Source organism: Arachis hypogaea, chromosome 9 (genome assembly GCF_003086295.3).
Source record: "Arachis hypogaea cultivar Tifrunner chromosome 9, arahy.Tifrunner.gnm2.J5K5, whole genome shotgun sequence".
NCBI lineage: Eukaryota > Viridiplantae > Streptophyta > Magnoliopsida > Fabales > Fabaceae > Arachis > Arachis hypogaea.
Window position 1 is genome coordinate 115,005,183 of NC_092044.1, and position 104,780 is coordinate 115,109,962.

Here is a 104,780-nt window from a genome sequence, read left to right on the forward strand (position 1 = left end):
TAACCGAATTTGATGTGTCCAATGTTTTCAAGTCACAACTTTTCACTTGTAAATATTATTTATGGTGATTATCGGCATGAAGATGTTTTTGTTAGATTATGATAATTAAAAATTATTAGATAATTTGATATATTTGATTAAATTATTTGATATAATATATGTTTATATTTTAATATGAAAAAAGTTTAAAGATAACTATAATTTATTATTTTTAGTCTTTTAATTATCGGTTCAATTTTTTTGGTCTAACAATTCAATTATTAGTTCAATAATATATTTTTAGCTTATATTTTTAGACATTAATAATTAATTGTTAGTCAAAAATAAAAAATTTGGTTAGCCTTCTAGCATTCCTTTTTAATTTATCTCGACACCCGACGTGTGATTTTTTTTTTCACGTATAATTTGATTACCTTAATTTAATTTTCACTTCGTTATGTTTTGTAGATTTTTTCAACAACGTTCTTAAACTACTATTTGAGTTCTATTTAAGGATTTGTTGGCTAATGAATTGCTGCATGTAATAGATAGAATTCGAATTTTTGACACTTGTTTAAGCAGACGAGTGAACTGATCACTCGATTAACCCAAGTTGATTTTTATTTTGTTTTTTAATTCCATGCTAAATGGTTCCTCTTCCAGCCGCCAAGTTTGAACATAAACCGATAAACATGCACAAAACTAAATATCTTTTTTTTTTTCAGTTTTCTTTTGGTTTGTGATTAAAGGCTGTTTATTTAGTTAAAAACCTAACCACTAATAAAAAGGAGGACCTCACCTCACCCATAAATCTCGGAGCATACACGTGTTTGGAAAGAGTTCCATGTATCATAAGATCGGATTAATAATCATGTTAAGTTGTTAATATAGGAATAGGACAATGATCATGATCCAATATTATAATGGGCTAGCATAGAATGTTCCATCATTTCTAGCTTAGAATTAGCAGTATGCAAATCGAGAAAAAGCGCATCAAATCCTTGGCATAATTATTAATCAGGCCCCCTTTTGAGTTGCTTTCTCTAATAAACAATTTCGTAGTGGTTAGGGAAAACATAAAGAATAATATTAATGTGCACAGATTTAGTATTAATATCAATACCAATATCTAATCCATCACCATGAGACATCCCATGAAAAAAGAGGCATCAAGATACGGAAAATATGCCCCGTATGCATCACTTAATTACATTCTTTTTATTTTATTTAATCCCTGTTTTATGCTGCTATTCAAGTTGGTGATTGTGTGTTCTTTAAACAATAAAGTGAAATCAAATTATAATCTATATATATATGATAAGGATGGTTAGAAAATGTTTTATGTGATTATTTTACATTGATAATCATATATAAATAAAATCCTTATTAGTAATCTTATTTATTTAAAACCCAAAATTGATAATACAAAAAGCATAAAATAAAATTTGAAATTTTAGTAAAGGGGGAAAATTAAAACGTTTATTTTGTTGGAAAAAGATGGGTCCAACTTTCTATTTTTCCTTTGGTTTGTTTCTGTCTTTGTTGTCAGATATGACTATGAGGTCCCAAATTCTAGTTTGCAAATGACCCATCCCAGTATCCCACCTGCTACTTCTTACTTGTTACTTGTTTGTTTTTCCCTTGATTGAAAAAAAAAATATGTTTTTTTAATTTTTAAAATAAAAAAAGCTGGAAAAAGAAAGTACCCAAAAGTTACATCCATTGGGTGACGAAACTTTTCAAAATCAATGACTACTGACTAGTCTTCTTAAGTCTTAACACCTTAAATTGTTCAACATAATACAACTAAGGTAACACCACTTGTACAAAACTACAAAGTCACCTTTTTTCCTCTCTTTTTTAAAATTCCTTCAGAATTTTTTTTATTTTTTCTTTTGTAGGAAAAATGGATGCTCTTCAATCAATTTTCATATTTTTTGGGTGGTTAAAGGTGAATAATTTTCTATAGCACTCAATATTTTTCTGTGGGCCTTCAATCAGTTCTTTAAAGAATATATTTTCAACAGATTGGTATAAAATGTTACTTTATGGTAGATATGTAAATACTACAAATGAGATTTATAAGAGATGATTACTTTTGTCTTTTTAAATTCAACATTTTTAATTATTAGTTTAATATTGATAGTAATATGAATAATGTATTAATTGATAAGATTTGATCAATGAATTGTTTAGCCCATTTGGCAAATAGAGTGAGAAAGAGGTTTTTGGGTGAAGGGCTTTGAAGGTTGGCCCAAATGAGACACTTGCATGGAATGCATGGTACACGGTGAAGTGTGAACAGTACAATATAGCAATAATTAAAGATGGAAAAAAATATATAGTGTGAAAGCAACGTGGCAAAAGGTGATTGGATAGGAAAAGATACCACAACTAGCTGGAGATTACCGGAAACTTCCACTGAAACAGCGAGAGTACGGAAAGTTGGTGGGGTCCATCTCGTCGTCCTTCGGTATCCTATAGTTTACTTCTACTACAGTCTACAGCGCGTCCCATTTCTTAGAATTTAATTACAATGCTCCATTAGTATAAAGAATTTTGTGTGTTCATACAGGTAAATTTATCCATTTAGATTATTCATAAATTTAAATTTTATTTTTTTATGGGATAATATATGATTAATAATCGTGTTTATAACTTCAGTATATATAAAATAAATTGATAAAAAATAAATTCTTATTTTTATTAAAATAATATTTGTATTTATTGATACATAGATTTAGATTAGTTAAATTTATTCTCGTCCAACAATATTATCAATCAATTTAGATATTTTTTATGTAATTTGGCCCAACGAAGGAACCTTCGCGTTATTTGAACGAATAAAACGGGTTAAGCAACTCGAATCCTATGTATATGATAACTAATTCAACCTATTATAACTTTTCACATATAGTAGATAAAACGACTGTCTATTATCATCAAAATTTTTTTATCAAAAATAAATCTTCTCAATTTTTTTTAATTGGGAATATAAAGTATAATCTCTAACCGTTTAATATTTTTTTTAATATTTTTTTTGTCATACTTATAAAATGTATAGTAAAAATTCACGGGAATTAATTTAATTATGAAGTTAAAGTAGGTGCTGGACGGCGTTATGGAGGAGAGGAGAGCTTTACATGCGTATGGTGTCAGTTCACATATAAATCAGACCGAAGAACTTGCCATAAGCAAATCGGACCGAGGGACTTGTGGTAACCATGCGAATCGTACGATTTGTACAAGAGTTCTCCACAACTCGTTAAGTGAAAATAAAAAATTTTTTATTCCTCCACAATTCGGACCCATCAAGTTGCTCACCCCAACTCCAAGTTTTCGTTAACAAAGAAAACGGATTATGCGATTACCTTAAAAAAATATAAAATAAACTTTCTGCATGTACAAGTCGCAGGGTCCGATTTCCTTCATGTTAATTTCGTTTCTCCTCTCCATGCAAAACGGACCCTCCGATTTGCTCAAGGAAAGCTAAAAAAGAAAATCGTTGGGTCCGATTTCTTATCAACAACTCTGACCAAAAAAGCTGTCCCACATATTGGTCTAGCTCCTCCTCATCTCATAACCCAGGACAACACACCCACCACTTCCATAACCAAATTAATCAACCTAAAAAATCACATTTACACCCCAAATGAAAAAAAAAATTGAGAATATCCAATTTCGATCCACTCTATTAATAACTAAATTATCATTTAACTATATAAATACCTCAACATTTTATATATTTTTCATTCAACTCACACACATATCATACATATATCATGCTTAAAAATTTTGCTAATTTAAACATCAGAATTCCTTATATGTGCTCCTACCACTATCTAAAGAGTGAACATGAACACATTCGAATGTATTTGGATTACAGCACATTCGTTTTTCATCTTAATTTCAGAAAACCCTCATAAGCAATACTATTATTTATGTATTATTTGTTTATTTTTTAAAATATAAAAGATAAATTTAATGTATTTTATTTTTTATTAATCAAATTTAATATAAAAATAAAAAATAATAACAAAAATTATGCATATAATATTTTTCGACTTTTTTTTTATTTTCTATAAAATAAATAAGTAAATTATTGACTCATATGCTTTAGAAAAGAACAAAATTCCTTTTTCTCGCCCCTATCCAACTTTTATTTTATACCACTCATAATCTATTGATTGAAAAATGACAATCCGACTGCTATCCTTTGTTTCTATTAGACACATGAGCCTTTTGTCAAAGTTTTCAGTAAGTCTTGACAAAATTTGATAACATGTTACGTTAGGCTCTATAACTCTGCTTTGCTTCTTCTACATAGACTATAACCATTCGATTAGAACAATTATACTCCTGTCGAATCATCAAAATGACATTACGTCGGAGTGTGTAATAAAAAGTTTCTCTCAACTTAAAACCCCAAAGAACCCTCACCCAAAGAACCCTAAAATTATAGAAAATCCTAACATGTAGACATTTTTTGCTCTAAAATATCGGCGACAACGAGCTTCAGTGAGATGGTCGTGAGCTTTAGAATTATAGAGAACCCAACTTCGTCTTTTACTGTCTCATTCAAAACTTGTGGCTTATTCATGTTGTGGTCAAAATATATCATAAGCATATAAGTTTTTATATCTTCCATCTTTTTATCACATATTTCATTAATCTCTTTATTCCCTTTGGGAATGTGCAATCCAACCTCTAAATTAGGTGAACTTAAGTCATACCAATAGATCTATTTATAACTAACATATCCTAGTCCCTTAAACATTAGTTCCAAATATCTAAAATTGACAAGATCAATATCTAACAAATAAAATTTATGTACATTGCAATTCATGTAGCACAACACCCCACTAGGATCCTTTTTCAAACTAACTCCTGTGAAAAAACACAGGAACAACCTCATAAGACATTTACATGCAAAAAATTAAAAAAAAGCTAATAATTAACTTTTACTAACCTAATCATAGATTAAAATAGTATTTTTCATTAAAGTGAGTAAACAAACATACAAGAGACGACCAAAATGTGACTGCTGAACACAATTCAAAAATTGATTAAACAAAAGTTACCTCAACAAAAGCGATAGCTACACCACTGATACTCTATGAAAACCTCCGTTAGAAGCTTCGTTTCTCCCATACAGTGTCGTCACGACCACCTCCAAATATTTAAAAAGGTTATAAATATGCTCAATTATAGAAAATTTTTACCACCCTCACCACCACCAGCACATTCCCTGATTACCACTGTCTCTCCACCCCATTTCCACAGAATCTGCATCTCCACCTCCAACCTCCGCGCGTAGGCGTTGCAAGATGAACAACTTCTAAACCTGTTGTTCTTTTCCGCAAAGATCTTGTGATTACTGCCACCGCCATAAGCAACACTTCTTACATCACTAGTAGAATGATTATGTCGCAAATCCCTGCCAAAACCTTCATCGGTTCCCTAATCCTCCCAATAGCCGTCATTCCGCTTGTTTCCTCCTCCACCGCTGTTCATCGGATGCTTTCCCTTTCCAGCATCGAATCCTCCGACGAGATCCTCCCTTCGAACAGACAAATCGCGCATGGCTGCCCTTTGGCAATTGCGGCATTGCGATCACAGTAGATAATTTTGGTGTTGTACTTCTTAACTATATCATTTTCCTGGGGAAACAGAATAAGAGGCGAGGAAAGAGTTGAGGCTATTGTTGCCGCCAGCTTCCATTTTCTTGAGTTGGATTTCGGACCATGCGTCCATAGTGACGGATCGGACAAAGAAGAAGTGGATGTTGAGTCCCGATTAGATGGTGTGGCAGTCATCGAAGGTGCGGTAAACGACGTGGAGGCTGGTGAAATAGATGATGACGCCACGGTCAAGTTCAGGAGGCAATATAGCCTGTGGTGGCGGCGGAACAGAAGCGCGTGAGCCAGCTGCTTCTTCGTGCACCCTCGTGGTGGTGTTAGTGATGGTGACAGTGCGTGTGATAGTAGAGAGGAAAACGAAAAACAGTGATAATCTGAGAATGCACTAATGGTGGTGAGGGTGGTAAAAATTTGGGATTTGAAGAAACAGATAAAAGGGTTAGTTTAAAAAATTTATTAAAAAGTTAACAAAAAATTAAGATTTAGACATTTTTATCACACGAAACACATTTTTTATAAATACAACCTTAGTTTTTTTGTTTGATAAATATTTTTATCAACATTCATAAAATTCATAATTACAAATGATAATTTATTCATCTATTATATTACATCTATTTGATCGGAAAATCATATGCATTTGCTTGTGCTTTGTGATTACCATAACTCCAATTTCTTTCTTACTTAAGAGTTAAACACTTGCTACAGGACTATGAAAAATCAACATTTAGTTATTCACACGAACACTCCAAACAACAAACATGCTCTTGGCGCGAATGTGATAAATGAGAACATTGAAATTTCATTTTCTAAAATATTTCAAAGTCTAAAGTATTATTTTTGTCTTTATAAGATAAGTTTTAGAGTTATTTCTAACGTTTAAATCGTCTAACGTTTTAAAATCGTTTTAATATAGTTCTGTCATTAGTGATCTATTAATAAAATTGACGGTGAGATAAAATTGAAACGATTTTAAAACGTTAGTAACTTAAATAAGACAAAAATATTAGGGACAAAAATGATACATTAGTCTTAGAAGAATTATTAAATCAAGTAATATGATAATGAATTTCAACGAATGAATTGCATTATTCAAAATTTTTTACTCATACTTATAGAATGACTAGTATATAAATTTTTGAGAAAGAAAAAAAAAAGTATTTACATATACAATAAAGTATAAATTATATCTTTTTGTTTCTAATATATCAAATTTTTTTAACGATTAATTTAATTAAACTTTATTTTTAACTTTTAATAAATTTTAACTTTTCTTCAATAATTTTAATTTTTTCACGAAAGATAATTATTCAATTTATTTTTTAATATTGCTCTTAATAAAAAATAAATTTACTTAAAAAAAATAATGTGATTAAGAATAAAATTAAAAACTAAATTTATTTAGAATAAAAATAATGAGATCTATAGTAATTTACTTAGATGTAATTAAAAAAATAATTGAATAATTATTTGCAGTAAAAATTGATATTGATAAAACTAAAATTTATTTCAAAATTAAAAATTAATATTAACTAAATTAAACATTAAAAAATTTTGATGCATTAGAGATAAAAGGTATAATTTATACTTATTGCATATGTACCATACTCTTTTTTTTCTTTTTTCGCAAATTTATGTTCTAGCAATTCTACAAACATTACATGACGAGTAAAAATCTTTAAGAGTAAAATTTTAAAAAATAAAACTATTTAGAATGAAGATAATGTGATTAAGTGTAATTTACTCAGACGTGATTAAAAAATAATTAAATAACTACCTACCATAAAAAAATAATATTATTGAAGGATAAAATTAAAATTTATTTAAATTAAACATTAAAAAAATTTGATACATTAGAGACAAAAATGTATAATTTATACTTTATATATATATATATATATATATATATATATATATATATATATATATATATATATATATATATATATATATATATATATATATCATATTCATTTTTTTTTACCGGAAGTTTATCTAATAGTCATTTTAGAAGTATTCTATGATGAGTAAAAAATATTAAATTCTTAAAGCAATTCATTGCGTTAAAATTTATTATCATTTTACTTGATTTGATAATCCTGTAAGAGTAATGTATTGATTTTTATCCCAATATTTTCATTCTAATTAGGTTCTTAACGTTGTAAAATCGTCTCAATTTTGTCCTGTCATCAATTCTGTTAACAGATCCCTAACATCATGACAACATTGAGACAATTTTAAAACATTAGGTACTTATATAGGACGATTTAAACATTAATAATAACTTTGGAACTTACCCCGAATGTTGAGATAAAAACGATACATTACTCTATTTTAAATAACTATTTGTACTTTTTAAAATTAATTTATATTTATTAAAAATTAATATAATTTTATATATTAATAAATATTTATATTTATTTTTAATTAAATTATATTAATATTAAAATTTATTCGTGACCAAAATTCTCTTTTTATTTATGTTTATTATTAATCATTTTAAAACTTTAAAAATTATTTTATAAATATAATAATTATTGTTTATATTTATAAAAAATTATTTTTAATTTAATTTACTAAAAATATGTGCAAAAACTTTTAAAGAATTATCTTTTAAAACCCAACTCTAATAAACAACTTGTGAAATTTACTAATAAAATTACTATCCTTTATGTAACGACCCAACTTCTAGCACATCATGACTAATGCTAGCTGCCAAACGCTACTACACAACTTTTCTTAGAAGCTCTAGACTTTATATTATATATACACATATGAGCCTGTAGCGCTAATCTAGATCGCGTGTCAGATATATAGATATAATAAAATAGGTGATAGATAAATAGATAATATATACATAAAGCATAGAAAATACAGAAAATATAGTAATATCATACATATATGCCCGAAGGTTCATTTAATAAATCATAATTCACATTAGGTTACGTCGTTGCTTATTCATAAAAATATTTACAGACTCCATATTTAAATTAATAGGCCTCGACTCACAAGAGTCACTCTAGTATGAGACCTGTTCTAACTTGTTTATATAGATATTTACAAAATCACCTAACCCTCTAAAAGTCTATACGGAGTGAGGGAAAAGACTACTACTACTACTACTACTGCTAGTCTGCTATTATTATAACTACTATTGGTCGTCAAACTCTAGTAGCTAAAGAAACACAGAAGTATTGTGTGGAAGTAAGAGAAGTAGCTTTGATTCTCCGGTAATGCTACTGCTGCTCGTTAGTCCCAAGGCTGAAAATTCAAAGAAGATCTCGTTGGTTTGCATCTGCGGAATGGAGAAGTAAGGAGTGAGAACTTAAGGTTCCTAGCAGGGTACTACACAAGAAAACGTAAGGGGTTCCGCAACCTAAGTCTAAGACTTCGCGCAGTTAGGTCGGTAAGTCACACAAACAAGTACAAGCACAAGTATATAGTAGAATAATAACCAAGCACGGAATACAAGAAGCAGAGACAAAATACAATCATAGGTACAAGTAAGCAATCACAAACATAGAAAATGTAGCTAATAAGTATGATACATGCCTGGTCCTATGCAAGACATGAGTTCATGCGTCGGTTGACTACCCGCAACCCGACGTTACCTAGGAACTAGTCCTAGATATGGTTTTCCAATTGCGTCCGTCCGTGTATACGTGTCGATGTGGTTAAGCATACCACCAGTTCGTAACAACAGGCAATCGTCACAAAGTTTGACGCCATAATATACGCATAAAGGAGAAACATAGTTTTAGCAGTCAGTGGGTAATACCCACCTCCAAACAACCTCTAGCACCTTGGGGTTTACAGCTCTTTTTCCGCGGTACATCTCAATAAACTTTATCTCTAAAGGACTTCTCTACCCTTCTTTTTAAATAAAATTTGTACTTGGCCCTTTCTTAAAATTTCTCAACCTTGTCATATATTTTACTATTTTGCCTTAGTACTTTTATATATTTTCAATTTTGTCCTTTTATACATGACTTCTCTTTTACCGTTTTCATTAGGCTTTTAGTGACATTTTCACCACTAGTGTTATTACTTTATTATTCTAGCCTCATACTTTTATTAAGGACCTTCTTACCTTCCATTAAGTTAATTAATTATTTTTAATTTTGATTTTATACCTAAAATTACTAATATGCCCCTAAATACTCTAGTTTTTACCGTTTAGCTTTATTTAACGTCAATATTTTACCGGATTAGTTCTAATATTTTTCTATGACCAAATTATCTATAATACTTTTAATTAGTGCCAATTCTATCCTTAGGGACCTAAAAGATCATTTTACCCTTTATTAATTTATTTACTTATTCTAGTTACCACTTTTTATCATTTTACTCCTAACTTTCACTAAAGCTTTTATTTAGACCCGAAACTTTATTATAATATACATTTTGACCCAAATAATTTATATAATTATTATTTTACCCTAATGATACTAAATTTAGAATTTTACTTATTTTTTATTTAAATTACTTTTTAACTCCCTTTTTATCCAAAAATAATCATAACACCCTTTTTACTTTTACACTTTTGTTCCATAGGATTAAAATCAGTTTTCTAACATCTTTTTAACCCTTATACATGTGACTTTCATGATCTTTTAATGGCTGAATTTTCAGGGATACAATTTTTTATTTTTATCTACTTTTAGTGACTTTTAAAGTTTAAAACTTAAACCCCAAATGCTCCATTAATTTTTTACTATCTCATACATTTTCCAGAGGCAAATAGCTTCAGATATCACTCAAATAACAGTCCAAAAAATAGAGAAGCATCACTGAATTTTCAGAATTAAAAATCAAGCACAAAATCACTACAAAGTGGCTCATATAAGCACTGAAAACAAGCACAACTATACTCTAACTAATCCTAACCCTTACCTTTTATTGAATTAAGTTCTTAAACCTTTCACACACTAGAAAACGTACACACAAGGGTAGAAGCACAGATGGTGATGGTGCAGATTCGTTTTTGGCCGAAAGTATCGCAAAAACGTCGAAATTCAACCACTGCAAGCTCGAAACTCTTTAAGTTCTTAGGCGTGCTCCATGGGTGCTTTAAGAGGAATTCTATATACATGGAGGAGAGTAAGGATTCATCATGGTTACTGTTTCTTTTTAAAAGAAAAAAAAAGGAGAAAGAACAAGAGTTTACCTAGGCAAATTCGGTATAAACGCAAAGATTGGCGAAAATGGACAAGAGTTTGTGCTTGTATGATTTGAGTTCTTGAAGAACACTCGAAGAATAGTGTATGAATGGTGACATAAGGGGCTGAAAACGTAGGTATTGTGTGCAGAATTTTTTCTCTCTCTCTCTCTCTCTCTCTCAAGAATTTGGTCAAAAGAGTGTAAAAATGTGTAAAGTATTTTGTAAATTTTGTGGCAAATTCTTCCTTAAATAAAAAATCAAAGTCTTGCTGAATTTATGATGGTAAAAAGGGCTGAAATTTTTGTGGTCAAGGGTTAGAATTTAATGAAAAAGGGGCATGAAAACGAGGAAACTTGGTCAGCGCTTGCGTGTCGAGCTTATCCACAGTTAATCGCAGTTAATTACTCGAAGTTAAAAACACAGGAGAGAGGGGTGAAAGGCTGAGATAGTCTCGGCTCAGAGGCTAAGATGGAAAGACAAGTTATTTGGGTGGCAAGTAAGAAGATTTGGGGTCTCTAGGAGTCGTTTGCGGAATACTAGTCAGAAATTCAGTTCGGAGTAAATTTTACCGTGTGGTAAAATAATTAATGGCTAAGATTTATTCTTAAAGAAATAAATCATAAATGAATGACTAATAATCTTGGGACACAATTATCAAGGTAGGAATTATTTTACCACTGGTTTCAAAATTTTCGTTTACAAGAGTTTTTCTTGGCGTACGCAAAACCGTCACTAAAAGTAAATTTCTGACTCAAAAAGTCTCTAGTGAGAAAATAAACTAATAGTAATATAATATCTATTATTTATTAGTCAAACTTGACTTAGGGAGAATTAATTACCCTCGTAAAGTCAATTTTAACTATATTAATGGCCTTTTTTTATTTTTAATTTTTTTATTTCTTTTCTCTTTTTTTTTCGTTATTTTTTTTTTACCATTAGGTCAGCCTCCTTATTTTTTATTGAGCCGTTGTTTGGAATTTTGTGAAATAAATTTGAAAATAGTCAAAAAAATCGGTTTACCGAAAACCGGATTCTTACACTTTAAATAATCATTCTAGATATACTTGTATTTTCATAACTAAAAAATTATTATTTTGATTTTGATAAATACAAAAAAAAATCTGCCTTTTAAATTTGTTAAAAATGTTTAAATTTATTTTGTTTTAATTTTATTACAAGAAATATTTAATTTGCATCAAATGTACTACTAACAACTTATTTAAAAAAGATTTAGGACTGATTCAATGACAATTTTATAAAGACTACTTTTAATATAAACAAATTAGATATAAAGTTTTGTTATTAATTGTTAATTATTAAATATTATTATTGGATTAATTGTAAACTTCTTGGATATTTAACTGCAAAGATACTTTTTATGTAAAATTAAAATAAAATAAAATTTAGAATATTTTTAAAATTTTTAATAAATTAAAAAATATAATTTACTTTATAGAAAAATATTATTCGCATATAATTTTGACCTTTAAAGATTTTGAATATTTTTAAATATATATACAAGAATATTTCTTAAAATTCAATTTATGCATTACAAACTAAAAAATATGATATATAACCTTATATATTAAAATATAATATTACAAAATTTATTTAAAAATCTAAAAATAATTTGATTTAATAATATTATTTTAAAATTTTTATTTACAGTTTTTAAAAGTAACTTTAAGTTTGTCTTACAAAATATAAATTTACCGAATAAAAAGTATAAACTAATTTGGTATTCAAGAAAAGGTTAGACTATTTCGATACTTAGTATTTAATAGATATTGAATTGGTTTATAATATTGTAATTAATATTTAGAGGATTTTTTAGAAGCAGTAATTTTTAATATTTTTTTTGTTATTATTTAGTGAATATAAATATTAATTAATAAATAAATTTTATTAATTTATATATAAATTTAAAAAAATATAAATATAAATAATATTAATTTATGTGTGTAAATAAATATAAATATAAATTATATATTTTTATACTCAAAATATCTGTAAATATAAATATAAATTATTATTAATAAAATACTAAAAATAATAACAATAATAATAATAATATGTTTTTGTATTACTCTAATATTTATTCTAACCCTTAAGAGTTTAGAGGGGGAGAAATAGGAAGGTAAGGGGAGGAGGAGAAGTCAGAAGAGGAAGAAGATGGAAGCGCGTGGAGGAGTGAGGAGAAGAGAGAGAAAGAGAGAAAATGGGGTATGAGCTGTGGGGGTAAGTAGTGGAGCCCACCACCCATGTGCCCCTTCTCCTGTCTCCACCAGCTCCTGCCGCTCAATCATTAGCCCCCCCTCTCCCTCTTCCTTCCTTCCCTTCTCTCACACCCTAGTTGCCAGCACAAACACCAAACAAAACCCTTCTCTTCTCATCTCTTTTTCTCTCTCTCACTCACTCACTCACTTATACTACTCACCTCAACTCAACTCAACTCAACTAAACCCTTCACACACACACATATACAAAAAAATAATAATAAATAATAATAATAATTTCTCTCTCTTCACCACCACCACCGTTACCTTACCCAATCAACCAACCCTACTGCCCTTCACACTCACAAACCACATCCATGTCTAACACCGACGGAACCTCTAACGCCGTTACCAACATTGACACACACCGTCACCACTCACAGCAGCAACCAACTAACGGCGCCCTCGTCGTCAAAAAGCCCCCATCCAAAGACCGACACAGCAAGGTCGACGGACGCGGCCGCCGTATTCGGATGCCTATCATATGCGCCGCCCGCGTCTTCCAGCTCACCCGCGAGCTCGGCCGCAAGTCCGACGGCCAGACCATCGAGTGGCTCCTCCGTCAGGCCGAGCCCTCAATCATCGCCGCCACCGGAACTGGAACCACTCCCGCCAGCTTCTCCTCCGTTTCCGTCTCCGTACGCGGCGGTGCTGGCTCTCTCTCTTCTCCTTCCTCAACCTCCGCAGCGTCTTCGCTCGACCACAAGCCCTTGCTCGCTCCCACTCCCTTCATACTCGGCAAGCGCATACGCACCGACGACGACGCTTCCGCCAAGGACGACGGCGTCTCCGTGGGGCCCGCCGTGGGGTCCTTAGTGGGCCCCGGAGCTCCCGCGGGGCTCTGGGCCCTCCCGACCAGGCCCGATTTCGGTCAAATTTGGAGTTTCGCAGCGGCTGGTCCTCCGCCGGAGATGGTTGTGCAGTCGGCGGCGGTGTCGGTGTCTCAGCAGCAGCAAGCTTCTTTGTTCGTTCACCATCAGCATCAGCAGCAGCAACAAGCCATGGGAGAAGCTTCGGCGGCGAGGCTGGGAAATTACCTTCCTGGACATCTGAATTTGCTGGCTTCTTTGTCGGGAGGGCCTGGAAACTCCGGCCGGAGAGACGATGAGCCTCGCTGAATTCGCGGTGGTTTTGGTGGCTGAGATATGAACTTGGAAGATGGTGGTGTTTGTTTCGTATATATATATAAATATATATATCTTGTTTTGTGTATGGTTATCTCTTTGTTCGTTGTGTGTGCAAAGCAGAAGATGCTGAGTAAAATTTTTAGGTTTAGGGCTCTTTTATTTTTAGTTTTTTGAGTGGAGAAGTCCATGAATTCAATTAGGGTTTTTTCTTTTTAATTTAATCCCTTCTGGTTTGAAGAATTAATTAGGCTTTTTAGAAGTTCAAAATTGTTTAGAACTCTGGGGTTTTTGCTGGAAGAGAAGAAAAAAAGATGGGGTGAAGAGAGAGGTGATGGATGGATTTGTTTTAAGTTATTTATTATGATGATGATGAATTGCTGCAGATTGAGGCTGGAAGCGGTTTTCAGGACCTTGATCATCAGTGTTTGCTGTGTGCAAGTGCAAATGCAGCTTGGAAATTCATAATGTTGGTTGTGATTAAAAGAAAGCAAGGTTCTCCGAGTTGGAGAGACTAATAAGCTTTGTAATGATAATAGGATTGCATTATTGGTTGCTTGGTTTTTGAGTTTTTCACTTACTCTAGTCCATCATGTCCTAAATCCTAATGGAGTGCACAAGTTTGGTTGTTGTTGCAGCCAGCTCAAGTGCAATTACTAGTAGATTTAGTGTTAATGGTGGTCAAGCTCAACTTAACTTTGCTCCCAATTTGTTGGAGTACACAACTCAACACAACACACCACACTACATTCCAATTCCTGTGAAAGAATTCATGTGTTGTTCTTGTTAATCATATGGGTTTTGGCACAGCTTGATGGATGGTGAGTGGTGTGGTGAGTAGTCAATGCTATCCTCTCTCTCAATCTCTCTATCTCTTTCACTTTCACAGCTAGCTCCTTTGCTGGTCTTAAGTTGTTCATCATGATGTTGTTTTCTGAGGTCACTATAGTGTGTGTGGAAGACCAGTGTTTTGATATTTATTATCTACAATTCTTAGCCATTTCTTAGATTGATGATTATCAGCGTGAGAATAATGCTTTTTTCTTGTATATGTAAGAAGTGGGATTGTTTTTTGGGTTTGCCAGTGATGTGAATAAAAACCCATCTTGTTTTTTCTATTCTTTATTATTATTGCTATCTCTCCCATGTTTGATTGATTCTTATCTGTCATTTTCTATGTACTTATGCTGCAGCTAGCCAAGACTTTTTCAATAATTTTCTTTTCTTTTTTTTTCTTCTGTGGCTATTTTGGTTCTGTTTGCTTTATGTTCTTAATTCTTATGGCCAATTTTGACCTTTTCTGAAGATGGCCTAGCTGTATTTAATAACCCAGTTGCGTCTGTTTTTGTAACGTTCGTCATCATGGTTGGTGTTGGGTTTCATGCTAGTTTGTGTCATTTCCATGGTACTCTTTTTTCTGCTAGTTTTTGTCACTTCCATGGTAGGGTACTACTATATTACTTCTTGCTCTTTTCTGGGAACTTGTAGTCTGGCTTTTCAGTATTTAAGGTAAAATAAAGTTATTGGGTATTCCCAGTCTTAAATATGTAACAAGAAATTATCAAACATTCATGCTCATGGTATGGTTACTATTTTTGACGTTTCACCTTTGGTTAAAAACCAATCCCATGTTGGTGCATTTGATTCAACAATATATATAGACACACACACACACACACACACACTCTGGTTTTCATGCTGATATAAGAACTCAATTTTTATGGTGCCATATTAATAATGACATATTTAAAACTGGTTGTTGTTATGTTATGACTTTGGCTTTTATTGCCACACCCTTGGTAACTACCATGTGCCTCTGCTCCCTCGCTTTTCCCCCCATTACTGTCTATTATCTTCCCCACAAAACAAAACCACACAATGCTCTGAGCAAGTTAGCATTGGAAGGAAAAAATAGAAAAGGGATCACCATTGATCTTTTGTGTAACTTACACAATTGCTTTTAACCTGTGACTAATTTGGTTGGGTATTCTACTTCAATCTTCCTCCCTCCAGATTTAAATTTCACTCATAGGATGCTTGGAATCTTTTGAAGCATAACATAAAGAAAAATGCCCCCATCTTTTCTATATTGGTGAGTTGTTTTGACTTGGTATATTCAGACATTAATGTACCAAAATAATTAATGTTCTTATCAATAAGGAATTGTAATGATATATCAACCATGGCTATGCATTTATATTTTATACTTATCATATGGTCTCGTATTCAAACTTGGTACATGGGAGTGAAAAACAAGAAAATAATACGCCTTTGATGATGATTCAGTAGCAGTTAGTAAAAAAAATTCTATGTAATTGGGTTGACCAGTCAGGCGTAGTTGCATTCCCGGAGTGAGTAGATAAGGGTCAAGGGAGGGATAGGGAAGGGGGTTGAGTGTACCAACTCATCATTTACTTTTGTGTGTGTGGATTATTGGTGGGGTTTTCAAATTTAGCAATGCCAACATGTTTTCTTAATTATTGCTGAACAGAAAGGTCAGCTCCCAATAATTGATGGGTCCCTGGAATTTAATGTCGAGGTAAAACAAGTTAAAAATCACGTTAATGATTTGAGGCTATATTTGAAACATGGACATCTTCAACGAGCTTGCAAAACTGATTCTGGGCCCACTTCTTTTATTTTTTAAGGCCGTTGAGGTTGGGTCACCTATTTGGGCCATGCAATTTGCAACGCTATTTTTGTGGGCCGAGTCCAAATCTAAGCTACATCCCCTTCTTTTGGTTTTCTCCTTGGGTCGGTTAGAGTTTTATCTCATTTTTATGGAAAGTTCGAGGTTGACCAATTTCTTCTATTTTCATTACTCAAATCTTCCTTATCTTTCTGTTCTTAAATCCCTTACCTCTCAATCAACCCTGCAAGGAAAAAGAGAGTCTAACAAAGAAAATTCTAGATGACATATTAGAAATTAATTTGGAATTGATTAAAGCATACGTACACTCCAGGGATACCACATCTCCCTTTTTGATGACATTTTAGACTTGGGTTTTTTGTTTTTTGTTTTTTGTTTTTTTTTTTTGTTTTTTGTTTTTTTTTTCAAAACAAGTTGAGAGAACAAATGCGAATGAAGGAAAATAATCACTAAAAACTGTGGATAAAGTATAAAAAGGTTAATTAATAGAAAAGGCTATTATTCAGAATGATAGTCATACAAAAGGACCAAGTTAGTGTCATTTGGAGACAAGAAAACTATCAATTTAGTTAATTAAAATATCATTAGTGTCCTATCTCCTATGTCATGATACCTGATACCATACTAATCACTTGATTATCATAATTCACGTTTAAATTATGTAACTGAGAAATTCTATAATAGACATAAACCTCTAACAAAAATATAAAGTTTTTGAAAAAAATTCTAATAAACTTACATGTAAAAATTAAAATACTAAATAGAAACAATATTGGATACAATTCATCTTTCTGTCAAAATCTATAAATATATCGTTGTAACTTTTCAAAAACTTGTTTGATATTTTTTTTGAAAGACCTATAAATTCATCAATTATTTGACATTTTACTTTCTTTACAAATATATGAATCCATATCAAAATTCACTATTAATTTATTATTCTAATCCCCTATTTCTTGTTTAGGGACGACAATAGGATTTTATGGGATACAGAGTCTCCCACCCCATCCTCATTTAGTAAAATACTAAAATATCTGTCTTCCTGTTTTATACTTGTTATGAGTCCCATTTATCCATGCATATTACGAGTCCCATTTATCTCTCTTCCTGTAATGAAAGATTTTTTTTTTATCTAGTTTTACTTTGTATTAATTATTTTTAATATTAAAAGTGAAAAACTTTGCTGCTTGGCACCATTCACTGATGGCAACTGATTTTCGCTCTGAAAACACTTAACTCTACAAATTACAAAAGATAGTCGAGAATATAAATAAATTTTTGCTAAATGAAAAACTTATATATGCTACGTAACGGAACAACTATTAGTTGAAAAATTCCTTGGAAATAGTTACAATTTCTTCTAGGATTTATATCTGTTTTCATTCTAAATGTCTCTTAAACACTAGAGCACAGCATACAGACGAACTAGAACTCTTAATAAAAAATGGTCATATGAACAGGGTTTTGTTTTTACCATTTTAGCAAGGCCAAGATTGGCATACAAGATTATTATTGATTGAATCGTTCTTATATTCTAATTAATGATAACGAAAAGGTTTATTTGATAAACTAATCTCTATAGTTGACATATTCCCATGTTAAATATGGTGTTGCCTAGCACTTGCAAGTTGCACCTGAACCTTTGCAGATGTTGCACTCGCAATTTTGTCAAATTGAACCGATACAAGACATAAATGATATAGCATTTCATGATAAATACAGATTCTAACTAAAGAAGACGAAGATCGATATTCATAAGGAACCTAATTAAAAAACATTAAACATGAAGACAGTTACACAGAATCTATAAAACACAAAAAAGCAAGGCACTACATTGATGATAATAAAGTTATGGATTCAAGTGGAGGAAATCCTTCACCAAAAAGATACCCAAAATGCAAACCATCTTTAAGTGATTATAGGCTTTGGTTAATTAAGCGCATTTCAGATGAGCAACTTGGAAGACCAAAGTGGAACGGTGAAACTATGCTTTCATGATAGAGGTGAAAGCCCCTTAGACATGAGTGCTGAGTTAAAGGCCGATGTCTGGGCATGCCATCACCGGAGCTGTCAATATTAGGAAAATCTATGCTGCCATCATTTAAGTTACATAAACAAAACTTGCCACTCGGAGCCAAAGCAAGAAGAACATTTCCCAACATGTATATAGGCCATAATGCTTTGCCTCTAGGACGACGAACTAGTAGCGGGTGGTGGGGGATTATGGCCAATTTAGTCCAAGATTGAGGAACTCCATAGTCCTTCATCAACCAGACAGTCCAATGAGTTTTCTTAGTCTCATAACAAACAGCAAGACAATCCCTCAAGATACCCAATTCGGGTTCCACCTCGTGATCATCATCTGAATCCTTGCTGGGAAGGGAAAACTGACAATAAGTCTCTCTCACCAAGTCAAGGGAAATAACCCACACAAAACTAAGATAGCCGTGAAGAAGCCAATTAAGAGTGCCAGTGCCACTAACAAAAAGCCCTTCAACATGCACCATATGACCCCTGGAATCATCGTCACAAAGATTATGGGGGAAATCCTGGATTGTTCTCCAGGTAGTTTTTGGACCGAATGTAAACATTCTGGTGACGGATTCGCCTGATTTCTTATCCACAACCGCGAAAAGCTTATACTTGTCATTCACATGATCATAACCGAATCCGCAAATGGAGAAGAGACCTCCAATTTCAAGCGGCTGAGAAGTGAATCCGGTGCAGGGGTTCCACAGCATGGCACGATGGGTTAAGTCATCTTCACGCTCTTCATCGTGCAAGCACAGCAATCCATTGCAAGAGCCAATGATGAGGCGGTAGCGTCGTCCCTCATAGGGAACTACTTTAGTGGGTTCATGGGGAGGGTTCTCCATCACAGATCGTACGGAGAACACTCCGACTGTGGGGTATATGTAGGCTCGGCTATAATAGGCCATAAGTGGGTGGGTCAAGGCTGGATCCACCGCCATTGAACGCCGAAGGTGGTCCTTGGCAAATTGGGAACTGGAAATTAGGGTTCTCCATGAACTGCAGACGCTGTTCCTCAATCGAACGAGATACCTCGCCGGTATCCTCAGCAGGACTTCCGCTATGAGCTCGTCCAGAAGGATAGGCGGTGGTTCCGGCCATCCCCCGGTGGTTGTGACAACCTTCCCCTTCCTCGGAACATCATCATCATCATCAACATCATCAGGAATGGGACCCGTCCTCATACGTACGAGGAAACTCCACAATACAGCAGGAATAAGAAATCAAAAACAATATAATTACTAACAATTCTACTCTCAGCGGTATTGCCATTTAATTTACAAGTTCTATAAGAAGAAAAACAGAGGCCTCAACGTTCTCAGTTGAAAAAGAAAAAAAAAAAGTAAAAGAGAGACTTACCTACAGGAAGACGGCGCCGGCGATGGTAAGAGAGGAAGGAGGCGTCAACAGGAAGAGGGCCACAAGACACGGGAAGCGAAAGATCTGTGCTGGCGTTGGAACTTCGGATCTATGCAATCTCTTCCAAATACAAATTTAATGGAAAGTTATCACCTGTTCCAATGTACTATATGGAACAGCAATGTTCTTAGCACTACCAGGTATGCTTGTAACTTTTGTCCTTTAACAAAGGAATGAATGACTATTTCAACTAATAATATAGTTCTGAAATGACCATATTGGTCAGCTGTACCGAGGAGATTATATTTTATTGGTTTGTCTAGACTTGTGCCATGTGATAAAGTCGGTTCCATTGAGAAATTAAAACCGTCCTGGCACTTCATTCGTATCCAATTGGGGTCAGATTACTAGAGTTGGAAAGCATGGAAAAATGAAAGTTAGGCACTATTATTAATACGAATTTATTATTATTATTAATGAAAAAATGAAAAATGAATGCTGTTCTCTCTTATTATTTTTTAGCATTATTATTATTAATACGAATTTTATTATTTTTTTAACAATTTTGTAATATGAATTTTACTTTTTATTATTATTAATATTTTTATTATTTTTTTATTTTTTTATAATAATTCTTTGATAAAATATTTTTTTGGTCTAATAATTTTTTTTATTTTTTATCAAAAATAATTTATATTAAAAAAATATAAATTAAATTTTAAAATTTAAATTTAAATAAAATGTGCAAAAGGTAACTATTAATTTCATTTAGTAGATTTAAACTCTTTGTATTATGGTCATTGAAAATTTTAAATACTATTATAAAATTTTAGATATTTTTTATCTTAATATTCTTAAATTATACATTACACTGTGTATTTGAAGAGCTTCATTTTTTTTGAAATAAGTGTGACATTATATACTTTTTTTAATACAAAGAGATAATGAAGTTGAGGTGAGTAACAAAATTGATTATATAATAAGATATAAATTTTTAGAATTTCTAGAACAATTGATAAATTTTTACTCCATTTCTTATCTTTTATTTGATTTTTTTATAATTTTTTTCTTAATTAATTATAATTGTAATAATTCATCATAAATTTATATTTTGTAGAGAAAATTTATTAATCATAAAATACAGAAGACTTAATAAAAAAATTTAAAAAATATTGATTAACCACAAAATAAAAAAATATGAATTATGTTTTAATTATGTTATAAAATATAAATTGGGGTTATTTAAAATTAGTTTTTTATCATTAATGTTAATTTAAATTATAATAAGGTAAAAAGTAAAAATTGTATATAATAATTTAATTTAATTATTTATACTACCAAAATTATTCTTTATTATATTCCATTCATTTTTATTAATTAGTGATCTTTGATTATCTATTTTAAATAAAAATTTGAATGGATTGAATTGATTTTTTTTTAAATTAGTAATATAATTATTGGGGCATTTGTTTTGCTTAGTAATATTTTTTAATATATTTAATCTGATTAATCATGTCTTTTTTATTTTATGTTAATTTAACTAATTAAATTTAATGAATTTCAGTTATTTTAATTCTTGCAACTTTTTATTCTAATAATGTATTTCAATTAATGCATTAATACAATTTTAATATTTATATGTCATTAGTAATAATCTCATTTTAAAGTGATGTTTAATCCCCAATATATATATATATATATATATATATATATATATATATATAATGTTTAATCGTAGAAAAATCTACTATTTTTTTATACGAATAGATTAGACATATTTATATTCAATTTATTTGATTACTTATTAGAATCAATTATATTAAAAGATTAGATTAAGATTATGGTAGAATAATTATATTGTTATTAATTAATTATATTAAAATATTAAGATTATGATAGATTATCATTATTTTATTACTTTTTATTTTGATATTAATTCAGATATTTAGTTTTTTTATTATTATTTTTATTCTTTTATTCTATGTGTTTATTTTGATAAATCTTGCTAAATTAAACAAGGTATTGTATATTTTCTTTTTATTTCTCTTTTATACACACATAAAATTTATTAAATTATTTCTCTTCTGTCTAATAATTTTGTTTCTCTTCTATTTATATTTCTTTCGTTTAATACTTTATTGGTTTTTATTTTTCTAAATTTTACTTTATCTTATATATTTGTTCTTATTACACCGAACATGTTTTATTTATGTTTAATATACATTCTTATATATGTTATAGAAATATGATTTTATTCTATTAACTTGTCAATTTTTTTAAAAAATCTAAAACTAAAGCACAAAAATATATTTATAGATATTTTATTTTTTGACTAAAAAATATAATATTTTTTGTCATATTTGTTGAAATCCTAAATTAAATATGAATAATAATTTTTGAAATAGAATAAATATATTTTAAATTTTTTGCATCTAAAAGCAATATTCTATCAATGTTATAATTATTTAGATAGATAAATAATAGTGAATATAAAATTATTTAGGATTGATAGAACTAAGTATATCTTTTTATTGAAAATATAAATTTAAAAATATAGGCAAAACGCCGAAATAAGTCAATAGCATACACTAATTTCACAATTCAGCCAAAATGAAAAACGTTACAAGGTTTCACCAAAAGCACATTTCTATACAGTTCGAATTAGTGCAATTCGAATTACAAATTCATAGTAATTCGAATCACATTGATTCGAATTACACACACGCACACAAGTATTAATTCGAATCAGATTGATTCGAATCATACACACTATTATAGAATTCACGAAGTTATTGAATCTCGTCGTAGGTCTCATACAAATATTAAGAGGATCCTTATCAATAAACTTCACACCAGATCGTGTTTTTCTCTTAATCGTCCCTTTGTAATGTACCAACACTACAAACTCTTCTCACTAGCCATTTAGTCTCACTCAAATGAACTCAATTCACGTTCACACCATATTTATAAATGTCTGGGGCTTCTTAATTCGAATCAGATACATTCGAACTGTAATCAGAATTCCTCACCATGTAATTCGAATCGAGGTGATTTGAACTTCACCTTGCATGGTTCGAATCAGTGTGATTCGAACTATTCACACTGCAAACTCCCTCACTAATTCGAACGTGTTTGATTCGAATTACTAAACTTTTTAGTTCGAAAGGGTTTGATTCGAATTATATAGAGATATGCTTTTGGTTGATCTATGTCTCATTTTTTTGTTTGGCTTAATCACGTAAATTCTCATGCAAGCTGGCTTAATATTGCCATTTGTCCTAAAACCATTATATTCAATTCTCAATACTCAACCTCTCATTGAACCATTGTATGTTTAAAAGATTTTTAAAGAAATAAAATAATTTTAGGATATAATTTTTTTTAAAAAAGTAATTAATTCAAGAGCTATGAAGTTTTTTGTGGAGAAGCCGAGAAGAAGAAGATTTTGGATGAGGATGACTAAGTTTCTCTTGCATGGCTATAAAGTATGGACTGAATATGTGAATCATTGAATATGTGATATGAGGCAAATCCTAATTTCTAAAAAGTATTTATATGTATATATTCGGGACAGGTACATCCTACTCGACCATGCATTGTCCTAAGCAAAATCTGCCCTGACTCGGGTCAAGTTATTACTCTCCCCAACCGGGTATGGACGGCTCGGGTATCCACGTATTTGGATACTCCTGCCAAGTCTAACCACGTATTGATGCTCCATTGATTAAGGGTTTACTGCTAGTCAATAGATTGCTATACACACAAAGCGAGATTCTAACTCCTAATAATTGTTTAAGCGGACGAGTGAGATGATCACTCAACAAACTCAAATTGATTAAGACAAATACTAATTATTTTTAATATTTTAATATTAAAAATTTTAAAAATTTAATTTTAATTATAACTTTATAAAATATTTATAATAATAATTACTATATATATTTTATTTAATTTTTTAATAAATTTTTTTATATAATTTTATTTATTATCCCATACGATCTACCAAAATATATACTAATAATAAATAACAAGCTTATTTTAGTAGAATAGACTAAATAGTCCAACAAATTCTCAGCTCGGCTCACTTTTATAGGCCAACATAAAGTTACATTATAGTCGACAGGGACAAAAAAAATGCTAGATCATTATCCACCGATACAAGAGTCAAACGGTTGCTTGACCACTATGAAGCTCTTTTAATTGCTGTCCACACCAAATTATTTCCACTAAATCAGGACCGGTTTCATTTTTAACATTAAATGTTGATGGTAAAATTGATTGGAACAGAAAAATTCTAGAGTCGTACTGTGGAATACGTGAACATCTTTCTATAATAATATACACATAAAACTTTTAATATATATATTAAAATAAAATAAATTAGAATTACATACACAAGTGATATAAGATATTTAAATAAATTTAATAATAAATTATAATTTAAATAATATAGTCTTTTCATGTTATTTAGAAGCTGAGTTTAATTCTCTTTATTTTTGATAAAAAAAATTAAAAAAAAAAACACTTGATAGCACTAATGAAGCGCACGTGTGACAATGGGAGGACTCACCAACCATAGTAGCTTACTGGCTTGATAACTTTGATTTGTTGGAGTGTGTGACACGATGCGTAGTTGCGTAGCATTTGTGAAGAGTGAAGAGTGAAGACACACGTTCTATTTTGAAAGAGGAAAGTTTAGCTGAAGGCCTGAAGCAGAAGCAGAAGTAGCTAAGCAAAGCAAAGGAAGCATGAGGAGATGGTTGACTTTGTCAGCAGCGTTTTCTTTTATCCTCTTTCTGTATTTTCCGGAAGCTTCTTACGGTGTTTCACCTCCTATCACGCTGCTCCGAAGCCGCAAGTTCGCTGAAGAACCTCCCAAGATCCTCTCCAGTCAGGAACTCTGGTTCAATCAAACCCTCGATCACTACTCTCCCTATGTACTCCCCTCTCTCTCCACTAAATATTCCTTCTCTTTAATTTTCTTAGTGTTTCTATTTTTGTACTTTATTCTTATCTTAAACAGAAACAGATTTCAAATATGCTCTTGCTGATTTTCTCTTGTTAGGGTTCAAAATGTTTCTTGTATTTATGAACAAATCAGTTGGTATGTATTTAGATATAAATACATAAGTCCTTTCACGCACTCTCAATGCATGTATTTAAACATGTATTCTATCGAGTTGCTGATTTGGTAACTGATTTTTTGCGTGTAGAATAGTTGATTTATGAAATTTCGATGGTGTTGATTGCGCATATTTCTTGTGCTTGCACTGATTGCAGGATCACCGTCAGTTCCAGCAACGATACTATGAATTCCTTGACTATTTCAGGATTCCTGATGGACCTATCTTTTTGATAATATGCGGTGAAGGTCCCTGCGGTGGGATTGTTAATGATTATATTGCTGTAAGTGTTCATTTTCGTTTGTTATTATATGTTTCACTGGCAAGACTCTAGTCAATGTAGATGAAGATTGAAGATTGAATATTGAAGTTAGGATCATAAGTTGTAGCTTTGACATAGGCACTATGTCGTGATAACTTTTCGTTTACTCCTAAGAAAATGATGTGACTTTGAGGGGGGAAAAATTACCGGTATGAACAAATTCTCATGCCTTATTACGTGTATAGGTATTGGCAAAGAAGTTTGGAGCTGCTATGGTTACTCTTGAGCATCGTTATTACGGAAAGAGTTCTCCATTTAAGTCTCTAGCTACGGAGAATTTGAAATATCTCTCTTCCAAGCAGGCACTCAATGATTTGGCTGCTTTTCGTCAGTATTATCAGGTTAGTTCCCATCCCCTCCACATGCACCATGCAGGGTCTGTTAATATGGTTTAAGACAATTCCGTGATAAAAAGACAAATTATTCAAATCCCATCATTCAATAAGTGTTCATTGGAATCATTATCATTTTATTTGTTTTTGGCGGTACTTTCGTGCAGGATTCCTTGAATGTAAAGCTTAATAGAACAAAAGTTGAAAGCTCCTGGTTCTTTTTTGGTGGCTCATATTCTGGTGCACTCAGTGCATGGTTCCGTCTTAAGTACCCCCATCTAACATGCGGAAGTCTTGCAAGTTCTGCAGTTGTTCAAGCTGTATTTGATTTTACAGAATTTGATCAGCAAGTACATATTTTGATTTTGATTTTGATTTTGATTTTGAGGCTATCTTCTTTTGTTCTTAAGCCTATCTTATATAAACCATTCACTGCTCCCGTTATTAATTTAAGTCAAATTCTGATTGAGTGCCATATTTTGCATGCAGATTGGTGAGTCTGCAGGTCCTGAATGTAAAGCAGTATTACAAGAAACTACTCAACTTATTGAACAAAAACTTGCAATCAATGGAAGGTCACTGAAGGCATCTTTTGGTGCTGCTGATGTATGTTTTTCTTACTTCATTACTCCGTTTTTTAGAGAAAGTTTACTATAGTTTGTCCAAGGATAGGAATCTTGCTCACAACTAGAGTTTCTAATCTGACCCTAATGGTGCTTGTTGACCTTTGCTTTATTTTGTAGCTTGACATTGATGGAGACTTCATGTATTTTGTGGCTGATGCTGCTGTTATAGCGGTAATTGTTATGATTCTTGCTGTTTTTCTTATTCATTGCAATCTCCTGTATTCAAATTCCCTATGTTGTTCCCTGGATTTTGAATATTTCAGTTTCAATATGGAAATCCGGATAGACTATGCAAGCCTCTAGTTGAAGCAAAGAATGGAGGAGAAGATTTAGTGGTATGCTTTACTGTCCAGCTCTTTGTTTCAGAATATTATGGAACTGTTAAACATCACTCTTTTTTCCTTTTCTTTTTTGGTTCCTTTTTTTATTTAAATCTTCATTTGAATTTAATATTCTTTCTCTTTGTTTCTCTGCAATTTTCTAGTGATCTAAAATTCATGATCATGTGTTGAGTTTTCAGAGAGAGAAGTTTACATTTAATAGCACATTCATGTGCTGAATTTAATACCCTGTTTCTGTTGCAATCAACGGCTGCCTTCTTTCAATAGTACATTCATTTCTTAAGAAGCCTCTGATCTCCCTCATGGGTCCAGTTGTGTCGATTTTCTTTGATAAAATCTAATGGAACCCGAATTTCAAAATGCCAGGATGCTTACGCCAAATACGTAAAAGACTACTACGTTGAGACCTTCGGAACCAATGTACAGATTTATGATCAGGAGTTCTTGAAACGCACTGATGTTAATGATGACAGTTCTGCTCGATTATGGTGGTTTCAAGTCTGCACTGAAGTTGCATACTTTCAGGTGGCTCCCTCAAATGATAGTGTCCGCTCCTCAATAGTTGACACGAAGCAAGTACCTTGATGTTATCCTATTTTTATATCTACGTGCACAGGCACATACATTTGTTATTATTGAATATTTGTATCTATTAAATCTTTTTCTCTTGTGATCTTGTTAATTGGTTCAAATTGATTTCTCATGCATTGCAGATATCATCTGGATCTTTGCAAAAATGTATTTGGACATGGTGTCTTTCCTGAAGTGGATGCAACTAACTTATACTATGGTGGCACAAAAATTGCTGGTATAGAAATTTTCCTGTGTCTATTTTTACCATTTTTTTTATTTATTTTCTTTCCCTTTGTTCAGTGATCTTTACAGAATTTATATCAAACATCACTATTAATTTTCTTCAACTCTATTTACTACTTCACTATCTATACAGTCCGTATATCTCCTTTTGCTGAACCATTCATGTCATTAGATGACCAAACATTATTTTGATCAGGCCTTGATTATTACCATTTACCATTATTCCAAACCTGAACTTATCACTTTGAATATGAATTTTTCCTTTATATGGCATGTTATGTCTGTCCGGCACACCTTAAATTCCTTTGTGGTTCTTATGTGTATGAACAGGTTCAAAAATAATATTTACAAATGGCTCACAGGATCCTTGGCGGCATGCATCCAAACAAACTTCATCCCCTGAGGCTGACAGTGAGTTTATCATTTTAGTCAATAAATTCTTCATTATTGTCATCACTTCTGCAGTATGTCAAAACTGTTTTCTCTCTAGTGTTGAACATGAGTTTATATTTGATGTGTTACCTAGTGTGAAAAATGACTGGTTCATTTGCATTGCATAGTTATTATTATGTTTATTGTACTTCTTTTTGCTTAATGCTACTAAATCTCTGTTAAATGTTTCAGTGCCTTCCTACCTCATCACGTGTCACAATTGTGGCCATTGCACTGACATGCGAGGTTGTCCACAGTCTCCTTTGGTCATTGAAGGTATGCATCACGTTAAACGTTTGCCTGCCAATTTAGAAAATGCAACTTTTTTCGTTGTATGAGGAGATGCAATTGTATTGGATGATCAGATATTCACTATGATCCTTCTCCAATGCATCTAGATAATTTTAGTTTTATTTTCATGCTGCTGGACACAAATGTGCTTGGTTGCTTTTCAGGTAACGAGCAGAACTGCACCTCACCGGATGCAGTTCGCAAAGTAAGGCAAAAGATCGTCGAACACATGGATCTGTGGCTTTCTCAGTGCCAAGACACAGGAAGGAGTTTCTTTTAATTGTTGATTTGGTGCATGCACGATGTATCATAACTCATAAGTTAATCTGAGAGAAGTAAACTCCTACGAAATATGTTGCATTTACTCACGTTTGGTATGAAGTGACCAAATCTAAGGTAGAAATGTAGAATGTGTGTACACATAATGCTTTTGTTCAAGACTTTCTTCTATCTTGTATGTCTAGCTCAAGATATAATACGAATCAATCTCGGATATAGGATATAGAGAATTTACTATAAAAAATTGGGAGGAAAACTTGATAATATAACGACGTGTAAATTTTGGAATTAGTTCCTTCTATAGATTAGAAATGATTGATAAGATGATATTAAAATTAAGAAAATTGTTTTTTATACTATAAAAACCATTAAACGAGTACAAAAGCCAAAAATAATGATTCAAATATTATTTTTCAGGAAAAGAATCAGAATTGTTACAGGGTTCGTAACATTTCTCCGACGTATAGTTCGTTGAGGATATGGTCTGTTGTTGATCGAAACTTTTCTTGTGGAGCACGTGGTCGAAGTGAAGTGGATTTTTTGGGATATAATTTTGTTAGTGTTTTTTTCATCAAAAGCTTTTCCACAGTTATGGTCGGAGTTGAATAGGGAAAAGGTGAGGTTATACTTGCAAAAGATTTTATACTCAAGTTAGCAAGTGTTTAAAAGATCTAATTTAAATTTATATATAGAATTTTAGAAGTAAAAGGATAGAAATATGAAATATGAGATTAGTTTTATATATAGAATTTTAGAAGTAAAAGGATAGAAATATAAAATATGAGATTAGTTTGTAGAAGTTAATAGATCTCCTTCGTTCGAAGGTAGAAAGTGTTTTCTATAGATATTAGGTTGATGAATATCATTTGTACCTTATCAATATCCTCGACTAACAAACCAACAACCGAGAACAAGTTAAAACAAACACTCTACGCACCCCGAGAATTTCGTACCACTCAAAGCACGCAAACTAATCCTTAATGACGATTCCTAAAAAGTCGAGTACTACTCAAACGTTAACTTAACGAATATTCCCTAGCTCACCATCTATTTAAACGAACGAGCAAACCTTGTCAGGATATCAGAAAAACACACACTGAAGATATCCTTGATCATAGCAACAACTTCTCTTTTGCAATACTTTATTTCTGTTTTTGCTTTTTTTTTTTCGTTTATTATACTCAGTACTAACTTGAGCGCGGAGTCCTTTTTGCAGGTTCAACGCCGAGGTCACCGGTTCCGAGAAGGACACTTCCGAGTCGCTGACTTGCCATAGTCCGAGCTATACCTCGGGAGCACATTCCGCACGGAACATTTGGTGCCCACCGTGGGGCCCTCGCCTCATCTTTAATTTTTATAACGCCCCTATATCCACCTTGTACTCCCTTTTTCTTCTTAGGAGCCGAAGCATGACGGATCAGTCAGACACTCAACAACCACCTTGAACCAATGCCGACCTCATGGCCGCCAACACTGTTAGCCACGCTACAAGACAATGGCGAGAGGAAAAATGTCAACAAGAAGATGAATGCTGATCAACACGAGGAACATCAATCAGAATCTAATGCAAAGACAGGAAAAACACCCCCAAAAACATGAAGACGACGAACTAATTCTTTCTCTGAAGAAATAATGAGTTTCAAACTGCCTAAAAATTTTACACTCTCTATGACTCTGGCACCATACAAAGGAATCGGAGATCCTAAAGTTCATGTCACAAAATTTGAATCTATGATGTTCCTCAATAGCGACTCTGATCCCATTTTGTGCCGATCTTTTCCCACTTTTTTAGATAGAGCTGCCCTATTATGGTTTTTCAATTTGCCTGCAGGTTCCATAACTAATTTCGACGAGTTCGCCAAGTTGTTCATCAATCATTTTGCAGCCTCCAAAATCTATGTGCAAGACTCGGACTACCTCAGCACAATCAAACAAGGACAACACGAGATCTTGAAAGACTATATGACATGCTTCACAACAGTGGCCATGAAAATTTCTGACCTTAATTCAGAAGTGCAATTGCACGCAATTAAGAACGGCCTTCGACCTGGAAAATATCAGGAAGCCATCGCCGTGGCAGAGCCAAAGACATTGGAGGAATGTCGAGATAAAATGACAGGGCAAATTGAAATAAAAGAGCTACGTGAAATCCGGAGGAACGAGAGACAAGTATTCAAAAAAGAAGAGGACAAGTCTCATAACAAGGATTCTAAAAAACCCTTTAAGCTAACTCCGAAGTTTGATTCATACACCAGGTTCAATACCAAAAGGGAAGACATCCTTAAAGAAATATTACACAACAAGCTAATAAAGCCACTGAGCAGAGCCGGTTCATACCAAGACCAGAGGTATGTCGACAAGTCGAAACAATGCGCTTTCCACCAAAAGTTCGGCCACACAACTGGCAAGTGCGTGATCGCCAAGGACCTACTATAAAGATTGGCTAAACAAGGACACCTGGACAAGTACATAACTGGTAAGACAAGGCCAGCTTCGCAGAACTCCAGCGACCGGCAACAAGAGCAAACTCTAAACACCTCGGACAAAACCAGATTTCAACCTCCACCAACAAAAGGAGTTATCAATTGCATCTCTGGGGGGGTTCGTGAGTGGTGGACAAACAAAGTTGGCATGAAAACGCAGTTACCGAGAAATGCTAATGGTCCAATGAACGGCCGAGCCCATCATTTGCAAACCACAAACATCCCACATATATTTTGAGCCGTCCGATTACCAAGGAAGAGCCAACAACCTAGATGATCCCGTCGTCATTTCTATCCAGGCGGGGAACCTCCTGGTAAAGAAAGTTCTGCTCGACCCCGGTAGCAGCGCCGACGTCCTCTTCTACTCTACTTTCAAGAAGATGAAACTCAGTGAACACACAATGCTACCATCCTCGGCAGTGTATGGCTAAAAATAACCATAGGCAACCACCCCTTGAGTAAAACAAAAGACGTGCAATTCCTAGTCATCGACTGCACTAGCCCTTACAATATCATTCTGGGCAGACCTTTTTTAAATTCCTTTGGTGCCATTGTATCCACTATCCATCTATGTGTTAAGTTTCAAGTACAAGACGACCAGATAGCCACCATACATTCCGACCACATCGAAGCTCATCAATGCTACAATGAAAGCTTGAAAATAAGATCAGAAACCAACTAGAAGGCCAAATCAAAGAAGGGAACCTATGATGTGGCAAATATCTCGAACACAGCCGATCTTAATCCAAGAGAAGATCTCCACGACAGGTCTGCACCTACAAATGACCTTGCAAAGGTAACATTAGATGACAATAACAATCATTACAATTACATAAGTTGTTCTCTTTTTCCAGGGACTAAACAACGAATCATCAACCTGCTCCGAAATAATGCCGATCTCTTCGTATGGACGACAACAGATATGCCCAGTATCGACCCGAGCCTTATATGCCACAAATTACAAATCGACCCTAGAGCTCGACCTATATCCCAAAAGAAACGAAACATGGGAGACGAGAAAAGAGCAGCATGTCTCGAGGAGACCTAAAAACTCCTACAAGCAGGATTCATAAAGGAATTACGATTTACAACACGGCTCTCTAACGTGGTTCTAGTAAGGAAAGCCTCAGGTAAGTGGCAAATGTGTGTAGACTTTACTAACCTGAACAAAGCATGTCCTAAGGACGCTTATCCCCTCCCATGTATAGATAAACTGGTCGATAATGCATCAAGATACACTATCTTAAATTTTCTAGACGCATACTTTGGATATAACTAGATTCTAATGCATCCACAAGATAAGGATAAAACAGCTTTCATCACCGAACTTGAAAATTATTGTTATAATGTTATGCCTTTTGGACATGAGAATGCCGGTGCCACTTATCAACAACTCATGGACAAGGTTTTCAGTAAGCAAATAGGAAGGAACCTTGAGGTATATGTTGACGACATGGTCGTCAAGTCAAAAAAAGACCACAACCACAATGCCGACCTGGAAGAAATATTCAAACAAGTAAGGCAACACAACATGAGGCTCAATCCCGAGAAGTGCACTTTCGGGGTAAAAAGAGGCAACTTCCTCAGCTTCATGTTACCTCCAGAGGTATCGAAGCCAACCGCGAGAAATGTGAAGCAATTATCAAAATGAGGAGTCCTCGGACAATCAAGGAAGTCCAACAATTGAATGGCAGGCTAGACGCATTATCTCGATTCTTACCAACAATATCCACACATTCACAAACACTTTTTCAACATACTCAAGAAACAACAAAAGTTCAATTGGAACCCAGAGTGTGAAACAGCTTTCCAGAAACTGAAAACAATTCTATCCTCTCCCCCGATCTTACAGAAACCAAGCTCGGGTAAGTCTTTATTTCTATATTTATCTATTTCTTCTAACGCTGTCAGCTCGATACTTGTCACAAATAAAAGACAAACAAGAACCAGTATATTTCGTCAGCAAAACATTACAAAACACTGAGCTCCGATACCCACTGATGGAAAAGTTAGCTTACGCGTTAATACTCACAGCAAGGAGATTAAGGCATAATTTTCAAAGCAACAAAATCATAGTCAAAACCAGCCAACCTCTACGGCAGATCCTTACAAGGCCCGAGGTTTCTGGAAGGCTCATCAAATGGCAATAGAACTATCCGAATTCGATGTAACCTACGAACCAAGGACAACTATCAAGGCTCAATTCTTAGCAGATTTCTTAACCGAGCTAACGGACCAACCACAACAACACTATACCTGGGAGCTATACGTCGACAGGGCCTCAAATGCAGAAGGATCAGGAGTAGGTGTCTTACTTACAAACAAGCACGACCTACAAATCGAACAATCGATCAAATTCACATTCTAAACAAGTAACAATCAAGCTGAGTATGAAGCATTGCTCGCCGGATTACGACTAGCTCAGTCACTAAACATAACAGACCTTCCAGTATATTGCGACTCGCAACTCGTCGTACAGCAAGTAACAGGACACTTCTAGGTAAAAGATCACTTGTTAGAAAAATATCATGCGATGGTAAGAGATCTTATCCCTCAATTTCATTCATTACAAATCATACACATAGCTCGGGAACAAAATACCCGAGCAGACACCTTATCAAAATTAGCAACAATTAGGAAGAACATGAATGAATCTGTTATATCTCAGTTAACTCTTGCTGAACCGAGCTTCAGCAACAAAGCTATCTTATCCATATCACATGATCAGGATTAGAGAACACCATACAAACAGTATCTACAAAATAGTGATACACCAACAACAGTCACAGACCCTAAAGCATTTACGAGGCGCGCCATGTCCATCACATTAATCGGGGCATACCTATACGAAAGAGGTTTCTCCCAGCTACTCTTACGTTGCCTAGGCAAAGATGAAGCCAAGGTCGTCATGGACAAGGTCCATGAGATAGTATGTGGGAACCACATAGGTGGAATGAGCTTAACATCAAAGATAGCCCGAGCAGGATATTATTGGCCAACAATGAAACAAGACTGCATTGAAAAAGTAAGAAGATGCGATAGTTGCCAGAAATACTCCCCACTAATACACAACCCAGCCAAGCTCTTGCACACCTCGGAGGTAAGCTAGTCATTCTATAAATGGGGACTCGACATCCTCGGTCAATTCCCTAGAGCCCCCGGGCAGGTAAAATATTTACTTGTAGCAATCGATTATTTCTCAAAATGGATTGAAGCTATACCCTTAGCTAAGATAGGGGCCGATAAAGTACGATCGTTTATTTGGAAAAATATTATTTGCTGTTTCGGACTACCTCATGCTATTATTACTGACAATGGTCGGCAATTCACCACTAAAACTTGGTAAAATTTTTGCAGGGATTTTGGATTAAACATCATTTCTCATCAGTGAAACACCCACAAACAAATAGACTCGCCGAGGCTACTAATAAAGTCATTCTCAATGCACTCAAGAAGAAGCTCAGCGATGCCAAAGGAGAATGGGTCGATCTCATCCCCGAAATATTGTAGAGCTACAACACCACAAAACAAACAACAACACAAGAAACACCCTTTCGACTTGTTTACGGGGTAGAAGCCATGATCCCGGTAGAGATCGCCATGACATCCAGACGGGCCGAACTCACATCAACAGCCGAAAATAACAACATAAGGCAAATAGAGCTAGCTACAATAGATGAGGACAGATGCAAAGCAAAATTAAGACATAAACCGATGCAGGTTATAATACAAAGGAAGTACAACAAAAATGTCAAATCAAGATCGTTTGTTGAACAATACCTTGTACTCTGACGAATAGAAGAAGCAAGGAAACCACAAGCCCATGGAAAGCTTGCCGCAGTATGGGAAGGCCCTTACCAAATCTCGAGAATCATCGAAAAAGGAGCATACAAGCTCCAAACAGTACAAGGGACAGACGTCCTTGGCATTTGAAATGTGTCATCTTTAAAAGGATACTTACTATAAAATGATACAGGCAAGGAGAGGTATTATTTTTCCTACTTCCAAGGTTTTTCCCACCCTAGGTTTTTCTTGGAGAGGTTTTAATGAGGTTCCCCACCCTATATCATTTCCATGTATACAAATCTACAAATAATAATATAAATATTACAATTCCTATTCACAAAAGCCAAGTTAGCAAATAACAAAAAGTCAATAACGCTTAAGTCGTTCTCATAAGTTCCAAGGAACATAGTCAAACAAAATACAACTATGATTCAAAAAAGGCTAAAACACAAAAATATAGTCTAATATGCCCTTTTCTCAACCGATACGCTTTCATATCGGTTCTCGGCCAATGTTTCATCGTCCATCACTAACAATCTTCGTAATATCTAGAAGGCTAACGTCGACATCAGTGCCGACAACACCAATCTGGGCAACAGCCCGATCAAAACCCATAGTAAAGGCCGCCAACACCTTTTCTTCTAATTTCGGAACTCTTGCCTTCAAGCTTTCATTTTCAGCAATCCCAACCTCCAAATCCCTCTTAACATCAGCTCTAAGTCTTTCCAACTTAGAATCCCTATCCTGCAATGACTCTTTAAGCTTCTTAACAGCAGCAATGCTATCCCCTTCCAAGATGGCATCAAGCTCAGATGTACAACCTATAGATAACAAATATTTCATGATGAATAAAAATCTTTAAGAGTAAAATTATAAAAAAAATTATTTAGAATCAAAGTAATATGATTAAGTGTAATTTACTTAAATGTGATTAAAAAATAATTGAATAACTATGTACCGTAAAAGATTGATATTAGTGAAGGATAAAATTAAAATTTATTTCTATGTATCATTTTTGCCCCCAATGTTTTCGTCCTATTTAAGTCCCTAACATTTCAAAACCGTCTCAATTTTGTCCCACCGTCAATTCCGTTAACAGATTCCTAACGGCAGGAAAACATTGAGTCAATTATAAAACATTACGGACTTAAATAGGACGATTCAAATGTTAAGGACAACTTTGAGACTTACACCAAACGTTGGGGACAAAAACGATATTTTACTCTTTTAATTAAATTGAAAACATTAGGGGAAAGGTTGGATAAAATTTCCCACGATATTCTTTAAGTCCAGTAGGTTAAGGACTAATCTGTCGCGAATCGGAACTTCATTTAAGGGCTTATTAGTGGATAATGGATTACTATATACACAAGGCGGAACCAACATTTACTTAAGCAAACTAATAAACTACCACTAGACCAATCTAAGTTAGTTTCCTCAATCATTCTTATTAAGGATCAAGAACAAACCAAGTTATTGGAAAAAAAAGCAGGTAACATTCACTTTTACAATAAAAAAAGATCAACAACAACAAAAAGACAGGTAGCATTCAATTTGATCCACAATCAATTTTTTTAATGAATAATTTCAATTTTCGCTACAATATGTGTTGATAAAAAATATTTAGTTTCGAAAAATACATACTCGAAAGTATAATGGACTTTTATTTCAAGGCATGAAAGCTGTATCGAGAATGGTTTGTCGAGAAATGAAAAGCAAGAGTTAGTCGATGTACTCAATCGAAGAGTTAAATTCCTTTGAAGTTAATTTTTAGTGGTTACTCACATTGTGCAAAAAGAGTGGAAACGGTTATGATGGTTATCAGTGGCTAAGAGAAGGGGGGTTGAATTTTAACTTCTTTTTCTGCTGTATAGTATTTTTACTTTCTTAAAGAAACTTAGGGGATATTTTTACTTTTGTCTCGTATCAAGTTGAGAGACATTTTCATTTTGTATCCTAAATGATAGAAACAGAAATGAAGTAGGGAAGAAGAAATAACACCAGATGTATCCTGATTCAGCTACTTGGTGCAATGTAGTCTACATCTAGTCTCCATCACAACAATGATGAAATTTCACTATCTCTTTCGCAAGATTACAAACACCAATGCTTCCCTAGAATCTACCCAATCCTATATGGGACAAATCCAGATTCTAAACACAATCCGAATTTGACTAGACCTCAATCTAGCTTTTAACAGCAAAGTGCTAACCCAACTTTTTCACAAGATCATGACACAAAACAGAAAGATATACAAAGAAAACCTGAGACATCTTATGGTTTTTTCTCCTAGTTTAACTCACTGCCTTTTATCTCTCATTGGCTTTTTCTTACAAACCTTACCATATTTGCTTTTTACAATGAGACTCAGACAGATCAAAACTGAGAAAAAGAGAATACTAATTGAACTACATGAAGGAGAAGAACTCTAATAGCTTGGGTAGCTATGAGAGTAAACTATGTACTTTTCACTTACTCTCCTTGTTTTCAATCCTTGGCCGTTCATCCTTAATATAGAAGCAGTGACGGACCCAGAAAAATTTAGTAGTGGAGGCAAAAATATAATAAAATTTTGGTATAGATTTTTTTTTACTTTCTACAATACTCAATAAATTAAGGACTAATTCATCATGAATTTGAGTTCCATTTAACAGTCTGCAATTTGCTGGTAATGAATTACTATATATACGAAATGAAATTCAAACTCCCAATATTTACTTAAGCGAACGACTAAGCTATCACTTAACTAATCCAAATTGGTTTAAATATATTTAAAATTTTAAATAAAAATTATCTATACATATTAATAGGAACTAAAAATATATATACAATCACTTATTATAATATTTAAAATAATCAAAATATAATTTCATACACACAGTAGAATATTCAAAATAACAAAAAAAATAATTTATAATAACCTTTTATTTTTATTTTTAACATGACTAAATATTATTTTTTTATATATTTTTTAAATAATTAGTTTATTTTTTATTATTTCATATTTAATTGTCAAATCTATTTATTATAATTTTTATGCATAGTATAAATAAATTTTTTAACCAAAATAATTACAGTATATTAACATATAAATAATATATTTTTTATCTTAAATAATTTTTAAAAAATTACTAATAATTTAAGTTGTATTTAATTAAAAAATTAAATTTTAATTTAATTATCAATTAATTAATTAATATAATAAAATTAATTATCAATATTTTTTGAATTTATTTATTATTTATTTTTTATACTAAATTAAATTAAATAAAATATTTTTTAAATATAAAATATAAAAAAATTATTTATATTTTATTTTAAAACAAATATAATATAATAAATTATATATATATATATATATATATATATATATATATATATATATATATATAAAAGTGTAAGTATTAGTTTTTTTGAAAAACCTTTGTGGGGGCAAATGTCCCCTCTTCTCAATGCATGGGTCCGTCCCTGTATAGAAGGGTGAAGCCTCCAAGATTGAAACAAGTTCAACTCTCACACTTTCTTCTTCTCTAACATTAGAGTAGCATCGGCTTCATTAGAGAAAAGAGAGAGAATCGAGTCTGTTGCATGCATGCTCACATCTTCTCTCTCACCCTTTTTCTTCAAGCTTCTTCAATCTTGTCTGTTCAGCTTGACTTTGGCCCCAAGTATTGATTTAAAACGTTGATGAGCTTCTGAACCAAGATGGCTTCACGTTCTCCGTGACTTTCTTCTTGGTTTCTCATCGTAGCACAAATGAGAAAACAAAATTTTGTTGTGCTTTGACTGAGAGAGACTAGCTACTTAGTTGTAATCCATTTTCTTTGTTTTGATTTGGCAACAATCTTATTGCCTTTCTTCAAAATCTTCCTTCTGTGCTTTTTATTGTTCTTATTTTTTTCTTCTTTAAATGAGTGATGTGGCTGAAGCAAGAGAGAGAAGAGAGAATTGATGGCTTCGGTGGAAGTCTCAAGAAAAGTGAATTGAAACTTGAAAAATGTATCACTTGAACCAAGGGAGTAGGTAACTGAAAAGTGCTTTGAAGACCTTGGGTCATTTCTTTCTTTTCTTTTATTTTGGATTAAAGATATGTGATGGGATTTTGCTTAATTGATGGACCAAAAGAAGTGTTGACTTGGGTTTTGTATTTGTTTCTTGGGCCAACTTGTTTTATTTTATTTTCTGCATACTTGACCAAATACATCAAACCAACAATTGAAAATATTTTAATAAAACTCTTTAATAATATTTTAATAATATTTATTCATTATTTTAATTGAATATTAGTTTTCCAAACTCAACAGGTTACTGAAGGATTAGCTCACGAAACTTTCTGAGGCTGCATTCAAGTCATTTTTCTATGGGATTCATTTTATTGTTTTGAAATTATATTTATATTTTTTGTAACATTTATTTTCTTTTCAAATTTATTTTTTCAAGCAAGTTATCTTTCCTTTTAATATTTAACACTTTATTTTTCGATTTCAAAGTCCTTCAATCTTGTCGAAGACAATTTATTACTTTATTTAAATTTGATGTCATTCATTTTGATTTTAGTCTAATTTATTTTCAAAATTTATTTTGTTTATCTTTCAATTTTTTATTTTATTTTATCGAAAAAATCCTTTGCCTTAGAAAACTGGTATTACCACTAGATATCTAACCATTTTCAAGGGAAAAAGTGGGCTGAGTTATCTTCACATTTTTGTTTTTCTAGTTAAAGTACAGATTGTGCGAATGTATTAAGAGTTAAGACTTTGTTTTGGAGTAGTGTAGTGTATTGGGCTTTTGTTGCAACTTGAAATCACACGCGTGGGAGGGTTTGCCAAAGAAAGCGCGAGTCAGTCAGAGCTGAGCTGAAGTGAGAGATAATCATCGGAGATGGCGTCGTCGAAGGGAGGCGGGGGCGGAGGAGGAGGGATTCCACTGGAGAGGATGAGTGTTGAGCAGCTGAGGGCGTTGAAGGAACAGGCGGATCTTGAAGTTAACCTCCTTCAGGACTCACTCACCAACATCCGCACTGCCACCACTCGCCTCGAGATCGCTTCCTCCGCCCTCAACGACCTCTCCCTCCGCCCTCACGCCTCTAAGATGCTCGTCCCACTCACCGCCTCCCTTTACGTTCCCGGAACCCTCGACGATTCTCAGAAAGTCCTCGTCGACGTCGGCACCGGTTACTTCATCGAGGTACGCTCCCCTCCTTCTCTTCTCTTCAGCTTCTGAGCTTTAAATCAAAACCTATTTAATCGAATTTTATTCAGTAATAATCGTTGGAATTGTGTTGTTTTGGCGTCTCCTTTGAAAATTGATGTTAACATTTTATGATAGCAATGGCACTGCTTTCAAGCCACTAGCGTATTTTGCCACTGTCGTTTGTTTTCAGAAACTCCAAAGAGATGCAGTTTATCTTGTTTGCATACATAGTGATAGAACTATGATGAGTTTTTGAGGTACAAAAAAAATTTCTAAATATTAGGTTTCATATGCAGGGGGTTATGTAATTCAGTGATGAGCTAAGTACAGTTCTTGTAGCGATCTATGTGGGAAATGGATCCTCTCCATTTTTTGTTAACACTTGAGAGAATAAAGTGTGATCTCTCACCTTTCATTCTATAAGTGGGACAAAAAATAAATAGGAGAGAGAGAACAATGAAGGGTGAGATTAAACACTGGAGAGGATCCACTCCCATCTATCTGTAACTTTCCATATTCAACGGCGCGTGCTGGTTTGTATTCAAGTGATACCATTCATTGTAAGACCTGCCAAAATCTACCAAGGATATTCAATAGTGACATATGGGAAAAAAAAAACCACAATTCTTGGGTAGGTATCTATATGTGCATTTAATCATTATATAGTGACACATTTACAATAAAGTATAAGAGTCAACCTTTCTGTATCGTGTTCAATATTTCCATGGTTAAGTGTTTCCTTTGCAATATTGAAGATGATAGTGGAGTTGAAAACTTTTAAGGTGTTTGTTTTATCTGGTTTGTGCGTGTTTATGTGTTGGATGAAATAGTTTTTTGTATTTATAGGGTCTAGCCTATTTTATTTTGTTTGATTTTTGCTTGAATTATGCTCTACATTGTTGCGTTGTACTCTTTCTTTTCAAAGAAAAAAAAGTAATTGTTACCTTCATGCTGAAAACAGAAAACGATGGCTGAAGGAAAAGATTACTGTGAGCGCAAAATCAACCTACTGAAGTCAAACTTCGATCAACTTGTTGAGGTAAGTTTCCTGTTACACATCTTCTAAAACTTGATAGATGTATATTTACTACTTGTTCTAAGGCAAGCTTTCCCGATTAGATGCTGATGGTAATTTCTATGGTTACGCTAAACATGATTTTTTTTTTTGGAGTGTGGTTTCAAGTAACATTTCTTATGAGAAAAAGGTTTAGCATCGTATGTTATGCCTTATCCATTTATAACTGAAAAGCAGCATAATCCAAAACTGCAGGTTGCATCCAAAAAGAAAAATGTTGCAGACGAAATGGCTGTTATTTTACAGGCAAAGATGAAGCAATTAGCATCTACATCATCCTAAAGTAGTAGGTATAGACTTCAATTATTTCTTCCATGTTATTGTACCATAGCAAACCAAAATCAGTGGTTTTGAGTCAGTGAGGTTATATGTTGTTTGAACTTTTTATTAAATTACTCCTCTTTTTGTTAGATACCTTCAAAATTTATCTTGGAAAGATTGGAATTCGGAACTGTGTTTGGAAAATCAAGTCAAACGATTACTATTGGAATATTGAGAGTATTGATGGATTGAGGAGTGGTTTTTTGATTAACGCTTTCCCTAGGAAATGACTCTGCCTGCTCTGTTATCATTCCGTCATTCTTCAGTCTTGTGTTAACGCTAATAAAATAACACAACACTAATGATCTTCTAAAAGTTAATTTCGTATATTTCAAAATATTAATGAAACGTCATTTTTTTAAAAATATTCTATTGTTGAATGATTGGGGCTTACAACTTTGAATTTGGTTTATCTCCTTTTGATAGAAAATTAGATATATTTATGATGCAATCATATTAGATGTAAACAACATATATTGGTTAATTTTAAAATATAAAATCTTTGTTGAAATATAAAAATACATATTGAAAATGAGTTAAATAATCATGTATTTTTATACAAATATATATTAGTTAATTTTGATGACTGATTTTAATGTACATAAATAATATTTTTATTATGATATTTTTGTGCAATTGTAAAACTAAGGAATTAATTTAAAATATTTAAATTATTAAACACTTGACAGAAAAACTCATTTTGAAATTTTTTTTATAGATTTAACTAATATGTGTTTTAAGTTACTAATTATGAAATTTTTTGTAAAAGATATTATAGTTTAATTTTGTAATATATTTATTTTGTATTTATTAAAAAAATTATATAGAAACTTTAATATATGTTTTAAAAAAATGTGAGCTAAATCCAAAATTGAAGGTAAGGATGACAATAATCCGGATTAGGTTTACGCACTACCAATCCTGGTCTCTCGTCCTGCTGAGTTTATTCCATATAAAACTAGTTCTACCATTATTTATTAGTAGTAAATACTTGTACCGTAAATCCCTAGTTTGCCCAGCTTCGCTTCTATAACCTCTTGTTGGGGCAGGTACATCCAGACCCCGACTCTACTTCTCTCAAAATCCATCCTGCACGAGATCGTATAATTACTAGCCCCAACTAGGTAGGAGCAGTCGAGCAGGGTGGATACTTATAGTTGCGGTACGAATTGTATTGCCATCCCTACTCTCAAATACCTTAAGACTTACATTTTTCCACTTTCGTCTACATTCCAAGACAAGATAACAAAATACGATTCTTCAATGATGGAATCCCATCGTTTGCTCCCACATTGTCAATTCCTGGATAAAACTATTCTTTGTCTACAAAAGAAGATTCTGCAAGATCAATGGCACGGGCAAGGGCAGCAGCTTTGTTCTCGCACTCCCTTTGCTCATCCGCCGGATCGCTGTCGGCCACAATTCCTGCTCCTGCCTGAAGATGGGCAATCCATTCTCTGCGTTTGTTGACATCCTTGTACGAGTACATTGTGTCAAAACGGGTGTTGGTAGGGAAAACTATGGTCCTTAGAGCAAGGGCAATATCCATATCACCGGCAAAAGATATGCCTCCAAACCCCCCGCTATATGGCCCTCGTCTTCTTACTTCCAACTGATCAATCAACTCCATGGCTTTCACCTGTTTTCCAGCATATACAATGACATCGACAACTACTTAGGGCCCCCAAACAAGTCAAATATTTGATTGCACTATTGATTTGGTGACAATCAAGACCCTACATCTACAAAGTACAGGTGAACATTACCTTTGGTGCTCCGCTAACTGTACCAACAGGTAGAGCGGCACGCAATGCATCCCAGCATGTTAAATCATCTAGCAACTCCCCAGTGACCTGCAAAGATGAATAAGTTTCCATCATTTGAGACAAGTTTCTTCACTTCAAACAGATCAGGCTGGAGAAACTGGATTTTTTGAAAAACTAAATCAAATAAACTAATAAAACAAAGGGAAACTAGCTCATTAGCTCCCATATATATGAATCAACAAAGACCTTACCGTTGAGCTAATGTGCATGACATGGGAATAACGCTCAATATTCATGAGCTTTTCAACTTGAACTGAACCAGGTTTTGAGACCTGCATAATCAATCTTGCATAAACCACAAAGCTAGAACAATAGAAGAAATGATTGATACGGGGATGCACAACTTATTAAAAAGCATTAGGTTTTCATATTCTAGTAATAACATTCAACGTGAAATTTGAAGACACAAGTCCAGAATAGAGAAGTATAAACCTTTCCAACATCATTTCTCCCCAAATCAACTAGCATTACGTGCTCTGCACATTGCTTTTCATCATTCAGAAGTTCCTTCTCCAACATCATATCTTCTTTTGGTGTTTTCCCCCTTCTAACAGTCCCAGCAAGGGGACGATTGGTAACTTTTTTCTGCAAACAAAATATGAAACGCCTATTAGTAAAGTTCATGGCATCACCAAAAGTTTAAGTAAAATGAGAGCAATTTAAAAAGGTCAACAATCCCATTATAATTATATCATAGAATTAAATTATTTATGTTCCGAGTATGAAAAATTAAAAGATGATGTTATGTATTTGATTAATTGTTACAGAATACTACCTTCTTTACTCGTGTAAGAATTTCTGGACTTGAAGCTACCAAAATACTTCCTCTGGCCTGTTAACAGTAAATGATTAAATAACCTAACCTTTGAAGGTGACTAACTTATAAATAATTATGTCAAGGGAAATTGACAAGCCTGTAAATAAGTCATATATGGACTAGGATTAACAATCCTCAGTGCTCTGTAGACTTCAAATGGGTCGGCAAAGGTTCGCCGTTCAAATCGTTGACTCAGTACAATTTGAAAAATATCACCAGCCAGTATGTGCTCTTTAGCCTGCAAAACTGCTTGCTTGTATTCCTCGCTTGTCATGTTTGACATCTCCAGTTTGGGACCAAAGAGACGAGTGTGTAGCTTTATTGAACCTGCAGGCAGCCTTGGGCTGATATTGACAATGATAAACGTAGATACTCAAATCTAACATAACCAAATTCCATCCCAATTTTATAATTAAGCCAACAAGAAGATTAACAGGATAAGAATAGATTGCTCACGTAATTATGTCATGCACCCTAGATACTAGAGTTTCCAGTCGCTCCATTCCACCATTGAGGGCTTCCTCAGCAGAAGAATATCGGTCCAACCGAACCCAATGAATCACGTATGCTTTCTGAGTTGAACATAGTCAAATAAATAAAATGAAATTATTCTCCAAGTGGTGATTCTAATGAACATAACTTGTTTGAATCTAATTACAAGATTCAGTACATCTTGCTACAAGCTCTAGTAAGTTATCCAATTTATTCAGGTCAAATGGGTGGGGTCTTGTAAAACATTCATAAAAAGAGATAGAAAGAATAATGTCACCCGACTCTCCTCTGATGAGTATTGCTGTTAGCATGAAAGGTGAATATAAAATCATACACCGAAGCAGGAATTCTCTAAAATAAAACTTGTACAATACATGGTAAATATGACAGTACCTTCTCAACATGATCAAACACAATAACATTATCATAAAGGCCCAGATGAACATCAGGGAGGCCTCTGTCATCCATCGGGGCAGAAGAAAAGGGTAGTTTCTTCTTTTCTACATAGCGCATTGTATCATAAGAGAAATAACCCACCCAACCACCTGGAGAAAAGAAAATGGCACATGGTATAAAAATATACCAGGGATATTTTTTATATCACTGATGATCTCATTCATATTTATCTCAAGTGTGGGAAAATGCATGAAGCAGTAATGACAAATAGACCTAGATGCATAAAAATGCAGTTATGAGTGAGTTTGATTCACCTACCACAAAATGCTTCTGGAAGTTCATCGATGAGTTGGGGTGTCCACTTCTCCATGATTCGGCGAGGAATGACCATAGGGTCCTCGACGATTTCCTCTGTCCGGCTTCCTTCCTGGTGGTCCATGATTGTAACCATGTTCTCTTTGGCCACAATCTCCATACATGGCTGAGCTCCCACCACACTGTACCTCCCCTAACACAAAATTAATCACAAAGTTTAGAAAGAACAAGACTGAATTGGACCAAAACAAAGGATTATTTGTTTATTGTGTTCACTCACAATGTTTGAAACACTGAGGCCAGGCTCCACAGACTCAAAGAGAAAGCTTGGAGCATCCCTCTCGTCTTCCTTCACCAAGCACCGGTACGCAAGAACCGGCGTCAGATGATCAGAAAATATGCATCGGTAAAGTGGTATCACGTTCCCCAACTTCGAAGCCTCTATGAATGTCGCTGCATTGTCCACTGAACACAACAGCAACCAGTGCCACAAAAAAAAAAAAGTCCATTAATAAAAGATTGATAGAATTTGATAATTATCCAAAAATTTCAATGCGAAAAGAGAGTGAAGAGTCGGAATGACCTAGAGGAAGAGATTGAGCAGTGCATCTAAGCGTCCCACGGCGGAGGCGCAGCTGAGACCTAGATCTGGAACCGGAGAAGAAGCTTCCATTGGAAGAGGGAGTAGGACGAGCTAAGACGGTTGAAATAGCTAGAGCTTCCATCCGAATTAGAAGCTCAGAACAAGAGAGAGAGAGAGAGAGAGAGAGAGAAGCAGAAGAAGAACGAAGAAGAAGACGCAGTTTCTTCAGTTGTCAAGTTTTAAGTAACGGTCACTCCCATTGATTAACTTTTCTTTTGGTAATCATTTCAGCTCATTATTGATTAACGTTTCCTCGGATTAGGTTGAGTTGGGCTGGTCTGGGCTATCATTTTAAATTTCTTGGGCTGTAAATTTTTTGTCTAAAATGTTTTAATGGGCTTATCAACCCAGTGGTCTGGCCCATTAAGTTTTTATGACCTACTCTTCGACGATCAAAACGAGGTCGTTTGATTAGAAGAAAGGTGCTTTTCCCCTTCGTTTTGTGGTTGAAGTGTTGAACCCAGAGGTTTTAGTTCTGCGTCTTGTAACACACCGCCTCCACTCGCGACGGCAATTACGCCGCCGAATATCGCTTTGCCGCCGCATTCCATTCCCCGAGTTGAAAGTATTGCAGCTACTCTCTCCCGAAATCCACACTTCTCAACCTTCTTCGTAGTATTGCTCTGGGAAGCACGATAGGTTCCATATTATTTCTCTTGTGCTTTCTCACTTACCCTTTTTCGCTTTGGAAGATTTTCGAAGCGGAAAGGTTGAAACTTTGGGAATCTCTCGCTGTTTCTGCTTAGCTTTTTTCGTGGATTCTGCTTCTGGACATAGCGTTAAAGTTACGGTTTCTGTAAATTCTTCTTCAAACTCATGGCAGCATGGTCTTCTAGAAAGTTACTGAAAGAGGTTTTGCTCAGAAGGGTTTCTTCGAATCCTCCACTTCCTCGTTTCAGATGTTTCTCTACTTCCGCACCAGAAAGTGCTCCTAAGATCAGTCACCATTCCAAGAAAGTATGCATTTTCTTCTTTCTTGTATGCGCACGTGTGCATATATGTTCGTTTACATTGTCTTTGCATAAGTGCATTGTCTTGTTGCTATGATGCCTTGCATTTTCATCGTAAAGAATAACTTATGCGATAGAAATTAGGTTGGAAGGTGCCTGATTCGCTTTCCATGCTGCAATAAGAAAACAGTGTGCATGTTGTTGGGGGTGAGCTCACATGTTAATAAATTAGTGCAAAAATATTTGTGGGGAAAACGAGCAATTTGTTTATTTTGTGATTGAGTTCGTAGTAACATATATTTTTATTATTATTATTATTTGTATCAGTATTTAATTATACATTATACTATGTTGACATCTGAGGTCATTTACTTACCAGTGATTACTTTGAATAACAGGGAAGGTTGTTGACAGGTGCCACCATAGGCATAGTTATAGCTGGTGGAGCTTATGTGAGTACTGTGGATGAAGCTACTTTCTGGTACTTCATTTGGGAGTTTGACTGCTGTATGCATTTTGTTTTGCATCTTTAATCGGCATCTGGTATTAATATGTTATATTGCATTTTTTTAAGGAAATAAACTGGCTATGCTTTAAACAATTCTTATCAGCTGGGAATGTGTTCTGCATACTTTCTTATACAAAGTGTAAAGGTTTTTCTCTAGATATAGGTTTCTGATAATGCACGATTTGGAATTGAATTGTATAATTCCTACATGAACAATGATGATCCAGATTTATCTTCTTTGCAGTGGATGGTTATTCTCAGCAACAAAACTTGTGAATCCTTTTTTTGCTTTGTTGGATGCGGAGTTTGCACACACACTAGCTGTTTCAGCTGCAGCTCGTGGTTGGGTTCCAAGAGAGAAGAGGGTTGACCCCCCAATCATAGGGCTAGAGGTTTGGGGAAGGAAGTTCTCCAACCCTGTAGGTCTTGCTGCAGGCTTTGATAAAAATGCTGAGGCTGTGGATGGATTACTTGGTATGGGCTTTGGCTTTGTGGAGGTTGGCTCTGTTACTCCTGTCCCACAGGATGGTAATCCGAAGCCTCGAATTTTTAGGTTGCGACAGGAAGGGTAAGAGTTTGTAATTTTTTTTTCTTTCCTCTGCTGCAGATGAATAATTTATATAGGATTTATTTTTTCTTTGTTTAATTTTTCTAGTCTCTTTAGAATGTAGAAGAAATTTGTGGTCGTTCAAGATTTAGAAGTTTTACTTTTCAGATGATGGATTTTTGGATTGTTTGTTAATTATCTATGTTTCTCTAATAATGGTAATTTAAATGTGCAGTGCTATTATAAATAGATGTGGCTTTAATAGTCAAGGAATTGTTGCTGTTGCAAAGCGCCTGGGTGCTCAACATGGTAAGAGGAAGTTAGATGAAACTTCATCTAGTTCACGTACATCCAATAATGATGTCAAACATGGTGGGAAAGCTGGCCCTGGTATTCTCGGTGTCAATCTTGGAAAGAACAAGACAAGTGAAGATGCTGCAGCAGACTATGTTCAAGGGGTTCATACACTGTCCCAGTATGCTGATTACTTGGTAAGCATTCTTTTTCTTATATGCCTAAAGAAAAGAAAGATTTAAACCTTAAACGACATGATCCCATCTCCATTCGATTGAGTGCTGATTATATGTATACATACACTTCTTTAATTCCTAACATATATACTTGGTAACTTAGTTTGTGCAGTTTGATAAGTGCAGTCTATGTAATTAGAAGTTTAGTTCGTATCTATTCTTGTTTGTTGGGTTGACATGAATCTGCGCAATTTTACTTTTTTTTTTTAATCTTATTTAAAAATAAAATTATTGCTATCCTGCACTTTGCATATTGTGATCATGTCTGAAGTGTGGGCACACACCTACTAACTATAGAGTTACAATAAACTTTGATAGTGTCTGGTGCAACATGACAATAGCTTCATGTGTCCAGAGAAAGCCTTATGAGCTTTGGTTAATATCTCTCACACTTTGAAATTCCCATGCATTCAAATATTCAATTTGACTGCCTGGACCATAAGATTATGTTTTTGAGCTTCTCTTTGATGTTATACACACGGTTGTTTCAAGCATGTTTTCATCTTAATAACTTCTTATAAAGGATGAATATTTATCAATTCAACCATTGAATTATCACTATATATTGGAGATCAATAAAAGTATGATCAAATTATTCTCTTTACACACATCAATAAAGACATAATGCATAAATGGGTCGCTGGAAAAAAAAATCGATAGGAAGTTATTTAGTGGTTTAACATTTGTTTAACTTACTCCAGCGTACATATTTGTACATATGAATGTGCATCCAAATGGTATATTGCAAACTGTTGAGACGAAAGCCTTGTAACGTCTACTGTTTAATGATATGATCCTTTCCTAGGTGATTAATGTTTCATCACCCAATACTCCTGGCTTGCGCATGCTTCAAGGAAGAAAGCAATTGAAGGATCTTGTGAAGAAGGTAGAAACTAAAATGTGATGGTTTCTTGTTCTGTTTCTTGTCTTGCATAATTGTGAGATTGATTCTAGCCAATTTTCCTTTCTTGTGAAGATACAAGCTGCTCGTGATGAAATGCAATGGGGTGATGAGGGTCCACCTCCGTTGCTGGTAAAAATTGCTCCAGATTTGTCAAAGGACGACCTTGAAGACATTGCTGCAGTAAGTCTGAATATTAATTTATTCTCCTATCTTCATCATTTGCTGTATTAACGGCTAATACTTTGGTTACAGGTTGCTGTGGCTCTTAACTTGGATGGACTGGTATGTCTATACACTTTGGTACTGTCAATTGTCAAACTTGAGAACGATGCAATCTTAAGTTGTGCTTAGTTTCATTTGTTTATTGTGTCAAGATTATATCAAATACAACCATTTCAAGACCAGATACTGTCAGTAGCAATCCATTAGCTTCAGAAGCTGGTGGGTTGAGTGGGAAGCCTCTTTTTGATCTCTCTACCAATATCTTGAAGCAGATGTATATGTTGACACGGGTATGCTTTTTTTTTTTTTTTTTTTTTTTTTTTTTTGTGTTGTGATTTGTAAACAGAACTACTATAATAGTTGGTTTAGAGCACCAAGTCCTCTATCTCCAGTTCATTCTAGCATCCCTAAGGATGGTTCCTCTAATATAAAAAGCTCACATGTTATGCATTGATTTTGACCAATTTATTAAGTTGGTGGAGCTAATTATATAGGATTCAGGAGCATCTAATCAGTTGTTGCGATCTGTCATTTTTACATGACAAGATCCATTCTCTTGGCATCAGTTTTCATTAATAATTGTCAATTTTTAATGCAAATCAGGGCAAGATTCCTTTGATTGGCTGTGGGGGCATTAGCAGGTAAAACTGCACGTTTCTCCTCTACTTCATGTGTATAGTTTGGTTTCTAGCTACCTACCTACCTGTTATAAGTATTCTTTTTATGATTTAAAATTGGACATAAACTATACAATAATTTCTCATAAGTTTTGGTATCGATTAGTGGTGAGGATGCATACAAGAAAATAAGATCTGGAGCAACTCTTGTTCAGCTATATACCGCTTTCGCTTATGGGGGACCTGCACTTATTCCACAAATAAAGGTATTAAAAGTTGCACATGTTCAATATTGTGGTTGGTTGAAGGCCCTAATTCACCAAAATTCTCATTCTTACTTGATTGGTTTTAGGCTGAGTTAGCTGAATGCTTGGAAAGAGATGGTTTCAAGTCCATTCTTGAAGCAGTTGGTGCAGACTGCAGGTGACTTGCTATCCACGTCTAAAGTTGTATCAATGTTCCTTTTCTTTTTCGACAATACCAAAGATGCAAAATCAATTTGCATTTTCTCCTCCCTTTTTTTGCATTACACATGATGCTAAATTATTATGCATTGTTATTTTATTGGGTCTGGCAGTTTGTGTGCACATGTTGTGACCTGTAAAAGCAAGGGTTGTGAGATAATTCGGGAAAAATAATATTTGATTTTCGGCTATTTATTGTTTCACAATAAACCGCCAAATGGCAACCCTCCATAATATGCCTTTTTTATATTTTCTGATAATATATAACATGCATGTGTTCATGTATGACATCCATATGAGACACTAGATCAGATCAAAATCTCTACAACTTAGAAAGAAAAGGTCTTAGACAAACTCCAATGAAATGAACTCTAAGAATCCTTTTTCAGAAAAGGCGTATATTCCAGGAATTAATTAATTTGTATGTATTCAATGATGAAGATATTTGTTACATGTACAAACTTTTTAACTCTTTTGTAGCTGATTCTCTCTTTCCTATGGTTAGATAGAATTCAAATTAATTGGACACATCCTATTAGCTCGGTGAATAATAAAGAGCGAGTTGAAAAAAGGCACTTCTAATCAAACAAATCATATTGGATATTTTTGTCTTTTGTCTATTAAAAAAATTAAGGTTATGAATATATTCATTGTAGATCAAAGATTCGTTTATTGTTGTATGCACAAAGTAATATTCGAATTTTAGATATTTATTTAAATGGATAAGTGAGTTAATTATTTGACCAACTCAAATTGATTAATTACGAAAGTTATAGACAATTCAAGTTAGGTTAGAAGGGGTTCTAGCCCAGCCCAATTATCCAAATTAGGGTTTGGGATTGGAAATAGGACATGAGAAGGGGACAACATAATTGCATAACACCTTAATTTGCCGGCCCTTTTCTTAAAGTTTTGGAGACTCAATCAGGTGGTGAGTCCTCACCCTTCCCAACTTTTGCTACCTACCTTCGTGCCATTGATCAGATCCAAATCCGACAGTGCCAATTCTAAACAGGTTCATGCAACTTTTACTCCCTTCACCACTGCCTCAATCCGTGGAAGAACAAATTTTTATTTATAGAAATTGTCAAATGGTACATATATATTATATCTACATCTAAAAAATAGATAAGTATTTCTTATGTTAAAATATAAACGGAAAAAAAAACATAATATTCGATGATAAAAATTTTCAATTATAAATTTCTTGGATTTTTAAATTTATACAAATATGTTGTGACACAGTCAATACCTTTTCTATTTGTTAAGTCCAATCCAATCATTCAAACATTATATTACTGTCACAACAAAGCAACCCTCAACCCTCATCTTTCTTACCCTTATGTCAACATTCACCTTTTTCTTACGTCTCCCCTCACATGTCCCTTCCCTTCAGTAGTCACCTACAGTTTTTGACAGCATCTGTTATAAGGCTTTTCTTTTAGAAATCTGTTCCAAGGTGGCAAGATTTTTTTTTATACAAGGTTGACACACGGTTGTAACGGCGTTCAATTTTTTGTTTTAGTGGGAAGAAATCGGACCGTCCAATTTCATTACAGAGAGAGAGGGACACAAATTGGACGGTCTAATTTGTGTGGAGCAGAATTTCGTGGATACTGAAATTGGACCCAGGATTTTTTGTCAGTACACAAATCGGATCTAGAGTTTTCAGTACCTCCAATCGGACGGTCCGATTTGTCTTGTACAGTCCTCATACCCTGGTGAAATACCATATACCTTCATAACTCTGCTATACACCAAGTCACCAACCCTCTCTCCATATTAAAATTAAAAAGATCTTCCAATGTTAAAGAAATATATTTCAAGGAATTAAATTCTAAGGAATATTATGTTCGAGAATATTATAGCTAAGTATTAAAAAGAATTTGTTTATTAGTATTACAAATAATTAGGAATTGTTTTTAATATTTTCAATAATAAATTAGAATGCGTTTGTTTTATTGTCTATATTTTCTAGAATGTATTTTAAATTTTCAAAATAATTTCAGTACCGAAAAAAAGAAGAGCTTTTTTCATAAGAAACATAATAATTGAGGATATGTTTTAATTTTTTATTTCTTTGACATAGGAATATCAAATACTATTTTTTTATATAGAAATAAAATTTTATATTTTGGAAAAAAAAAATCCTCATGAAGGAATTAGATTGTAAAACTTCGAACAATCATGTAAATAATATATTTGTATGAAGAGAAAAAAAAGTTTCATTGAATCAAAATGTCGACTTAAACAAAATTTAAGTACTTTTATCAATAATAATTGAAGTAGATATTTTGATTTTGGTTGATTGATTGATTCTCGTCTGTGGATTAGGATGGTAAGTTCAAGCAGTTTTTATTTATGAAAGACATTGTCATATTTATTGATAGCACAAAGAAAGTGGAATTAGTGGATTGCATTTCAAAATCAAAGAGTGTTCAAATCAATTAGGTACCAATTGAGCTTCACTCTCTTTCATTCTTCTCTGACACTGAAAAAAAAGTTGCAAGGTCTTGATTCTTTTGTTAATCTTTAAAAAGCTATTTTGAAAGCTACATTATATGCTACGTTTCTGCTTTTGTTATTGTATTATCACCCTTCAAGTGTATACTTTTGATTAATTTAGTAGTTAATGTAGATTTTTCGTTGTACTAGAGAGTCATAATTGTCTTGCGAAGAATAAGTCCTTCATGTTTGACTTATTACTATTACTAACAAATTTGCATTAAAAATTCATTTGAGTTATGTACACAGATACGTAGCTATTTCAACTACACTACACTCGCACAGTAACGTAACCTTTAATGTACAATTTTAACATTGTTTGACTTATTTTGAGAATTAAACTCCATTTGAATATTGTTTTAGAACGATAAAAGATAAGATTAATAATAATATTTACAATTTCTATCTTATATTTAGTATACCAGAAAATACGATAGTATTTTAAGGGATTATTTAAAATCAATAAGGTGTGGACCTAAATGTGAGATCCTGACTTTTTTAAGGGAAGGATGTCAATGGACTCGATGCTTAAGTTTGAAAGAATTTTAGGCAGTTTTTAAGTTGATTAGAAATTAAAAAAATATTTAGATCAAATAGAATATTTATAGAAGTAGGATGATAACTTATCTATTACCTCTTAAAGTCTTGTGATTTATATAAGTGGGTAGTTATTTTTTCATTATTGGACTGTTTTATTCAGACCATAACTTTATCTTTTGGATTATAGCATGATCAAATAGAAAGACCATTTTTTTTTCATATCTTATTATTTTTGTATTTATATTCTAAAATATATACAAACAAAGATAAAAAATAGATACTAAATTAAATTTCCCTCACATTATTACGAAATATGAATTAGGTTGTTGAAAATCAAAATTAATTTGTATATGCAAATTTTTTAAATACACATTTTCCTAAATGGTATAAAATAAAAGAAAAAGAAGAATAAATTTTTACATGATTTATCGTACAAGCTATTAGTAGTAATCTAATTACTTAATTGATATATGATAGCAAAAGCGCAGTTGTATCATGTATGTTGTTTTGGCAGCAAGCAACATAGTGGGTATCCCTACCTTATGGAAAAATGTTAATGATGTGAGACTCAACAACTAACGAATTATTGGTTCAATTTTGACATAGAAGAAACTCTACGACGCCATTTATTGATATTGATTAATTAAATTAAGAAAATGATATTATTTGTTAATTTTCCAACATCCAATTGATTACGTAGGCACTGAATGGTGAATGGAACACCGTCAAGTGACAACCATGTTTAAATTCCCAAAATCACCAGCATTAGTTGCCAGAAGTCGCAACATGGTGAGGGGTAGTTTCGTCAACAGAGCAAACACTTGGCTCCAACAAAACGGTGTGGCAGAATTTTCTTTTCAAATTCGGTTGGCAAAGAAAAACGCGGAACGCAAAAAAATTTAAAATTTAAAATTTCAAAAATTTATGTAACCGGACAACAATTGAAATGGTCAGGACCTCAGGCCAGCTTATGGTCCAAAATTAGACACAAAATAAATACACAGAATATGGTCAGAGAATAAAACATGCTAAAATCAAAATCTACTTCTTAGTTCTAGTAACATTAACAATGTCTCGTCACAATTAATTTGCTGAAATAAATATTCAATTAATTTTAGAGTGCTACATAATATTTTTTTAAATGTTTTAGATTTATCAGCAGATATAGAAATATTTATGAATAATAAAATAATGTTTTTAAAATTAGAACTAATCTCCCTCGTTGAGTTATTATTACTTTAAGCATGGAGGATTGAAAAAAAGCAAAAAGAGAAAAAAAGCTGCTTCTTTCATACCACAAATCACACTTCACAAAGACATAAACTCTTTTGATTTTGGATTTGGATGCTTCCTTCTATTTTCCTTAGCATCCAAACATTCCCTTCTTCATCCTCTGAACGCATTTAGTTCAGATTCTTCTTCGTCTTCTTCTTTACTGAGTTACCGAGTTCTGACTCGTTCAATGCTCAACCACAAGACTTGTTCAACCTCGGCGACGTTCTGCAAGATCTTAGCTTAATCCTTCTCCGATAACATTACGGAGCGATTCTTCACTTGTTTTCGGACTTCGATCGTAGCTTCATCTTACTCTTCTCTGAGGTAAGTGGATCTGCTTTGGAAAACTAAAACTCAAAATTATTCGTTGATTATGTGCTTTTGATTCTTCGTTTTGAGCTTCTTCAGCTTGATTACACGATAATGAGCAGGAACGGATGATTAATGTTTGTAGCGTTATCTTGATTTTTTTCGGTTTTTGATTTCTACTCGAGGAATTTCAACTTAGCTGATAGCTCTGTGTGTTCTAGTTCTCTGTTTGAAATTTTCAATGCTTGTGGAGTTTACTTTCTTAGAGATGGATGTTGAAGTAGAACTAAAGATCTGTTTCTGCGAATGTTGCAGCATTCTCTCTTTTTTTTCTTTTTAATTTCATAAGAGGGGAAAAAAAGCGTGAATAGTGAAGGTATTTTTTCAAAGGTGAATGAATTTGACGGAACAGATCGAGAATGTTTAGGTTCCATTACCGCAAAAGATGGTGTATGCTTAAGGGAATAAGGGTCCTTACTCTTAGGTTAGGCTAAGTGGGGTTGTGCCTGTTGTGTGAGGTTCATGAATCGTGTTTTGTTGAATTTTACAGCTTGGAATGAGGTTCTACGTGTCATTGAACACTTTAAGCCTGGAGCACTAGACAGTAGAGTCTGTATCTTAAGCTATGGTCCCCTCCATTATATGCTTATCTGATTAAGTCATTCTATGGGGCCTTCTCCTAAAGTTTGAGAGGTCCATTTGTTTAAAAAGTTAACTCCTTTCTTTTTGAAATAATATCTCTCTTTTTGCCAATTGCAATTGCTTATGGTAACCTTTATTGGTTGTGAATGAACTCTTTAAAGGGAAGATGTCTAGAACATCCAGTGTCCCACCTGCCTTCCAATCTATCAAGTCATTGCCTCCCGACTTCAAAGTTGCCAATAATCTGAACGGTGGTCTTTCAAGCAAGAATGGAGATGTTAGATTGAGAAGCGGTGATCCAGTTCGATCAAGTAGTCCTGCAAATGGTGCACTAGTAGTGGAGGTTTCTAAGGAAGTTCACGACTGTGCTAGCAACATGGATGTTTTCGATGAGGATTCGCCTTATAGTGGACAGCTTAGGTTGTTAGAAGAAGACAGGCCATCAAATGGGGATGAAGACTCAGAATCTGTTCCTTTGCCCCTCTCTTCAAATTCTACATCCTCTAGAGAAAGCAGGTGGTGTGATACAACTCCTTATGCTTCAAAGAAGGTACTTCTGGATTCAAATTTTAATTTCACTCTGCTTCTAGGCTTTGAAATCAGTTTATGATAACTGTGATGCAATTATTTAGTTGGATAACTGATGTAATTATTGAGTTCAAGAGATTGAGTTTTTCTGTTCTCATTATTAGTAAGACATGGATATTTTAGAATTTTCTATTTCTTTCCCTTACTTCTGAAGTTCGTTATTTCAGAAGGTTCAGTGTTGGCTTCAACTTTCAAATGGGAATTGGGAGCTGGTGAAGATAATAACATCTTCTGGAACTGAGTCTGTTGTTTCACTGCCTGATGGGAAAGTAAGATATGATCTAGAATTACGACAGTACACAGTGATGTTTGTTCCATCTAGCTGGACTCAGTGAGACAACTGGGAAATGCTCTTTTTGGTCTGATTAACTAACTTCAATATTTAACCTTTTTAATCATAGGTTTTAAAGGTACACGATGAAAGCTTAGTATCAGCAAACCCTGATATTCTTGATGGAGTGGATGACCTCATGCAACTTAGTTATTTAAACGAACCTTCGGTTTTATACAACTTACAATATAGATACAACCAGAATATGATCTATGTAAGTCTTTATATTGCTGATTTTTTCCCCTCATCAATTTGCTTCCTTATCATAAGTCATAACAGCTTATATGGCCATATCTTGTACAATTCAGACAAAAGCAGGGCCTGTTTTGGTTGCCATAAATCCCTTCAAGAAAGTTCCTCTGTATGGTAATGATTATATTGAAGCCTACAAGCGTAAAAGAATTGAAAGTCCTCATGTGTATGCCATTACTGACACAGCCATCCGAGAAATGATACGGGGTAACCTTTTCTTTCTTATCTTTTACATGTATGCATGAAGTTTTCAAATTTATGACCACTTACACCTTTTATTTGAGCAAATCCTTACTCTGGCTCTTTCTTCTCTTCTCCAGATGAAGTAAATCAATCTATAATTATAAGGTCAGTCTTCTTTTATGAATTCTAATTTTATGAGCAAGTTATCATTATTGGTTCAATCTAAGTTTAATCTTCTTGTTACTTGTGCAAGTAATGCTTGAATATTGTTTTAAGTCTTACACAAGATTAAAAGGGTCGCACAGTGACTCCATGCTTATACTGCTCTAGAAAAGTATTAGTTAGGGATAAGCTTCTCATTGCCGAAGTCTTGATACATTGGCTGAAGGAAGATACTTCAACATTCTGCATGAACTTGGATTTCTTAAATATTGTGCCCCTTAACACATTTGAATTAGGACCAATAATAATTCTTATCATCTACATATTCAGTGGCGAGAGTGGAGCAGGGAAGACTGAGACAGCAAAGATAGCAATGCAGTACTTAGCTGCCCTTGGTGGTGGAAGTGGAATAGAGTATGAGATATTGAAGACTAATCCAATACTAGAAGCCTTTGGTAATGGAAAAACATTGAGAAATGACAACTCAAGTCGTTTTGTAAGATTCCTCATTAATCATAGCAGTTCTTTCAGTTGGTCGTTCTTGAGACTTTTGATCTCATTTGATGCTAAATTATCTCTTAATTCGGTTGACTTTGTCACAGGGGAAGCTCATTGAGATTCACTTCAGTGAAACTGGAAAAATATGTGGTGCTAATATCCAAACATGTAAGTCGACTACTTAATTGTGACTGAAGCTACATTTCTTTACTTCCATTATAAGTTTTTAACAAAGTTGAAAATGTTTGCATCTATGTGCTGACTGTTAATCTGTGGTGCTCTTGGCATGATCATACCATAAACAGTTCTTCTGGAAAAGGTAATGATGCATTCTTCTGAGCTAGTTTTCTGTCTCAATTTCTGTTCATACTACATCAAGACACCTTAAATTTATTTGATATTTGAACAGTCTAGAGTTGTCCAATGCAATGAAGGTGAAAGGTCCTATCATATATTTTATCAGCTATGTGCTGGGGCGCCACCATCTCTAAGGGGTAATTGACTAATTGGCTTTTCTATCTTTCTTAGCTAACATATTTGCTGCATATTATGTATAGTTATTCATTCTCTGTTATGTAGGCCTTTTTATTTGAGGATAACCATGAAAACTATATGATTTCTTTATTCTGAGTTTCTTGGTCACCATTTATTCTCACAGTAATTATCCATGTTTGGACAGTATTTTGAGATCCATTTTCACCTATGTCTAGGACTCTAGGCTGATCTAGAATTGATTCTCAAGTGATACCTGTTTTTCCTGATTTTCTTTGATGAATAAAGTTGTTTTGATGTTTGATGCATGCAATTGTCTTCTTCCCTTTTTTTCCTACGGAAATCCATTATGTAAGCCCAATGAGCATGTAGTTCTTCTTTAGTGTTTTATTGATGGGGATATTTTATGTAGTGTTTAATTTTTATGGTAGTTTAAGCTTTTTGTACTTGTTTGTGTCTTCTAGTTAACCAAATAAGTGCTGTGTTATTATTTATTTTCTGATATTTGATGTTATGACTCAGAGAAGCTAAATCTAAGAAGTGCTGAAGACTACAAATATCTTAGGCAGAGCAATTGTTACTCAATTGTTGGTGTTAATGATGCAGAAGAATTTCGTATAGTCATGGTATGCATTTCCATTGTTTATGGAGTATATGCTTCCATATATTTTTTTTTTTTTCCTTCTGCTTTCACTGATGGATTGCATTTGAAACTATTGCTTGACATGCAGAGTACTTACTCATGCTGTTACTGATTTCCAGGAAGCACTGGATGTTGTCCATATTAGCAAAGAAGACCAGGAGAGTGTATTTGCAATGCTTGCTGCGGTATTATGGTTAGGAAATGTATCGTTTACAGTGATTGATAATGAAAATCATGTTCAAGCTGTTGAAGATGAGGGTAAGAAATTTCCAGATGTCTACAGATTGAATTTACTAGATAAAATGTTTTCTGCGCGATAGGTTTCAGATTATAAAAGCATATCTGTTTGGCTATCTTTTATAATATGTGAACACTTTTGGAAGATCCTCTCTTCTGCGAAAGCATTGAAATTAGCATGAGAAAATTAACCTAAATCTACAAGTTACATTACTGCATTTCCTCACTGTGAATGTCCCTGGATTTAAAAAACTTTCCTTTTTACTTTTGTATTTTTTTTCTTCTTTTTTTTTTGGGGTGGGGGGGGGGGGGTTAAAGAGGTTTTCTCTTAAATCTTTATTGGTGCACTTATGATGGAAACTTGGAAGAATATGACAGAAGTTCAACTCGAATAATTTTCATTTTGTATAATTGTAATATGCATACGGGCATGGGTTTCAACCATATCAATATTTCGTTTGCTTTCCTGTGTTATACATTAATCAATATCTTACTTGAAGATTAATTTTGTTTCCTCCTTTTTGAAGGGCTGTTCAGCGTTGCCAAGTTGATTGGCTGTGACATTGAAGATCTCAAGTTTACATTAACAACTCGCAAAATGAAAGTTGGCAACGATAATATTGTCCAAAAGTTGAAACTTTCTCAGGTAGTATAAGTACTGTGTTGACATTAACCTTTATTTGTAACTATTGAAAATATCAATTTCATGTGAGGCAAAATCTTCTGATTATGAATGTGTTTGTATTTCTGAATGAGTATATGCCAATTTTTGTCAATCAGCATTAATATTCCTGCATAAATTGGCAACATTGTATTAAGCTTGTCTTAAATGTAACATGTTTTATGGTGTAGGCTATTGATGCGAGAGATGCTTTGGCAAAGTCAATATATTCCTGCTTGTTTGATTGGATAGTTGAACAAATAAACAAATCTCTTGCTGTTGGTAAAAGACGCACAGGCAGATCAATAAGTATTTTAGATATCTATGGCTTTGAATCATTCAATGTATGATTATATCTTCCTTTCCTCTCCTCTTCTCTCTCTCTATTTGGTAATTATCCTGTTTGAAATGTTCTCCGTTCATGTTGTGTATTTTATATGCAGAGGAACAGTTTTGAGCAGTTCTGCATAAATTATGCTAATGAGAGATTACAGCAACACTTCAATCGTCATTTGTTTAAGTTAGAACAAGAGGTACGCGTCACATAGAAATGACTGCTAAACAAAACCACAATGGATAATGATGTTTTCATATCAATTCTAAATTCAAAAACAAAACCATTCTGGGGTCCTAGTTCATCTTGATTTCTCCCTGATTTTGTTACTTTAGATTTTTGGTCTTCTCTACTGGATTTTGCTTTGGGTCTTTTCCCTTATTAATAATCCTATACTGAATCATCTTTGATTGTCTTATTGGTATTACTTTTGAAGCAGTGGGGACTTATTTCCTACTATTTTTTAAGTTATAATATTGAATCACTTAAAAGTATTTTATTAAACCTTGTATATATATATAAGAACAAGGAAAATAAAAAAGGAAAAAAAAAACTGTTGCTCACCTCTCGTAGTTGAAATAAAAATTGTTTGCAACCTTGTTTCAGGAATATATACAAGATGGGATTGATTGGGCTAAAGTTGAATTTGAAGATAACCAAGATTGCCTTAATCTTTTTGAAAAGGTATATATCTTCCTTGCCCATTTTTTCTATGTAATATTCTGTAGTGTTTGATATTCATATTATGCAGGATAAGATTGAATCATGCTAAATCCTAATAAAAGTGAGCAAATCTATTGGACAAAGCAGGGCTTCCTTAATAATAACGATTAAGAAAGTAATCTGTATTGTTTTGACAGCAAATAGTCTGCCTGTCTCTGTGTGTGTGTGTTCTGGATGAAATTTGGTGTTGCTAATATATTTCTATTCTTTGTTGTGGAAATCTGCCATGTCTGATTAGAAAACTCCTTGTTTGTGTATAGAAACCATTGGGCTTACTATCCCTGTTGGACGAAGAGTCCACATTCCCAAATGGCACAGATTTAACATTTGCCAACAAGCTTAAGCAACATTTGAATTCTAATTCTTGCTTCAAAGGAGAACGAGACAAGGCCTTTACCGTATGTCATTATGCAGGGGAGGTATTAATCTGTTCATATTCATTTAATTTTACATTAGTTCTATTTTGTATATAGTGCTTGTGTATTTCCTTAATCTGAATATGTTGATGAGATTTTGAATGGAATTTGCAACTGCATGCAATTTGATATTCTACTGCGTTTTTGTATTCTGATGCTATTTGATGGATTATACATTTATGCTAGTAGTAATTAACCATAAATTTTTATTGAATCTTTCATATTTAATAAATTTTAAACTGACATACTATACTTTTTCTTATAAGCCGAGAGGTTTGCTTGTTGGTTAAAGTTTCACATCCTACCTGACTGTTTGATAATGTCACCTGTTTTTCCCTCAGGTAATTTATGATACAACTGGATTCCTGGAGAAGAACAGAGACTTGTTGCACTTGGATTCCATCCAACTTCTCTCCTCAAGTACATGTCATCTTCCTCAGAAATTTGCGACCCAAATGCTTACTCAGACTGAGAAGCCTGCAGTTGGTCCCTTACACAAGTCAGGTGGAGCAGATTCCCAAAAGCTAAGTGTTGCCACAAAATTCAAGGTACAGAACATTAATTAGTACAGAACATTAATTATGTTCTCCAAAACAAAACTTATGATGGCATACCATGCATTAGCACCTTAAATTTTCAGTTTCTTTTTTTAGGTTAAGATATTTATCTTGCTTCAATCAAACAAACTCTTTCTGTTGGCATCCAGGGACAACTATTCCAACTGATGCAACGATTAGAGAGCACTACACCACATTTTATCCGCTGCATTAAACCTAATAACCTCCAATCACCTGGATTATACGAGCAAGGCCTCGTACTGCAGCAGCTGAGATGTTGTGGGGTCCTGGAAGTAGTTCGAATATCTAGATCAGGCTTTCCCACTAGAATGTCCCACCAAAAGTTTGCCAGAAGGTATATAGAGAAAGACATCTTTCAATTAACATCTGCCCCCTTCCCAAATCTCATCCCACACCCCCTTACCCGTAGGATGATTTTTGCATGATTCTAACCCGTTTCTTGTTGACTTGGGAATGGTGTATCAGATATGGTTTTCTTCTCCTTGAAAATGTTGCATCTCAAGATCCACTTAGCGTTTCTGTTGCAATTCTTCATCAGTTTAACATTTTGCCAGAAATGTATCAAGTTGGTTACACAAAACTATTTTTCAGAACAGGACAGGTAAAGAGATGTCTACACTCTACATGAGTTTTCAAACTTCATTTAATCCTCATCTTTGAACTGGTTACTAATACTATGCTTCTTTGACCACTATTGCAGGTTGGAGTGCTTGAAGATACTAGAAATCGTACGCTCCATGGAATTTTGCGTGTGCAAAGTTGCTTCAGGGGTTACCAAGCTCGTTTGTACCGCAAAAATCTTTGGAGATCAATCACTACTCTTCAATCATGTATTTCCTTTTTCCCCTCCTAATATTTTCAGCATTTCATATTCCTTGAGGCTTATAACAGATGGAGACATTGTTACTGTTCATGCAGTTATCAGGGGAGAGAAAAGCAGAAAGGAATATGCAGCTTCAGTGCACAGACATAGAGCTGCTGTGGTTATACAAAAGAAGACGAAAACAATATTGGCGAGAAACAGATTGAAGACTACCATTGATGCTGCAGTTGTCATACAATCATGTAAGTACACGTCTGTTGCTAGGATGTTGAAAGTGGTGCTTGTAAAATCTCACCACCCCCAAAGATTTTCAAAACTCATGAAATCAAATATTCAAGTGTGCAAAGCAGCAATGGACATGAGTTGCATAGTTAGCAGACATTTTGTACGAGTTTGCTTATTAAAAAATTGTGTACGAGTTTTAATTTTGCTATATTTTGCAGTTATCCGTGGTTGGTTAGTCAGAAGATGCTCAGGGGATCTAAGTTTACTGAAATCTGGAGGCACAAAGGTATTTTCTCTTCTAATTTTAGGAACTATATTGCAAAATGATGCTATCATGGAATTTTATTGTGAAATCTTACTTTGTGAATTATGATACTTACAATGATGAATTACAAAACAGACTAATGAGTCAGATGAGGTTCTGGTGAAGTCATCTTTCCTAGCTGAATTACAACGCCGGGTACTTAAAGCTGAAGCTGCCCTCAGAGAGAAAGAAGAGGAAAATGACATCCTACAACAACGTCTTCAACAGTATGATAACAGATGGTCTGAATATGAATTGAAGATGAAATCCATGGAAGAAGTGTGGCAGAAACAAATGAGATCCCTACAATCTAGCCTATCCATTGCAAAGAAGAGTCTTGCTATGGATGATTCTGAAAGGAATTCAGATGCATCTGTTAATGCAAGTGATGACAGGGATTATAGCTGGGATATGGGAGGTAATCATAGGCGCCAAGAAAGCACTGGAACAAGATCAATGAGTGCTGGTTTAAGTGTTATAAGCCGGTTGGCCGAAGAATTCGAGCAGAGGAGTCAAGTGTTTGGTGATGATGCAAAGTTCTTGGTTGAAGTAAAATCTGGCCAAGTTGAAGCCAGTTTGAACCCAGACAAAGAACTTAGGAGATTAAAGCAGATGTTTGAAGCTTGGAAGAAGGACTATGGAGCAAGACTGAGGGAAACAAAGGTCATTTTGAATAAGCTTGGAACTGAAGATGGGTCAATTGAGAAAGCCAAGAAGAAATGGTGGGGAAGAAGGAATAGCACAAGGATGAGTTGATTTATTTTTCTTCTAAATATATATAATATAATCTGAAAGTGAGGAAAATACAATAGGAAAGATAAAATAGGTGTAATTGGGTTGGCTGTTGCTACTTGCTAGCCACCTTTCTTATTTATCAAAAATTTCGGCATACATACAAGCTTGTGAGTTGTGATTTGTGTATATCATTCCCTCTCCTTTTTGGTATGTCAATTGCATCTATATCGAAATTTTCTTTTGTTGTAGCTTAAATATTGGTGGTAATGCTAGAACGTGAGAAAAGGGAGTTGAATTAAGTTGATTTCAGAAAATAAGTTTTTAGCATTTTTTTGCGGAAGCAGGTTATGCAGGAGGTTTTTTTGCTTTTTGTTTCTGAAACTAGAATAGAACAGATTAAGGAAGAAGAAAATGAGGCAAGCATGTATCTTGGTTCGGTTTTTTTTGTGTCATGAAACTTACATCTAGTCTCCATCACAATTATAGTGGAATTTTCACTATAATCAAATTGATTATATATACCAATACCAATAAATTACAACATAATCTATCTAGTATGAAATTCTAAACTTTTACCTAAGCCTAGTTACCACCAAGTGTTGTTTCAATTTGACAAAGGAGAATTCATCGGTTCAATTAGCTACTAAGTGTTATCTCAACTTGACAAGGGGAATTAATCCTAGTTTATCAAATAACAAATACACAAAAATTTTCTTTGGCTTTTTCAATGCATCTCTAGTCTCTTTTTCTCTCATGGCTTTTTCAATTTTTTCCTCACCTAATATGTCTTTTTTTTCAATTATAGAAAGATGAACATTAGATAGTCATAATACCAAAATTTCAAATGAAGCACAAAATTGAAAGAAATTGTTTCAGCTCAAAAGTATGAAATGATGCTCAAGTGTCACTCTATTTTCCTTGTCTTTAAATGTTGATGTGAGGCCAGCTTTGTCGGGTGAGTCCCTCCCTTCAAATTGCTTCATTACCTCTTTATTTTTCTTGCTCATTCTGCCCGTTGCTGCTGCTGTCTTCCTTGGCATCATGGCATGTAATGCTTTTTCATTTTACTCCGCTACCTTTGTTGTCCAAGGAGCTGCTCCACTATCTCTACTGTTCTTGCATGTTTTTACTCTACCAACTTTTGAATTTTGATCCTCTGCTATCTTTGTTTTCTCTCATTCCTTATAATAATGCCAAATGTCTCTCACTTCTTTTTTTTTTTTTTTTCTTTTCTTTCTCTTAGCAAATACAGATCTTTCTTTCTTTGTGTGTTTGGTTCTAATTTGTCTTTATAAGCGTTAGACTGAAGCCTTAATTTTGTGTATTGGAAGTTTGTAAAATGACATGAGTTGAGCTAAGAGATGAAGTATTGGGCCTGCACCACTCACAAATCCATTAGCACTAATTTGAACTTTTAACCCAATAAATATTTGTTATCATATTTATATACCCAAAATTAATTCTAACTCAACAAATATATTAATTACAAAGCCCAAGAGCAGATTATATAAGTAGTCAGCTTACTCGTCCCTTGTTTGTTTAAACAAGTGTCGGAGATTTAAATTTTATCTTAAACATCGATAAACTCTTAAATGAAGTTTAGATCCGCAACGAATTAATCATTGACCTATACTATGGACAACAATAAATAAAATTTAGAATTTAGAATTCATAATTTAATATTTATGATTCAAAATTTAACAAATACTGCATTTTTTATTTTTTAAATGCATTAATATTTGTTCAATTATCATATGTATTTAAAATTGAGATTAATTAATTTATTTAATATCATATATTAAAAATTTTAAGAGTTAAATTAAGATTTTTCCTATTAATTCAATGTGTAGGTACCATCCGTACCAAGTATTCAAGATTATATCCTCTTTAAGTCTTTAATCAATGTGTTTTACCATATAAATGCTTCTATTTTTTCTATAATTTCAACGAAAATGTCTTGAAGAATCGGGGCGGTTTGTCACATGACCCAACTACCCGATTAACTAATTTATAGCCAAAGCAAGAAGGTGGAGAACCGCCATCAGAAAGAAAAATTGATGGTGCAATGTTGGGTTGTCGTGGCAGTCGCATTTCCCATCATTTTCGAGAGTGCGACCTTCATTTCCACCTTCCAACTACCTTCAGATTCGGTTACTCTGGACTTCAACCCCAAAGCTTTCAACTTTCCTTTCCATGTCTTCTGAAACCTTGTTGGGGAGGTCTCACCACCATTGTTGCCAACCATAACAGAGTGCAATCGAGGTCTTGCTGCTCTGCCACCCCACCCAAGCCTCGTGGCGAAATTCCCCTCCTTTTCAACTCTCTCAGGTTCTACTCTTTATTTCACTAAATGGGTTCTTTCCTTTTTCCAAAAAAAAAAGTTAAAAAATTGCTCATGGTTGTATGTAGGATTGTTGGATAGTTCTGAAAAATTGGTTTTGGTTTGATGTTAACATGCTGCTCATATAAAGCTAGCTAGTTCGAGGATTTGGATATCTAATTTGTCTTGTTTGTTCTGTTTGATTTATAGCAAAATTTTAAGTTTTTAATTGCATTATTTGTAATTGTGCTTTGGTCAATAATCGATTTATATGATACCCCTTCTTTCTCTGAAGCCAACAAGAAGACGAACGAGAAATGATCTCTGATGGAGTATCTTCAGTGGCAGGTTATTAGTCTCTTTCATTTCACCTTATGCTACTTTTAAACACCCCCCCCCCCCCTTTTTTTTTTCCCAATTGCATCCCAGTTGTATTGCAGGTAATTTGTTTTCTCTGATATTTGTTCCATTTTGGGTTTGAGCGAAGTAACTTGCTTTTTCAGGAGACAAAGTGATTGATGATATGTCTGAGCTGGCTCTGTCATTAACCTTGTAATCATTATTAGCATTGGACTCCTGTTTCTTTAAATTTGATTGATTTGTTGATTTGGTGTATCTTTTTAATTCTTTAGGCTATTTGCATCTTAATAGTGATGACGAACATGGTAAAAAAATAGAGCTTTAGCCTAAGAAGTGGAACAAATGTTCTATACTACTGTAGTATTGTTGACTCGATATTAGTCATTGCCAGGTGGAATTGTAGCATTGGGAAAGTTTGATGCTCTGCACATTGGTCATCGAGAACTCGCAATTCAAGCATCAAGGGCCGGTCCTCCATTTCTTTTATCATTTGTTGGAATGGCTAAAGTACTTGGATGGGAACCTAGGTATGGTTTAGTATTTGTTTGTATAGAGCCAGCCATGCATTCATCAGATAATCTTACACTTTTGGTTAATTGCTTCAACCAAAAATCGATTTCTGCCAAGATTTTGCTAATAGGTGAACTCTTCATTATAGATTGAAACAATTCAAGCATACAATGTTATTTAGCATAGGATCATAGTCAGATATAATTGAAGTGAGTATTAGGTTGAGTTTATGCGTTCTTCATATTTTTTACCCTTCCGCCGCAGCCCATGGAAATCAGTTAGCCATTATGCCCGAGTGGCATTGGCAGTTCAACTGTTGCCCTTGAATAGTGTAATCAATGTTGTATTTTGAATTCGCATATCAGATTCCAAATTACTGGAAATCGTAGCAGCATTTCTTGTTTAGTTATTAAGTCAGCGACAATAACATACATTTTGTTAATTGTTTCAAATACAGGCCTCCCATAGTTGCTACTTGTGATCGCAAGAGAGTTCTTTCATCATGGGTTTCTTATTGTTGCAACATGGTCCCTGAAGAGTTCCATGTTGAATTTTCAAGCGTTCGGCATCTCAGTCCGCAACAATTTGTTGAGAAGTTATCAAAAGAGCTTAGGGTACGCGGAGTTGTTGCTGGTAAACAAATATCTCTATAATTTACTGGCATTTGCACAAGTTATACTACAATACCTTACTCAAATACTGTTATTTGCTATTGGAACCTTTTCGCGAAACATAATCTACTATGTTGAACCAATATTTTATCTCACATAAACTGACAGAGGTTCTGCACCGGAACTTTCTGCAGGAGAGAACTACCGATTTGGATATAAAGCAGCCGGAGATGCGTTGGAGTTAATAAAGTTGTGTGAGGAGTATGGCATGGAAGCTTACATAATTAAATCTGTTATGGACAAGAATTCTGCAAATGTAACTTCTAGTAGTAATCCTAAAGAGAGGGGACAGGTTTCGTCTACCCGAGTTCGTGAAGCCCTTGCCGTAGGAGACATGGCCTATGTCTCGGAGCTTTTAGGTAGACAGCATCGTCTCATATTGAAGGCCACCAACCAAGAAAGGTTCGCGGTCGAGCAGCATAAGGTGTCTGCTCCTAAATCCTGCTTGTTGAATCTAGCACCAAAGGAAGGTTTATATGAGAAGTGTTCACTTTTACTTGGTCAAGAAAATGTTGTGCAGTGTAGGGTAGTTATTGACAAGAAGTTTGTCCATGTAGAAACAGATTATGATGGAGGTCTGAGTGATATTTTTGGTGCTCCAAATTCGCAGTTCTTGCCTATTGAATTTGGTGATTCCAGGACTTGACATGATTCAGTTTAATTCATAATAATAATTATTAATTATATCCATTCAAATCAACAGTATACTGAATCATTATGGGTGATGAACATACCCGAAAATGGTTGGGAAAGTGGGATGTGTTTTATTTTTGAGTATATATTCTACCCTCTTGTTAATTCTGCCAAACCAAGTGCTAATATTCCTTGAATAAGTGAATTGGATCTTCTAAATAGATTTTAGGTTTTGAGGGAAAATCACAAATAATCTTAAGTAATTTTTAATCATACACTTAAATTTTTAACAAAATTTAATTACTAAATCAATCTTCAGAGTTTTATTTTGTTAGAATTAATCTAAGAATTTTAATTTTTTTTATAAATGTTAAATTTTTATCAAATAATGATGTCTTTATTAGAGACCAATAAAGACTGATTTATTATTATTTTAAAACAATTTAATATTTTTTAAAGGCTTATTTGAAATATTATTCTTAGATTTTTCTTTGTATATTTTAATATTTTTATTAAAGAAATTTATAACTTTTTACTTAATTATCTTACATGTAAACTCATGATTTTTTTTTTATATCTTGGGCTCTATTCATCCCCTCACAACATGCACAGAAACAATTCTCCTTTTCTTTTTTTGGAGTACACTAAGTAGCTCTCTTTTCTAGAGAGTAATTTTTTTTTGGTTTTCCACAGTATCTCCCAATCTGGCAGGTCAATGACTAATTTGTGGCGGTACTGAGCTCCATTTAAGAGTTTACCGCTGGCCAATGAGTTGCTGCATGCACAAAGCGGGATTCGAACCCTCGACATTTATTTAAGCAGACTAATGAGCTAACCAATACACCAACCCAACTTGGTTTTCTAGAGAGTATTTTAATTGCCAATTAGTGTCAACCTATGCAAAAAAAAGCCCAAAAGAAAAAAAAAAGTTCTGAGGAGTCTTTTGCAGCAAAGGAAAGCAACCATTTTCTCTTGTCTGCTCTCTGCTGTCAGTGAATTCTTTCTTGTCTGCTGTTCAAAATTGATGTAGTTCCCGATTTCCAATCTAGCAAGGCTTTTCATTCCTCAATTCCTTATCAAGGTTCCATTCCAACTTTCAAGTACACATTCTTCATTTTGCTTTGGTTGCAGCTCTGATCCCTAAAATCAAATGTTGCTTCGTCGAATAATAACATGTCCTCACTCCAAAAGGATGCTGTGCACTTCCTCTTCTTCTTCTTCTTCTTCTTCTTCTTCTTCTATTAGCAACTGCGACTTCACAAGTGCCATTCATGAACTCAACAAGGTCTTCTTCCTTTTCTTCTATTAAATACTAAACTTTAACCTAATTTTTACGTAAACTTTGTTTTGCTCTTCAATTATCTATAATTATTCTTTTTTACTGACTTCTAAATTGTTAAAGGTACTTTACCTGAAATTCGTTATCTATAATTTCTATTTTTGTGTTCATTATCTTCCATAAAATTGTTGGTAGAGTTAGAATTAGAATACTATTAGTACACCTATACATATGAATTTGATTAAAGTGACAAATAAACAACCGAGGATTTACATTTCGGATAGATTAGTCTCTAAATAACAAAAGGACCAATAAAGTTTTTCGGATAACAAACGCTTACAAGATAGTTCAAATTAAGACGGATTAATTTAAACGGAGTGTGTCTACATTTGTCATTCTAAAAGATTTTATTGGTATTTTTTTTTAAGGACTAATATTTTCAAAGTGTAAATCCTCAAGATTTATTTGTTACTTTACTCATTTGATTATTACTGTTTCAGGAAATGGAATCTGTATTTGGTGAGCCTCCTGGTGAGGGATTGGCTAGCTCTGCAAGCAATGTTCATGTCAACAATGAATCAAAGATGATGATGTCTCAAAAGATAGATGAAAATTCTTTTGAATTGACTCACACTGGCCATTCAGGGGAAGCTCAAATGGTGGATGTGTCTCCCAAAGAAAGTAGTAAGCGAACCGCCATTGCCGGTTGCAAGGTACTTCTTGGAAAGAAGGTGTTCAACTTGGTCTCAGCTAATCAAATGGCAAAAGGGGATGTGCTTACCGTCGCGAAAATCGCCGGGATAACTGCTGCAAAGCAAACCAGCAGCCTGATTCCCTTGTGCCATAACATAAACCTTACACATGTGCAGGTGGATTTGAAGCTGAATCACGACGAATTCAGTGTGATGATAGAAGGGGAAGCTGCAACAACAGGAAGAACTGGGGTTGAGATGGAGGCTATGACAGCAGTTTCTGTTGCTGGGTTAACAGTTTATGATATGTGCAAGGCTGCTTCAAAAGATATAGTCATTACAGATATAAGGCTCAAGCATAAATCTGGTGGAAAGAGTGGAGATTGGTCTTGGAAACAATAGATTTATTTTGAGCATTCCAATGGATTTCCACCAATGAAAAAGAAAGAATCATATTTCTCAGGTAGTTTAGATCCTCACCATCTTAATTCCACCTTTGATGAATCACATTTTTTTAGCTGGCTTTTCTTTCCTTTCATATTTTGGTTACCCACAGTATCAGGCCAAGGACTAATCTGTCGCAGATTGGAGTTTTAGGATCTGCTACTGGTCAATGAGTTGTTGCATACATAAAACGGGATTTGAACTCCCAACATTTGCTTAAGCGGATTAGTGAGCTAACTACTAAGCCAACCCAACTTGATTTTTTTTCTTATTATATAGAATTAGAATGTCAATTTTGAGCAAGGTCTGATGGATTTTGATTATCTCCAATTCTATTTTGCTTTTATTTTTAATTTATTTATTAAATATGTATAATAGTAATAATCTTTTGATTAATCATGATTTAGTGACTAAGATGATGTTATGTCACGTAATCAATAGATAATCAATATATGACTCTGCTGACATTAGATTGCTTATTTTGAAATTTGACTTTTCTCTGTTTACAAAGTCAGACATTGACTAACAAAAGTGGATGGAAAAGGCCAATCACTATACGTTGATGTGCTGTGAACTTTTATTTTTGTCGTTTAAATCATGTTAAAAAGGCTTTTACTTTTTCAAAACTTTAAAAATTTAATCTAATAAAATTAAACTAGATTTTAAAGAAAATTTTGGATTCTATGTAACTATAATTATTTATTATTCAAAGGATACAACCATAACTCCACAAGTCAGATGGGTTATTTTGTTTTATAAATATTGATACGTGGTATCAATAATTTTGTGATACATCATCCAACTGATATCACCAAAAAATTATAAAAAATAAGAGTGAAATTATCATTTATCTAATTCATATCTTTTAGCCACTAATTTTAAACTATGATCACTTGATAATTAAATTTACACACACATAATCCTTAAAGAATCCTTAATTCTTACCAAAGTCAAAACCTACCCTCTTTTTTTTTTCAGTCTCAAGTTTAATCCTAAGGCTAATATATAAACATGTGAAGGGGCAAAAGCGTCTTTCAAAATCAAAACTAAAGTATGGGTCGCATGAATGACAGAATGAGTCATATCATTATCAATTATCATTCCCATACCTTCCCCCATCTTAATTAATCTTATCATATTCAACTCCCATATTCGTCACTTTGGACGGTTGGAGTATGGCACCACGTGGCTCAATCCGGTTGGTCCATTCTCTTTCACCAGAGCCCCAACATTATAGGAAAAATAACTACCTTTTTTAAGAGAAACCTTCAACTATTTTATTATTTATTACTTTTTTCTTTTCATTCAGGTTGCGTTGCGTTGGTTTTACAAAGAGAGAGGAGACAACGAAAGGGGTTTAAACTCAATTTGATTCCAATTGGGTGACCCCATTCCATAAATCAGCATTTATCTTTGTGGGTCGGTGCGGTGTTTTGTTTCTGTTCACACTCAGATTCTTCTCTTCCAATCGGGCTGTCGAATCAACATTGACAGCCCGGTTCCTTGGAGACGCATATTCAAAGTTTCAAACCCCACAAATTCCAAATTTCAGGTTCTTCTTCTTCTTTGGAATAATCTCTTCCACCAACCGAATATACCTTAACGCTTTTATTCCATTATTTTACTCCGCGTTCCTTTCACGTTTCAAATTTGATACAACCCCACCTACCCTTTTTCTCTATCCCAATTTTTTTTTCCTTCTGGGTTGTCTTTGCTTCACGTAAAGCATTGTTTTTTGCCATCAAAATTGAATTTTGCAGGTGTTCGGATTTTGGGGTTTGGTTGAGCTATTGACAAGGGCGACAAGGCGTTAATGGTATTTGGCATTAAATTTGTGTGATCAATGAGTAACTTTTCAGGAGCCATTCAGCGACCCCTTGTTGCTGCTGCTGCGGTTGCTGTGGCTTCTTTCTCTGCCGAGTTTTCTGATAAATTCCCATCCAGTGGAACAACATCATCATCAACAACAACAACAACAACAACAACAACAACAAGTGATTATTGCTCTACCTCCAATTTGGCACATTCCACGGCATGCAATTCAATACAACAACTTAGTACAGCATGGGTTTCTCATATCTCCGTTTCAAAACTTGCGGATCTTTCTTTTGTGACACGGATTCCAGCACCTTTGCCTAATGTCAAACTCCGGGTGCCAAGTTTGGGCCACAATTGTGCTTCCAATTTTTACCATTCTTCTGTTGCTTCATCGCCGCTTCTTTGGAATGTGTATCGATCTGCTGAATTCTCTAGATTGCCTAGGCCTTGTGTGCATTCTCGTGGTGTGTCCACTTCATCTTCTGAGGGCATGTATGAATGGCATTTGCCCCAACCAAGTGCTGTATTGGACGGTTCGTCTGTGAAGTCGAAGACTGTTGTGGTCTTGTTGGGATGGTTGGGAGCAAAGCAGAGGCATCTGAACAAGTATGCAGAGTGGTATACTTCGAAGGGGTATCATGTCATTACCTTCACGTTTCCCATGGATGAGGTCCTCAGTTATAAGCCAGGAGGAAAAGCTGAACAGAATGTTCATTTGCTTGTAGACCACTTGGCTGATTGGTTAGAAGGGGAAAATGAAAAGAATATGGTCTTTCATACTTTCAGCAACACTGGATGGTTAACGTAAGTTGTGACATTTGTTAAGTATACAAGCATAAAATCTGGATTATTCTTCTTTGGTGAGAAGCATTTGTTCCTTGCTTGATTGGTTTGGTATTTTACATTGTTGCAGATATGGGGTTATTCTGGAGCAATGCCAAAAGCAGGGCCTGTCTATAATGGATAGGATTAAGGGCTGCATTGTAGATTCTGCACCTGTTGCATATCCTGATCCTGAGGTATTGCACTTGTTAGACTCAGCGAATTGTTGTGGATATGTATCTCTAACATGCTTGTTTTCTGAATTCTTTGCTTTTCAATATTATTATTCTGAGTTACATTTGCGTTTGTTGGATTGTGACTCTGGCATTCAATCATTTTGTTTGATCTCTCAGACATCTTAGGACTTGACATTAGCACTTGCACATTTGTCACTCTTTGATTTTTTAATTTTCATGTCTTTAGTTTGCATTGGAAGATTAGAAATCAACCAATATGCTGAAGGTTTATGCTATATGTGATTTTAATTATCCAGTTACTTTCTCAGGTATGGGCTTCAGGTTTCTCTGCAGCGTTTCTCAAGAAAAGAAGTGTGGCCACAAAGGGATATGTAACCTCTAATGAATCCGGCATTAAGGTATCAATTGGCCGCGAGGAAGCTTCAGGACCCAAACCTGCACTAACTGAAGCAGCTTTGCTATTAATACTAAAGAAATTTTTTGAGATCACTCTGAATCTCCCTACAGTGAATAGGTAAGGTCTTTTAATTCATTCCTTGCTTCTAAGATAAAGCTGATAAGAAAATATCATGATAAAATTTCCTATGTAAAAGTTATTGTATCTTCTAAAGTGTAACCAACCAAGAGCATTATTTTCCTAAATGAATATCTATCTTTTGAGTTTCTAACCATAATGGTAATCTTATTGTAATGCAGGAGGCTCTCTGATGTTTTGAATGTGTTATCATCAAAGCAACCAAGCTGTCCTCAGTTATACATCTATAGCACTGCAGACAGAGTTATACCTGCAGACTCCGTGGAGTCGTTCGTCGAGGCGCAGCGCAAATCAGGGCATGATGTGAGGGCATGCAATTTTGTGTCCTCACCCCATGTTGATCACTTTAGAAATCACCCCAAATTGTACACCTCTCAGGTCAATCAATTTCTTGATGAGTGTGTGGTTAACAAATGTAAATCTTCTCACTAACTCTTTATAGCTCACTAGTCATACAGCTCACCTTTGATTCATTTTGAGAGCAACCCTTCCATTTAAAGATTGTGGTTGCCATTGTATCAAAGTCAACCCCTCATGGGGAATTATATAATTGTTCATTCTTTTCCCTATTGAAAATTTTATAATTTTGTTGATTTTTTTGGTTATTAGATGTCATACTTCCTTGATTGATTGTCCCTCTGATCAAACTCAGCAGATGTTAGATTTTTTTTTTTTTCTTTGGTATTGGATGTTAGTTATCTAATAAAACCTAATGGTTATAGTCATAATTGGCATGTGAGAAATTGAATTGGACTAGTGGAATGTGAAGTCTGATTCAAGGTTTATTTTGAATTTGACCAAGTTGTAGGGTCATTCTTCTGTTGGTCCAAACAAAAGGGTTAATAAGGGCCACATAACATACCGTTGGCTACCACATAAGAATAATAATCAGCGTTTTTCATGTGAGAATATAAACTGTAGCCTTATCCTCCTAAACAATTTGCCTAACTCCCTTTATTAAGAGCCAACAAGAAAGTAGCACCACCTAATAAGAATGAATTAAGGGGAAAATGTTCCACTTGCTTTTAATATACTATATTATGACGAATTAATTGTATAAATTTAACAGAAACTATTGGTCCTGATTAAGAACATTTATAGATATGCTGATGTCTATTTCTAACTAGAGAAATTTTAAATTTTGAGAAACTGCTTTATTGTGTCTAAAAATAAGTCTAAATAATTTGGTGTCTATTATATGTCTTATTTTTATGAACGTTGAATTTTATTAAATGAAAATAAAAAGATGCATTAAAAAAAATATTGATAAATTTTAATAAAATAAAATATACCAATACATATATAAATAAATTTTTATTTTTCTATATATTTTAAACAAATAAATAAATACAGAACTTATAAATATATAAAAAATTATATAAATAAATCTTAAATGATTGTTTTTAAGCATTTTGAATGAGTTAAACAGTCAACTCATTAGTTCGTTTTAACTAAGTGTTATAATTGTATTAGGACATTATAAGTCTTAGTAATTTAGGCACCTTTTAGTTGATGTGTGTGCGCGTCAAAGACAAAGATACATAGAATTGATGGGATGATAATTCATTCTCTTATTTTATAAATATTGAATTTGAAATTGAATTTTATTTGTGGTGTTTTTTTTTTTTTGCTGTAGATGGGATGATAATTTATTCTTTGTTTGAGTTGATGTTTAAATTGATGGATATTTGTATTCGTTATGTTGATTTTTACTTTTTTGGCAATTTTGCAGTAGTTTTAATGCTTATGGGGTTGATTTTCTTTTGGATTAAGAATTGCCAAAAAAAAATTCTGTGTTGGTTTAAAGATGGTGTTGCCATGGTAAATTGGAATGATTTTGAGAGTGACAAAAAGTGATCATGGCAATACAGGAATGATGAGGGTGTTCATACCCTGGCCCAATACAAAGGCCCAGGTCCAATCAAAAGGCCTAATCTAAAGGATTAGAGCCTAGCTAAGTACCGACCTTCACATAAGAAGTCGGTATCAACCATGACTTGGTCAGAAGAGGTCGGACGAAAGATTAGCTGGCAGGTAAACACTCATTCAAATGAGCAACCGCCCCTAAAATCTCTCTAACCGCCTCATAAAGCCATATCTTAACCTCCCCAAGATAATAGGGACGGTTACCACCCTAAAGATACGGCACTACACCAACGGTGGTTATTGGCTCATCTCTATAAATACACTGACACGCCCTCAGGTATCTCTAAGTCCAATACTCTCTAAGACCTGCTTACGCTCTTGCTAACTTAGGCATCGGAGTGTCTTTGCAGGTACCACCCCCCATTCACACGCGAGCACAAGTCGGACGGAGCCTTCCGAGTCACGGACCTGCCCGGAGTCCTCCTCCATCACACACTTGGGCCGCCTAACGCCATCCGCGTTATTAATCTCCGGTTACCTACCGTAACATTGGCGCCGTTGCCGGGGACCCGAGAGATCATTCAACGATGGCGGATAGATCCCACGAAGAGGGCCATGTGGAAACAGATTCTGACCAAGAGAATCTGGACATGGGAAATGACAATGAAAACACAGCCCAACAACAAGATAACGATCAACACAGAGAGGGTACCTCCGGAGTAAAGAATCCGAAGGTAAATTCCTCAGATGGACGTGAATCAGAAAAGGGCGGACCACCTCACGTAACTGAACTAATGGGATTGGTCCATAGCCGCTTGGAGCAATTGGAACAAGAGCGGGAGAGGCAAAAGGAAACCGAAAGGTACCTTAAAGAGGAGATGGAACGGCGAAAAGAGTTAGAAAGGAAACTCTTACAGCTAGAATCCTCCCTCAAGAACTCCCGTGATGAAGGAGAAGATCAACTCCCGGGCGGAGAAGATCCTTTCAGCGAAGACATCATGAGGGCAAAAGTTCCAAGGAACTTCAAAAGCCCTGATATGGACCTCTATGATGGAACTACGGATCCCAAGCATCATCTTAGCAACTTTAAAAGTCGGATGTATCTAGCCGATGCCTCCGACGCTACGAGATGCAAGGCTTTCCCGACCACTTTATCGAAAGCAGCTATGAAGTGGTTCGATAGCCTCCCCCCAAGATCCATCACTAGTTTCGAAGACCTCTCAAGGAAATTCCTGATGAGGTTCTCAATCCAAAAGGATAAAGTAAAACATGCACCGAGCCTCCTGGGAATAAAACAGGAGGTCGGAGAGTCTTTACGAGCCTATATGGAAAGGTTCAATAAGGCATGTTTAGAGATTCAAGATCTGCCGACAGAGGCAGTAATAATGGGGTTAGTCAATGGACTTAGAGAAGGTCCCTTCTCACAGTCCATATCTAAAAGACATCCCGTTTCTCTAAGTGATGTACAAGAAAGGGCCGAAAAGTACATCAATATGGAAGAGAATGCAAGACTCAGAGACTTGAGTTCACGACCTGGACCTACTTCCTCCTCTAGGGAAAGAGAGAGGGAAGTCAGGAAAAAGGAAGAACCCGGTCTCGAGAGGCCCAGAAAGTATCACTCTTATACTCCTCTAAGGACTTCTATAGTGGATGTATACAGAGAGATTTGCAACACTGAAAGGCTGCCACCCCCAAGACCTATTAAGAATAAAAAAGGGGGAAGCCGCAGCGAGTACTGCGAGTACCATAAAATATATGGTCACTCCACCAACGACTGTTACGACCTCAGAAATGTGATAGAAAAGCTGGCTAGAGAAGGTCGGCTTGACAGATATCTCATGGAGAGGTCGGACATCCATGGAAAAAGAAAGCGAGATGATATGGATAGAAGAGATCCACCACCACAGACCCCTGAGAGACATATCCATATGATCTCAGGAGGATTTGCGGGAGGTGGAATCACTAAATCTTCTCGCAAAAGACATCTCAAAAGAGTCTACCAAGTCGGGGATGAGACACCCGACCTCCCCACTATATCATTCACAAAAGAAGATGGGCAAGGGATAATCCCCGGGCATGACGATCCCGTGGTAATAACCATGATCCTAGCCAACTCCCATCTCCACAGAACCCTAGTAGACCAAGGAAGCTCGGCGGACATCCTTTTCAAGTCCGCCTTCGACAAGCTAGGGTTGGATGAAAAAGAATTGAAAGCTTACCCCGACACCCTATATGGGTTAGGGGATACGCCAATAAAACCACTGGGATTTTTACCCCTTCACACCACCTTTGGAAGAGGGGAAAAATCAAGGACTCTGAGCATAGACTTCATAGTCATCGATGAAGGGTCAGCCTACAATGCCCTAATTGGCAGGACTACCCTTAATCGTCTTGGAGCAGTGATATCAACTCCCCACCTTTGCATGAAATTCCCGACTCCAGGAGGAATAGCAACGGTAAGGGGAGATCAAAAATTGGCAAGGAAGTGCTATAACGAAAGCCTAAATCTGAGAGGGAAGGGCAAAGAAGTCCACACCATAGAATTAGGTGGTGCAAGGACCAGAGAAGAGCTACGACCCCAGCCGGGAGGAAAAACCGAGGAGATACAAGTCGGAGAGGAGGAAGGAAAAAACACTTACATAGGAGCCAACCTAGGGGAAACCCTGAAACAAAGGTTGGGTGAACTCCTAAGAGCTAATTCCGACCTCTTCGCCTGGAAGGCTTCCGACATGCCCGGGATTGATCCCGAGCTCATGTCTCACAGGCTCTCAGTTTACCCAGGATCCCGACCTGTACAGCAAAGAAGACGCAAGCTCGGCCCAGAAAGGGCCTCCATAGTAGAAGAGCAAGTACAGGCGCTCCTGGAAGCCGGCTTTATCAGAGAGGTCAAATACCCAACATGGCTAGCTAATGTAGTGCTAGTCAAAAAGCAAAATGGTAAATGGAGAATGTGCGTCGACTATACCGACTTAAATAAGGCATGTCCTAAGGACCCTTATCCCCTACCGAGTATTGATACCCTGGTGGACTCCAGCTCAGGGTACCAATACCTATCGTTCATGGATGCCTATTCGGGGTATAATCAAATCCCGATGCATGAACCTGACCAGGAAAAAACATCGTTCATCACACCAAAAGCCAATTACTGCTACGTGGTCATGCCATTCGGACTGAAGAATGCAGGAGCCACGTACCAAAGGCTGATGAACAAAGTGTTTTCTCCCCATCTAGGGAGCCTAATGGAGGTATACGTCGACGACATGTTAGTAAAAACCAAGCAAGAAGTCGACCTCTTAACCGACCTCTCACAAGTTTTCGACACTATAAGGTCGCATGGGATGAGACTAAATCCCGCAAAATGCGCCTTTGCAGTAGAGGCAGGAAAATTTCTGGGGTTCATGCTAACACAAAGAGGGATTGAGGCCAATCCCGACAAATGCAAGGCCATCCTAGAAATGAAAAGCCCGACTTGTTTGAGAGAGGTTCAACAGCTCAATGGCCGACTTGCAGCCCTCTCCAGATTTTTGGCAGGATCGGCACTAAAATCCCTTCCACTATTCTCCCTATTAAGGAAGGGATGCCAATTCGAATGGACTCCGGAATGTGAGGAGGCGTTCCAAGAGTTCAAAAAATTCTTAAGCCAACCTCCTATCTTGACCCGACCAGTACCGGGAAAAGACCTCGTCCTATACCTATCCGTCGCAAACAGAGCTGTCTCATCAGCCCTAATCAGAGAAGACGAGGTCGGGCAACACCCGGTCTATTTCACCAGTAAGGTTCTACAAGGTCCTGAGCTAAGGTACCACAAACTAGAGAAGTTTGCCTACTCCTTAGTGATAGCCTCACGGAGGCTACGACCTTACTTCCAGGCTCATACGATAAGAGTTCGTACGAACCAGCCCATGAAGCAAATCCTTCAAAAGACGGATGTTGCAGGGAGAATGGTTCAATGGGCGATAGAGCTCTCCGAGTTTGATTTGAGATACGAAACTCGGACTGCAATTAAAGCCCAGTGCCTCGCCGACTTCATTGCAGAATACGCAGGTGAACAAGAGGAAAAACCGACTACATGGGAACTATATGTAGACGGATCCTCCAACAAAACAGGGAGCGGCGCAGGCATAATATTGGTAGATGGAAAAGGAACCCAGATAGAGGTTTCCTTAAAATTTGAATTTCCGGCTTCAAACAATCAGGCAGAATATGAAGCCTTGATTGCAGGATTAAAATTAGCAGAAGAGGTTGGCGCCGCAAAGGTGACGATCTACAGCGACTCACAAGTGGTGACTTCCCAAATAAGTGGGGAATATCAGGCAAAGGACCCCAATATGAAGAAATACTTGGAAAAAACCTTGGAACACCTAGGGCACTTTGCGGAAACCGAGGTCAAGCATATAACTCGGGATCTAAATAGCAGAGCTGACGCCCTATCCAAGTTAGCAAGTACCAAACCCGGGGGGAACAACAGAAGCCTGATTCAAGAAACCCTCCAAGCGCCTTTGGTATCAAAAGCAGAAGATGAACGAGAGGTACTTGAGGTAGTCGGCCTGAACCTCGGATGGATGAATCCCTTAGTCGAATACCTGAAATTCGACATCCTCCCCAAAGAGGAGAAGGAGGCTAAAAAGATCCGAAAGGAAGCACAACATTATACTTTGGTGAGAAATATCCTTTACAGAAGAGGGATATCAACACCATTGCTGAAGTGCGTACCGACCTCAAGAACCACCGAGGTGTTGGAAGAAGTACACAGTGGGATCTGCGGAAACCATCTCGGAGCAAGGTCGCTGGCCAGAAAAGTGATCCGAGCAGGATTCTATTGGCCAACCTTGCAGAAAGATGCCACAGACTTTGTGAAAAAATGTCAGCCATGCCAAATGCATGCAAATTTCCACGTGGCTCCACCAGAAGAGCTCATTAGTATAACTTCCCCCTGGCCTTTCGCAAAATGGAGGATGGATCTGTTAGGTCCTTTTCCCCAAGCACCAGGGCAAGTTAAATACTTAATCGTGGGAATAGATTACTTCACAAAGTGGATAGAAGCAGAACCGTTAGCCACTATCACCGCTCAGAGAAGTCGCAGGTTCCTCTACAAAAACATCATCACAAGGTATGGGATACCTTATTCCATCACCACAGATAATGGAACCCAATTCACCGACGCCACCTTCAGAAACCTGGTAGCCAGTATGAAAATCAAACATCAATTCACCTCGGTAGAGCACCCACAAGCCAATGGGCAAGCCGAGGCAGCTAACAAAGTCATACTGGCAGGTTTGAAGAAAAGATTACAGGAAGCGAAGGGAGCTTGGGCTAAAGAGCTCCCTCAAGTGTTGTGGGCTTATAGGACAACCCCCCACTCCGCCACAGGAAAAACACCCTTCCGACTAGTATACGGCGTAGAAGCCATGATTCCTATAGAAATCAGTGAGCAAAGCCCAAGGGTAATTCTCCATGATGAGGTCGGAAATGTACAGGGGCACAAAGAGGAGCTCGACCTGCTCCCCGAAGTCCGAGAGAACGCCCAGATAAGAGAAGCGGCATTAAAGCAAAGGATGACTACCCGATACAATAAGAAAGTCATTCGAAGAACATTCGCCGTGGATGACTTGGTCCTAATCAGAAACGACATTGGAGTCAACAAGTCAGGAGATGGAAAGCTCGCCGCAAACTGGAAAGGGCCATACAAAATCAAGGAAGTGTTGGGGAAAGGTTATTATAAAGTAACCGACCTGGATGGCACTGAGTTACCAAGGTCGTGGCATGCATGTAATATGAAAAGGTACTACAGCTAGAAGCGAACTCTACTCCCTGATGTACTCTTTTCCCAGCTTCATGATTTTTTCCCAAAAAAGGGTTTTTTCTGGAGAGGGGTTTTTAACGAGGCATCATAGTAGAGGCTAAGGGAAAATATGCTGTCAAGACCCTTAGTAGCAAAAGGTACCTTCCCGATTAATAAAGATCTTTTTCATTACTATATTTCTCTTAAATATCCTCCTCTATTTTTTATAAGTCTTTCTACGAAACGCGCCGACTTAAGCTCGACAAAGCGTGAAAATCCCATGAACCGACCTTATATGGTCGTCAGGATGAAACGACGAGGTACAAGTCGGTGTAAAGAGGTTATATGAGTTGATCGTATTAAACTCGGAAACTATCCGACTCTTAAGTCGAAAGGAAATCCGAGTAACGCAAACTCGAAAGAGCTCCGAGTAAAAGAAAACCGAGCTCCGAGTAGACGAAAAACGCATCGCAAAAATAACCTAAGTCATAAAAGCTCACTAAAGCAAAGTTGAGTATAAAGGATAACAAAAGAGATATGAAGACCTGAAAAGTTTAAAGTTTGCAGACAAGCCTTTGCACGAAAAAGGCTCAAGAAAACAATGCAAGCTAACAAAAGGTTTTTCCGAAAAAGATCAAACATATTCAAAACAGAAAAGCATGCACACGCACAAAGTAACTTAAACCCTTATCCAAAGAAAGGGCACCTACTTCGATTAGAAAACCCTTATCCAAAAAGGGCATTTATTTTGTTTAAAACCCTTATCCAAAAAGGGCAACAAACAGAATGTTTTGTTTACGGCCTTAAAAGGCCAGAAGCAAATTGTTCACAACCACCAGCAAATAAATAGAAGTTTAAAAAAGGGGGGACCCACAGGCCGGGCCCCCATATAGCCACAAAAATAAAAAGAAGTCATTTCTTGGATGGAGTAGAGGAATCACCACCACCAGGAGGAACGCCACCAGGACCGGAAGGAGGAGCCAAGGAGGAAGTCGGAGCAAGGGTTGAAAAACTCGGAGCATCTTTGGAATGAGGAGGAGACTCTATAATCCTCTGCCCCCGAGTCTTTAGGTCTGACTCGGAAAGGACCTCGGGAGCAGGAGGATCAACAATGGCGCCATTAATCACTACTTTGTCAGGATGTAGTGGAGAAAGATCCAAGTCGGGGGCTATAACCCTGACCTGCTCCAGGAAAATTCTCCAAGACTCCTCGGCGCCATCGGCGATAGAGTCCTCCAAGTCAGCATAAGCATTCCGAGAGTTCACCAAATCCTTCTTCACCTCCACCATATCTTTAAATAGGCTTTGGTAACTCTCCTGGGCTGCCTTCCTGAGATTCACCTCCATAGCACATTGGGCTCGCAGCTGGCTCTCCTTCTCCCGAAGGTCATCTCTCTCCTTCCTCAACTTATCCCTCTCCGCCTTCAACTCCCTCTCATGTTTTTCAAACATGAGAAGCCTCTCCTCCAGCTCCGCAACCTTTGAGGTAGTCCCCAAGGAGCTGAGGGGAGTCTTCTCGAAGATATCCAAAAGTTTGCCACAAACTCCCGCCGCCCTAAAGCTCTCCTCGGCCAGAGCGGTAAGGTGGTTCCGAACAGAAGCATCATCCATACTTATAAGAGAATAGATGTTCTTTCGGACGAATGCTTGAGCATCCGCCTTAACACCACCTTCCCAAGAAGGGCCAGACTCTGAAGTCTTGCGCTTCTTCTTCTCCGGCTCGGAGAGCAATTGGGCAGAAGGGAGTGGTCGAGCCAAACTTGAGGAGGAGATGATAATAGGTTGAGAGGGAGTACCAACATTCCTAGGAGGAGGAGGAGGAGGAGGAGGAGAGACGACCGCCTTGCCACCCCCGGACCTAGTCCGGGACTTTGCCTTAGCTTCCTGGACCCTTTGGTAAGCCTCCTGAGCATTCCTTTTTGCCATATCTACAAAAGAAACAATTAAGTCATAAGTCGGTAAAAGACAAGTCGGCAAAAAAGAAGTCGGTAAAATACAACTCGGAAATAGGGAATGCATGCGCTACCTATGCAAGATTGAACAAAAGTCGACGTCCCCTGAAGGATTTTCCTCGTATCTAAGTATGGGGCCTTCCCCCATGCTTCTCGGAAAAACCCCACAATGGCCGCCTCCACCTCGTCTAGGTCATCTAGACCAATCTTTTCACAAGGGGTGGCCGGCAGCCAATAAAGGGGAAAACGAGGGAAGGAATGCTCGTCCAGAAAAAAGGGGTGGTGACCCTCTACAGCTTGAACCTTGAAGAAGAAGTTTTTGAAGTCGTGGAAGGATTCGTCAAAAAGGGTGAAAATCCTCCGACCTTGAATGGCTCGGAAGGATACCCATTGTTGTTTGTTATTTAGCCCACTAAAGGGCTTAGTCATATGGAAAAGATAAAAGAAGATTCTCAAGGAAGTCGGAAAGTCCAGAGCGTGGCTTATAAACTGGTAAATCTTCAAAAAACCCCAGGAATTGGGATGGAGTTGAGTAGGGGCAACCTTACAGTGGTGCAAAACGGATATCTCAAAATCCGAGAAAGGAAGAAAAACACCCAAACGGGTGATCATACATTCATACATAAAGAAAAAGTGAGGGGCCGCCTCATCAACTCTCCCAAAACAGACCCGGTCTTCAGGACCCGGGATTATCAGTTCATATTTGGGCTCGTCCTCATCCGAAGTACAGAGCCTATGATGAGTACGAAGGTGGGTGATGAACTCAGCGTCAACCAACGGTTCCTCCCCAAGGACCGTATCGTCAACCCACTGAGACAGGACGTCTACAGAAGCCATTTTTTATATAAAGAAGAAAGTGGCAGAAAACCTACAAAAAGGAAAAAGAAAAAAGAAAATCAAAAAACACGGCCACTAAAGAAGAGAGATTCGAAACTAGAATCTACGGGTCAACCTATCTACTCGCAAAGCAAAACATGCAAACATAAAGCATGACATGGAAAAAGCAAAACTAACCTTTATCCAAAAATGGAGGTTGGTGAAGGGCAGAAGTCTTCGAACGCAAGGATGCAATACGAACAAGATAAAGAAAAAGTTTGAAAGATTGCAGAAACGGAAAATGGAAAGAGAGGGAAAGTATTTATAAAAAAGGCTAAGGGGCATAATGGTAAAAAGCGAAGCAGTCATTAATGAGACTGCACCGTTACCAAAGCCCTCAATCCCTAAAAGATCCCTCAACGGACACGACGCTTGAATTGACGTAACTGTCAGAAACCAAAAGTCGCGGAAATCACGTCGGTTTCCAAGATCCGTGTTCTTTCAAACAAGTCGACTACGCACCCGAATTGAATACTTGAACCCAAACTTTAAAGAAAATTTGGGCTCAAGTAGGGGCAATGTTCATACCCTGGCCCAATACAAAGGCACAGGTCCAATCAAAAGGCCTAATCTAAAGGATTAGAGCCTAGCTAAGTACCGACCTTCACATAAGAAGTCGGTATCAACCACGACTTGGTCAGAAGAGGTCGGACGAAAGATTAGCTGGCAGGTAAACACTCATTCAAATGAGCAACTGCCCCTAAAATCTCTCTAACCGCCTCATAAAGCCATATCTTAACCTCCCCAAGATAATAGGGACGGTTACCACCCTAAAGATACGGCACTACACCAACGGTGGTTATTGGCTCATCTCTATAAATACACTGACACGCCCTCAGGTATCTCTAAGTCCAATACTCTCTAAGACCTGCTTACGCTCTTGCTAACTTAGGCATCGGAGTGTCTTTGCAGGTACCACCCCCCATTCACACGCGAGCACAAGTCGGACGGAGCCTTCCGAGTCACGGACCTGCCCGGAGTCCTCCTCCATCACACACTTGGGCCGCCTAACGCCATCCGCGTTATTAATCTCCGGTTACCTACCGTAACAGAGGGTAAAATTGATTTTTTAGTAGATTTATGAGTTGTGTGTTTTATCCATGCATTAATTACCAAACACAATGTAAAATTAATATCTTTTGTGTTTATGTATTTTTATATATTTGTATTTATGTTTTTATAAATTGGAGACAATAACTAAACACAATCTAAGATCATTCTTAATTTGTATATTTTTATAAAAATATTTAAGAAAAACGAAAACAATAATGTTATTTTTTCTGTTTCTACTTTTTACAAGTATAAAAAATTCATTTTTTTAAAATTAATAATAAAAAATAGCTACTCAACCTTTTTCTGTATTGTATTATATAATATTTTAAATAAAAATATACTATATAATAATATTTTGACAAAAATAATCATTTAATATGTCTTTAAATTTTTAACTAAAAATCTAATTATTTTTTAAGTAATATAAAATAAAATTTAATAATTTAATATTTTATATGTTGTAAATAAAAATAACATTTTAATATAAATTTTTCTAATATTAATATATTATGAAAAATTACTGCATGATAATTAATGTTTAATAAATAAAAAATATTCTTTATATATTTATATGCTTTATGTTAATTTTATTACACTTGTTATTTTAAATATGGTATATACAAATATATTTATTTAAAAAAAATAATTATTTTTAATTATGAAAGATTCAACTGTCAGTAAATTTATCTATGAAAAAAAACTAATAGTATCTTCATAAAAGATAGAATTCGGTTGATAAAACTAACCAAAGCCTATAAAATTATTCAAAATTCTTAAACTATCCCTTCTTTTCCGAGTCCAATTTTATAAGATAGATTTTTCTTCCTCTTCCACCACCGCACTCACCTTCAACTTGCTAAGCCCAGCTTCATCGTCTTCCATCAACTCACCACCACCCTTCCCACCTTCATTGCCTGCATCTTCTACTCCGACAATTCCCTCATTGTCTAGTTTGTTGCTAACGTCACTCCCATCCACTTCAGAGCTTCCTTCTGCTTCCTATCCTCCCTCAACACCTCCATTTCGTCAAAATCTCCAAATTCGCAGCAATGCAAGATATCTCAGGTCGCTAACTATATCACTTCCACATAAAGCTAACCTCTCTAGATTCAAGCAATTCAGAGCTAACATCTCCAAACTCAATTTTGTAGGGTTAACACCAATAAATATCAATTCTTGCAAATTAGGCAACCCTTAGCAACATCAATTAAAACTTCATCAACAATTCGATTAGCCTTCCAACCATCTATATGAAGCTTCCTTAGAAGCTTACATATCTAGAAATAAAAATTAAGCCTACATTGGTGCACTCAAGAGTTTTAACAAGGTGCAAAATCTCCAAATTCGAACAATTAGAAATGCTTGCAAACCAACATCACTAATCCAAAGCCTCTCGAGGTGAATTTCTACAATCTTAGCTAGGAGCACCGTTGCCATCTGCGGAGCGCTCCGCGATGAGCTGTAATAGCTTGTCCCAATCACCAGAGCACTGGAAAATCTTCAAGGTTCGCAGATTCTTTGTGCCCATAATTAGCTTCAAGCGCAATGCCACACCGTCCTCTGTGGGCATTATTAAGTGGATCGAGTATGATCCCAATCGCTTCTCTAGTATCTCCCTCATCTTATAGATCAAAGAAATCTGTCGTGATGCCATGCCGAAGAAAGCCCCTTGTTCAACTATCGCGCAAATCACTCTAGATTGATAACTCCGCTGAAAGCAACAACAACATTTACGGTGTGTTCGCGTTTAATTCGATGTTGCCTCCACAACATGCCAGTTCATCATCCAGGAACGTGTTGTTGTTGTAACACCCCATTACTCTAAGCCATTGTAGATAGCTCCAAGATACACAAGGTAATATATATATATATATATATATATATATATATATATATATATACAAAAAGAGGACTAGTCACAGCCTGCAGAGTTTAGACCGGCTAGTCAAACTGAAAATAAACAACAAAGTTTTGAAGCTTAAAACAGCAACAACCTATCTCTCAAAGTTTTCAGAAATAAAGCCTATAAGACAACAAAGTTAAACGTAAAAAGGTGAGAAAAAAACTACAACAAAAGTAAAGTGAAATAAAGCATCAGAAAGATCATCCTCCGCTCTGTCACCATATCCACAAATTCATCGAGGTGGGTTGCGACCTGCATCTAAAAAACAACAACAACATATGGTATGAGAACCGGAGGTTCTCAATATGGTAACAATGCCCAATATGTAAGATATAAGGTTCCGGGACGCCAAATCCAATCCTAGAACTTCACATCGATATGAATATTCAAGTTTAACGAAAATAAATAACTGAAACCATAAACCATAAACAGGGTTATCTTAATTTAGGAAATTTCTAACTAAAACTAGTCACACTGTTGTATCCCACATCCTTCACCAACCTAACCTCCGTGGGATCTCATCGTCACCGCCTCCCGATCCTCCTTAACGCCAGACAATCACAGATAATACAAGCAAGTAAAACCAAGTAATATACATGTACATCAATTAAAACAATTAGCAAGTAAGAATATTATACATGTAGGCAAAAGATGCAATTAGGCAGAGCAAGCAAAACACATAGAAGATGCACATGATGAATGCCTGTCCTATTGGCTCGTGATATCACTTGTCAGTCCATAAATGCCAATTCAACATATCCTTTTGGATGTTGCCTTTCGGCCACATCCGAGGATATAGTGCCTGACACGCTTTTGTTCCAGGGATATAGTGCCTGACACACTATTGTTCCGAGGATATAGTGCTTGACACACTTGCATGCTCATTCCGAGGATATAGTTCCTGGCACACTCTTGCGGAAGAGAAGGAAAGCAACAACAACATATGTTTCATCATAAATCATTCCAGGGATATAGTGTTTGACACACTATCGTTCCAAGAATATAGTGCGTGACACACTATCTTTCAATATCCATCAAACTCATCATTCCTTTTCAAGTTCCAATCTCATCATCCATTATCAATATCTCAATTCATTATCAAATCGGCTCCCCATTAGTTCACCAGACAAAACCACCCAACTGACATACCAAGCGTAAGTCACTGTCTTCTAAAACATGTATATAATTTTATTAATCTCAAACTTAAATCCATCTATACTAGTTTTAGGGTCTGTATACTAGTCACAAGTCTCAATAAGAAGTAAAAAAAAGTTTGGAAAGTTAGAGAACCCTTAAAAGTGAAGAAAAACACATTTTCAGCAAAATAGGATATATGCGTACACACAAGCCAAAATTTGGACCATTACACATACGTATCCATGGGCCACGTAAGCGGGAGTGCTGGACAGAGGCCATCACCCGCGTATGGAGCATGGGGCCTCGTACGCATGTGTTGCAGATTTCAGAAAAATTCAAGTTGCAGAAATTTCAGTTTTAAATACTAAACTTTATACGTCCATAATTTTCTCTACAAAACTTCAATTTTAACAAACTTTATATCATTTTAAAGCCCTTGGAATCATCTTTAATTTAAATTAAAAACTATTCAATTTAAATATTTGAGGCTCAAATTATGATTTGCCAAAATTCACCAAAATAGGTTTTTACCAAAGTGACAATTCTCTAATTTTTCCAAACTCCCAAAATCAAACCAAATCAAAACATACCCAATTCATCACAAAATACTACCACATACTACACTTTACCATTTCATTTCAATTCAAGCAACTTAAAACCTCTTTCACTCAATCTTTTCACCATAATTCAACAAAAATTCACAATTCACAAACCAATATCCCAACTTCAACAATTTTTACACAATTAACATCATAATTCATCAACACAATCCCAATCATCATACTCATCAATGTCCATAATCACACATAATAATCATCATATTCATATATTACACATTCCAATATTTTATATACTCCTCTAAATCATACAACATAAATTCACGCATAATTAAGCACACACCAACATTATTCAATCCTATCTTATGGTCTACTAGCTTAAGTTTCACAAAACCTTACATATTACATAAAGAAAATCGAAACCATACTTTGGCTGGTTCCCACGCAACTCAAAACACCAAGCTCAAACTCAAAGCTCCAAAACCATCAAGCTCACTCCAACAAACACCAAACCTCAATCTAACATCATATAACAAACAAAACATCACTAGGGCTAACCCAAAATATCAAACCATAAGAGAAAAAAGAGATTTACCTTATCCAACAAGATTAGAGGTAAAACCCAACAATTTTCAAATGCTAGATCATCTCTAAACAACTAAAATCACAAATCTACTAAAAAACTAGAACAAAAAACGTGAAATTGTTAGGGCTGAAAACTGAAGCATGGATTTCAAAAATCTTACCACTTTGTTTTGATAGAAACGAAGAGCTCAACAAGAGTTTCGCGTGGCCGTAAACAACTTGTCACTCGGAACACCATAGCTTAAGTTATGCCTCCCAAAAGATGGTGATGAATAGTAACATTACCCTCTACTCCTCTCTTCTCAAATCAGTGTCCCTCTCTCTCAAATTAGGTTAAAATGAGCTGAATGCTCATTAAACATGCATATATATGTTGGGCCTTGGGTTCAGTTTGGGCCCGGTCCAACCCATTAGTGTTTTAGGTCTGTTTGGCCCAACTTTAGGTCAAAACCTTTAAGATTAGCGTCCGATTTTCGATTGTAATTTTTTTTCATTTCAAAACAATAAATTCAATTTTCAAAATCTTATTTTCCAAAATACGCGGTACCGGACAAACTAGAGCCAGTACTACTGGCTTAAGACCGATATGCATTTTTACAAAAAATTTTCGCAAAACATACATTTTTCCACTCAGAAAAATTCATTGAATTCAAATTTCACCTTTATATTATTGAAAAACACTTTTATATTTTTGAACCTATTTGGAGCAATTAAATTATTATTTTATATTATCTAAATGGTCGGTTTAGTCACTGGTCTTACACTTGTCGGCGTTCTCACTAAAAGAAAAAGCAGCTTCTGCTTCTGCGTTTGGATCCAAATCACTTTCTCTCGGGTTGCCGAGGATTCTGGTGGCTGCGTCAAGAGCATTGTTCTTCGCGCCACGAGCAATAGGAGAGGAGACGTTGCAAGTTCGAAACTGAAAGAAGAACAACGACGTGTTGATAAATGGATAAAAAAGAATGGACTCAATACAGTTCATTAATGGTGGTATTAGAAGTGGGTGTTACGATATGAAAAGAGAAAAAAAAAAGTTATGGAATTGGATGGAGATGACAGTGAAATATTAAAAAAGGTAATTTAAAAATTTTAAATAATTTTTTAAATTTTGGTTTGTTTTATCAATTATAATCTATTTTTTATGGATATAACATTAGTTTTATTTTTTTATGATTAAATTTATTGACACTTATATTTTTTGTGGTTAAAAGTTATTGTTTACTCTATTTATTTATGTACATACTATTATATTTATTTTTTATAATACATCAATACTTATTTTCATAACATTTTTTTTATGAAAGTAACATTTTTTTTGGTGATTATGAAAGTAACACATTTAATGTGCACAAAAATTTTTCTCAACTTTAGACACTTGTTCTTTATGTATAATTGTATAATAGATGGGGTTGGTAGGTTTATAACTACAAAGGCGACAAAGAAAGAATCATTTAGTTACTAACAGCACCCAAAATATAATATCTTTTTTCTCTTTGACGAAATCACCCCTTAACTAAAGGCACTGTCTTATGAAGAAGGGGCATTGCCACGTAAATTCACTCGCGAGAACCTTTCCTTCAATGTACGCTTCGTTGCTGATAATCATGCACGCCCCCAAATTAGGGTTCATTTTCACACCTCTCAGCTGCTAAAGCTTTGCTTTTGTACGCTAATTATTCCGTCCGTAACCGGGCTCTGCAAAAATTAGTCTCAAATTCTCGAGGGGGTAGGGTTTTCCTCCGCACCAACAACAATGAACGGTGCCGGATCGGGATCCTCGAACCTCTGCATAAACGACACTCTCACTGACGACGAGCTTCGTTCGATCCTGGCGAAGCTGGAGAGCGAGAAGGACAAGGAGATCTTCGGGTTGGTGTGTAAGAGGTGGCTCCGATTGCAGAGCACCGAAAGGAAGAAGCTTGCGGCGCGTGCAGGTCCACACATGCTTCGCAGAATGGCTGATAGGTTCACGCGCTTGCTCGAATTGGACCTTGCCCAGTCCGTTTCGCGGTCGTTCTATCCCGGCGTCACCGATTCCGACCTCGCCGTCATCGCCAATGGTTTCACATGCTTGAGGGTCCTCAATTTGCATAATTGTAAAGGTGAACTCTTTCTCCCTTTTTTTTTCCGTTGTTTTTGTTTGTTTTGCGAGAAAACCGTTGAAATTGACCTTTCAGACTTCTGATCGTGATGGATGCTATGTTTTTTTTCCCTAGTGTGCTGACTTGTATTTTGATTGTTATTTTTTCCCCAAATATTACTGTGCTAATTAATTTTATTTTAGGCAGTATCATTGAATTTAAAAGTCTGTTGTTAAAAATGCTTCTGCTGCTGGGCTTGTTTACTGCTGTTGCTTTTTCTTGATTTTTGCTTTTGAAACTGGTTATATGAAGTAGTTTTGAACTCATCACTCGGAATGATTGTGTTCTGTTGTTGTTTCTATTATGCAATTTGAAAATGAACAATTTTGACAATTTTTAGTGCTGTTGTCATGATAGTCAATTTGAGTGATGATTTAAGGTTATCTACCACCTTTGTGATGTTGCTTTTCTTATGATGGGGAGTGAAAATCTCAATAAGATTGACATGGAATGTTTTTGTTTGGTTTAATGTACACAGGAATTTCAGATGTTGGAATGAAAGCAATTGGTGAAGGTCTTTCCTTGTTGCAGTCATTGGATGTATCCTACTGCAGAAAGCTGACTGACAAGGGACTAGCTGCTGTCGCTAAAGGCTGTAGCGACTTACGGGTATTGCATCTCGCCGGTTGCAGATTCGTTACGGATGGTATATTAGAAGCTCTCTCCAAAAACTGTCATAATCTAGAAAAACTGGGATTGCAAGGGTGCACAAATATTACCAACTATGGATTGATAAGCCTTGCAAGTGGTTGTCAACAGATCAAGTATTTGGACATCAACAAATGCAGTAATGTCAGTGATGTTGGCGTCTCTAGTGTTTCTAGGGCTTGTTCATCATCTCTCAAGACATTGAAGTTGTTGGATTGCTACAAAATTGGGGATGAAACCATATTATCCTTGTCCAAATACTGCGATAATCTTGAGACTCTAATCATTGGTGGTTGCCGGGATGTCTCCAACGACGCAATAAAATCTCTTGCTGCTGCAGGTAGGAGCAGTCTTAAGAACTTAAGGATGGATTGGTGTCTAAACCTCTCGGATTCATCGTTGAGCTGTATTTTAAGTCAATGCAGAAACCTTGAGGCACTGGACATTGGTTGCTGTGAGGAGGTGAGCGATGCTGCTTTCGAGCTTATAAGCAGCGAGGAGGTGGATTTGAGGTTGAAGATTTTGAAGGTTAGTAACTGTCCGAAGATCACAGTGGCAGGAATAGGCATTCTTGTGGGAAAATGCAGTTATCTGGAATACTTGGATGTGAGATCATGCCCACATATTACGAAGGCTGGCCTGGATGAGGCTGGTCTCCATTTTCCTGAATTCTGTAAAGTTAATTTTAATGGTACCATCAATGAGCCTGTTGTGCTTATTTGATTCTATAATTATAATTATAATTCTTAGTTGTAAAGATTGGCATCAGACATAGGGTATTCTTCCTACATCAACATGATGAACTTTATTGATAAGAGAGGAGAATATTTTTAGTTTTCTTATGGAACCCACATGTGTAATGTAATGTAATATATATCATAATTTGTTGTGATTTGAGTTGTAAATTTTGGTTTTGGCAGTATGATTACGATTGTTTTCAGCCGGGTTCACTTGATTCTTCCTTGATCTTGTACATTGATTTTTCTAACTTCTAAATCGCAAATGTCACAAATTATATAGTATTTACTAATATATTGTTTTTATACTTTATCCTGGACAATGAACTATCAAACATGACCCACTAATTAATTTTTACACGAAAAAAAAAAGAAAAGAAAAGAAGAAATGGTGCATTTCCATTTCCAATTAAACTCTTATATTAATTTATTACAATAAAAATTATTAATTTATTATTATTATTATACGTTACATAAAATCAAAGGGAACCCAAATCTCCAAAGAAAACAATCACACTCGGCTCCTTTGCTTTCCATTCCAGCTCCCATCTCCGCCGCACCGGAAAGCGAACCATGTCGGAGTCACCGTCTCAGCCACCGCCTCCTCCTCCAGCTCCCGAAGCGCCATCGTACTGGTGTTACCACTGCGAGAAGCGCGTCTCCGTCGAGACACTCCCTGACCTACCTGACGTCATCTGCGGTGACTGCAAGAACGGCTTCGTCGAGTCCATCCCCACTCCCTCTCTCCCTTCCTCCACTGCCGCCGCCTCCTCCTCCGACGACCCCTACTTCGGCTCTCACTTCCTCCACGTCCTCCGCCTAATCGCCCAGTCAGCGCGTGACGACGACGCTTCTCCTCCTCCTCCGCCTAGTCGCTCGCCGGAAAACGATTTCCTCCGGATCGAGCTTGGAGGCTGGGACAACGACGACGACGACGAGGATGACGATGACGACGAGGAAAACGGCATCGAGTTCCACCACGGAGGCGAAGACCGCGAAAACGCAGTCGAGGAGCGAGGAGATCGAGTCGGAAATGAGGAACCACACGGCGACGACGAAGATCTGCGGCGGAGGAGGCGCGAGCTGCTTCGTCTCCGAATTAGGGATTTGGCGACGCGAACGAGGAGTATGCGGAACCGGATCTTGGATTGGGCCGACATCCTGATGGGCCTTGAGGACAACTCCATCGAGTTCCGCCTCCAGCTGCCGGATTCCGATCGCTACGTCGGAAACCCTGAGGACTACGTCGACGCGGCGGAGTATGAGGCCTTGCTGCAGACGCTGGCGGAGAGCGACGGGGGAGGGAGGAGGGGAGCTCCGCCGGCGGCGAAGTCTGCCGTGGAGGCGCTGCCGACAGTGAAGATCTCGTCGGAGAGCGAGGTGGTGGCGTGCGCCGTATGCAAGGACATGGTGGGCGTCGGTGACGTGGCAAAGAGATTGCCGTGCGGGCACGAGTACCATGGAGACTGCATTGTCCCGTGGTTAGGTTCTCGAAATTCGTGCCCTGTTTGCAGGTTTGAGCTGCCAACTGATGATAGAGATTATGAAGCGGACAAGAGGAAGAACAAGAGAGTCTTCAATTCTGCTAACGGTGCTTCTGGTTCAGGTGGCGGTGGCGGTGGAGGTGGTACCTTCTCTGGTTGATGCCAATTGGTATGTTCTGTTTCTCATTCTGTTATGTTCTACCATTGCTGTAATATATTTTGTGCTTTCTATAATTCCATCTTCCTTTTGTGAACCTTTTTTTTAGGGTTATTAGTTGTTTTTAATCAAAACTTTGCCCAATGCTATTTATTTGAAGGTTTTTAATTTTATGTAGCTGGCTTCTTAGCTCCAGTTGCTAAGATACTTTGTATATAGGCATTTGAATCAATGTGATCAACACTACTTCAATTCAATTCAATTTGTAGCTTCTCATCATGTAAAAGTTTGTCCTTTGTTGTGGAATTTTTCTGCTGGAGCCGCCGTCTTTATTGAACACTAGTGAGCTTGATTAGTAGCTTCAGTGTGAAAGTATTGATGAGAGCTATTAGGGTTTCTTTTTTTCAGTATTAGACTTTATGATATGGTTGAATGATCACTAATGTGTTGCTAAAAGGGCTTTAGACATGTCTATCTATGGTTCTTTGCAATCTTAGAAACAACCCTAGTTTCCCCAAAGGCTTGGATTCTATGAGAATGTGCTTTTTCAGACTCAAGCACAACTCACCAGATGATCAGAGGCAGCTCAAGAAAACTGAGTTAGCTCAAACTAGGTACAAGTTATAAACTGTTAAGTAAATAGTTCTTTTAAGTTACTAAACTTGGAGGTGAGCTCAAATCTGGTTCTTCGGCTTAACTCATGCTGTTAAGGAAATAGTTAAGTTCGGTATCATGCATCAACTTTACTTGTGGACCAGAATGCGAGGAGTTCAGTACTTGATTACTTGTGTCGTATCAATATTTTACATGTTCTTCACAAGAGTTTCTTCCACTGTGGGGGATCTCCAAGTCAAAACGGTCTGAACCTCTTTCTGTTGGATTGCTTTGTTTTGATCATTATAAGCTGATTGCAGAACTTAAGGCATATCACCAAATTGCATAAATCTAGGTGATGAACTGATGAAGTGTTTGCCTCTTTCGGTTACAATGTCGCGGTAACTTTTATTGGCCAGTAACTTGACATATATCAATGATATATATCATGAAAGGTCCAAAGATACCAGCGTTATGGGTGATGTTCACTTTCTATTTCTATATTATAATATAATAATATAATATTACAGGTTAATGGGACAAATGAAGATTGAAACTGAAAGACTATATTACACAATCCATGCAAACATAAGCATTTTAAAGTTAGTGCATTGGCATTCGGCATTAGAGGGTTAATATTTTTTTTCCTTGTTTTTATTCTCTTTGAGGCTATATTAACTAACCTTTTTTTTTTGGATTTGTTTGTAACCTATGATGCACTGACACGGGACACGACATGATTTGGGATACACACTCGATTTTATTAGGACACGGTTAGACATAGAAGACACGTGTGTCGGACGAAGTATCGATGAATGTCGTGTCCGACACGCAGATGAAGCAAATCGGGAAAGTGTCCGTGCTTCATAGTTTGTAACCAATCATACTCTTAAGTTTCTATCACCGCGACCTCGATTATGTATAAACTCAATGAGACGATAGTTATCTCTAGATAAAATAGAGAACTATTCAATGACGTTGAATCTCTATTAACTACGATATTTTTTATTTAACCATTTTTTGTAGTTAGGGTTTAATAATATAAGTTATTGATTTTATTAGAAAGACTAAATTTAATTAAAAAATAGTATTGAAATATTATGATAAAAAATTTATTAGATTTTAACACATTTAAACTTTTTTAAAAAAAATTATAGTCAAAAGAGTATTAAAAAAATATAATTTTACATAATATAAATTTGTCTTTTTTAATAATTTTTATCTAAATGTGATTTTGAATAATATAATTTAAATCATATTTATTTATTATAATTTATTTTGAGATAAAATGTCAAATATAAATCAAGTTAATATTAATTTATTCTTTATCAAAATCAGGTTTATAAAATTAGTTTGATACAAATTTTAATCTTAAATAACACTTGGTGGCTGCAATTTTTTTTAAAAGAAAAACACTCAGACTAAATCAGAAGTCACCCATCACAAATGGAATTTAAGGAAATCAGGTGGAAAGGATTACCATTTACTAAATGAATTGTTACATCAGGCAGATTAACTTGGCAAACATCATTGATATGATAGAAATACAAGCATCCATCAGTGATTAAATCCTTTGTACTTATAATTAATTAATTGGGTAGGTTTAAAGAATGTGCTTATCGAGTAAGCAAGGTGAAAGGACCTTCTTTGCTTATTTTGTGATAACCTAGTCAGATAAATTTAGGTCCGCCATTAACATCATGCGATGGAGGCACCAAAACACAACCTTTTGTTTCAACAAATGGGAATGCCAAATCACCTCCACATCACCCCTTATGCCCCAAAATGTAAAAAAAAAAAAAAAAAAAAAAAAAAACACGTCTGTAATATGGAAAATCCAAGATTTGAAAGATGCGAAAGATGCCTGGTACATTATACTAAAGAAAATGAAATTTGGAAGCCACCTTCACAAAGTTGTAACTTCTTAAATATGCATGCATGTGCAATTTATGTAACTAGTTAGATTTTGTAAGCATACGCTAATTCTAACAGGATGATCATTGTCGAGCTTGTTTAAACTTTTGTCCATGAGATCTCTTTTTATTTAGTGGGGTAAAAGTTTGTGATGTCATCATTTCTTTTCTAATGTTTGAAACATATTAGTTTTGTTTCGAACATCTTGTTTCGTCCTATTTTAATTTTTTAGTCAAAATTAAATTTTTTTATCTTCATTGAAGAATACCCATTCTTTCATTATAAATTTTTTTTAAGTAGTATCAAAACGTAATTGTAATGATTTGAGAGTAAAAGTGATAGAAAAATAAGAGAAATGAAAATATAATAATAGAGAGAAAATAGAATTTTTTGAAGAAAAAGTTTAAATTTTACAAGAGAACAAAAATAAAAATAAAATAAAATATTCAAAAAAAATAAAATAAAACCTTTTAAAAGTTAGAAATGAAATTAAGACTTAACTAATATGTTAGGAACTAAAATAGTACTTTTAGTTAGTGGTTGATAACCTTGTTTTGCTTACCTACACTATGGATTAAGTGTATGGAATTGTATCACTTGTGCCATAATAACTTCCATGCATTTTCATCATTTTTCATTTAAAAGAAGAGACCAAAAGTGTAAGAAATAGAGGGATTTCCTTTTTCTTTTAATTAACAAAATCATGTGATATTTGTACATATTTAGGAACCTTGCAGCTCCACAAAATAAAGAGATGAAGCAAAGGGGATGAACAATTCTTCTTTTCTTTTTTGATACATAGAGAGAGGGATGAACAAGTTCAGTTCAACAATTCTGTCCTCTGAGCTTGAGACACAGCCTGCTGAAGACATCTGAATGCTTTTTGATAAGTCAAGAAACCCATAAACCAGAAATCAAAATTATCCTCAGTAACTATTTCTATGTACTTCTGTGAAGGCTTCTCCACATTCTGACTTTCATTCACACACTTTATCTTTACAACTGGAATCAACACCTGAAATGACAAACACATTTTTCAAGTTAAGTATTAGTAAAGTCTCAAAAGATATTAAAGAGATCTAGAGGGCTATCTTTTAATCAATCACCTTATAATGGATTCTTTTCACTTCTCCATTTGGTGAAGTGATCTTGATTGATCTCTCACTGCAGAAAGCAACTTTCTCAGTGGAAATGAATAGGAGACCAGCTATAGGACCTGATGTGGTTGATAAGTAGCATTGTGATGCTTTTAAAAGCTTCTCTCCCTCTTTAACACTGAAAAGTTGCATGAAAACTTTTTCTACTCCACCAACTTGGATAATTCTGGCCCCTAAGCTTAATTTCCCTTTAACTGTATCTGTTATCTTTGGTCCTAATCTCACTGCAAGTTACAATAACAGTTTTACACACCATCAGTTACAGTTAACTTCATTCATTCTATTTCCCAAACATGGTAAAAGCTTTCAAAACAAAGTACTTGCCATGCTCTCGGATTCCATGTGCAAAACTGAACTTGTTCATCCGAGTCAAAACCGAATTTACTTTACCTGGAAAAACAAAATGGCCATCATGAATAGAACTGCATTTTCTTTAGTAAGGATTCATCAATCCAATATTGTGATGAAAAGGGTGTTCCTACCTTGTTTTGATTTCGCGAAAGACTTGTTGTATTTTCCAGAAGCATCAGGCAAGTATCTCCTTGATGACTTCTGGATAGGAAGTCCATTAACAAGCTCATGAAGAAATGAGGACTTCATTTTTGTTGTTCTTCTTGTGAATTGTCTTGAGCACTTAACTGAATTCTATTCAAGAAATCTTCTTAACTTGGATGATGAATCATTGTGTTCTAAAGAGGTATATATATAATGGTTAAAAGGAAACTAGGTAAGTCTCAAGTCTTGACTTTTTGTAGGGTGAGTCAGATATGGATCATCATGAAGACTAAATGAAATAAAGTAATTCAAAATCTTGGGATTACATGTTTGGTTTGCCTTTAGAAAAAGTCATTATATAGAAGGTAAAAATACAAGTCATCCTTAATTATAATCCTATAAGATTATGGAAAAGGATGTGTGTTTAAATAAGGCAACTTCTTTCCATGTCTGCTCTAGTTGTTGATACAGTTGAAATAATATATATATAAAAAAAAAACTTACACAAACTTGGAATGTGATTGGACAAAATGTTTGGTTGCTTATTACATGCTTACTCAGATTTCAGACCAAAGGGTCTTGTTAATCTTTTTATAGCAGTTGGATATTGACTGTAGGTTGAAACTTGGCAATTACTCTCAATTCATTCAGTTTAGCAAAAAACATGTTTGTGTCTGTTATTTCCATCATTTACAATGAACTTGGTGTTCTTATATTCAAATTTACATATAATTTTCGTATGCTTGTAACTGTTTTGGTTAAAGGATTTTGAGCATGGGATTTATCCATGTAAAAAATAGAATATATGTTGAATTTAATTTCTTTTCACCAAGGCAAATTTTTTGGATTCATGTAGAGACAAAAAAAGGAAAAAAAAAGGAAGCTAATTATAATCAGCATTTTAGCAAGATTAAGGAAATTAATAATATATCTTGGTTTGGTAGGATATATCTATCTATGCCACATGCTTGTTGAGTAGTTGATGACAAAGCAGGATCCATTGTTTTGTCACTTTATTTTATTTATATAAAATGCCAACATGAGGGTGTCATTCAAGCTTTCTTAGCTGGAATCTTAACTTTCTGATGCAATACCTCTCCAAGGTTTACTTGTATTAGATCATGGAAAAGTAAAGATAAGTAAAAGTTTGTTTGCTTACATCAATCCCAAATCACATGCTAAAAGGAATAGAAAATGTTTGGAGGTTCAGTCAGAGAAAAGATTCAGCTTTTGCATTTTCCTAGCTACATATAAAAATAACAAAAAAAAAAAAAAGAGACTAGCACCAAACGTGTGAATGAAATTAATTCAGCATTTCAAAGTCCTTATTTAACTATATTAAGAATTTCCTACTATGGTATAATATACTTCATGTATTCTAGTCCTAAAAGTTATAACTAACATTAATTGAAGGTGCATATATATGGTGAGTATATATATATATATATATATATATATATATATATATATATATATATCATAAAGTGAGGTAGCTGAGAGGGCTATGGTAAGCTCTGTAAGAAAGCATCTATGTTATACACATTAAAAAGAATTTAAACAACATATATGTTTATATACAAATATATAGCGGCTAATTTAGTGGTTGAATTTTGGTGTGCACGTAGCATTTTTTTTATAAGAAAAGAAGGCAAGTGAGTGCTTTGGAACATTATATTGTTTAGTTTATAAATGGAAAGGAAACAATGAAATTTTAGTTTGGCTGTGGACATCATGTGCCGGAAGGAATTAAAGTGGGAGACACAATTCAATTCTTTGTGGAAAAGGAATTAGCCAAAATCATTCACTCCCTCATAATACTTTCATTCCCCACATTCAAAACTAAATAGATTATTAGGAATTCCTTCTTCAATTTCTGCTGTTTTCTAAAAGGAAATCACTCTCATTTTATTATTTGTGCAGCTTGATTGAGTTTATATTAGAGAAAATTAATGTTTTATAAAAAAAAAATTTAAGGTGATTAGTTGTATTATGAAAAATATTTTCATTTTTTCATTAATCAACAATTCCTGGAAAATATTAAGTGTTATTGGTGGATCAGTTGTTGTGATAGAACACTAATTTGGTGCCAAAATTGATCAAGTGGTATAAGAAGTTAAGAATGATACTCCATGTCCCTTATCATGCACCATAAATATAGCTTTTGTAACTAACATCAACAAACCCTATCTAGTTCCCATGTGCTGGGAACCTTTGTAATTCCATCTGAAAATCTCTGTTCAATTTAGGTTTGGACCACAAAAAAAATTGTATCATCATTAATTGGACTATATTGTTATATGACTCAACAGAGATTAAAGAAAAGAAGAAAAGTAGTTTGAACTACCAGAAATAAGAACAAGTCCTTTTGATGAAAAATTGAATACCTTCTTGACAATAACAGTTAACACCTCACTAATGCTGGTTTTTAAATTAATTCACTAATATATTATTTATATTACATAAAACTTGATACCAAGTTATTATAGAATGAACTTATGTGATATTGCTCTTTCTAATTGTGTCATGTCAGCAATTTATAGATGTTAATAATCAACTCAAAAGAAGAAAATATATTCCCATGCCCATGTCTTCTTTGTTCTAATATACAAGTTTGTTTCTATTGGTGTCTGTATTGTACCTTTCTTACATAATTACTATAACCAAATAATGGATTTTATTAAAAAAAAATTACATACTTAGTCAAACATCAATTTAACATATTTGATCAATCTTCAAACTAGGTAGCACTCTTTAAAATATTAGACCTTCACTGTTATATAAATCTATACTATGTAGTCTAATTTTTTTAGCTCTCTACACATCATGTGAGTCTTAGTTTTGTCAATGTTAAAAGTAAATTTATCAACACAATCTGATAATACATCAAAGATAGATGTTCATGCTTAATTAATATGTAAACTTGATACATAATTCAGACACAAGACTATGATTCCTCTAAACATATGTACATAATTAATGAACAGGCACTTGAACTTGAAATCTCTCTCTCTTTCTCTCTTTTATATGTACAATTGGGAGTTTAAATGCTCACAAAACATTCTCAAGTCACTGTCTCAAAATCATCTAAGCTTGAGAAAGAGAAATAGCCTGCTCAAGATATCTCAAAGTCTTTTGATACTTTATGACTCCCATCAACCAGAAATCAAACTTGTCCACTGTAACAATCTGTATATACTTCTGTTTTGGCTTCTCAAAATTTTCCCTTTGGTTCACACACTTGATCTTCTTGAGTGGAATAGAAACCTTGTAATGGATCCTAATCATTTGGCCTTTCCCATTAAAGGCTTTGATTGATCTCTCACTGCAGAATGCAACCTTGTCTGTTGAGATGAACAGAAGACCTGCAAGGGGGCCTGATGTTGAAGATAGATAGCACGGCGAAGCTTTCAAAAGCCTCTCGCCTTCTCTGACATTGAAGAATTGCTCAAAGACTTTGTCCACTCCTCCCACTTGAAGAATTTTAGTCCCTAAGCTTAACTTACCCTTAATAGTCTCAGATATCTTTGGTGCCAATCTCACTGCAATTTCATAGTCATGTGAATTGAGTTAGATTTTGGACTTCACATAAACACCAAACAAATCATTCTGTATAACAAATAAAGAAAGAAATACAAGAATACTAACCATGTTCTTGGATTCCTTGTGAAAGATTATCTTCTGCTTTCCTTCTAAGCTTGTTTAGAATTGAAACATTCAAAGTTTTACTTTGCTTTGATGCTTTAGTTGAACATTGAGATTGAGTAGAGGCAGAGTCATTCAAATAGTATCTGTTAACTGATTTCTGAAGCTGATCACATGCTGCCGAGATGATTGGATTTCCAATGAACAAGTCTTGAAGAAGTGATGATGATGTCTGCATCTTCTTTGACATTTTAGCAGTTGGTGATTAAGATACTAGATGTTCAAGGAATGAAGATATGTTCACTTGGGCTGGTTTGATGATTTCCTTGTCTTCCAAAGAGGTATTTAAAGGGATGAAATCTTGGAATTTCAATCTTGATCCTTGTGTTGGATGACTCAGCCTCTGATCATCAACCATGATCTTGATGGATATAATAAAGGCACTAGCATGACGAATGTATTCAAAGTTGGATCCATTGATGTCATGGAATGTTTGGTTGCTTTTTGAAAAAGATGCTACATAGAATTCAAAGCCATCCTTTTTAAAAACCTATAATATATTTTGAAGGTGTAGTTCTTAGAGGTTTAGATACAAGACTTGAAATCTTAAGGAGCAAGTTTCCATATTTGTTGATAATACTAGAAATTAATTAAGGATAAAGCTTGTGTCTGATTAGTTTATTGTCATGTCTTCCCTCATCATCACCTTATTGGAGAAATGCACTTTTTATCTTCTTTCAAATTGTAATGAAAGTAAACCATGAATAAATGAAAATGTAAAAGGCTAAAAGATGAATCACTATGCTAGTTACTAGTTAGTTGAAATTCTTTTCCAGTTAGTGTTGCTTTATAAGTGTAAGTTGTTAGACACTGCTACCTTTCTGCATATCTGAAGTTGCATCATCAAAGCTTTTTGAGTTGGCATTTAAACTTTATGATGCAAGCCTTCTTTAAACTCTGATTAATAAGAAGATAAGATAAAGAAGAAGCAATGCTGAAGCATATGCCATATATATATTCCCTTAGCTTGTGACTCTTATAATACCATATAATATTTGAAATCAATGATATAGACAAGGAAAATGGTGAATAAAATGCTAATGAAAATATTTCTTGCCTATTAATAAGTTAAACAAAATCAATAGTGTATCTTAACTAATTGATTGATCAAAATGTATATCATGTTTGTAATGTAGGCAAGTTTATTGAAGCACTCATACATGACTTGGGAGACAACACAATCTATTTGCTTTCCTGTGAATAGGAAATGGTGCTGAATTCCTTGTATATAGATAACCCTCCTTTTTGCTTTCTTTATTTGTTTTGGAAATGAATTGACTCAGCCTTTGAAGAAGAAAACATCATTATTATTATTTTTTTTATTTGAAGAAACTCATCATCACAAACTTGTGAAGGGTGGCACATGGTTTTGTCTGTGGCAGGAAATCAAGAAATCCATTGCAATGTCATCAACAACTTTATTGCCATGTGCA

General features: G+C 35.2%; 15 protein-coding genes across 19 annotated transcripts; 11 read left to right on the forward strand and 4 right to left on the reverse strand.

The window, feature by feature from the left end:
* Positions 1 to 12,885: 12,885 nt before the first annotated feature.
* On the forward strand, positions 12,886 to 15,297 carry LOC112712245 (transcription factor TCP7). The gene has a single exon (XM_025765075.3). It carries the CDS (start codon positions 13,373 to 13,375, stop codon positions 14,171 to 14,173), a length of 801 nt encoding a protein of 266 aa, XP_025620860.1. The 5' UTR covers positions 12,886 to 13,372; the 3' UTR covers positions 14,174 to 15,297.
* Positions 15,298 to 18,580: 3,283 nt separating this feature from the next.
* Positions 18,581 to 20,643, reverse strand: LOC112712246 (F-box/kelch-repeat protein At3g23880). 2 transcript variants are annotated; one of them, XM_025765076.3, is made up of 2 exons: positions 20,220 to 20,643; positions 18,581 to 20,057 (listed from the first exon to the last, which is right to left on the reverse strand). In XM_025765076.3, the coding sequence occupies exon 2, from the start codon at positions 20,042 to 20,044 to the stop codon at positions 18,746 to 18,748; it is 1,299 nt and encodes a 432-aa protein (XP_025620861.1). In that variant the 5' UTR covers positions 20,045 to 20,057; positions 20,220 to 20,643; the 3' UTR covers positions 18,581 to 18,745. The 2 variants fall into 2 exon arrangements, with proteins under 2 accessions (XP_025620861.1, XP_025620862.1); XM_025765077.3 differs by having other exon boundaries at positions 20,224 to 20,489.
* Positions 20,644 to 24,689: 4,046 nt separating this feature from the next.
* Positions 24,690 to 28,952, forward strand: LOC112712248 (probable serine protease EDA2). The gene is made up of 12 exons (XM_025765078.3): positions 24,690 to 25,156; positions 25,500 to 25,625; positions 25,850 to 26,005; positions 26,164 to 26,346; positions 26,486 to 26,602; positions 26,740 to 26,793; positions 26,886 to 26,957; positions 27,330 to 27,535; positions 27,677 to 27,771; positions 28,110 to 28,190; positions 28,404 to 28,487; positions 28,667 to 28,952. Exons 1-12 carry the CDS (start codon positions 24,968 to 24,970, stop codon positions 28,780 to 28,782), a joined length of 1,479 nt encoding a protein of 492 aa, XP_025620863.1. The 5' UTR covers positions 24,690 to 24,967; the 3' UTR covers positions 28,783 to 28,952.
* A 1,497-nt stretch (positions 28,953 to 30,449) lies between these two features.
* LOC112709565 (uncharacterized) lies at positions 30,450 to 31,217 on the forward strand. The gene has a single exon (XM_025761453.1). The coding sequence runs from the start codon at positions 30,450 to 30,452 to the stop codon at positions 31,215 to 31,217; it is 768 nt and encodes a 255-aa protein (XP_025617238.1).
* Positions 31,218 to 39,715: 8,498 nt separating this feature from the next.
* On the forward strand, positions 39,716 to 41,850 carry LOC112712249 (prefoldin subunit 5). Its single transcript, XM_072203570.1, has 4 exons — positions 39,716 to 40,237; positions 41,205 to 41,282; positions 41,514 to 41,608; positions 41,730 to 41,850. Exons 1-3 carry the CDS (start codon positions 39,932 to 39,934, stop codon positions 41,598 to 41,600), a joined length of 471 nt encoding a protein of 156 aa, XP_072059671.1. The 5' UTR covers positions 39,716 to 39,931; the 3' UTR covers positions 41,601 to 41,608; positions 41,730 to 41,850.
* Positions 41,851 to 42,543: 693 nt separating this feature from the next.
* On the reverse strand, positions 42,544 to 46,362 carry LOC112712250 (anthranilate synthase alpha subunit 2, chloroplastic). The gene is made up of 11 exons (XM_025765080.3): positions 46,069 to 46,362; positions 45,766 to 45,950; positions 45,489 to 45,678; positions 45,168 to 45,319; positions 44,739 to 44,854; positions 44,380 to 44,626; positions 44,241 to 44,297; positions 43,898 to 44,050; positions 43,657 to 43,737; positions 43,406 to 43,492; positions 42,544 to 43,278 (listed from the first exon to the last, which is right to left on the reverse strand). Exons 1-11 carry the CDS (start codon positions 46,208 to 46,210, stop codon positions 42,952 to 42,954), a joined length of 1,737 nt encoding a protein of 578 aa, XP_025620865.1. The 5' UTR covers positions 46,211 to 46,362; the 3' UTR covers positions 42,544 to 42,951.
* A 165-nt stretch (positions 46,363 to 46,527) lies between these two features.
* Positions 46,528 to 51,061, forward strand: LOC112712251 (dihydroorotate dehydrogenase (quinone), mitochondrial). Its single transcript, XM_025765081.3, has 11 exons — positions 46,528 to 47,085; positions 47,477 to 47,559; positions 47,831 to 48,154; positions 48,369 to 48,624; positions 49,469 to 49,549; positions 49,640 to 49,747; positions 49,820 to 49,849; positions 49,942 to 50,079; positions 50,393 to 50,430; positions 50,573 to 50,672; positions 50,759 to 51,061. Exons 1-11 carry the CDS (start codon positions 46,945 to 46,947, stop codon positions 50,831 to 50,833), a joined length of 1,374 nt encoding a protein of 457 aa, XP_025620866.1. The 5' UTR covers positions 46,528 to 46,944; the 3' UTR covers positions 50,834 to 51,061.
* Positions 51,062 to 54,913: 3,852 nt separating this feature from the next.
* On the forward strand, positions 54,914 to 64,559 carry LOC112712252 (myosin-1). 2 transcript variants are annotated; one of them, XM_025765082.3, is made up of 24 exons: positions 54,914 to 55,514; positions 56,303 to 56,691; positions 56,897 to 56,998; positions 57,131 to 57,274; positions 57,369 to 57,519; positions 57,633 to 57,660; positions 57,988 to 58,153; positions 58,260 to 58,323; positions 58,461 to 58,474; positions 58,565 to 58,649; positions 59,170 to 59,273; positions 59,410 to 59,548; positions 60,055 to 60,173; positions 60,380 to 60,532; positions 60,632 to 60,721; positions 61,129 to 61,206; positions 61,506 to 61,664; positions 62,003 to 62,209; positions 62,368 to 62,573; positions 62,705 to 62,840; positions 62,940 to 63,069; positions 63,158 to 63,304; positions 63,506 to 63,573; positions 63,688 to 64,559. In XM_025765082.3, the coding sequence occupies exons 2-24, from the start codon at positions 56,308 to 56,310 to the stop codon at positions 64,345 to 64,347; spliced, it is 3,534 nt and encodes a 1,177-aa protein (XP_025620867.1). In that variant the 5' UTR covers positions 54,914 to 55,514; positions 56,303 to 56,307; the 3' UTR covers positions 64,348 to 64,559. The 2 variants fall into 2 exon arrangements, with proteins under 2 accessions (XP_025620867.1, XP_025620868.1); XM_025765083.3 differs by having other exon boundaries at positions 54,941 to 55,514; positions 56,308 to 56,691.
* A 978-nt stretch (positions 64,560 to 65,537) lies between these two features.
* Positions 65,538 to 68,883, forward strand: LOC112712254 (FAD synthetase 2, chloroplastic). Of its 2 annotated transcripts, none has more exons than XM_025765085.3 (5): positions 65,538 to 66,654; positions 66,942 to 66,994; positions 67,398 to 67,533; positions 67,974 to 68,149; positions 68,322 to 68,883. In XM_025765085.3, the coding sequence occupies exons 1-5, from the start codon at positions 66,392 to 66,394 to the stop codon at positions 68,831 to 68,833; spliced, it is 1,140 nt and encodes a 379-aa protein (XP_025620870.1). In that variant the 5' UTR covers positions 65,538 to 66,391; the 3' UTR covers positions 68,834 to 68,883. The 2 variants fall into 2 exon arrangements, with proteins under 2 accessions (XP_025620870.1, XP_025620871.1); XM_025765086.3 differs by having other exon boundaries at positions 66,272 to 66,654; positions 67,388 to 67,533.
* Positions 68,884 to 69,393: 510 nt separating this feature from the next.
* Positions 69,394 to 71,538, forward strand: LOC112712256 (cyclic pyranopterin monophosphate synthase, mitochondrial). Its single transcript, XM_025765089.3, has 2 exons — positions 69,394 to 70,105; positions 70,600 to 71,538. The coding sequence occupies exons 1-2, from the start codon at positions 69,971 to 69,973 to the stop codon at positions 71,191 to 71,193; spliced, it is 729 nt and encodes a 242-aa protein (XP_025620874.1). The 5' UTR covers positions 69,394 to 69,970; the 3' UTR covers positions 71,194 to 71,538.
* Positions 71,117 to 75,200, forward strand: LOC112712255 (uncharacterized). Of its 2 annotated transcripts, none has more exons than XM_025765088.3 (6): positions 71,117 to 71,254; positions 72,545 to 72,787; positions 72,996 to 73,857; positions 73,967 to 74,072; positions 74,381 to 74,586; positions 74,769 to 75,200. In XM_025765088.3, the coding sequence occupies exons 3-6, from the start codon at positions 73,079 to 73,081 to the stop codon at positions 75,037 to 75,039; spliced, it is 1,362 nt and encodes a 453-aa protein (XP_025620873.1). In that variant the 5' UTR covers positions 71,117 to 71,254; positions 72,545 to 72,787; positions 72,996 to 73,078; the 3' UTR covers positions 75,040 to 75,200. The 2 variants fall into 2 exon arrangements, with proteins under 2 accessions (XP_025620873.1, XP_072059690.1); XM_072203589.1 differs by lacking the exon at positions 71,117 to 71,254 and adding an exon at positions 72,022 to 72,433.
* A 16,487-nt stretch (positions 75,201 to 91,687) lies between these two features.
* LOC112712257 (uncharacterized) lies at positions 91,688 to 94,012 on the forward strand. Its single transcript, XM_025765091.3, has 2 exons — positions 91,688 to 92,420; positions 92,938 to 94,012. Exons 1-2 carry the CDS (start codon positions 92,072 to 92,074, stop codon positions 93,828 to 93,830), a joined length of 1,242 nt encoding a protein of 413 aa, XP_025620876.1. The 5' UTR covers positions 91,688 to 92,071; the 3' UTR covers positions 93,831 to 94,012.
* Positions 94,013 to 94,228: 216 nt separating this feature from the next.
* LOC112712259 (E3 ubiquitin-protein ligase CIP8) lies at positions 94,229 to 97,055 on the forward strand. The gene is made up of 2 exons (XM_025765092.3): positions 94,229 to 95,497; positions 96,847 to 97,055. The coding sequence occupies exon 1, from the start codon at positions 94,418 to 94,420 to the stop codon at positions 95,486 to 95,488; it is 1,071 nt and encodes a 356-aa protein (XP_025620877.1). The 5' UTR covers positions 94,229 to 94,417; the 3' UTR covers positions 95,489 to 95,497; positions 96,847 to 97,055.
* Positions 97,056 to 98,651: 1,596 nt separating this feature from the next.
* Positions 98,652 to 100,204, reverse strand: LOC112712260 (GEM-like protein 4). Its single transcript, XM_025765093.3, has 4 exons — positions 99,633 to 100,204; positions 99,475 to 99,540; positions 99,100 to 99,374; positions 98,652 to 99,008 (listed from the first exon to the last, which is right to left on the reverse strand). The coding sequence occupies exons 1-4, from the start codon at positions 99,748 to 99,750 to the stop codon at positions 98,814 to 98,816; spliced, it is 654 nt and encodes a 217-aa protein (XP_025620878.1). The 5' UTR covers positions 99,751 to 100,204; the 3' UTR covers positions 98,652 to 98,813.
* Positions 100,205 to 102,521: 2,317 nt separating this feature from the next.
* LOC112712261 (GEM-like protein 4) lies at positions 102,522 to 104,575 on the reverse strand. Its single transcript, XM_025765094.3, has 2 exons — positions 103,291 to 104,575; positions 102,522 to 103,184 (listed from the first exon to the last, which is right to left on the reverse strand). Exons 1-2 carry the CDS (start codon positions 103,535 to 103,537, stop codon positions 102,730 to 102,732), a joined length of 702 nt encoding a protein of 233 aa, XP_025620879.1. The 5' UTR covers positions 103,538 to 104,575; the 3' UTR covers positions 102,522 to 102,729.
* Between the last annotated feature and the right edge of the window lie 205 nt (positions 104,576 to 104,780).

Coding starts and splice junctions, on each gene's coding strand:
- LOC112712245 (XM_025765075.3), top strand. CDS start 13,373: ATGTCTAACACCGACGGAACCTCTAACGCCGTTACCAACATTGACACA.
- LOC112712246 (XM_025765076.3), bottom strand. CDS start 20,044: ATGAGGACGGGTCCCATTCCTGATGATGTTGATGATGATGATGATGTT.
- LOC112712248 (XM_025765078.3), top strand. CDS start 24,968: ATGAGGAGATGGTTGACTTTGTCAGCAGCGTTTTCTTTTATCCTCTTT. Junction 25,157..25,499: donor TCGATCACTACTCTCCCTAT/GTACTCCCCTCT, acceptor CACTGATTGCAG/GATCACCGTCAGTTCCAGCA. Junction 26,958..27,329: donor ATGGAGGAGAAGATTTAGTG/GTATGCTTTACT, acceptor TCAAAATGCCAG/GATGCTTACGCCAAATACGT.
- LOC112709565 (XM_025761453.1), top strand. CDS start 30,450: ATGACTCTGGCACCATACAAAGGAATCGGAGATCCTAAAGTTCATGTC.
- LOC112712249 (XM_072203570.1), top strand. CDS start 39,932: ATGGCGTCGTCGAAGGGAGGCGGGGGCGGAGGAGGAGGGATTCCACTG. Junction 40,238..41,204: donor GCACCGGTTACTTCATCGAG/GTACGCTCCCCT, acceptor TGCTGAAAACAG/AAAACGATGGCTGAAGGAAA. Junction 41,283..41,513: donor ACTTCGATCAACTTGTTGAG/GTAAGTTTCCTG, acceptor CCAAAACTGCAG/GTTGCATCCAAAAAGAAAAA.
- LOC112712250 (XM_025765080.3), bottom strand. CDS start 46,210: ATGGAAGCTCTAGCTATTTCAACCGTCTTAGCTCGTCCTACTCCCTCT. Junction 44,855..45,167: donor TGTTTGATCATGTTGAGAAG/GTACTGTCATAT, acceptor TGTTCAACTCAG/AAAGCATACGTGATTCATTG. Junction 44,051..44,240: donor TTCTTACACGAGTAAAGAAG/GTAGTATTCTGT, acceptor TTTTGTTTGCAG/AAAAAAGTTACCAATCGTCC.
- LOC112712251 (XM_025765081.3), top strand. CDS start 46,945: ATGGCAGCATGGTCTTCTAGAAAGTTACTGAAAGAGGTTTTGCTCAGA. Junction 47,086..47,476: donor TCAGTCACCATTCCAAGAAA/GTATGCATTTTC, acceptor TTTGAATAACAG/GGAAGGTTGTTGACAGGTGC. Junction 50,431..50,572: donor GGCTGTGGGGGCATTAGCAG/GTAAAACTGCAC, acceptor GGTATCGATTAG/TGGTGAGGATGCATACAAGA.
- LOC112712252 (XM_025765082.3), top strand. CDS start 56,308: ATGTCTAGAACATCCAGTGTCCCACCTGCCTTCCAATCTATCAAGTCA. Junction 59,549..60,054: donor TCAAGCTGTTGAAGATGAGG/GTAAGAAATTTC, acceptor TCCTTTTTGAAG/GGCTGTTCAGCGTTGCCAAG. Junction 60,174..60,379: donor AAAAGTTGAAACTTTCTCAG/GTAGTATAAGTA, acceptor TTTATGGTGTAG/GCTATTGATGCGAGAGATGC.
- LOC112712254 (XM_025765085.3), top strand. CDS start 66,392: ATGTTGGGTTGTCGTGGCAGTCGCATTTCCCATCATTTTCGAGAGTGC. Junction 67,534..67,973: donor GTACTTGGATGGGAACCTAG/GTATGGTTTAGT, acceptor TTTCAAATACAG/GCCTCCCATAGTTGCTACTT. Junction 68,150..68,321: donor GGTACGCGGAGTTGTTGCTG/GTAAACAAATAT, acceptor AACTTTCTGCAG/GAGAGAACTACCGATTTGGA.
- LOC112712256 (XM_025765089.3), top strand. CDS start 69,971: ATGTTGCTTCGTCGAATAATAACATGTCCTCACTCCAAAAGGATGCTG. Junction 70,106..70,599: donor CCATTCATGAACTCAACAAG/GTCTTCTTCCTT, acceptor TTACTGTTTCAG/GAAATGGAATCTGTATTTGG.
- LOC112712255 (XM_025765088.3), top strand. CDS start 73,079: ATGAGTAACTTTTCAGGAGCCATTCAGCGACCCCTTGTTGCTGCTGCT. Junction 73,858..73,966: donor AGCAACACTGGATGGTTAAC/GTAAGTTGTGAC, acceptor ACATTGTTGCAG/ATATGGGGTTATTCTGGAGC. Junction 74,073..74,380: donor TTGCATATCCTGATCCTGAG/GTATTGCACTTG, acceptor TTACTTTCTCAG/GTATGGGCTTCAGGTTTCTC.
- LOC112712257 (XM_025765091.3), top strand. CDS start 92,072: ATGAACGGTGCCGGATCGGGATCCTCGAACCTCTGCATAAACGACACT. Junction 92,421..92,937: donor CAATTTGCATAATTGTAAAG/GTGAACTCTTTC, acceptor TAATGTACACAG/GAATTTCAGATGTTGGAATG.
- LOC112712259 (XM_025765092.3), top strand. CDS start 94,418: ATGTCGGAGTCACCGTCTCAGCCACCGCCTCCTCCTCCAGCTCCCGAA.
- LOC112712260 (XM_025765093.3), bottom strand. CDS start 99,750: ATGAAGTCCTCATTTCTTCATGAGCTTGTTAATGGACTTCCTATCCAG. Junction 99,541..99,632: donor TTTCGCGAAATCAAAACAAG/GTAGGAACACCC, acceptor TTGTTTTTCCAG/GTAAAGTAAATTCGGTTTTG. Junction 99,009..99,099: donor TGAAAAGAATCCATTATAAG/GTGATTGATTAA, acceptor TTGTCATTTCAG/GTGTTGATTCCAGTTGTAAA.
- LOC112712261 (XM_025765094.3), bottom strand. CDS start 103,537: ATGTCAAAGAAGATGCAGACATCATCATCACTTCTTCAAGACTTGTTC. Junction 103,185..103,290: donor ACAAGGAATCCAAGAACATG/GTTAGTATTCTT, acceptor ATGAAATTGCAG/TGAGATTGGCACCAAAGATA.